This window comes from Oncorhynchus mykiss, chromosome 25 (genome assembly GCF_013265735.2).
Source record: "Oncorhynchus mykiss isolate Arlee chromosome 25, USDA_OmykA_1.1, whole genome shotgun sequence".
Taxonomy (NCBI): Eukaryota; Metazoa; Chordata; class Actinopteri; order Salmoniformes; family Salmonidae; genus Oncorhynchus; species Oncorhynchus mykiss.
In genome coordinates, this window is record NC_048589.1 from 23,333,848 (window position 1) to 23,476,951 (window position 143,104).

The 143,104-nt window shown below is 43.1% G+C and overlaps 6 protein-coding genes across 39 annotated transcripts in view; 2 read left to right on the forward strand and 4 right to left on the reverse strand.

The window, feature by feature from the left end:
* Positions 1-10,555: 10,555 nt before the first annotated feature.
* LOC110505641 (zinc finger FYVE domain-containing protein 21) lies at positions 10,556-20,163 on the reverse strand. 4 transcript variants are annotated; one of them, XM_036962695.1, is made up of 8 exons: positions 19,912-20,145; positions 16,500-16,550; positions 15,062-15,230; positions 14,351-14,426; positions 14,067-14,158; positions 13,652-13,705; positions 12,384-12,514; positions 10,556-12,228 (listed from the first exon to the last, which is right to left on the reverse strand). In XM_036962695.1, exons 1-8 carry the CDS (start codon positions 20,035-20,037, stop codon positions 12,193-12,195), a joined length of 735 nt encoding a protein of 244 aa, XP_036818590.1. In that variant the 5' UTR covers positions 20,038-20,145; the 3' UTR covers positions 10,556-12,192. The 4 variants fall into 4 exon arrangements, with proteins under 4 accessions (XP_036818590.1, XP_036818591.1, XP_036818592.1 ...); XM_036962696.1 differs by lacking the exon at positions 16,500-16,550 and having other exon boundaries at positions 19,912-20,163; XM_036962697.1 differs by lacking the exon at positions 13,652-13,705 and having other exon boundaries at positions 19,912-20,132.
* Positions 20,164-23,807: 3,644 nt separating this feature from the next.
* On the reverse strand, positions 23,808-59,232 carry LOC110505642 (kinesin light chain 1). Of its 9 annotated transcripts, none has more exons than XM_021584997.2 (16): positions 58,790-59,232; positions 49,302-49,569; positions 48,811-49,041; positions 48,590-48,668; positions 46,847-47,075; positions 46,602-46,689; positions 46,005-46,106; positions 39,579-39,752; positions 39,349-39,448; positions 37,229-37,281; positions 35,275-35,342; positions 35,080-35,188; positions 34,622-34,759; positions 30,743-30,873; positions 29,185-29,251; positions 23,808-26,701 (listed from the first exon to the last, which is right to left on the reverse strand). In XM_021584997.2, the coding sequence occupies exons 2-16, from the start codon at positions 49,566-49,568 to the stop codon at positions 26,636-26,638; spliced, it is 1,902 nt and encodes a 633-aa protein (XP_021440672.1). In that variant the 5' UTR covers position 49,569; positions 58,790-59,232; the 3' UTR covers positions 23,808-26,635. The 9 variants fall into 9 exon arrangements, 8 of the variants coding, with proteins under 8 accessions (XP_021440672.1, XP_021440671.1, XP_021440673.1 ...); XM_021584996.2 differs by having other exon boundaries at positions 34,595-34,759; XM_021584998.2 differs by lacking the exon at positions 29,185-29,251 and having other exon boundaries at positions 34,595-34,759.
* Positions 59,233-75,511: 16,279 nt separating this feature from the next.
* LOC110505643 (BAG family molecular chaperone regulator 5-like) lies at positions 75,512-87,461 on the forward strand. 2 transcript variants are annotated; one of them, XM_021585003.2, is made up of 3 exons: positions 75,512-75,822; positions 85,113-85,955; positions 86,090-87,461. In XM_021585003.2, exons 1-3 carry the CDS (start codon positions 75,800-75,802, stop codon positions 86,625-86,627), a joined length of 1,404 nt encoding a protein of 467 aa, XP_021440678.1. In that variant the 5' UTR covers positions 75,512-75,799; the 3' UTR covers positions 86,628-87,461. The 2 variants fall into 2 exon arrangements, with proteins under 2 accessions (XP_021440678.1, XP_021440677.1); XM_021585002.2 differs by lacking the exon at positions 75,512-75,822 and adding an exon at positions 78,033-78,332.
* Positions 87,462-109,074: 21,613 nt separating this feature from the next.
* Positions 109,075-122,437, reverse strand: trmt61a (tRNA methyltransferase 61A). The gene is made up of 4 exons (XM_021585004.2): positions 122,161-122,437; positions 120,839-121,201; positions 114,635-114,901; positions 109,075-110,000 (listed from the first exon to the last, which is right to left on the reverse strand). Exons 2-4 carry the CDS (start codon positions 121,167-121,169, stop codon positions 109,708-109,710), a joined length of 891 nt encoding a protein of 296 aa, XP_021440679.1. The 5' UTR covers positions 121,170-121,201; positions 122,161-122,437; the 3' UTR covers positions 109,075-109,707.
* A 1,373-nt stretch (positions 122,438-123,810) lies between these two features.
* Positions 123,811-128,320, forward strand: LOC110505646 (creatine kinase, brain a). Of its 3 annotated transcripts, none has more exons than XM_021585006.2 (8): positions 123,811-123,963; positions 124,674-124,875; positions 125,706-125,860; positions 125,996-126,128; positions 126,701-126,872; positions 127,163-127,286; positions 127,442-127,631; positions 128,011-128,320. In XM_021585006.2, the coding sequence occupies exons 2-8, from the start codon at positions 124,683-124,685 to the stop codon at positions 128,187-128,189; spliced, it is 1,146 nt and encodes a 381-aa protein (XP_021440681.1). In that variant the 5' UTR covers positions 123,811-123,963; positions 124,674-124,682; the 3' UTR covers positions 128,190-128,320. The 3 variants fall into 3 exon arrangements, with proteins under 3 accessions (XP_021440681.1, XP_036818563.1, XP_036818564.1); XM_036962668.1 differs by having other exon boundaries at positions 123,869-123,963; positions 124,622-124,875; XM_036962669.1 differs by lacking the exon at positions 124,674-124,875 and having other exon boundaries at positions 123,878-123,963.
* A 67-nt stretch (positions 128,321-128,387) lies between these two features.
* LOC110505645 (MAP/microtubule affinity-regulating kinase 3) overlaps positions 128,388-143,104 on the reverse strand; it is a 39,700-nt gene continuing 24,983 nt past the window's right edge. For 3 of the 20 annotated variants that reach the window (XM_036962651.1, XM_036962648.1, XM_036962658.1), the window contains 13 exons: positions 142,456-142,526; positions 140,918-140,974; positions 140,070-140,306; positions 139,311-139,931; positions 138,606-138,705; positions 137,370-137,482; positions 137,121-137,268; positions 136,803-137,005; positions 136,576-136,700; positions 133,085-133,351; positions 132,519-132,545; positions 129,490-129,534; positions 128,388-129,102 (listed from right to left, as the gene is read on the reverse strand). In XM_036962651.1, coding sequence (XP_036818546.1) covers positions 128,763-129,102; positions 129,490-129,534; positions 132,519-132,545; positions 133,085-133,351; positions 136,576-136,700; positions 136,803-137,005; positions 137,121-137,268; positions 137,370-137,482; positions 138,606-138,705; positions 139,311-139,931; positions 140,070-140,306; positions 140,918-140,974; positions 142,456-142,526 — 2,354 coding nt within the window. In that variant the 3' untranslated portion in view covers positions 128,388-128,762. Of the gene's footprint in view, positions 129,103-129,489; positions 129,535-131,078; positions 131,133-131,300; positions 131,381-132,518; positions 132,546-133,084; positions 133,352-136,575; positions 136,701-136,802; positions 137,006-137,120; positions 137,269-137,369; positions 137,483-138,605; positions 138,706-139,310; positions 139,932-140,069; positions 140,307-140,360; positions 140,729-140,917; positions 140,975-142,455; positions 142,527-143,104 lie in introns of those variants that run through there. The other 17 variants (XM_036962663.1, XM_036962660.1, XM_036962656.1 and 14 more) reach the window with 16 other exon arrangements.

Here is a 143,104-nt window from a genome sequence, read left to right on the forward strand (position 1 = left end):
GTGGCCCTCTTGAAGCATGTGGGAACAGCAGACTGGTATAGGGATTGATTGAATATGTCCGTAAACACACCGGCCAGCTGGTCTGCGCATGCTCTGAGGGCGCGGCTGGGGATGCCATCTGGGCCTGCAGCCTTGCGAGGGTTAACACGTTTAAATGTCTTACTCACCTCGGCTGCAGTGAAGGAGAGACCGCATGTTTTCGTTGCAGGCCGTGTCAGTGGCACTGTATTGTCCTCAAAGCGGGCAAAAAAGTTATTTAGTCTGCCTGGGAGCAAGACATCCTGGTCCGTGACTGGGCTGGATTTCTTCCTGTAGTCTGTGATTGACTGTAGACCCTGCCACATGCCTCTTGTGTCTGAGCCGTTGAATTGAGATTCTACTTTGTCTCTGTACTGGCGCTTAGCTTGTTTGATAGCCTTGCGGAGGGAATAGCTGCACTGTTTGTATTCGGTCATGTTACCAGACACCTTGCCCTGATTAAAAGCAGTGGTTCGCGCTTTCAGTTTCACACGAATGCTGCCATCAATCCACGGTTTCTGGTTAGGGAATGTTTTAATCGTTGCTATGGGAACGACATCTTCAACGCACGTTCTAATGAACTCGCACACCGAATCAGCGTATTCGTCAATGTTGTTATCTGACGCAATACGAAACATCTCCCAGTCCACGTGATGGAAGCAGTCTTGGAGTGTGGAGTCAGCTTGGTCGGACCAGCGTTGGACAGACCTCAGCGTGGGAGCCTCTTGTTTTAGTTTCTGTCTGTAGGCAGGGATCAACAAAATGGAGTCGTGGTCAGCTTTTCCGAAAGGGGGGCGGGGCAGGGCCTTATATGCGTTGCGGAAGTTAGAGTAACAATGGTCCAAGGTCTTTCCTCCCCTGGTTGCGCAATCGATATGCTGATAAAATTTGGGGAGTCTTGTTTTCAGATTAGCCTTGTTAAAATCCCCAGCTACAATGAATGCAGCCTCCGGATAAATTGTTTCCAGTTTGCAGAGAGTTAAATAAAGTTCGTTCAGAGCCATCGATGTGTCTGCTTGGGGGGGGATATATACGGCTGTGATTATAATCGAAGAGAATTCTCTTGGTAGATAATGCGGTCTACATTTGATTGTGAGGAATTCTAAATCAGGTGAACAGAAGGATTTGAGTTCCTGTATGTTTCTTTCATCACACCATGTCACGTTGGCCATGAGGCATACGCCCCCTCCCCTCTTCTTACCAGAAAGATGTTTGTTTCTGTCTGCGCGATGTGTGAGTCATAGGGACAAGTGCTGAAAAGAATGATCTAGTATTTACATTTATTTAAAAAATTAACCTTTCTTTAATTAGGCAAGTCAGTAAAGAACAAATTCTTATTTAGAATTCCGCCCACCCTGGTCAAACCCGGACGATGCTTGGCCAATTGTGCGCCGCCCTATGGAACTCCCAATAACAGCCGGGTGTGATACAGCCTGGATTCGAAACAGGTTGTCTGTAGTGATGCCTCTAGCACTGAAATGCAGTGCCTTAGACCGCTGCGCCACTCGGGAGCTCAGAACTGCAGCTGGCCCATAACAGAGCCACAAGTCTATGTATTTATTTGTTCAAAGTGTGGTTTACATTTCTGTATTGATCTGACTTCATTGTAATCAGAGGGATAATTTTAATACTATGCATGCGAGTCTCTCTTTGCTAAGAGCTGAGGAAAGACTGACTGCGTCACTTCTTGTTTTAATGAGAAACATTGTGTTGGAAATTCCAAAATGTTTGCATAGTCAACTTGCACACAACACTGACACACACACTTACCCCACCAAACATGCCACCTGGGGTCTTTTCACAGTCCCCAGGATAAGAACAAATTCACTACATGTTCATATTTTAAAATGTATGTCAATTGTAGTCTTTTGTCTGTAGTCTTTTCATTATGCGTCGACCCCAGTACAACTTGCTGTCGGCATTGGCTAACGGGATCCCCAAAAAATCCAATAGGTATTTATTTGTTCAAAGTGTGGTTTACATTTCTGTATTGCTCTGACCTTTAAAACTGTAGTCCAAATTACCTGTGGGCTGTTTAAATTGGTGTTTTAACCCTAGGATGCATATGCTGTATTGGTTTCCCCCCCAAAAACCATATCAGCATCTAATATTCCAGGAATTCCTTAAATAACGTGTCTTTAAAGTTAACATCCTAGTTTTTTTTTTACTTAAAAAATAATTAATTAAAAAACGAGTTTTTGCATCATTACCCCAAGTTTTCATATGTGGGCCAAATATGACCCGTATGTATTTCCTATGGAATTCACTGCATTGCAATCGTCAAACTGACCTTTCTAATTTGCAAGTAGTCTGGGTAGCCATTTGATTAGATGTTCAGTAGTCTTATGGCTTGGGGGTAGAAGCTGTTTAGAAGCCTCTTGGACCTAGACTTGGCGCTCTGGTACCGCTTGCCGTGCAGTAGCAGAGAGAACAATCTATGACTAGGGTGACTGGAGCCTTTGACAATTTTTAGGGCCTTCCTCTGACACCACCTGGTATAGAGGTCCTGGATGGCAGGAAGTTTGGCCCCAGTGATATACTAGGCCGTACGCACTACCCTCTGTAGTGCCTTGCGTTCAGAAGCCAAGCAGTTGCCATACCAGGCAACCATGCTCTCGATGGTGCAGCTGTAAAACCTTTTGAGGATCTGAAGACCCATGTCAAATTTTTCAGTCTCCTGAGGGGGAATAGGCTTTGTTGTGCCCTCTTCACGACTGTCTTGGTGTGCTTGGACCATGTTAGTTTGTTGGTGATGTGGACACCAAGAAACTTGAAGCTCTCAATCTGCTCCACTACAGCCCCGTCGAAGAGAATGGGGGTGTGCTCAGTCCTCCTTTTCCTGTAGTCCACAATCATCTCCTTTGTCTTGATCATGTTGAGGGAGAGGTTGTTGTCCTAACATCACACGGCCAAGGTGTCTGACCTCCTCCCTATATGCGGTCTCATCGTTGTTGGTGATCAGGCCTACCACTGTTGTGTCATCAGCAAACTTAGTGATGGTGTTGGAGTCGTGCCTTGCCGTGCAGTCATGAGTGAACAGGGAGTACAGGATGGGACTGAGCACGCATCCCTGAGGGGCCCCCGTGTTGAGGATCAGAGTGGCAGATGTGTTGTTACCTACCCTTACCACCTGGGGGCGGCCCGTCAGGAAGTCCAGGATCCAGTTGCAGAGGGAGGTGTTTAGTCCCAGGGTACATAGCTTAGTGATGAACTTTCAGGGCACTATGTTGTTGAATGCTGAGCTGTAGTCAATGAATAGCATTCTCACATATGTGTTCCTTTTGTTCTGGTGGGAAAGGGCAGTGTGTAGAGATTGCATAATCTGTGTATCTGTTGGGGCAGTATGCAAATTGAAGTGGGTCTAGGGTTTCTGTGGTGTTGATGTGAGCCATGACCAGCCTTTCAAAGCACTTCATTTTTTATATTTTTATTTTTTATTTTATTTAACCAGTTCTCATTTACAACTGCGACCTGGCCAAGTGTTATGAATAAACAATATCCCCATTTTAAATAGAACTGTAACTAAGTAAACTTATACTCTGTTTTATTATATCTGATTAACAATATGAGTTCATAAAGTGGGATTGTGAGACACGGACAAGGAGTAATTAAAGTTAATGAACACCATTCCAACTAGGAAGAAACGAATGGGTTGTGGACTGTGTAAACACATAAGGTCGTTAACCTATGGTCTAACCTACAGAAACTTAGCCCTGGGGTTTTTAGATAAGACAGTGAGTGCATTCCTAGGTTTTCTGTTAATTAGAACTGTCAGCTCAGTGGTGATCGATAATATTGAGGGGTCAAAAGTTACCTGGGAGTGTGTTATTAAGTTAGAATGAACTTTTCACCTCACTTTGTCCCGGTCGAGAGGAGGGGATTCTGTTAAAACAATGAAATAACGTCATGATTTGTATATAAACTGTTGCTCGTGGTAAAGTGGCAGCGCGCTCCGAGAATAAATTCTGTTACCTATTATTAAAAAGACTGGTCTCCGTCTATTTTATAAAAACAAGAATCCTACAAATTCTCATAAAATAGATTAAGGGTTTTCAATTAATGAAAGCACATTGGCATAATTAAATTACAGTAACACCAAGATAAAGCATAGCAGTGTGAACAGACAACAACACAGAGTTACACATGGAGTAAACAGTAAACAAGTCAATAACAAAGTAGAAAAAAGAAAAAAAGAGTCTATATACATTGTGTGCAAAAGGCATGAGGTAGGCGAATAATTACAATTTAGCAGATTAACACTGGAGTGATAAATGATCAGATGGTCATGTGCAGGTAGAGATACTGGTGTGCAAAAGAGCAGAAAAATAAATAAATAAAAACAGTATGGGTATGAGGTAGGTAAAATGGGTGGGCTATTTACCGATGGACTATGTACAGCTGCAGCGATCAGTTAGCTGCTTAGATAGATGTTTAAAGTTGGTGAGGGAGATAAAAGACTCCAACTTCAGCGATTTTTGCAATTCGTTCCAGTCACAGGCACCAGAGAACTGGAAGGAAAGGCGGCCAAATTAGGTGTTGGCTTTAGGGATGATCAGTGAGATACACCTGCTGGAGCGCGTGCTACGGGTGGGTGTTGCCATCGTGACCAGTGAACTGAGATAAGGCGGAGCTTTACCTAGCATGGACTTGTAGATGACCTGGAGCCAGTGGGTCTGGCGACGAATATGTAGCGAGGACCAGCCGACTAGAGCATACAGGTCGCAGTGGTGGGTGGTATAAGGTGCTTTAGTAACAAAACGGATGGCACTGTGATAAACTGCATCCAGTTTGCTGAGTAGAGTATTGGAAGCTATTTTGTAGATGACACCGCCGAAGTCGAGGATCGGTAGGATAGTCAGTTTTACTAGGGTAAGTTTGGCGGTGTGAGTGAAGGAGGCTTTGTTGCGGAATAGAAAGCCGACTCTAGATTTGATTTTAGATTGGAGATGTTTGATATGAGTCTGGAAGGACAATTTTACTAGCGTTTAAGAGCAGTTGGAGGCCACGGAAGGAGTGTTGTATGGCATTGAAGCTCGTTTGGAGGTTAGATAGCACAGTGTCCAAGGAAGGGCCAGAAGTATACAGAATGGTGTCGTCTGCGTAGAAGTGGATCAGGGAATCGCCCACAGCAAGAGCAACATCATTGATATATACAGAGAAAAGAGTCGGCCCGAGAATTGAACCCTGTGGCACCCCCATAGAGACTGCCAGAGGACCGGACAACATGCCCTCCGATTTGACACACTGAACTCTGTCTGCAAAGTAGTTGGTGAACCAGGCAAGGCAGTCATTAGAAAAACAGAGGCTACTGAGTCTGCCGATAAGAATATGGTGATTGACAGAGTCGAAAGCCTTGGCCAGGTCGATGAAGACGGCTGCACAGTACTGTCTTTTATCGATGGAGGTTATGATATCGTTTAGTACCTTGAGCGTGGCTGAGGTGCACCCGTGACCGGCTCGGAAACCAGATTGCACAGCGGAGAAGGTACGGTGGGATTCGAGATGGTCAGTGATCCGTTTGTTGACTAGGCTTTCGAAGACCTTAGATAGGCAGGGCAGGATGGATATAGGTCTGTAACAGTTTGGATCCAGGGTGTCTCCCCCTTTGAAGAGAGGGGTGACCGTGGCAGCTTTCCAATCCTTGGGGATCTCAGACGATATGAAAGAGAGGTTGAACAGGCTGGTAATAGGGGTTGCGACAATGGCGGCGGATAGTTTCAGAAATTGAGTGTCCAGGTTGTCAAGACCAGCTGATTTGTACGGCTCCAGGTTTTGCAGCTCTTTCAGAACATCTGCTATCTGGATTTGGGAAAAGGAGAAGCTGGGGAGGCTTGGGCGAGTAGCTGCGGGGGAGAGCGGAGCTGTTGGCCGAGGTTGGAGTAGCCAGGAGGAAGGCATGGCCAGCCGTTGAGAAATGCTTGTTGAAGTTTTCGATTATCATGGATTTATCAGTGGTGACCGTGTTACCTAGCCTCAGTGCAGTGGGCAGCTGCGAGGAGGTGCTCTTGTTCTCCATGGACTTTACAGTGTCCCAGAACTTTTGGGAGTTAGAGCTACAGGATGCAAATTTCTGCTTGAAAAAGCTGGCCTTTGCTTTCCTGACTGACTGCGTGTATTGGTTCCTGACTTCCCTGAACAGTTGCATATCGCGGGGACTATTCGATGCTATTGCAGTCCGCCACAGGATGTTTTTGTGCTGGTCGAGGGCAGTCAGGTCTGGAGTGAACCAAGGTCTATATCTGTTCTTAGTTCTGCATTTCTTTGAACGGAGCATGCTTATCTAAGATGGTGAGGAAGTTACTTTTAAAGAATGACCAGGCATCCTCAACTGACGGGATGAGGTCAATATCCTTCCAGGATACCCGGGCCAGGTCGATTAGAAAGGCCTGCTCGCAGAAGTGTTTTAGGGAGCATTTGACAGTGATGAGGGGTGGTTGTTTGACTGCGGGCCCGTAGCAGATACAGGCAATGAGGCAGTGATCGCTGAGATCCTGATTGAAGACAGCGGAGGTGTATTTGGAGGGGCAGTTGGTCAGGATAACGTCTATGAGGGTGCCCTTGTTTACAGATTTAGGGTTGTACCTGGTGGGTTCCTTGATGATTTGGGTGAGATTGAGGGTATCTAGCTTAGATTGTAGGACTGCCGGGGTGTTAAGCATATCCCAGTTTAGGTCACCTAACAGAACAAACTCTGAAGCTAGATGGGGGGCGATCAATTCGCAAATGGTGTCCAGGGCACAGCTGGGCGCTGAGGGGGGTCGGTAGCAGGCGGCAACAGTGAGAGACTTATTTCTGGAGAGAGTAATTTTTTAAAATAGTAGTTCGAACTGTTTGGGTATGGACCTGGAAAGTATGACATTACTTTGCAAGCTCTCTGCAGTAGACTGCAACTCCGCCCCCTTTGACGGAAAATGTTATAGTTGGGTATGGAAATCTCTGAATTTTTGGTGGCCTTCCCAAGCCAGGATTCAGACACGGCAAGGACATCAGGGTTGTCATGGCTACAGACGTGAGTGCTACGGGTTGGTAGTCATTTAGGCAGGTTACCTTAGTGTTCTTGATCACAGGGACAATGGTGGTCTGCTTGAAACATGATGGTATTACAGACTCGGACACGGAGAGTTTGAAAATGTCAGTGAAGACACTTGCCAGTTGGTCAGCACAAGCTCAGAGAGTACACTTCCTGGTTATCCGTCTGGCCCTGCGGCCTTGTGAATGTTGGCCTGTTTAAAAGGTCTTACTCGCATCAGCTGTGGAGAGCGTGAATACGCAGTCACCCAGAACAGCTGGTGCTCTCATGCATGTTTCAGTGTTACTTGCCTCGAAGCGAGCATAGAAGTAATTTAGCTCGTCTGGTAGGCTCATGTCAGTGGGCAGCTCTCGGCTGTGCTTCCCTTTGCAGTCTATAATAGTTTGCAAGGCCTGCCACATCCGACGAGCGTCGGCGCCGGTGTTGTACGATTTGATCTCAGTTCTATATTGACGCTTTGCCTGTTTGATGGTTCGTTGGAGGGCATAGTGGGATTTCTTATAAGCTTCCGGGTTAGAGTCCCACTCCTTGAAAGCGGCAGCTCTACCCTTTAGCTCAGTGCGGATGTTCAAAGAAAATCAAAGCACTTATTGATGAAGCCAGTGACTGATGTGGTGTACTCCTCAATGCCATCGGAAGAATCGCGGAACATATTTCAGTCTGTGCTAGCAAAACAGTCCTGTAGCTTAGCATCTGCTTCATCTTACCACTTTTTTATTGACCGAGTCACTGGTGCTTCCTGCTTTAATTTTTGCTTGTAAGCAGGAATCAGAAGGATAAAATGAGGGTCAGATTTGCCAAATGAGGGGGAAGGGAGAGCTTTGTATGCATATGTGTGTGGAGTAAAGGTGGTCCCGAGTTTTTTATCCCTCTGGTTGCACATTTAACATACTAATAGAAATTCGGTAAAACAGATAAGTTTCCCTGCATTAAATTCTCGGCCACTAGGAGAGCCATCTCTGAATTAGCGTTTTCCCATTTGCTTATGGTGGTATACAGCTCATTGAATGCAGTCGTAGTGCCAGCATCAGTCTGTGGTGATATGTAGACAGCTATGAAAAATACAGATGAAAACTCTCTAGATAAGAGTATCTCATGATAAGCTGTAGACCACACTCTGACGAGCAAAACCTTGAGACTTCCTAAGATATCGTTCATTAGCTGTTGTTTACAAATATACATAGACTGCCACGCCTTCCTTGTCTTACCAAAGGCTGCTGTTCCATCCTGGTGATACAGTGTATAACCCGCCAGCTGTGTTATTTATGCCGTTGTTCAGCCACGACTCGGTGCAACATAAGATATTACAATTTTTTATGTCCCGTTGGTAGGATATACGTGCTTTTAGTTCGTCCAATTTATTATCCAGCGATTGTACATTGGCCAGTAGTATGGATGGCAAGGGCAGATTAGCCACTCATCGGCGGATCCTCACAAAGGCACCCCGATCTCTTTCCGCAATACCCCTTGCGTCTTTTTCTCCTGCAAATGACAGGGATGAGGGCCTGTTCAGGTGTCTGGAGTAAATCCCCCTCTTTCGACTCATTAAAGAGAAATTCTTCATCCAGTTCAAGGTGAGTAATCGCTGTTATGATTTCCAGAAGCTCTTTTCGGTGATAAGAGACGGTAGCAGCAACATTATGTACAAAATACGTTTTTTTTTTAAACAACTAAATAGCATGGTTGGTTAAGAGCCCATGAAATGGCAGCCATTCTCGCCGGCGCCATATTACAGTCCATCCAATATATAAGGACACCATGTCGGTCGGAAGATATCCATCGCTACCTGAGGCTTGATGACAAGAGGACCAGTGTTCAGAAAGGCAACAGACCACCTGGCAGCCTTCTGGTATGTGTGGGACCTTTTCCTAGCAAACTGTAGTGAAAGGTTCATCCCCAGCGACTGTGTCACAGTGGATGAGCAGCTTTCCTACGGACCTGACACTTGGCATTCAGACCAAGTTCAATCTTGGTTTCATCAGACCAGAGAATCTTGTTTCTCATGGTCGTGAGAGTCCTTTAGGTGCGTTTTGGCAAACTCAATTGTTAGCGTTGTCATTTATATTGATGATGAACTTTGGATTTTCAAAAATGTTTTTAAATATTATAAAACATGCTTAAGGTGGATTTATTTTGTTGTTCACACAAAGGTTTAATGTGAAACTCTGTAATATTGATTGTAAGAAAAATGCTATTATTTTTAATAGCCGTTATGAATTTATGTTATCATTCGTGTGAGTGTAGTATTTCACTACTCTCGCATTAACATCTGCTAACCATGTATGTGACCAATAAATTTGATTGAAATGTGTATCAAACCGTTGAGACTAAAAACATTTCAAACAAAATATTGAAAAAGGTCAAAAACACTCAAAATAATGTCTCACAAAATGTATAATATTTCAGAGCCATATAAATAATACAGATATTACAGTAGGGGGTCATTTTGACCCAGCCTATGCATTCTTGGGCCGCCATGTTTACTATGCATCCTAGGGTTAAAATTATTATTGACCTTTCATTTAATAATGCAACAATCATTGTCATGATTTGTAAATACAATTGATGAGAAAAGAGTTACAATTTAATGAGTTAAAATTTAAAATAATGGACATTTCTTGACACATATTATTAGATATTGTAATAGGATTACTATTAAGACAGTGGCGGTAGAAAGGGAGACCATAAAGAGCAGTGGTACTTACCAGAACTGCTAAAACATGTCATTTTGACAATGCCATCTAGTGCAAAAATACCAATTTCAACTTGAGTGAGTACTGAATGTAGATAACATAAATAATTGAATCTGGCCATCACAAATACTGATGCATCATGCAGAAACAGTTTATATGTCCAGCATTGGGGCATTAAAATAAGCCTGAACCGTAGGGCAAGGATATATACAAAATTTAGTGAATTCAGATAGTGGACATGAGGCATAAGATGCATTACTGAGTTCCGGCAGAAGTGATTCATTGTCAACGGAGCAGTCCCCAATACTACGTTGGGGGGTACCACACTAGGCTGCGGTGAGTTCTGTGTACCGCATGCGTTTAATATTTTCAACTCGTTCGTGGCTTTACAGTGCGGTTGTACAAACGGAAGTACAACTAGATAAAAGCTAGCTAGTTGGAGTCTGTGAAAAGCAAAGTACATGTGTGTTAAGTACGGTAAATGCGGGCAAGACTTCCGGAAAAAACAAAACGCATATGCATTTGGTGGACATCGGGCATTAGACAACATTCTTGTGAACTAAGCAAGGACTATCAAAGGTCCTCTAAGTGAATAGCCATAGTATGCATTTTTCTTGACACAATGCATCGTACAAACACATTCAGCAAACACCATGTCAACAGGCCTGTTACCATATTAATACAATTGATTAGAGTGCAGCCTACTTGGGAGCAGTCCTGATAAAAAAAATATATATAAAACCTTCTAGATTCCGGCTAAATGTCCACAATTCTCTGGTTTGATAATACAAATAATATTTTGTCAAAAATGAAAACCTGTCTTAAGTATTTTATTTGGTATGTGAAGCATAATACGTTGGATATAAGCCAAATAAAACAGAAGAGTAAAAGTGTTACATTAAACAGCATATTGTACCCTTAGATTAAGGGTTAGATTGTTGGTGTTGTGGCTGTGCAATTCATTTATAAAAAGTAAAGCAATCAAACATGAAAACAAAATGTTTAAGTCATCTTGTAGTGTAGGAATAAACATTTTGTTATACAAGTGCTACAAAAACTATACTAAATATTTTAGCTGTAAAAAGTACATACACCGCATTGTGTTAAAATAGGAATATTTAACAAAATAGTTTATACAAAAATTCTATGTATGGGACTACATTTAAAGAATTGAATAAACTGTGTACACACACACACACACACACTTATGTGGAAACCTGCTCGTCGAACATCTCATTCCAAAATCAGGCATTAATATGGAGTTGGTCCCCCCTTTGCTTCTATAACAGCCTCTACTCTTCTGGGAAGGCTTTCAACTAGATGTTGGAACATTGCTGGGGAGCGAGTTCCGCTTCCATTTAGCCATTTCCCTTCACTGGAACTAAGGGGCCTAGCCAGAACCATGAAAAACAGCCCCAGACCATTATTCCTCCTCAACCAAACTTCACAGTTGGCACTATGCATTGGGGAAGGTAGAGTTCTCCTGGCATTTGCCAAACCCAGATTCGTCCAACGGACTGCCAGATGGTGAAGCGTGATTCATCATTCCAGACAACGCTTTCCACTGCTTCAGAGTTCAATGGTAGCAAGCTTTACACCACTCCAGCCAACACTTGGCATTGCGCATGGTGATCTGTCCGGACACCCATTTCATGAAGCTTCCGACAAACAGTTGTTGTGCTGACGTTGCTTCCAGAGGCAGTTTGGAACTCGATAGTGAATGTTGCAACAGAGGACAGATGATTTTTATGCGCTTCAGCACTCATCGGTCCAGTTCTGTGAGCTTGTGTGGCCTACCACTGTGACTGAGCCGCTGTTGCTCCTAGACGTTTCACAACAGCACTTACAGTTGACTGGGGCCGCTCTAGCAGGGCAGAAATTTGACGAACTGACTTGTTGGAAAGGTGGCAATCCTATGACAGTTCCACGTTGAAAGTCACTGGGCTTTAGTAAGGCCATTCTACTGCCAATGTTTGTCTATGGCGATTGTATGGCTGTGCGCTCGATTTTATACACCGGTCAGCAATGGGTGTGGATGTAATAGCCGAATCCACTTATTTGAAGGGGTGTCCACATACGTGTGTGTATATATACCACTAGAATCAGTGACTAATCTGTGGATCCCTAAGGAAGGGGTAAGGATCCAAATCTGCCAGCACTGAAAGTAGAGTATAGACAGCATGAACAAAGAAACTTAACTTGAACTATGTCACAGATCACATTAAAAAAATGACCTTAAAAGCGTTACGTGAAGGGAAATGGTTATGTCAAATGGCTTATGTCTATGATAACATTAAGAATAGCAGCATTAGATGGGTGGTTGGCCAAATAGTTCAATGAATTGTTACTGAAATGCACTCTCAGCATTTAGAGAATGTGAGACGGAAGGGTAGGAAAGAAAACACTTGGTCTGTGCCATCACTCTCAGGCTCTGGGCATCTTAGCAATGAGTCACCGGTCCCGAGCTTCATACAGCAGTTTGGCAGCCTGTCAGAGAATAGACATAGTACAGGCAGAACTATTCAACCACATGCACAGTACGTAATGGCAGGTCTGAAGCTTGGATATCACAACATAAATTCCAGTAGTATCAAATATAATCTTCCTTTTAAAACACAAGCCAGCCTGTTAATGTGGTGTACCTTGTGCATGGCAGCCAGCCATGAGGAGGCAGTCTTCTTGTCATCTGCTGCCTCCATGCGTAACTGCTGAGGGTCCTGAGAGCCAGTGGGTTTGTAGTGGAGCAACATGCCACTGGCCCTGGAGTTTCCCCCTGGACACAACACACAGTTAAGCACAGCCTGGTCTCAGACCAGACGTAACATAGTAAATATGTTATGTATGGTTACATAAGACAGATGGTTACTTAGGGTGGTTGGTCAGGGTGGGTGAGCATATAACAAACATCTACCAACCCAAATCTCATCACGTACAACTTTAGCAACTACTGACTACTTTTTAGCATGTTGGCTAACCCTTTAACCTATCTCCTGAACTTAACCCCAACCCCTAGCTAACATTCGCCACCTAGCTAGAATTCGTAACATATTCCACATTTTGCAAAATATAATACAAATTATAATTCGTAACATATCATATGAAATGGGTGATGGACATCCACAAATATTTACCATACGAAACACAACATATAAATGGAGCGTCTCGGATTTTTGTACAGAATAATAGAAAATGCTATAAGACCAGGTTGTTAAGTAAGGTACAGTAACAACACTCACTATCTTGGGATGTACTCTAAAAGCTTCAGCTCAGACTTTGTAAACCAAAACTGCTACCTGGCTGGTGTTCAAACTAATGACCTTGGTGAGAAGGAAAAAAAAGTAACCTTACAACATATCTCAAAAGGACACAATAACAAACACTGATTAAAGAAAACGTGCAAGTGCTTCTTTGTTAACGACTGGCATGTACCATAAATCACTAAGAAATCTATAGACTTGAAAAAATAAACAACATATCAGACGTTCACAGAAGAAGTTGATAGGAATGAGGGAATATGTTTGGATGTCTTGAGCTGTGAACTGGGTTGTGTTCAGTAGGCACAAAGTGGAAGAAAACAGCCCAAACAGAGAGAAACAGGAAGGTGCCACATGGCAACTGTCAAATCAAGTGTTTTGATATGGTGTTGCCTAATGGATACCAGCCTGGTCACAGTTAGAGGGGCAATGAGACTCACTCTGGGTGTTTAGTTACACACAATCCCCCCCATGGATGCATGCATGGGACACGGATTTGAAGGACGTTGCCTTTGTTCTACCACTGATATAAAATGCATGTACAATGATAACAAAGGCATCCTTATCAAAAGCAGGGCAACAAACTCTGGAGGCAGGTGAATTTAAGATGGAGAGGAATAAGGGAGAGAGGGACGAGGGAGTATAACAGTGCTAACCTTCAGAGATATACTGACTGTCCAGCAGACTTGTGTAAGTGTGAATGTCATTCTCTAAAGTCATAAGGAGAAAGGCCAGGCCGCCCAGGGAGAGAGGGAGAGAGTGTTTTAATATTAAAGCAGAGAGGAAACAGTCAGGCACAACCACCACCTCAGTATACTTACCATGCTGTTAGATCAGTTAAGGGTTTTCAAATCAATACAATGAAAAGACAGTCAACAGAAGTTTACTGTGGATTTGTGATTATACTTCCGGTCATAAAGAGGAGATGGAGCTAGTTCCTCCACCCACAGGAATCCATGTCTCTTAAATCAATAAGTGTTCAAGGAGCTGCACAGTATCGCTGCTGTACGGTCATACTGCCCTCTGTACTGAGAGCAATCCAGCCAGAGAACATCTGATCCAGAGCTTTACCTTCAGGAGTGGACTCCTCCGTCAACACCTGCATACTGGAGATCCGAGACAGTTCCACCTCAAAATGGCTCTCCCCATCAAAGAAAAGATACCTGAGTGGAGAGGGAGATAAGAGACCAAGAGAGGTGAGAGTGATGTACTGAAAGTCGTTCAACTGGAAAATGTACATATTCTAAAGTGGTTCTATCAAAGCACAGATACAGTATATGTACTTCCAGCATTAACCTAAATAACTCCATTCTAGACACTTTCCCTTTGTGTAAAATGTAAAACACTCACGATACCTGTGGTTGTTGGAGAGACGACACATCATGGTCTCAGACGTCTTTGAGGTGCCCAAAGTGACAATAAAAGAACCACCTGAGTATGACAGAGAAGTCATTACCAGTGAGTCAAATTAAAAAAGTATACCAATCAAAAATCCCTCTATAAATTCATCCAACTGTAGATACCTCCCAGTCCACTGGTGTTGTACTAAAGGATAATCTTGGTTAACCCAGAACTAAAATCTATCTTAATTTGGTTGTTTACATAGTATAATCTCTAGTGGACAGACATGATACAGCATTGTTTGACCATGCTATCTGGCTAACATGACCCCATTAGTCCAAAATGCTACAAGGCTTTCTCTCCAGGTCCCTGCCACTGCAGCAGACCCTTGCCCTGGAGCTCACCATGCTGCAAATGGATTTTTAATTACGGGCCTGGATGAGTGGAAGGGGCCTATTTATAACCACACTGGTCTGCACCAACACTCTTCACTAGCCAGGAGGGGGTAGAGCGGGGCAGGACAGCATCACCTCAGACCTAGCCCTGCTCACTAACCGCCCTAATATATATATATATATATATATATATATATATATATATATATATATATATATATATATATATATATATATATATATATATATATATATATATATATATATATATATATATATATATATATATATATATATATATATATATATATTTCATTCCTTTGAACTCACCTCCCATAAGCACTTTGAGCTGTTTGTCGTAGAACTCCATTTCCTTCTGGGAGACCAGGCTGCACTCACCACACTGCCGGACTGGGTCGACGAAGCACATCCTGGGCAGAGCCACCTTCTTACTGCAGCACTTATCACAGAAACACCGGCCACACCGCCGACAGTGGTGCTAAACATCAACAGAACAAGAGGAAGGGAAGCAAAGGTCATAATAGGCAAAACTATGTATCCTATTGGCAAAAGTAAAATTTTGGCTCAAAGTCAGGTAAAAAAAAAAAAAAGAAAAAAAAAAAAATACAGTTATCTGATACAATACATGACCAAAAGTATGTGGACACCAGCTTGTCGAACATCTCATTCCAAAATTATGAGCATTAATATGGAATTGGTCCCCCCTTTGCTTCTATAACAGCCTCCATTCTGCACTGATGTTGGGCGATTAGGCCTGGCTCGCAGTCAGTGTTCAACTTAATCCCAAAGGTGTTCGATGGAGTTGAGGTCAGGGCTCTGTGCAGGCCAGTCAAGTTCTTCCACACCGATCTTAGAAAACAATTTCTGTATGGACCTCACTTTGTGCACAAGGGAATTGTCATGCTGGAACAGGAAAGGGCCTTTCCCAAACTGTTGCCACAATTGGAAGCACAGAATTGTCTAGAATGCCACTGTATGCTGTGCGTTAAGATTTCCCTTCAATGTAACTAAGGGGCCTAGACCGAACTACGAAAAACTGCCCTAGAGCACTATTCCTCCTCCACCAAACTTTAGTTGGCACTATGCAGTCGGGCAGGTAGCGTTCTCCTGGCATCCACCAAACCCATATTTGTTCTTTGGACTTCATCACTCCATAGAACGCTTTCCACTGCTCCAGACTCCAGTGGCGGCGAGCTTTACACCATTCCAGCCGACGCTTGGCATTGTGACCTTAGGCTTGTGTACGGCTGCTTGGCAAACACATTTCATGAAGCTCCCGATGAACAGTTATTGTGCTAACGTTGCTTCAAGAGGCAGTTTGGAACTCCGTAGCGAGTGTTGCAACCTAGGACAAACTATTTGTATGCGCTAAGCGCTTCAGCTCTCGATGGTCCCGTTCTGTGAGCTTATGTGGCCTACCAGTTCACGGCTGAGCAGTTGTTGCTCCTAGATGTTCCACTTCACAATAACAGCACTTACAGTTGAACGGGGCAGCTCTAGCAGGCCAGAAATTTTACAAACTGACTTGTTGGAAAGGTGGCAATTCTATGAACCATGCCACTTTGAAAAGTCACTGAGCTCTTCAGTAAGGCCCTTCTACTGCCAATGTTTGTCTATGGAGATTGCATGGCTGTGTGCTCGATTTTATACACCTGCCAGCAACAGGTGTGCCTGAACTAGCCAAATACACTAATTTGAAGGCGTGTCCACATACTTATGTATATTATGGGATCATAGTAAATCAAACCTTTCTTGTAAGGAAGTCATATTTTTTGTCACACTGCATACAGCTTGGGCACTGAAAGAGGAAAAGGACATACTTTTGGTTCACTCAATTTCAAACATGGACACAACAATTTGATTCACAGTTTAAATGGATTACCAAAATACCTCTCCTTTACACTAAGATGACCACAAACCTAAGGCTTACAGTAACATACCCACAGACTTTATTTATTTAACTAGGCAAGTTCTTATTTACAATGACGGCCTACCAGAAGGCAAAAGACCACTTGCGGGGACAGGGGCTGGGATTAAATATAAAATAAAAAATATAGGACAACACATAGCACAACAAGAGAGATGCTACATAAAGAGAGACCCAAGTAAAAGTTAGCCTAACACTGACTGTTTTAATGCCACCACATGTCACAGCATCTTAAAGATCAGTGTACCATTCAAATACATGGGTGAAGAGGCAGTGGTGTGACAAGCTGCTGGACAGGTTTACTGTAAGGTTCACACACAGCTATGACTCATGGCCATCCCCCACTCAAGTGTTTTCCAAAGTGGACCCATGTCATAATCATGATTAGCCTGGGTAGCCGCTCGTGGTCTTTATGGATCTCGACTATCGTCTGGGCTTGATGTGCACAGCCTGTCCCCCAGCGACTGGTTTGTACAAAAAACATTCTCCATTAAGGCAGCAAAGGCTTCGATTACCTCAATTTGATTTTTTTTTTTTTATTAAAAAAAAAAAAAAAAAGTGTACTTTCTTTATGAAACACATTTTCCACCACCATACCAGAGTGGCTAATTAATAACTAGAATTATAGGAATGATACTTTCTGATGTTGTATGAACTAGGCAAGTCAGGTTGCATCAGACCAGTGGAGGCTGCTTGGGGGAGGACAGCTCATAATAAATGGCTGGAGTGGAGCATTTCATTAAATCCACTCCAGCCCTTACCATGAGCCATTCCTCCCCAATTAAGGTGCCATCAGTCTGTTGTTTACCCCTGGCTGAATGCAGGGCGCAACATCAAGAAGTAGCATTCGTACGCATTAGACACTAGCATGGTGGTGGATAATCAAATCCCCCCCAAAAAATGTATTGGTCACGCACACATATTTCGCAAGTGTTACGAAATGCTTATGCTCCTAGATCCAAAAGTGCAGTGATCCCTAACAATACATGCAAATCCCAAATATTAAAAAGGAAATATGTATACTGAACAAAAATATAAAATGCAACAATTTTAAAGATTTTACTGAATTAAACACAGTTCATATAAGGAAAATCTATGGATTTCATGACTCAGAATATAGATATGCATCTGTTGGTCACAGATACCTTAAAAAAGAAGGGTAGAAGTGTGGATCAGAAAACCAGTCAGTATCTAGTGTGACTACTATTTGCCTAATGCAGCACATCTCCTTCACATAGAGTTGATCAGGCTGTTGATTGTGGCCTGTGGAGGTCCTGGGCTGGCATGGTTACACATAGTCTGTGGTGGTGAGGCCAGTTGGAAGTACTGACAAATTCTCTAAAGTTACATTGGAGGCAGCTTATGGTAGAGAAATGAACATTTAATGATCTGAAACAGCGATGTTGGACATTCCAGCATGCCAATTGCATACTCTTCCAAAACTTGAGACATCTGTGGTATTGTGTTGTGTGAAAAAACTGCACATTTCAGTGGCCTTTTATTGTCCCCAGCACAAGCTGCACCTGTGTAATATCCGCTTCATGATATGCCACACGTCAGGTGGATGGATTATCTTGGAAATGCTCACTAACAGAGTGGTAAACAAATTTGTGCACAACATTTCAGAGAAATAAGCTTTTTGTGCATTTGGAACATTTCTGGGATCTTTTATTTCAGCTCATGAAACCCACACTTCACATATTGCGTTTACATTTTTTGTTCAGAGTATATCACGTGTATAAACATTATTGATATTATATGAATAGAAACATTTGTATACTATATAGAAAAGCAGTAGTTATATAGGATGAAAACAGTATGGCTCAGGTGGGGGAGGTCCTTGATGATATTCTTGGCCTTCCTGTGACACCGGGTGCTGTAGATGTCCTGAAGGACAGGCAGTCAGTCCCCGGTGATGTGATGGGCTGACTGCACCACCCCTGTGGTTGCGGATGGTGCAGTTGCCGTACCAGGCGGTGATACAGCCCGACAGAATGCTCTTAATGGTGCATCCGTAGAGGGTCTTAGGGGCCAAGCCAAATTTCTTCAGCCTCCTGAAGTTGAAGACGTGCTGTTGGCGGTGTGGATAGACCATTTCACGTTGTCAGTGATGTGCGCGCCAAGGAACTTTTCCCCTACAGCCCCCATCGATGTGGATGGGGGGTGCTCCCTCTGCTGTCTCCTGAAGTCCACGATCAGCTCCTTCGTTTTGTTTACGTTGAGGGAGAGGTTATTTTCCTGACACCACTCCGCCAGGGCCCTCACCTCCTCCCTGTTGGCAGTCTCATCAGTAATCAGGCCTACCACTGTTGTGTCATCTGCAAACTTGATGATTGAGTAGGAGATGTGCATAGCCACACAGTCATGGGTGAACGTCAATAAAGTGTGCATATTTTCCAAGCTTTTTTTTGCCTTCTCTTCATTAAATCTAGTTAAGGAGGAAATTGAAGCCTTTGGAGCCTGAATGAAAAATGTTTTACGTATGAACCGGATGCCGGTGGGCACAAGTGTTTCATCCGGTTGTGCACATCGAGCCCAATGGTGGCTGCCCAGGCTAGATCATGATGCATGTGAACATCTCGAAGAGACGGAGAGAAAAAAACAACTTCTAATTAACAGCAGTGACTTGCTGAGGCAACTTTGGTTCTGTATTTTGGTGGCACCTGATGCAAAGCAGCTAACGTTAGCTACTTGACAACGTAGTTACCTAACTAGTTACTGTATTGACGGCTCCATGTTGTCTAACTAACTTAACGTTACTAGCTAGAACACTACAGGCAGCTTTGGCATTTATAGCTGAACACGCCACTTGGATACAACTACGACCCGAATGTATTTTTTTCGTAACAGATTAGGAGAATTAACCTAGTACTTTAGGAAAAGGGTTAGTGAAAATGCTCTCCTAACCTAGCTAACTTACATAGGAAAAGTCACTTCGCGACGTAGTTGTATCGAAGGAAGAGGCGTGTTTTTAGGGAATCACATTTACAGCTAGCAAACTGCTGAACATTGTTAAAAACAACACATGCCAAATGAAGTAGCTAGGCAGTTATAAAACAATGTTTTTAAAAAAAAAGCACACGTATATTTTTTTATATTTTAATACTAATAATCATACGCCTTTTGGCATTCAATCGTGGGATAAGTAACGTTAGCTGGCTACTGTCCCGTACAGACAGTATCAAGTCCGAGCGGCGTTGCCCTATTGTAATTTCCTCTAATAGTCTCTTACCTCTTTGTCCGGGACCCACTGGGGTTCATCTAACGAAAAAGGGCTGTTAAACGCTCCATTCTCCGGGACCATTCGAAGTCCACTTGGGCTTCGGACCAATTTCTTGCCATCAGGCACTGTAGACATTTTTCCAGAACCTCTTTTTTTAGCTCATACTGAAAAACATTCATATCGTATTTGATGGACAGAGCCGTTGTCCAATATAAATGCGTGGAGTATAATCACCGATGTCATGTGATGAACCGCAGCAAACGAAAGGCAATGTTGTTTTGGTTTTCTGATCCCACCCACATTTTTTCATGATATTTTAGGAAAAACATCTACACAAACTAGAGCTGTGTTCGAATACCCATACTAACATACTGTATAGTATATACTACATACTATTAGTTCAGCCGTGCGAGAGAGGCAAGTTGAGTTTTCCAGGGTTAGAGTAGTGCTGAAGTTGTCATGCTGAGGCAGTGAAGAAGGTAGAGTAAGAAGGGTTAAGGGGTATGAGTGGTGAGAGTAGCAGAGATATACCCGTACAGAAGGATAGGCCAAAAAGTGTTATAAATTTCAGTAAGATTGGATTTTTAGTATTTATAGCAATGGTTATCAGCTGTACTACAGGGATGAAACGGAAGTCGCATAAAATGGAGGTTGCGGTGGCAGCTGCAGAGAGGTATTTGGTTGTGCGAGACTTGAAATCAGAAGAGTTCAAGGGTGTGGTGATGTCCCATCCTTTCAGAATGATGGCATGAGGTAGAAATAAATACATTTAATTAGTGGAGTAGGGTGGTGTTAATTTTTATATAATTTTGAAATGAGTGAATGTAGTGTTAGATGGTAGGGTATTTATTTAGTACATTTTTATGTATCAAGCAAAGTATAAGGGAGTTGTACTCCGGTCTAGTAGGTGGCGGTAATGCAACAAATTGGATGCCAACCGCTGTTAAACCTCATAGAAGAAGACTATTAGTTAATTTTAGTACACTGTAAACAAACGGTATCCTTTCAGTTGAGCGCTTTGCCTGTCTTCTGGAAGTTTATGCAGTCTATATGCAACCTCTTGCTAGATTGTTAGCATAACAAATTACTAGGTAGACATTTCACACGGTTGTGTTCTTATTTTCAATCTGGAGTGCCAGAGCGCACGCTGGACGCTCTAGCCGAGGAGTAGGGTTGATTCCAGCGTTCTGACCTTAAAACCACAGTCACGCACCCAAGCTAACTGGCTAACTTGCTAGCTACTTCCAGAAGACACAAATGAGAACACCTCACTCTGACCATTCTACTCGCCCTGGCAGAGCTGGTTTGGCAGTTTTCATGTTATCCAGAGCGTTGGTGACTGTAACTACTACTGGCAACAACTTAATTACGCATTTTGCCGAGGTTTACTGACACCGGCCATATTCAACGGGTGTTGAACGTTTGTAAATCCATCAGTTGTTCTGCGCTCTGGTACATTGACGTGTGTTCTGAAATCGGAGTAGCTATTAGAGCGAATTTATGAAACCACCCAAATGTCCATTGACAACGCAGAAGGCACTTTACCACTTAGCTAAGAATGACGGGAATAATAAAGTCAATAAACGTTGGATAGTTAGTAAGCATATAGTTAATATACTGGCAATTTTGATGTATTAGTAGCCAGGTAACGTTAGCTAGCTAACATACCGGTACATACTTCTGTAATGATAAGGTATGTGGTTCGTAAGGATAGCGTCGCTAACAAATTGTCAGACAACATAACGTGTAAGGTAACTTATTTGAAAAGTCCTGACTTTATTACATTACTTAACATTTGGCATAAATAGTTCAAGCAATGAATTTGTATCCGCTTTCGTTGGACTTCGGCTGCACATTTTCCGCCTTTTTCTTCAAAGCTGTGAAGCCACGCCCATTTCCCGAAATAATTGCATTATCGGCCCTAAAAGCACGGAAGTCTCCTCTTTTATACTTCGTATTTTGGCTTTTAATCGGCAGGGTTTCTTGTCATGGATCTTCAATTATAAGCATATTTTTTTCTCCACACACATTATATATGGAATAATCTAGACACTTCTTTGTTTTTAGAATATTGGTTCAGCAATAATATCCTATACACCTAAATATTTTGCAATTGTTTTAGATACCATTCCCTCATGTGTTGCTTTATTATTCAGGAACGTGTCAAGACCTGACCCTTAGAACATACCTACAATTAATCCTGTTGACTCATCAGTAGGAAATATTTGTTTATCTTTAGGTCCATTCAACAACAATAGAGCAATTCAAGCCTTGTTTCAGCAGGATGTTGTATCTATCTATACCTTATGTCATGCCTTACTGGAACGGTTTTATTGATATCTGTTGGAAAAAAAGTTGGGATGTTGCCACACACATACCTACTAATTAACGAAATTAAGGAAGTGTCTTTTAAAATTATTCATAAATATTATCCTGCCAACCACTATATGAAGAAGTTTTAAGAAAAACATAAATTCAAATTGTACCTTTTGTAATGACCACCCAGAAATGGTGTTGCATCTTTTTGTCATTGTATTCATGTAAGGAATCTGTGGCGAGACATCAGTAGATTTATAATTGAACACATTTATAAAGATGTTACACTATTATGGAGAGATGTACTGCTTGGATTATTTACCTACGATAGAAATAAATTGAAACGATGTTATGAAAATAATCATAATCATAATCATAATTCATATAAAAAAAATGTACATTTACAAACAAAACACCACATTTCCTTACCTTACAAAAATAAATGTAACTATGTTTTAATACAATTAAATACTCTACCAACAACAAAGATGTTAGAATCTTTGGCATAATAACTATATCTATACTATGACCAATAAGCAAACTATATACTCAATTTACGTAACAAATAGTGTGGTTAGTATGAGTATTGAAACACAGTTTAGGTTTCCATCTAATTAGCAACAGATTTCCATGCGAAATTGCGAATATTAAAAAATCCGAATAAAAACGATATGCGCATTTCCCCACCAGAGATGTTTGCATCAAATTGAATTGTTGCAATTAAAAGGCTGTGAGTGATGACATACTACATAAACATACATTTTGATGTTAAGTTCTCATGTACCGAATAAAAAAACAAGTTAAATGGGTTTCCATCGCATTTTCAACTCAGCTGATGGTTTTCTCACCATATAGCAAGTGTGCCCACTCTGGTATTAGCACGTGCGCTCTAAACAAGAGCGCGATCTCCTGTTAAATTCATTATAATTTATTTAATCTGTAGCCTAATAACTGCATTCTTTCCCGACGTGTCGTAGTGGGAGGACCACACATGTCATCGCGTGACTCCACGTTTACTTCGATATGGTTATTATATCAATATTTACGCATAAAAGCGTTTCCACCAATATTTCCCGCATAATTCAATATACCGACACAAAAAAAGATCCACATTGTCTATCTAGCGAATTTTGTTTTGTCGACATTTTTAAAGTTTATCGAAACATTTGTTTCCATTCGGCCTGTCATTACATGTTTTATCCGACACTTACTCGCATAAAAAGGTTGGATGGAAACCTGCTTACATTTAGGAAAAAGTAGGAATAGTAACATTGATTTGCAATGGATAACACTACAGATTAGTTTGATATGACATAGCAACAAACAACAATTGCTTCACCTATATGATTTCTAATCTTGTATCTTTAAAAAAAAAATTCAAGACTCATTAAAGATTTTAGATTCACTAAACAAGATCAGTTTTTGAAAGTTTATTAATTGATGGATTACAGATACAGTATGTATAGTCTACTTAAAATCCAGTAGGGGGCGCTGAGGGAATGATCATTATCCTGTATGTCTATCTCCCCTGTCATGCTATGATCCAATGCTCCTTTATCAGACCCAAAAATGATAGAGGGACTAAGAAAAACATTTGCATTATTTTATTCATACAATATATTTTTGAAGGGCAAACACTTCACCACTGTTTATGGGCTGATCCAGCCAGCACAGCAGGCAGCCTAAAGGAGAGAGGCTGGGAGTTTGATCCTATCGTCAGTGCATCTCAGGACATCCCCACACATACACACTCCAGGCCAACCCCAAACAAACAAACATTTCACTTTCAAAAACAAAGGAATAGATGGACAGTAGAGAGGCTGGTGCATTGACTGTTAAGACCCACTAACAATATGGTAATGTCATCATGAAGATTTCCCAACAGTGTTTCACTGGTGGAGTTAGTTTTGCTTGGCCTGTTGCACCAGGTGGGTTGAGATTTCCCTTAAGAACCATTGGAATGGTCTAAAAGGATCAAGCGGGGGCACCTGGCCATGCAAAACGAATTCGACCATTAGTTCAGGGCTTGTTGCCCTTCTCCATAGGAATATGTGCATCACCTCAACAGTGACTCAAGAGTACCACTGCTCATAGGATTACTAATTTCAAATAATTAACCACAACGGTCTTTGAGTTTAAGAATAGGATTCATTATCGTTACTGTTTTGCCAGTAAAGCAAAATACGTCAGGATCAATACTTTGAAGAACAAATAATATCTGCCCAGGCATTTGAGGGATTTCATGATTATTTAAGTTTGTAAAAATATGGTCATAAACACAGGGTCAGGGGGTGATTACATTTCAGAAATTAGGGTCCTATTTTCTCTCAACACAGTATACTTGAATTAATGCTTCTGATATAAAGCATACATTTTGTCCTCAATAATTCAATGTCTAGCCCTATGAATTGATGTGCCTTTCTAATCAATTGGACACTGTAGTACCTTACCAGTAATTCTGAGCGAACACATAATGGAGAAAACACAAATAAAGCAGGTTGATGATTGACAGACAAACTGATCAACAGTCAAATGGGAGCATCCAACACATATTTAGCTTACAGGTTTGTGCTTAAATCAACGTTCCTTGCATTTGTATATTCTATTCTGACAAGCACAATGTTACCACAATGTTTTAAGAGTATGATGTTATATATACACATAACAAGGTAAGGCTAAAAGTTTGCACAAGTTAATCACATGCTTCGTTGTGTTACACATGTAAAAGTTTTTCAAATTACCAACTGCATTCTGCATAGAAAAGCCTATGCCCGTTACTGAGCCACCAAATATAGATTTTTTTTTTACAAACTGCAGTATAAAGTTAACTATACCACAGACCTCTGGTTGAAATGCTCAAACAATTTCTGGTATTTACTAAGCAAATTACTCACTACACTGTGGTTCACTCTGTTCATGACAGTTAGCTTGTTCATCATTAAAATAAGTCCTGTTCCTTGGACAGTCTAACCGGTGTTTTCCCTTTATCCCTAACTAGTGCTGTTCCTGGTGAGGGACTGGGGTCGACCCTGGTCCTATGCTTTCTAAAGTCAAATGTTAGTCACCTTCCTTACATAAGAGAACGATATCACACATCCCCATCAACAGCCAACATTAACACAGTCCACCAAACAAGCAGTCCACACCCATGTCAAGGGTCAGTAGGGTGATGTCTGTGAACCAAAATAAAGCATGCTCCAGAAACGAAAAATAACTAATTTTAAAGTTTTGAGAACAAAGTAAAACAATGCAAATGTGGTGGTGACAGACCTGCAATAGATCCATTAAAAATGTTCACTTTTTGGTTGGCTATTCATAAAGTACAAGTCCTTTAAGATTAATTTCACTCTTTATACACAGTCTTACTCTTAATTCATCATTTAACATCCAGAAACAGACTGGTACAAATTGTTAAACAATGTTTCTACTCTAGATTGTAACAATGTTATTCACCTATTACTGGAAATTGCATTTGACCGTAACAGGTTGGTGTTAAATATCTTGTGCAGTCAGTGTATAATATCAAAACTAGCCTGGTTAGTGATCTTCTGTTCTGTGACAATCCTGAGAAATCGACAAGATATACTTCATGTGCCAACACAACGCTCCTGCCTCATAACTTCATATACATTGAGCAGTTTCTTCAATTGCAGTAAGTAATATCACTATAAAAAGAGGCAGAACTATCAGTTTCTAGAACTCTGATGCCAAGAAACAAAATATTCCCCCAGAGCAGCGTAGGAAATACAATAAAACAATTTACACAACCCAAATGTAAACATTAAACTTCATATAAGCACAGCTATCACTTCAATAAAGACACACAGGACATCATTTTGGACGTAAAGGGGAATGAGATACTATATTGCGACCTCCTGAACTGCTCACCTATTCCATTAAAATGATAACCAAATTATTATTCTTTAGATCTGTGGAGGAAAGGTAGAAAAAAGCAACCACACAGAAAATAAAAATGAATGTTCTCTCTCATGAGCACTCAATCACAAAAATATATGTGCACACTTACATCCACTCACACTTGACTTAGCATTATACACTTGTCCTTCATTATAACTAATCTCATGGTGCAAAAATATATTTTGATATTAAGAGAAAACATTTCAATAAAAACACCCTCTAAGAAAACCAGCGACTAGATCAAAGTGCAATGAGATTGTTAAACCTACGTGCTGTAGCCAGCTGTAGTGAGCAGATGGACGGTTGTGTGTGGTTTAGGAAGGGTTTGTTTGGTTTAACCTGGGGGAGGGGGGGGGGGGGGTGTAACAGTTAGTCAGCTATGTACAGGATTATATTGGAGGGGGATAGCTCATAGGGGGAGGCAGGATCTGGAGGTTGGGGGTGGGGGTCAGGAGACTGATCCCACGACCTCTTTCACCTCTCCACTCAGTTCTAATCTTCAATGTGCCAGGTCATTGTGGCTGGCACTCAGGTCACGACTGTTTGTCAGATGATTATTTTGCTCCTAGAGAAGACAACAGAGGGAATAGGATTCAGAATAGGTTGAAGAAATACAACAAAAAAACTATTAATGTAGAGGGTCCAACATCACAGATAAAACATCCTTCACATTTCCATGAAGAAAGTGTTTTTCTTGAACATGGAATATTTACATTTTATTTAACTAGGCAAGTCAGTTAAGAACAAATTCTTATTTTCAATGACGGCCTAGGAACAGATTCAATATATATAGATTCAGTGCCTTGAAAACGTATTTATACCCCTTGACATTGAGGTGTTACAGCCTGATTCAAAACCGATTAATTTAGTTTTTTTCCTCAACCATCTACATACAATACCCCATGATGGCAAAGTAAAAACATGTTTTTAGAATTTAGAATTTATTGAAAATGAAATACAGAAATCTCTCATATACACAATTATTCACACCCCTGAGTCAATACATGTTAGAATCACCTTTGGTAATTACCTTCTGGGTAAGTCTAAGAGCTTTGCACACCTAGATTATACAATATTTGCACATTATTCTTTAAAAAATTATTCAACCTCTGTCAAATTGGTTGTGGATCATTGCTAGACAACCATTTTCAATTCTTGCCATAGATTTAAGCAGATTTAAGTAAAACTCGGCCACTCAGGGACATTTACAGTCTTCTTCGTAAGAAAGTATAGATTTGGCCTTGTGTTTTAGATTACTGTCCTGCTGAAAGGTGAATTCATCTCCCAGTGTCTGGTGGAAAGCAGACTGAACCAGGCTTTCCTCTAGGATTTTGCTTGTGCTTAGCTCCATTCCGTTTATTTTTTATCCTGAAAAACTCCCCAGTCCTTAACGATTACAAGCCTATCCATAACATGATGCAGCCACCAATATGCTTGAAAATATGGTGTGATAACTCAGTAATGTGATGTATTTGATTTGCCCCAAACACACTTTGTATTCAGGACAAAAAGTGAATTGCTTTGCTAAAATCTTTGCAGTATTATTGTAGTGCCTTGTTGCAAACAGGATGCATGTTTTGGAATACTTTGATGTACAGGCTTCCTTTTCACGCTGTCATTTAGGTTAGTATTGAGGAGTAACTACAATGTTGATCCATCTTCAGTTTTTTCCTATTATAGCCATTAAACTCCAACTGTTTTAAAGTCACCATTGGCCTCATGGTGAGATCCCTGAGCGGTTTCCTTCCTATCCGGCAACCGTGTTAGGAAGGACGCCTGTATCTTTGTAGTAACTGGTGTATTGGCACACAAGTGTAATTAATAACTTCACCATGCTCAAAGTGATATTCAGCATCCGTTTTTATTGTATTTTTTACCAATCTACCAATAGGTGGCCTTTGCGAGACATTGGAAAACCTCCCTGGTCTTTGTGGTTGAATCAGTTTTTGAAATTCACTGCTCGACTGAGGGGCCTTACAGATCATTGTATGTGTGGGGTACAGAGATGAGTTAGTCATTTAAAATCATGTTAACACTATTGCACACAGAGTGAGTTCATGCAACTTGTTAAGCTCATTTTTACTCCTGAACATATTTCGGTTTACCGTAACAATGGGGTTGAATACTTGACTCAATACATTTCAGCTTTTCATTTTTAATGAATTAGTACAAATAAAAAATAAACATAATTCCACTTTGACATTTAATCAATGTTAAATTCAGGCTGTAATACATAACATGGAAAAAGTCAAGGGGCGTGAATACTTTCTGAAGGCACTGTTGAGTATCGCTATTGAGTATTTGGGGAATGTGGTACATAATATAAATGAGATGTCAAAATCTGGAGCTTGGTGACAGTGATGAGTGGTGCACAGACCGGCACTGTATTCTGGAGTCACACCCTTATCGTATGGTGGGTTGGCAAAGCCAGTATATCACCATGTAGAAAGGTCCCATTGTCCAGTGATGCATATTCTCAAATCAAACCATTCAGATGAATCTTTCTGAACAATTGATACAAGTCAGTTAATAACAGGAGTAAAACTTTTAAAAAAGGTTGCTGTTGATCATCCGGTTGCACACTATTATCCCTGGTTCATCTTTGATCTCATTTCTTCACTCATCATACAGCCACAGAAATCAACTGTCAAAAGGTGTTATTTCCCACATCTACCTTGCACATCATTCATTATTGCAAGTTGTGACTAAGGGGTTATAAATGAGAGAGAACACCATTAAAAACATGTTAGTCTGTGAACCACTGATGTTACCACACACATGTTCACCATTTCATTAGTGACCAATTTCTGAGATGACTGCCCAGGTGAAGAGGGGCAAGGGCCAGTTTGATCACAGATCACAACCAAGAGGACCATTGGGAATTTGAGTTTCATAAAGCGAGGTCTCAGAGAGTAGTGTAAGAAAATGAGGTAGATAAACAAACAAAGGGGAGGATGAGCGAGGAGAGACCCAGAAACCAATGGGGCAAGATTGGGTGATGTGAAAGATGGAAAGATGGAGAGGGGGAGAGACAGTTGAGCTCCTTACTTGGTAGAGGTCTCCGGCAGCATTGTCCACCACGTTTAGAACACCTAGTGAACTGGCTCGCTTCATGCTGCATCCAGAACAGTGACATGCAAGGAGATGTCGGTGAGGGGTCGAGGGTCAGGGGTGAGGAGAAGGACATGTGGCCAATGGAGATGGTATGTGGGTTAATAACTATAATGAGACCCACTCACATGTTAGTTTCCCCAGACAATGCCCCCACACAAATACATAAAGCATGAGCTAAATCATACTCTTTAACCCTGGTTAAATTGGTGGTACCACACCTGTACATTTGTAAGTAGAATCTTTGAAGCCGAATGCGCTGGAAAGCACAGCAGACTTTTTTTACAAAATATCCAAATCAGTAGTTCAGTCAAATGCCATTTTTTGGCTTTTCTTTACCCTATAACATGTGGGTTGAAGGACATACTTATGACTCATGAGTGTGACAAAGCAATTGATTAAAGGGAGTATTTTGAGTCAAATTAATTTGTGCCTGTTGCAAGGGGAAGAATATTGTTTTGTATTGATCAATACAGAGTTCTCTACTGTCTCCTGGATTAGAGAGAAGTCATCATAATGGGGTTAATTCAACATCGAAGAGTTAGAAGCAAAAAGAGGAAAATGAATCAAAGAATACAGAATTCCAGCAAACAGATGAGGCATGCTGTAGCCATTCGCTTGGAAAAGTTTATTTGTCGATAAAAGCACAACACAGCACAGCATATTAGAATATTAAAATAAAAGATGCCCATGCAGAAAAAAATAAGTTATGACAAAAAATTCTCCAAGAAACTATTGAAAATGAACACTAGGTGCTAATATTTGCACCTTCTTAAAATGTAGTTTAAAAATGGTGAAAAAAACAGAAGACAATATGGCAAGAAAATAAATAAAATACACATTTCATAGGCAGAAATGCAGACATTTCAAAGCAGACAATGAGTAGTGGTAGTGTGGTTCTCTAAAGCGCTCAGCCATTCTCTTTAGTCTCCAGATTGTCCATCACAGCTGATTGAGAGTACTCTGTGTACAACAGAATAAACTAGGCAGAGCAGCAGATGTGACTTTTTATACAAATTACAAGGACATTAAATAGAGAAGCTGCTGACTGAGTCACTTCGTGTCCTAGTACTCTGCCCAACTCTCTCTGCCAGTCAGCTCGAAGCACTTCCTACACTGGACATATCCACACAGGCAACAGTCTGGAATACTACCCTGCTTCTAGAGAGTGATATTGTGCCAGTGAGAGTCAGTACCAGTCACAATATGTGGCATTCATAGTGTATGCCAGTGAAAGTGCATAAGTATCAGCCGCTTGAATGTGTTAGTGCAACCCCCAGTGATTCATGACTTGTGCCAAACAGGACTCAGAGATACACAGAGTTAACCCACAGCAGAGTAGAGATCCCTCCAGCAGAGGGGTGGCTTAGTCTTTTCTAGGCAGATCTAGTGGCAGCACACCAATCCAGTGGAGCGAGGTGGAGAGGAAGGGCCTCACCCATGGGGCCCTCTGTACATTAGGGGTCAAGGGTTCAAAGGTGAGGTGGATAGTTACCCAGGGTTTTTGGGCTCGCTCTCCCGTGAGCCACCGCCCTTCAGCTTGCGGACCAGTTTCTCGCTGCTGCGGCGAATAGAGGCACGGAGTTTACTGAAGGAGCCGCTCCGCTTCAGAGAACCAGAACCGTCCTGATGAGAGAGGCCAGAGGGTTACACTCTCACGCAAACACAGAGATCTGGTTCAGTAAATTATTTTCATAGACATGTGTCTGCATGTGTGATGGACTGTGCATTTGAGAGTGTGCTTGTCATGTGCATCTGATTAGACTCTCTATTCAGACAAAATGTCATCCTAAGTGTGCTATTCAGAAATGATGCTATAAAGAAATCAGAGAAGCCCTCCAAACACCTCTTATGAGGTCATGCTGTCACAATAGTTATCTTGGGTCAACAGAGCACAGCAATTAAATTCCTTCAATAATCTACTTTCATCCGAAGGCAGACATGTTGCTTTGCCTGCCTTATCTTCGAGAGGGAACAAACAAAGAGGCTACAGGCAAAGATCTGGGTGAGCAAAGAGTTAAGTTTTATTAGAAGTTAAGAAAGACAGTGTAAGATCTGATGCACAGACAGACACGACAGAGTAGATTAGTAGAGCAGATTCCGCACTGCAGAGCAAGGCTTGTCCCACTCCTCTGTCCTTTACCCTCCCACCCATTCCCCATTTGTCTATGTATATACAGTAATATACAGGAGCTGCCATGTCTTCTGATGCCCTCTCGTGATCATGACATCACAACACTTAAGTTAGACATCAATAGGAGCATATGGAGCACAGGATCTAACACTAAAGAAATCCGACAGTAGCCTGGTGCCACCATGGTGCACTGAGAGAGCACACAGTATGATTATCATGCCACCAGCTCATAGTATTTACAGTATGTTAGTTAAATCACTACGAGCAAGCGCAGTCCGATATGCATCGGTCAGTACTAGTAAATGCTAAACACTCAACACCACCACACAGAGATAGTTAGAAACTCCTCAAGCGAGAGAGCGAGGAGACAGAGTATTTAAGTACAGTAAAGAGTAAGATAAGGTAATGGCAGGAGAGGCTTGGAATGGTTCTGGGACAGAGCCCAGGACCCCTGTCCCATTGACATTGGATAGAGCTGGGGTCAGCTTGGCCCAATGTGTCCCTGTAGAGTAACCAGACAGACAGCCCAGAGGAGAGCAGGGGACCAGAGTCTGAAGAGAGGACAACTGCAAAGCTGGAGGGGTGGCAGGCGAGCAGGCGTCCATCATGCAGAAGACAATTTTTTAGAACCACAACAAGGCATCTGGAGTTATGCCTGCCAGTCAGACAGGGATGGAGAGAGAGGTAGACAGAATGAAAGAGACAGAGGGTATTGAAAAATAGAGATGAAGAGGGAGGTAGAATAAAGTGAGATGGGGAGAGAAAAATGTGGAGTTGGTAAAAGGAAACGAGAGGAAGTCAGACAGACAGAAGCAGTAAGCCAAAGGGTTTCCTCCTCAGAGACATTATTTCTCCACACAGAGTTGTGGATGTGCTTTACTACTGCAGAAGAAATCAACACTCAACAGTTGCAACAACTAAGGAGCATAACAGGAGAAAGGAATCTTAAAGCAACAAAATAAAAAAATAAAAATTGACCCAGGTAAAAGTAAGAGTGAAAAATCATGAATGAATGAATTAAAGAAGCCTTAATACATCAACTGATCATAAACATCCAACCCCCTCAAATATAGGCTGAGTGCATCCAACTGAAGCAAAGGTAGCATGGATCTGGGGTTTTAACTGCTGTTCCCAGTCTGACCTCAGAGCCTTAATGGCCAGTTAAAGCATCTCTCATAATATATAAAACACGGAGTTAACCAGTATGAGCTGGCCAGTATGAGCTAACCAGTATGAGCTGGCCAGTGTGAGCTGGCCAGTGTGAGCTGGCCAGTATGAGGTGGCCAGTATGAGGTGGCCAGTATGAGGTGGCCAGTATGAGGTGGCCAGTATGAGGTGGCCAGTATGAGGTGGCCAGTATGAGGTGGCCAGTATGAGGTGGCCAAGTATGAGGTGGCCAGTATGAGGTGGCCAGTATGAGGTGGCCAGTATGAGGTGGCCAGTATGAGCTAACCAGTATGAGCTGGCCAGTATGAGCTGGCCAGTATGAGCTAACCAGTATGAGGTGGCCAGTATGAGGTGGCCAGTATGAGGTGGCCAGTATGAGCTGGCCAGTATGAGCTGGCCAGTATGAGCTGGCCAGTATGCTGATCAATTTGGTAGTTATGTCATTTTTAAAGCAAATGAATAGAACTTCACTTAATGACTATAACAGACTTTTACTCAATTCAGTATATTAAAAAAATATATATCCACAAAACAGCCAACATGACTATTTACCCAAAATAAAAACCATTTAGATTCTTCAACTCCAACCAGCTTGTATATTCTAACCCTGTTTGGTTTCTATAAAAAAAATCTAGTCAATTCCCTGTACAAAGCCATCGGCCATTTTCCACAGCCAAGTTCAGAAGGCCTGAGGTTCAACCATAGGCAAATCAAATCACCGGAAAAAATGGAAAAGAGGAGAGATACTGTGTCTGGAGAACAGTCCGTCTTCACACAGTTATATCATAGTTGCACACACAATAGCACAGGTTTTACTCAGACAGGAGACAAGTTAGCCCACCACAGAATGCACAGACAAGGGGATGCAGACAGTAGACAATTAGAATCACTCAGAGTAATGGGACAGGCCCAGGGCGGGATGCTGCCCCACCTCTACCTGGTAACAAGCTGCCACTGGATGCAGAGGAAAATACAGCAGGAGTACTGTATCACAATCAACATGCATGTATAAGTCTGCCAATCCAGTATGTATTATGCCTCTGACAGAGGATACAGCTGTACAGGTCACAAACACATACTGTAGGCGCTTGAGCACACACACACACACCTAAGCAGACACCAATAGGCAGGTAAGTACAGACAGTACAATAATGACATCGCACACCCAAACACACACATGATGAAAGTGTCAGAGGGACTCTGAAGATGTACAGTATAGAGCCCACATGCATCAGTAGTGATGAGAACATGAATAAGTCACCATGGCAACATTAGAGGTGTGGTTTAACACACAGGTTAACATACTAACTGGATAGTGTGAGTGTCTGACAGACCCAGTCCAATAGGTGTGCAGTACAGTAGAGAACACAGTTTAAGAATGTGTCTGAGCCCAGTCACCCCGGAGTCTTGAGGTGCAGACCAGGCAGGCAAGGGACTCCCAGGAGGAGATGCTGATTGGTTATCTTGGACACTACAGTTACTGTTGCTACGGGAGCAGGAAAGTTCTTAATAGCAGACTACAGCAGTGAATGTTGTGTAGTTCGCAAACATGCACTGTGACCAAGTGGACTTTACTGCAGTAATCAGATAAAGACAGAGGGAATAGCTGCTGCATGGAGAGGATGTGTTAGTTGTGAGTAAAATACTGCTGCTGCAAGCATAAAATAAGCATAAAAAACATATTGCTGACACAGAGGTCTGGGAAGAAATACGTTTTCCATAAGCAGCTGGAGTGTTCACTCCGTTAGTTGAGGACTATAAGCATCGGTGTAGACTAGAAGCATTAATGTAGAGCTGAGGTGATTATCACATTCAATCAGCATTACAACTTATAACTAGCTTTCACACCAACAATAGGGAGTCATAGAGAATCTAGGAGAGTTCCCATCAATGATACCACTGGCAACTCAGCCCTCATCAAATAATTTACAATTTGAAGAGGATATGCACTTTAAGAATAGGTAAGAAATAACTTTTTCTCTAAGGGGTGTGTGTCTGTACCCCCTCCCTACACCGTGTGTGGCCTGGGCTGTGTACTGTACTTACCCCGTTCCACTCCACGCTCATACTCACTTCCTCGCCCCTATCCGGGCCACTCTCGTACTTGACCGTGGTGTCGGAGGTCAGACTCTCACGGCTCCGCTGCTTCTCCTGCTCCTCCGGCTCGCTCAGAACATCCGCCACACGCTGCTTGTGCACTGTGTCCAGACCCTGGCCACATTGACAGGAGACACACACATTAACAAACACATACAGACACATTATGAACCAAATAAACACGTACAAAGATGATAAAGACAGCAAAATAAAAAAAATCGAGCATTTTCATGAGCCATCTACAGTGATCAACATCATGTGTTGGATTTTGTTATGGATTTGTTTACAATAGTTGAAAGGCAGGACCTGCTAATTTCAGTTAAGCTGCTGGACCAATGATACTCCAACAGTGCGTTCACCTTGAGTTTCATATGACCCTGGCCTGGCAAATCTTATTCAAGCATGTGAGTGTCAGAAGAGGACAGTGGTCACACCTGTTTTCTGGAGCGCTTGGCTGCCTCCTCCAGTGTCTCTGCCGCCTCAAATTTACCCTGCCGCCTGTAGAGGGCGCCCAGATTCTTCAGGGTGGTGGTTACTGTGGGGCTGGGGGCAGACATTATAAACACATCATGAACTAATGATGTAATCACATACAGAACAGTCCATGAGTTTCCAGACTCAACACAGACCTGTCTACTTTACAGGCCTTGTACCAGCCTCCATACTCTCCGAACAGGGAGCCGTCCTGCTGCTTTCCCTAGAGAAGAGAAGAACCACCACATCCATCAGTTGTCAGGATTTAAGGAATTCAAACGCTAATGACAAACACCCACCCCTATTCATGCGTTGCACGTTTGTGAGCCTTCTCCTCAATGCATCCTCATTGGGCAATAATTATTTGGTCTAAAGAAGATAAATAATTAGTAGGAAAAACCTTTGTCAACATTTTGATGTCGCCAGATTGACTTTAGATGCAGTATAACATTAGCTAACGTAAACTCACCCCATTCCGTACAAATGTGAGCAACCACAACATTCAAACGAGGTTACAAAGAAAACTAATGTGACTGTAACGACTGTGTTGACTTCAAAATCGGGGGTGTGAACTAGATTTCTATTCAAGAGTTGATCCACATGGTAATGGCTCTATAGTATTGGAGAAAAGTTTAAAAGGACTGACCCTCCGTTACATCGTGACGTGTCATGTCGTAACGTAGAGCACGCATAAAGCAACTATTTCTGTCTACAATCTCTCTCCACCAGGTGTAGCACTTCTCTCATCATTTAAAAACAAGAAATGGACAGTGACGGGGGTAAGGGGGAGATACCTAGTCATTTGTTGCGTCATCACTGCATGCGATCATCATTCTCAAAGCCGCTGTTTACTTTTAAGATTACTTTAGCACCGCCCTAAAAACCCGATTCAAATTCGACACAAACCTTCAAATAGGTATGTAATGACACATTATATAAACTATTTATAGTGTTTTATTTACATTTTAGAGGCGATAAGGTGATAAATTGGACAGATTGAAAAAAAGCAATTTTCCCACAAAACATCTCTCCTTCTCACTAACACGCAGTAGTTTTGCTTCCCCACCCGCCATTTTTAAAATGACCCGACGGGGCTCATTGCTGTCTTGAATTGGGGCGGCAGGGTAGCCTAGTGGTTAGAGCGTTGGACTAGTAACCGGAAGGTTGCAAGTTCAAATCCCCGAGCTGACAAGGTACAAATCTGTCGTTCTGTCCCCTGAACAGGCAGTTAACCCACTGTTCCTAGGCCGTCATTGAAAATAAGAATTTGTTCTTAACTGACTTGCCTAGTAAAATAAAATGCAGAAACGGGCAGCGTTTAGGTCATGTTATTGATTCTGTTGGAAAGGGGAGAAATGGTGCTTTACAATGGTATTGACATTACCGTTGATCTGGAAGTATTACGTTTTTGAGGCGCTAAAATAAGGGCAATTGTAACGGAGTTATGTAACAAAAATCTGGAGGTCTCCTCTAATGTTAGCATTGCTAGCTATTTTCTGACAAACTTTGCTAGCTAATGACAACATTGGCATCTGTCTAAAAGTACATTTGCCAACATAATGATAAAGTTGCTTCCTACTAAATATGTGCCTACTTTATCAATGCCATCGTATTCCCAAGCCCCTAGAGTGTAATTTAGACGACAGTCATTCGCCCAGGTTCAAATTCATTAGCCCCCTTTCTACTTTTGAGCATCAATATGGCTGCAGCATCTGTATAACATTGATAACAATGGCAATGACGCGACCGAGGTGCAACACATTAATAGCAAAACTGTTGGTCACAAAGAACTTGCCTAAATATTCCAGCTAATTCTGGACAAATTATACGGAAGCGTAAAATGAGATCTAGAGTAAATTAACCGATCTGAGACATGTTAATGTAACCTAATATACATAAGTGCTTAAAGAGAGAGGTGGAAAATTGAGCGATTACAGTTCATCACAATTTCTTCAGCAGTCTAAATTGATGACCCTTTCATACCGTGACTGAAACACTTTTCCCTGTCAGTTGTGAAAGTTCAGCCACAAGTCAGTAGTGACACATGCCATGCCATGGCCATTAGTGAAAGTGGACCCTCTATCATCCCCCTCACAAACACACTCTCACCTTGCTCTGTTCCTCTCTCTCCTCAGCATGCATCCAAATGGGTTTGTTCTCATCTGCAGAGCCAGAGACCAAAAACAACAATCAGACACATGCAGGTCTAAAAATATATTGACAGACAGTCAGGCAGTCACCCAGGCAGCAGGGTGCTCGACCTGGTCTGTCTCAAAGTATTAGAACATTCAACTGAAAGGTCACTGTTGTTTTCAGAAGCGCATTTCCACTAAAATGATGACAGCAGCCTGAAAACATTAACTTTTACATGTATTTATTATTTAACTTCTTGGTGACAGGGGGGCAGTATTGAGTAGCTTGGATGAATAAGGTGCCCAGAGTAAACTGCCTGCTACTCTGTCCCAGATGGTAATATATGCATATTATTAGTAGTATTGGATAGAAAACACTGAAGTTTCTAAAACTGTTTGAATGATGTCTGTGAGTATAACAGAACTCATATGGCAGGCGAAAACCTGATACAAATCCAACCAGGAAGTGGGAAATCTGAGGTTTGTAGTTTCATTTAAGTGATTGCCTATCCAATATGCTGTGTCTATGGGGTCAGATTGCACTTCCCAAGGCTTCCAGCAGATGTCAATAGTCTTTAGAAAGTTGTTTGAGGCTTCTATTGTGGAAGGGTGTCGAATAAGAGCTGTTTCAACAAGTGAACTAGGCCGAGGCCAATAGGTTGATTACTGCGCGGTAACGCGGGCGCGCCGTTCCTTCTTTTTCCTCTGTAATGAATACGCTATTGTCCGGTTGGAATATTATTGAAGATGTATTATAAAAAGACCCTAACGATTGATTGTAAACATCGTTTGACATGTTTCTACAAACTGTAATGGAACTCTTGACTTTTCGTGTGGATTTTGCGATCGCGCATTGTGCCTTTGGAATAGTGAACTAAACGCGCAAACAAAATGGAGGTATTTGGACATAAATATGGACGTAATCGAACAAAACGAACATTTGTGGAAGTGGGAATCCTGGGAGTGCATTCCGACGAAGATCAGCAAAGGTAAGTGAAGATTTATAATGCTATTTATGACTTTTGTTAACTCCACAATTTGGTGGGTAACTGTATGGATTGCTTTTGTGGCTGAACCTGTTCTCAGATTATTGAATATTGTGCTTTTGCCATAAAGCTTTTTTGAAATCTGACACAGCGGTTGCATTAAGAACAAGTTTATCTTTAATTCTATGTAAAAAATGTATCTTTCATCAAAGTTTATGATGAGTATTTCTGTTATTTGATGTGGCTCTGAAATTTCTCTGGATGTTTGAGGCATTTCTGAACATTGCGCCAATGTAAACTGAGGTTTTTGGATATAAATATGAACTTGATCGAACAAAACATACATGTATTGTGTAACATTGAGTCCTGGGAGTGTCATCTGATGAAGATCGTCAAAGCTTAGTGATTCATTTGATCTATATTTCTGCTTTTTGTGACACCTCTCTTTGGTTGGAAAATGCTTTCTGTGACTAGTTGCTGACCTAACATAATGATATGTTCTGCTTTCACCAAAAAGCCTTTTTGAAATTGGACACTGTGGTTGGACTAACGAGAAGTATATCTTTAAAATGGTGTAAAATACTTGTATAGTTGAGGAATTTTAATTAGGAGATATGTTGTTTTGAATTTGGCGCACTGCAATGAACAATCCCAGAGAGGTTAACTAGGCGAGTCAGTTAAGAACAAATTGTTATTTACAATAACGGCCTATCCTGGCCAAACCGGGACAACTCTGGGCCAATTGTGCACCGCCCTACGGGACTCCCAATCACAGCCAGAAGTGATGCAGCCTGGATTCGTGTTGCCTCTTGCACTGAGATGCAGTGCCTTAGACCACTGAACCACTCGGGCGCCCATCAAACAATAGATTGTGTGTGTGTGTGTGTGTGTGTGTGTGTGTGTGTGTGTGTCCGTGGGTACCAGAAATCACCACAAATATAGTAAAACAAAGAAAATTCTCACTCGTGGGGACATTTCCCAAGTCCCCACAAGGACAAAGGCTATTTTAGGTTTAGGGGTTAGGTTTTAGAGAAATATTATTTTGAATGGAAATCAATTTAATGGCCCCACAAAGATAGCAAAACATATGCTTTGTGAGAGAGTGTCTTACCGTCTACAGAGCCAAACTCCCTCTCATGTGCGCGGGTAAGGATCTCTTTGTACAGAGTTTCAGCCTGCTTGAACTTCCCCTGCTTCAGGTAACAGGACGCCTTGGAGAGGAAGAGAGAGAATGTAAGAATATGATCTTCAAAAAGTAAGAAAATCTTCTCATAACTCATTAGAAAATGTGCAGTCATTTTTCGAAGCCAGTGATCTCTTAACCCTATGTGACCCTCTTACCAGATTGTTTTTGGTCTTGGCCACATTGGGGTCGTCAGGGCCCAGTTTGGTCTGGTAGATCTCCAGGGCCCGCTGGTAGTAGTACTCTACCTCCTCATACTTGCCCTGGTTCTGACACAGCAGGGCAAGGTTGTTCAGCTGCTTGGCAACGTCTGGGTGGTCCTTACCCAGAACCTGGACAGGAGGTGAGATGGGGAGGCCATGTAAATATAACAAAACAGTGGGCAATAAAGCAATAATGGGTCAGCTTCTCAAAGTAAGGGGGCAAGAAAGGAGTTTATCACAACAAAAAGAGACGGCCGGTGTTTTCCACAAGTACATAGAGTAGCCAAATAGAGAAACTAGCCAGCCAGGCAGCCCTGGGCCGTTTTTTTTCTTTCCCCACTGGGTAAATTCCTTTTTTTTGCAGAAGGAGCTCTATTTTGGTGGCCTCTGGTACATTCAAATGCTTTAATTCCATCAAAATATTCTAATACCTTGATTCCATTTTTTTTCCTTCCCCTTTTTTTTTTTTTTTAACCTTTATTTAACTAGGCAAGTCAGTTTAAGAACAAATTCTTATTTTCAATGAACAGTGGGCAGAACAACAGATTTGTACCTTGTCAGCTCGGGGATTTGAACTTGCAACCTTTAAGTTACTAGTCTAACACTCTAACCACTAGGCTACCCTGCCGCCCCATTTTAGTCATTTAGTAGACGCTCTTATCCAGAGCGTCTTAAAGTTAGTGCATTCATCTTAAGATAACTAGATAGGGGACAGCCACATATCACAGACATAGAAATTCTTATAATTTTTTTTTTTTTTTTTTTTTTTGAGGTGGCAGAACGAAGTGCTCGCATTGGGGTGTAGGAAGGTAGGGAGGGGCAGTTCCTCTTGTGTTCCATAGGTAAGCACCATGGTCTTGTAGTGGATGCGAGCTTCAACTGGAAGACAGTGGCGTGTGCGGAGGAGCGGGGTGACAGAACTTGGAAAGGTTGAAAACCAGGCCGGCTGCAGCATTCTGGATAAGTTGCAGGGGTTGGATGGCACAAGCGGGGAGCCCATCCAACAGCGAGTTGCAGTAGTCCAGACGGGAGAGGACAATTGCCTGGAGTAGGGCCTGCGCCACTTCCTGTGTGAGGTAGGGTTGTACTCTGCGGATGTTGTAGAGCATGAACCTGCAGGAGCGAGTCACTGCTAGAACCGAGCCCTGTGGGACACCAGTAGTGAGAGTATGTGGCGCAGACACAGATCCACATCCCCTTGTAGGAGGGCCAGGTAGGATGCAATCCAAGAGTGTGCAGTGCCTGAGACGTCCAGCCCTGAGAGGGTGGAGAGGAGGATCTAATGGTTCAGTGTCGAAGACAGCAGATAGATCTAGGAGGATGAGAACAGAGAGAGTCAGATTTGGCAGTGTGGAGAGCCTGAGACGTCCAGCCCTGAGAGGGTTGAGTGGAGGATCTGATGTTTCACGGTGTCAAAGGCAGGAGATAGATCTAAGAGGATGAGAACAGAGGAGAGTGTGTCAACTTTGGCAGTGCGGAGAGTCTCCGTGACACAGAAGAGAGCAGCCTTGGTTGATTGACCCGTCTTAACACATATGGAATCATGTAATAAGCAAAAACATGTTAAACAAATACAAATAGTCACCCTTTGCATTGATGACAGCACTCTTAGAATTCTCTCAACCAGCCTCATGAGGTGGAATGCATTTCAATTAACCTTTGGGGTGGCAGGTAGCCTAGTGGTTAAAGCGTTGGGCCAGTACCCGAAAGGTTTCTAGATCGAATCACCGAGCTGACAATGTAAAAATCTGTTGTTCTGCCTCTCCCCAGTAGGCCGTCATTGTAATTAAGAATGTGTTCTTAACTGACTTGCCTAGTTGAAGGTTAAATGAACAAAAAACATTTAAGTTAATTTGTAAAATGTATTTCTTGTGTTGTGACAAGGTAGAGGGGTGTTATACAGAAGATGGTATTTTACCAAATAGGGCTAAGTCCATATTATGGCAAGAACAGCTCAAATAAGGAAAGAGAAACAGTCAATTATTTTAAGACATGAAGGTCAGTCAATCTGGAAAATTTCAAGAACTTTGAAAGTTTCTTCAAGTGCAGTTGCAAAAACAATCAGGCGCTATGATGAAACTGGCTCTTAGGAAGACCGCCACAGGAAAGGAAGACCCAGAATTACCTCTGCTGCAGAGGATAAGTTCATTAGTTACCAGCCTCAGAATGCAGCCAAAATAATTGTTCAGACGACATCAACTGTTCAGAGGAGACTGTGAAATCAGGCCTTCATGGTCGAGATGCTACAAAGAAACCACTGCTAAAGGACACCAATGATAAGAGACCTTCTTGGGCCAAGAAACACGAGCAATGGACATTAGAAATCTGTACTTTGGTCTGATGAGTCCAAATTAGATCTTTGTGTCTTTGTGAGACGCAGAGTAGGTGAACGTATGATCTCCGCATGCGTGGTTCCCACAGTGAAGCATGGAGGTGGTGGTGTGATGGTGCTTTGCTGGTGACACTATCAGTGATTTATTTAAAATCAAGAAACACAACCATCATGGCTACCACAGCATTCTGCAGTGATACGCCACCCCATTTGGTTTGCGCTTAGTGGGACATTAATTTGTTTTTCAACAGGACAAAGGACCCAAAACACACCTCCAGGCTGTGTAAGGGCTATTTGACCAAGGAGGAGAGTGATGGAGTGCTGCATCAGATGACCTGGCCTCCACAATCACCCGACCTCAATCCAAATGAGATGGTTTGGGATGAGTTGGACCACAGAGTGAAGGCAAAGCAGCGAACAAGTGCTCAGCATATGTGCAACTCCATCAAGACTGTTGGAAAAGCATTGCTCATGAACCTGGTTGAGAGAGGGCTAAGAGTGTGCAAAGCTACTTTGAAGAATATAAAATCTAAAATGTATTTTGATTTGTTTAACACTTCTTTGGTTACTACATGATTCAATGTGATATTTCATAGTTTGATGTCTTCACTATGATTCTTTAATGTAGACAATAGTAAAAAATAAAAATGATTGAATGAGTAGGAGCCCAAACGTTTGACTGGTACTGTATTTTATTAAAACAGAAAAATTAAGTAAACAATATTTTGAAAACAAATTAAAGGATATAGTTTTCCAGGTTTCCGTTTTTATTACGTTACAGCCTTATTCTAAAATATATTTTTTTGTTTTAATAAAAAAAAAAGCTCCTCAACCTACACACACACAATGCAAAAACAGGTTTAGACATTTTTGCAAATGTATTAAAAATAAAAAACAGAAATGCCTCATTTACATAAGTATTCAGAACCTTGCTATGAAACTCGAAATTAAGCTCAGGTACATCCTGTTTCCATTGATCATCCTTGAGATGTTTCTACAACTTGATTGGAGTCCATCTGTTGTAAATTCAATTGATTGGACATGATTTGGAAAAGCACACACACCTGTCTATATAAGGTCCCACAGTTGACAGTGCATATCAGAGCAAAAACCAAGCCATGAGGTAGAATAATTGTCCGTAGAGCTTCGAGACAGGAATGTGTCGAGGCACAGATATGGGGAAGGGTACCAAAATATTTCGGCAGCATTGAAGGTCCCCAAGAACACAGTGGCCTCCATCATTCTTAAATGGAAGAAGTTTGGAACCACCAAGACTCTTCCTAGAGCGCCAGGGTTCCTCTGAGGAGATGGACAACCATCTCTGCAGCACTCTACCAATCAGGCCTTTACGGTATTGGCCAGACAGAAGCCACTCTTCAGTAAAAGGCAAATGTCAGCCCACTTGGAGTTTGCCAAAAGGAACCTAAAGGACTCTGACCATGAGAAACAAGATGCTCTGGTCTGATTAAACCAAGATTGAACTATTTGGCCTGAATGCCAAGAGTCACGTCTGGCATAAACCTGGCACCCTCCCTTCGGTGAAGCATGGTGGTGGCAAGATCATGCTGTGGGGATGTTTTTCAGCGGCAGGGACTGGGACTGGTCGGGATCGAAGAAAAAAAGGAAAGGCTCAAAGTACAGAGCGTTCCTTGATGAAAACCTGCTCCAGAGCGATCAGTACCTCAGACTGATACGAAGGTTCACCTTCCAACAGGACAACAACCCTAAGTACACAGCCGAGACAACAAAGGGGTGGCTTCGGGACAAGTCTCTGAATGCCCCTGAGTGGCCCAGCCAGAACCCGGACTTGAACCTGATTAAACATCTCTGGAGAGACCTAAAAATAGCTGAGCAGCGACGCTCCCCATTCAACCTGACAGAGCTTGAGGATCTGCAAAGAATGGAAGAAACTCCCCAAATACAGTTGTGCCAAGCTTGTAGCGTCATACCCAAGAAGACTCAAGGCTGTAATAACTGCCAAATGTGCTTCAACAAAGTACTGAACAAAGGGTCTGAATACTTATGTAACTGTGATTGTTTTCAAATGTATTAAAATGTAAAAAACTATTCTAAAAAACAGTTTTTGCTTTGTCATTATGGGGTATTGTGTTTAGATTGATGGGGGGGGGGGGGGGGACTATTTAATCCAATATTTAATCAATTTTAGGCTAACGTAACAAAATGTGAAAAGTCAAGGGGTCTGAATACTTTCCGAATGCACTGTACATTACATGGGACGTGCATATTCACGAGCTTCATGCTTCCTCTCCCTCCTCCATGTAAAGGAATTTGACTGCAACCAGAGATCTGGATATAATGACAAGATACTCATGTCTCCACCCTAACAATGGGAGTCGTTGTCCCAAAGGCGAGAAGGCAGGCGACAAGCTTAGGTCCACCATAAACCCATAGAAACGTACTGGGCTTATTCCGGATATATTTTGGCGCGATTGAAACCTCTCGCTTCGCCTCTTCCTCTCTGCTGCGTTTCCCTGTCATTGCTCGCTTTGTGAACGACAGGCGCCTGTCCCATCAATAGATCGCTAGAAGATGCATATAGTTCATTTTAGCGGGAGAGGGCTCGACGGACTAGTGAATTCAAACTTTTAAATGAGAAGTAGCCTAGTTCAAATGAAGAAGTGGAAAATGTAGCTGGCTGAAAATGGGTCTGTAACCGGCTGATTAGCCGACAGCCGGTGCTTATGGGAAACACTGGACGCCATCCCCATTACTTTGGATTGAAGAACAATCTCACTTCTGTCCTTTGTTTACTGGCTAGGCTAAATATCATAAGAGAATAAGAGGGTGAAGTCAGAGCAGAGCTGGAGGAGTGGCATCACAAATGGGTTGGGTGAGGACAGAGAATGGAGCAGAGGGCTAACGCTGTCTCTCTGTCTGACTCAGAAAGAGAGAGACAGAGAGAGACTGGGAGTTAGGAGTGAGACACACTGCTCATTAGCAGGGAAAGAGTTCCCTCCCTTCTATGCAGTGACCGACAGAGGCTTACTGATGAGGTAGACTTGAGTCTCTGATTGATGGTTTCTGTCTGAATGATCAATAGTAAGAGGTTTTCAAAGCAACCTGTGCTGCTGGATGTGTACAAATCTCACTCCTCCTCCTCCTCCTCCTCTCTCCTGTGAAGTTTCTAGGTAAATTTGAAGAGTTTACTGTAAACATCATTAAAAGTATAGGATTTCAACAGGGAATACAAGACAGCAAGGTCTGGGTGATATATTGATTGAGTTTTATTGAGGAGAGTGATGCCTTTGAACTCGAGCCAGGGTTAGTGCCTGTTACTGGGGTACTCTGTAGAGAGAGACCCTCCGTCCGCCTCCTCCTTCTAGTCTTCACCCATAGGGATAAACCAAGGACTCAGGCAGCTCATACAGTGGGAAAAGCAAAAGCTATAAAAATAAAGAACTGCCAGGAAAATTCCTCCTACATCAGCAAAGCTGTCTTCCTTCCTCTGTTGCGAAAGCTGGGTGGCAAATCTCTAACCTTGAGAGAGAGCTTTATCAGAGTTGAAGTGGAAATATAAATAAAATGTCTCAGCTGTCTTTAAGCTCTGTGCTCTCCAACACAGGAGTCGACATGTCAATCTTAGCATGAGGGAGCATGAGGGGAAAAGGCACAGGGCGAGAAAGAGAGAGAACGCGAAACAGAAAGGGAGATGGATAAATAGAGAGACAGCACTTTGTATCTCTAGGACTGCTGAGCTTCTCCTTTATAAACATCCAATTCTGCAGTCAAATATCATGAACCCCTTCCAGGACTCAACTCACTCCAAAGTCACAGTTCCTCTGAACAACACAAAACTATAGGGAGGCTTGGGAGAGGAGGGGGTGATTACAGGCGGGAACATACACAGAAGATAAGTAATTTTTTTTTTTTTTTAATGTTTGACAAAGAAGAAAACTTTCCAAAGAAATGAAAAGTCCTTTGAAACTTGAGCAAGATTTACTTGGAGAGGAGCAGGAATCCAGATCATTCTGCAGTATTAGCACTCCATACCCACAATGCCTTGTGGTGACATATGCCCTCTGACCCACCTTCTCCCGGATCTCCAGAGCCCGCTTGCAAAGGGGCTCCGCTTCCTTGTACTTCCCCCGTTTCCCGTAGAGCACAGCCAGGTTGTTGAGTGTAGCAGCCACCTGAGACAGACACACACACACACAGTAATATACAAAGATCATGCTTGAGACAGCCTCAATCATTAGTGCCCGTGTGTAGTAGTGAGTGACCGCAAGACTCAACCATGGCAGCAGAGTGCAATTGATTTGGTGAATTAGAGGTGTGACCGACCGACGAGAGGAAGACAAACAGGGGAAACAGGAAGTGATTACTGCTCTGTAATTATATCCCAAATCAGCAGGATGAATCTCCACAACGTGCACATCACTCAGCCCACCAGACCACAGAGGTACACACAGTGACCTTTAACTGGAGTGGTCTGGTGCCCACATGGAGGCTGAAAGGGGATAGAGAGCCTAACCTCTGCTGCTCTGAGTCTGCACTGAGGGAACTGGATATCCAGGGAGAGTCAGAGACACAAGCCTGTTGGGGTCGACACAGTTAGTGGACCTGCCTGCCTGGCTGGTTACAGACATACTGCTGAGACACAGAGATTGATGAGAAACATCACTCACCGCTGGATGGTCCCTGCCCAGAGTCTTCTCCCTGATGGCCAGGGCGTCGTTCAGAAGGTTGGCTGCCTCTTTGTATTTATTCTGGTCCCTGAAAGAGGAGAACGAGAAAGAGAGAGAGAAGCCATAAAGCATGTTAACGTTGTTTCTCTGACAATGAGGTCAATTACCAGTGTATTATAATGACTACAATTGATTCACACCGAATACCAACCATCCCCACCCCAGAGCCCCTCCTCCAAGCTGACCTGTAGACCAGGGCCAGGATGTTGAGCATGGTGGCCACGTCTGGGTGGTTGTGTCCGGAGGTCTTCTCCAGGTCCTCCAGGGCCTGTTTGCAGAGGGGCACGGCCACCTCGTAGCGGCCCTGGGAGGCGTACTGGATCACCAGGTTGTGAAGGGTCCTGAGGCGGGCCGGGATCTCATAGCCTCCCTGCTGGGCTGCTGCTGCTGCTGCACTACCGTGGGGCTGCTGGACTGGAGACACAGAGCAGGGGGGTGAGGGGTTAACATATCAATTACTCACATGGACTATTCACTCAAACACACACTATTAATGTTGGACTGGAGAAACCGACACTGGAAGTGTCTCATTAGACGCCCACAGCTCTGTATCACCTCTGAAGGAGGGACAGTGGGCTGAAGAAGGAGTTGTCCTCTGCAGTAAGAACACTCTCCACCACACAGGAAAAGGGCCGGTATGATGCCAGTATGGCGATACTAGTTAGAATCACCACAAAGAAACAAAACGCAGTGGATTTCACTTCTTTAGGAAAACAGCCGTGATGTTGGAAACAAACATGTTGTCATCTAGAGTCACGTTTACTTTCCAAGCTAAAGTACCAAATATTTTACATACAGCAGGTTTTTAAAGGACAAAAAAGTTTGGTCTGCTTCGTGTTTTCATTTTTGCCACAGGAAAAAATATTTAGATACTGATATCATCCTGGCCCTACACAGGAAGTATCAAAAATGTCTCGCCGGAAAAACTGATCCCAGGTGTTCAGTCGACTCGCACTAGAGTGACGAATCCTATCGACATGCATGGTCAAACCAAAGATATCCACTTGAAAAAGCAGTGCACATACAGCAACTATGTAAAAACATACAATCCACCTTTAGCCAGGGCCCATTGTACCAACTCCAGCACTGCACTGATAGGGACCTAAGAGCCTATCAAGGAGGTAGCAGTCTGGACAGTAGAGGAGTCTAACCCACTTCACTATAACAGTACCAGCCCAGGATCATGTCATACAGACACAGAAGGCTATCTCAGTCAGCTCTGCTTCATGTGGCAGCTGGATTAATGTGAGCATACTCAGGATCATTTGATGATGTGTTCCTCCCCCGCTCTCTGGAGAGCTTCCTGGCACTACCCACTCTTCCCTTTGATCCTCTCTCTCCCCCCTCAGAAACACAGATTAAAATAAAGTAATAATATCCCCAATACAAACCCAACAAAGGACTAGAGATCCTGCTCCCATCTCCCTCCCTCCTCCACAGCCCTATCTGCATCTCATTAGTTCTCTATGCGGTGGAGCAATTCCTGGAGATGTATCAAATTGCAAAGATTTAAAGTGCACTAATGTAGATATGTACTGATTCGGCTTACTTCATTTGTTGGATGTGGTACGTAGGATCCCTTTTGTTTAATTTTGTCCATAATGATCTGCTTAAATGGGGAGTGGTTGTCTGTCTCTGTACCTCAGATCCTCTCCTATAAATGCTGGTTGCTAGAGTGAACCCAACCTGATGCCTGTGTGATCTGGCTAACTGGGTCCATTTCCATTTGGCCTGCTTCAACACTCAACCAGCTCAGTCTAATAGCACTGTAAAGCTCAAAGTGATCAGGCCTTTCAGACCAACAGGAGGAGAAAGTAGTTAGAGGGACCAGTCAATGTATTGAGGGAGTGGGGAGGGAAAGTGGGAACGAGGAGAGAGAATGGGAGGGGTGGAACGGAGAGACATGGGGATATGAAGAAGACACTCACTGCCAGGAGGTTGGTCATCCTGGTCGTCTGGGAACAGATCATCCAGATTCTCTTTACTGGAGTCAGAGTCTTTCTCCTCCTAACAGAGGAAAACAGAGAGGGCAGATGATTGTTATTTTCATTTAGAGTAAACCAGGCAGATGAAAAGCAGTGGGGTGTGTGTGTGTTTGCATCAGCCTGCTTGCGCGTGGGCATGTTGTGTATGGTGTGGGTTAACTCACCGATGGCGACAGATCCTCGTCGTACTTCTTGAGCTGGTTCATGAACTCCAGGTGTTTCTTCTCCTCCTCCAGCTGAGCCACGCTCTGCTCACTCTTCTGCAGCTTCTGCTGGGTGCCCGCCAGTTCGTCCCTCAGCCACTGGTTCTCCTGGCACAGCCGACGAACCTGTGCCCGCAGCTTCTGCTTTTCCGACTCCACAGAGCTCAGGTGGCCCGACAGCGCCATCATCACCTGGGACAAACACAACAGGGGAACAGGGGTAGTGGTGAGGCAAGGGGTCGAGGAAGAACACTGAGAACACTGGAGGTAAATTCATGGATAATCCTCTGTTTCAGACTAGTTTACTGACACTCAGACCATTGAAGTAGTAGATGGCTGTGGTTTCTCCATCTAGCTGTCTAATTTGAAGGTTAATTCGATCAGATCCCAGAGGGCTCTATCTCCAGCTCCCCCAGGTCCAGAGGTGTGTAGCAGACAAACAGTGTACTGACCTGTGCCTCGCTCAGGCCCAGCTCCAGCATCTCCAGGGACTTGCGGATCATGAGGGACTTCTCCTCCACCAGGACACCCTGGTTTTCCTGCTTCAGGCAGCGCAGCGTTCCCAGCAAGCCCTCCAAGATAGAGTTGTGCTCCTGCTTCAGAGCCTCCAGGCCCTGGATCACCTGCTTGGTCCTGGAGATGATCTCATCCTGGGACAGCTTCTCCCCAGGGTCTTCCTCCTCCTTCAAGCACACCATGGTGGACATGTTCTCACGCATCCTGTACCAGACACAAAGAAGAGGAATGGATTTAGTTGTCAGAAGTACAGATACCCTGGCCTAAGTACATTATAAATATGCTGTCCCTTTAATTCAGTGTCACTAAATGCATTAGCCCTACACTATATTTGTTTACATTTGACCTGTATCCATTGTGTTAGAGACTCAGACACTTTTGCTTAAAATAACTTCTGTCCAGGGCCTCCCGGGTGGCGCAGTGGTTAAGGGCGCTGTACTGCAGCGCCAGCTGTGCCACCAGAGACTCTGGGTTCGCGCCCAGGCTCTGTCGTGACCGGGAGGTCCGTGGGGCAACGCACAATTGGCCTAGCGTCGTCCGGGTTAGGGAGGGTTTGGCCGGTAGGGAAATCCTTCCTTGTCTCATCGCGCACCAGCGACTCCTGTGGCGGGCCGGGCGCAGTGCGCGCTAACCCAGGTTGCCATGGTTTCCTCCGACACATTGGGTTGGCTGGCTTCCGGGTTGGATGGCGCTGTGTTAAGAAGCAGTGGTTGGGTTGTGTATCGGAGGACGCATGACTTTCAACCTCTGTCTCTCCCGAGCCCGTACGGGAGTTGTTGCGATGAGACAAGATAGTAGCTACTACAACAATTGGATACCACAAAATTGGGGAGAAAAAGGGGTAAATTTCATAAATAAATTAACATTTTAAAAATAACTTCTGTCCTCGCGGCTGGGCGGGGTATTACATTTTATCATCAGACAGCCTTTCCAACATCCACTTTAGTCTAGCCCATCTCAATCAATATGCTCCTCCGTGTGTCTGCATCGGGGAAATCACTAGTTGTGTTGAACAAAGCGTGCTTATCAACCAATGACACGCAGGGCTTTTGTGCTGAAGACAGACCTCGAAAAAGAAAGAAGAGTGTGGGCAATGTATTTGAAGACCTTCTGCTCTGACTTCTGCCTGTTCAAACACAGAGCCAAGCTGAGGTATTGATGACGTAAATAACCTTGGACAGAGGGAGCAGTGGAGCATTCTGAACCACAATGTTTGAGAAATACGCTGTCACGGGCAATTCCAGGCCCCTCCCAAATCATTCTCCCACCTGGCGAATAAACTTTTAGAACGCTCAATAAATAGACGTAAAGGTCCAACTCAAAGACTATCACCACATACATTGATTTACATTGTGCATTTTAGTCATTATGCAGACGCGCCAAATGCAATTAGGGTTAAGTACCTTGCTCACGGGCATAGACAGATTTTTTTACCTAGTCGGCTAGGATTCGAACCAGCAACCTTACGCCTGATTCACACATCAGAAACCCGAATGAATAAATCAAAAAATATATAAACACTAGGCCTATAGGCTATGCCTACGCTGTGTTGTATGCCACTGCCTCGTAAATATGAGCTGAAAAAAACATAGGCTTTTCCGTTAAAACAACTACAGCCTATGTGCATGTTGTCATCAAAATTCTAATCTTAAGTCGCGGAATTCAAACTATCCTTTTGTGAGGCGCAGCCAGGAACTATGTAGATGGCGAGTGGTGGGATCGATAAACCAGAATTGGAGGATCCATCATCTTTACATTTTGGGAACATTTAATAGTACGTCAACAGTGAAGAGACAACTCCGGGATGCTGGCCTTCTAGGCAGAGTTGCAACAAAAAAAAGCCATATCTCAGACTGGCCAATAAAAATTAAAAATTAAGATGGGCAAAAGAACAGACACTGGACAGAGGAACTCTGCCTAGAAGGCCAGCATCCCGGAGTGGTCTTTTCACTGTTGACGTTGAGACTGGTGTATTGCAGGTACTATTTAATGAAGCTGCCAGTTGAGGACTTGTGAGGCGTCTGTTTCTCAATCTAGACACTCTAATGTACTTGTCCTCTTGCTCAGTTGTGCACCGGATAGAGACAGTTTGCTCTGTTCTGTGAAGGGAGTAGTACACAGCATTGTACGAGATCTTCAGTTTCTTGGCAATTTCTCACATGGAATAGCCGTCATTACTCAGAACAAGAATAGACTGACGAGTTTCAGAAGAAATGTCTTTGTTTCTGGCCATTTTAAGCCTCTAATCGAACCCACAAATGCTGATGCTCCAGATACACAACTAGTCTAAATAAGGCCAGTTTTATTGCTTCTTTAATAAGCACAACAGTTTTCAGCTGTGCTAACATAATTGCAAAAGGGTTTTCCCACGATCAATTAGCCTTTTAAAATTATAAACTTGGATTAGCTAACACAACTTGCCATTGGAACACAGGAGTGATGGTTGCTGATAATGGGCCTCTGTACTAATCGGCATGGCCGATTAATTAGGGGCGATTTCAAGTTCTCACAACAATTGGTAATCTGCCTTTTTGGATGCCGATTACATAGCAATCCACGAAGAAACTGTGTGGCAGGCTGACCACCTGTTACACGAGTGCAGCGTCAAAAGGACCTTGTGGCTGCAATGAGCCAGGGTAATTTTTATAAGATAAGTTTAATGCTAGATTAAACTTCTTATAAAAATTAAAAAATCTTCACATAATCACTAGTTAACTACACATGGTTGATGATATTACTAGATTAACCAGCTTGTCCTGCGTTGCATATAATCAATGCGGTGCCTGTTAATTTATCATCGAATCACAGCCTAATTCAACTTTGCCAAACGGGTGAAGACTTAACAAAAGCATATTCCCGAAAAAAGCACAATTGTAGCACAAATGTACCTAACCATAAACATCAATGCCTTTCTTAAAATCAATACAAATAAGTATTTTTTTTTAACCTGCATATTAAGTTAAAATAAATGCACGTTAGCAGGCAATATTAACTAGGGAAATTGTTTCGCTTCTCTTGTGCTCAGTGCAAGCAGAGTCAGGGTATATGCAGCAGTTTGGGTCGCCTGGCTCGTTGCGAACTGTGTTTCTTCCTAACAAAGACCGTAATTAATTTGCCAGAATTTTACATAATTATGACATAACATTGAAGTTTGTGCAATGTAACAGCAATATTTAGACTTAGGGTTGCCACCCATTCGACAAAATACGAAATGGTTCCGAATTTCACTGAAAGAATAACTGTTTTGTTTTCGAAATGACAGTTTCCAGATATAACCATATTAAATGATCAAAGGCTCGTATTTGTGTGTGTTTATTATAATTAAGTCCATGGTTTGATATTTGATAGAGCAATCTTACAGCGGCGGTAGGCAGCAGCAGGCGCGTAAGCATTCATTCAAACAACACTTTACTGCGTTTGCGAGCAGCTCTTAGCAATGCTTGAAGCACAGAGTCAGAGTACGCTGTTCGTAAATTCAGAGAGTTCAGAGCACACACTGCACTATTGACACTGGATGCTCTCGACGAGAGGTAGGGTTGATACGAACGTTCCTTACAATGGCAGTCATGCACCCAAGCTAACGAGCTAAAGTTGGCTAGCTTGCTAGCTACTTTCAGACACAAATGAGAGAACACCTCACTCTGACCCTTTTAAGCTAGGTGGACACCACATGACTTACAAAACTCAACGACGTTAGGATTTTGAGTGTGTTGCCAACGTAGTGTTGCGTACACTAAACGATGTGGCACAACCTGTTATGGTTTGTTTGTAAGTTGTACGTTTCGGTGTTCCTCAAGGTTCCGTTTTAGGACCACTGTTTTCACAATATATTCTACCTCTTGGTGATGTCATTTGGAAACACAATGTCAACTTTCACTGCTATGAGGGATGCTAGTTATAGGTCCCAAGAAACAAAGAGATCTGATGTTGGATCTAACAATTAATCGTGATGGTTGTACAGTCATCACAAATAAAACTGAAGGACCTAGGCATTATTCTGGACCATGATCTCTCTTTGGACGAACATATCAAGAATATTTCAAGGACAGCTTTTTTCCATCTTGGTAACATTGCAAAAATAATTAACTTTGTCCAAAAATGATGCAGAAAAGCTCATCCATGCTTTTGTCACTTCTAGATTAGACTACTACAATGCTCTACTCTCCGGCTACCCAGATCAGGCACTAAAAAACTTCAGTTAGTGCTAAACACGGCTGCTAGAATCTTGACTAGAACCCCAAAACTTGATCATATTACTCCAGTGCTAGCCTCTCTACACTGGCGTCCTGTTAAGGCTAGTGATGATTAAGGTTTTATTGCTAACCTACAAAGCATTACATGGGCTTGCTCCTACCCATCTCTCCGATTTGGTCCTGCAGTACATACCTACAAGTACGGTACGGTCAAAAGACGGAGGCCTCATTGTCCCTAGCATTTCTAAGCAAACAGCTAAAGGAAGGGCTTTCTCCTACAGAGCTCCATTTCTATGGAATGGTCTGCCTATCCATGTGAGAGATGCAGACTCTGTCTTGACCTTTAAGTCTATTGAAGACTCATCTCTTCAGTAGGTCCTATGATTGAGTGTGATCTGGCCCAGGGGTGAGAAGGTAAACGGAAAGGCTCTGAGCGACAAACCGCCATTGCTGTCTCTCCACTGGGATTCACTGCCTGTGACCCCATTACGGGGGCTGAGTCACTGACTTACTGGTGCTCTTCCATCCCATCCATAGGAGGGGTGCGTCACTTGAGTGGGTTGAGTCACTGACATGATCATCCTGTACGGGTTTGGCGCCCCCATGGATCGTGCGGTGGAGGAACTCTTCATCTCAGGGTAGCAAGTTGGTGGTCTGTTGAGATCACTCTAGTGGTATGGTGGCTGTGCTTTGGCAAAGTGGGTATGGTTATATCCTGCCTGGTTGGCCTTGTCAGAGGGTATCATCCACAGTGTCTCCCGGCCCCCCCAGTATCTATGCTGCAATAGTATATGTGCCGGGGGGCTAGGGCCAGTCTTCTTTCTCTCTCTCTCATAACCCGTGGTTGTCCCCAGTCCACTTGGTCATGCTGCTGTTTGGGGTAGACTGGGTTTCTATATACAGTGGGGCAAAAAAGTATTTAGTCAGCCACTAATTGTGCAAGTTCTCCCACTGAAAATTATGAGAGAGGCCTGTAATTTTCATCATAGGTACACTTCAACTATGACAGACAAAATGAGAATGAAAAAAATCCAGAAAAATCACACTGTAGGATTTTTAATGAATTTATTTGCAAATGATGGTGGAAAATAAGTATTTGGTCAATAACAAAAGTTTATCTCAATACTTTGTTATATACCCTATGTTGGCAATGACAGAGGTCAAACGTTTTCTGTAAGTCTTCACAAGGTTTTCACACACTGTTGCTGGTATTTTGGCCCATTCCTCCATGCAGATCTCCTCTAGAGCAGTGATGTTTTGGGGCTGTTGCTGGGCAACACAGACTTTCAACTCCCTCCAAAGATTTTCTATGGGGTTGAGATCTCGAGACTGGCTAGGCCACTCCAGGACTTGAAATGCTTCTTACGAAGCCACTCCTTCGTTGCCCGGGCGGTGTGTTTGGGATCATTGTCATGCTGAAAGACCCAGCCACGTTTCATCTTCAATGCCCTTGCTGATGGAAGGAGGTTTTCACTCAAATCTCACGATACATGGCCCCATTCATTCTTTCCTTTACACGGATCAGTCGTCCTGGTCCCTTTGCAGAAAAACAGCCCCAAAGCATGATGTTTCCACCCCCATGCTTCACAGTAGGTATGGTGTTCTTTGGATGCAACTCAGCATTCTTTGTCCTCCAAACACAACAAGTTGAGTTTTTACCAAAAAGTTATATTTTGGTTTCATCTGACCATATGACATTCTCCCAATCTTCTTCTGGATCATCCAAATGCTCTCTAGCAAACTTCAGACGGGCCTGGACATGTACTGGCTTTAAGCAGGGGGACACGTCTGGCACTGCAGGATTTGAGTCCCTGGCGGCGTAGTGTGTTACTGATGGTAGGCTTTGTTACTTTGGTCCCAGCTCTTTGCAGGTCATTCACTAGGTCCCCCCGTGTGGTTCTGGGATTTTTGCTCACCGTTCTTGTGATCATTTTGACCCCACAGAGTGAGATCTTGCGTGGAGCCCCAGATCGAGGGAGATTATCAGTGGTCTTGTATGTCTTCCATTTCCTAATAATTGCTCCCACAGTTGATTTCTTCAAACCAAGCTGCTTACCTATTGCAGATTCAGTCTTCCCAACCTGGTGCAGGTCCACAATTTTGTTTCTGGTGTCCTTTGACAGCTTTTTGGTCTTGGCCATAGTGGAGTTTGGAGTGTGACTGTTTGAGGTTGTGGACAGGTGTCTTTTATACTGATAAGTTCAAACAGGTGCCATTAATACAAGTAACGAGTGGAGGACAGAAGAGCCTCTTAAAGAAGAAGTTACAGGTCTGTGAGAGCCAGAAATCTTGCTTGTTTGTAGGTGACCAAATACTTATTTTCCACCCTAATTTGCAAATAAATTCATAAATTCTACAATGTGATTTTCTGGAGAGAAAAAAAATCAATTTTGTCTGTCATAGTTGAAGTGTACCTATGATGAAAATTTTGGCCTCTCATCTTAAGTGGGAGAACTTGCACAATTGGTGGCTGACTAAATACTTTTTTGCCCCACTGTAGATGCTTTTGTACCTGTTTACTCCAGCATCTTCAAAAGGTCCTTTGCTGTTGTTCTGGGATTGATTTGCACTTTTTGCACCAAAGTACGTTCATCTCTAGGACACAGAACGAGTCTCCTTCCTGAGCGGTATGACGGATGCATGATCCAATGGTGTTTATACTTGCATACTATTGTTTGTACAGATGAACGTGGTACCTTCAGGCGTTTGGGAATTGCTCCCAAGGATGAACCAGACTTGTGGAGGTCTACAATTTTTTCTGAGGTCTTGGCTGATTTCTTTTAATTTTCCCATGATGTCAAGCAAAGAGGCAGAGTTTGAAGGTAGGCCTTGAAATACATCCACAGGTACACCTTCAAATGACGTCAATTAGCCTCTCAGAAGCTTCTAAAGCAATTACATATTTTTCTGGAATTTTCCAAGCTGTTTAAAGGCACAGTCAACTTAGTGTATGTTAACTTCTGACCCACTGGAATTGTGATGCAGTGAATTATAAGTGAAATAATCTGTCTGTAAACAATTGTTGGAAAAATGACTTGTGTCATGCACAAAGTAGATGTCCTAACCGACTTGGCAAACTGTAGTTTGTCAACAAGAAATGTGGTGTGGTTGAAAAACAAGTTTTAATGACTCCAACGTATGTAAACTTCCGACTTCAACTGTTACTGTCAACAACTTAATAATAAAACATCTGATTGGCTCCGTATATGTTTAAGCAAAAATAACACCGCATGAGGCGTAGAAAAATGCATAGAACTGCAGGAAATTAGCTTTAAAACTGCAACAAAAAAAATCAACTCCATTGAAAAATGTATAGAATGGCAGAAAATATGCTTAAAATGCAAAAATGTCTCAATATCGCCAAGATGGGGGCCTCTAAAATTCTCTACAATTAGCCGCGTTGATGGGCCGGTGACATTTATTCAATATATTTGCATGTATTTACACCCCAAAAATTAAATGCTAATTAGCTTCTAATGTGGCTATCATAAAGAACTACAAATGCCATGACCTGGACAAGACTGCCAAATCTCTGGATTAAACTAATGTTAGCTAAATGTAGTAATGAATAAATTGGCTACATTTCTTTAAAATTACAATTATGTGAACTATCTTGTGCAAGTTTAAATTGACACAATACCTGTTAGCAATGGTGTGAAGATGTGCAGGAGCTTGCTGGGATTTTTAGTTTTGCATGATACCTACTTTGATGCTAATTAATATTTTCAAATCTGTGAGTAAATAGATCTGGATATATTGATAAAAGTCCCCTTGTCCAAGAGAGTTTTACATGGTTATCAAAACATCACGCCAGGGTAAGCCTACACGAAAAACAGTCCTTATTTTAAGTGATTCTAAAATCCACTATGGGAAATATTAATGATGGAAAAACAATTGGAACTTTTTCCCTGCTTGATGGCTAGGTTTTATAACAAACACCTCCACTATAGCAGAGAAAGCAAAAACCAATCAGTGAAAAAGAGGAACATACACAGTGCTTGTACTGGCGAACATTCTTGCATTAAAATGAAGAGATTATGTAAGATTACTCATAGGGAGCAAGGATATTGAGAGAAACGTTCCCACCCAACACTGACCACAACAGTGTCTAAAACAACAGGCAGGGCCTTCAGTGTGTGTGTGTGTGTGTCATTGTTCTATGCAGCATCCACAATTTATAGATGGCAGCTTCCCTTGGGCTCCAGTCTAAGGGATTTGCATGGTTACTTTGCCCTGGGGCATCTTCACACTGAGGACAGAATCTAACAAGGCCATTTGACTGCACTGGCCCTGTCCTCCTCACACTGACACCCAGGCCAGGACATAATCAGCTTCAAAATCCAATGCTGCTTGAGAAGCAAGAAATGAAGGGTGGGTACTGATGGGGTGGGGTAGGTACAGTGAATGTGTGTGTGTGTGTGTATAGTATTACTTCAGCTGTGCTATTCATCCAAAAATGATGAAAAAAAAATACACAAAACATCTGCCAGCTCTGAGACTCCATGATAGTGGCAAGTTCCTCAGTTCCACGCAGCCTAGTAGAATTCACATTCACAGCCACCTGACTTTCAAACCCCCAGCTGCCAACCCAAATACACTGGGTTCAGTATCCCTAGTCACCACAACGTCTACATACTCCTGATCAACACAGACACACTTTCAGAGGGCACAAGAGTCCTCCTACAGAACAGCCCTCCTGAATTTCAATGACAACCATCAACGCTTGGCAAGCAGTCACAGAAAAAAACAGTAGCTCAGAGGTTGAGGAGAACATATCTAGCTACTGTAGACACAGATACTTGGCCAACTGAACTGTTGTTTTCATTAAGGTCCCCTTCTCGGTTATCTAATGAACTATTCGTATTCTATAAATGGAGTAATCGGTAGTACCTGTTAAGTGTGCTCAAACCTAGCTAGCTGCAGTTTTAGTGCGTGGTTTCTGTTTATAACAGATAAATTACTGTAGTTAGCTAGCATAAACTTCCTGAATACTCCTAACAACCTAATATTAGGATAAATCCATAACAAGTGTACTGTAGCTAGCTAGCCACATGCTGTGCGCAACATGTTGTAATTTCTCAGATTAATTTACTTCTGTTAATTGAAAGAAAGATTGCTTTAACTAGATGCAATGATATCGGTAACAGCCTGTTCGGCATCTAACTAGCTAACGTTAGCTGCTTGTCAACATTAGCTGCCACTGACAGACAATCCCAGCCAGTCAATCTTACCGTTCTATTGAACATCCGTTGCCCCAAAGTAAAGTGTTAGTCCGACTTCAATCTGATTCAAAACTGAAATGTTGTATACCTCAAAGACCAAATTATTAACTGTTTATAAACTTAGCTCAGCTAACCTAGCGAACTATTTAATATCTTGCCCTTGTCTTCCTTACTGACCGGAGATACCTAAACCAATGCAGTTTAGCTAGCTAACCTTTACATAGCTGTCACGCCGCGAATTTGATTGCTTATCGCTGCATCATCGGTGACTACATACCAAAGTAAATCAAGAGATTGCGAAACAAAAAGGACATATTCGCCTGTGTTACATGCTCTTTCAAGTTAGCTAAATACACGAGCTACTTTTAATTTAACTACCCAGCTAGGTCTAACATCACTAGGGACTAACGCTGTGCGAAAATGGCGTTGCCTTCCTCGCCACCCAGCTCCCTTCCTTGATCATGATGTCATCATATTTAGATTAAAGCGGCAATCAGGAGTAGAAACAATTACAAAACGTATCAAACGCCACTGTTCTTGTAAAAAAGATGAGTGATGGGGCTGGAGAAATGTACCACTCTCAAATTCATAAACAAAGCTATGGATGCAAGGACCGAACAGCCATGATTTCAAAATTACAGTTTTAATCATGTTTTGAGGTTTTATAGTGTTCGTTTACTTTGTTTATAAAACTTGTAGTAAACAAAACTTATATTTTGAGTTCTGATTTGGTAGGACAGTTGAAATAAGCTCATGAGTCAGTCAAGACTCAATGGGTACATATCATACATTTTTAAGTCCAAAAACAGATGTATAAACTGCTGATTGCTCCTTTAAAGGGGAAGCGACAATAACATTGCGACAATGCCATCGATTGTTTACTGTAGCACATATATATATATATTGATTAATAAAGTGTCGTCATCAACATGTTGAATTAATAAAATGTATATGCAAAAAAAGCTCTATCATACAATCAATCAACTCCATAATTTTGATTCGATTCAGTACCAGTCAAAAGTTTGGACACACCTACTCATTCAAGGGTTTTTCTTTATTTTTTCCAATTTTCTACATTGTAGAATAATAGTGAAGACATCAAAACTATGAAATAGCATATATTGAATCATGTAGTAACCAAAAATGTAAAAGACATATTTTATATTTGAGATTCTTCAAAGCAGCCACCCTTTGCCTTGATGACAGCTTTGCACACTCTTGGCATTCTCTCAACCAGCTTCATGAATTAGTCACCTTGTTAAAAGTTCATTTGTGGAATTTCTTTCCTTCTTAATGCATTTGAGCCAATCAGTTGTGTTGTGACAAGGTAAGTGTGGTACACAAAAATAGCCCTATTTGGTAAAAGGCCAGGTCCATTATAAGGCAAGAACAGCAACAAATAAACAAGGAGAAACGATAGTCCATCATTACTTTAAGACATGAAGGTCAGTCAATACAGAAAACTTCAGGAACTTTGAAAGTTTCTTCAAGTGCACTTTGAGTGTTTGTTGCAGCTCGTTCCAGTCACTAGCTGCAGCGAACTGAAAAGACGAGTGACCCAGGGACGTGTGTGCTTTGGGGACCTTTAACAGAATGTGACTAGCAGAACAGGTGTTGTATGTGGAGGATGAGGGCTGTAGTCGATATCTCAGATAGGGGAGAGTGAGGCCTAAGAGGGTTTTATAAATAAGCATGAACCAGTGGGTCTTGCGACGGGTATACAGAGATGACCAGTTTACAGAGGAGTATAAAGTGCAGTGATGTGTCCAATAAGGAGCATTGGTGGCAAATCTGATGGCCGAATGGTGACAAACTAAAAAACATGGTTGAATTTCTGCAAAGAAACCACTACTAAAGGACACAAATAAGAAGAGACTAGCTTGGGCTAGTTTTTTTAGACCGGTGGAAATCTGTCGTTTGTCTGACGAGTCCAATTCTGAGATTTTTGGTTCCATCCGCTGTGTCTTTGTGAGACGCAGAGTAGATGAACGGATGATCTCTGCATGTGTGGTTCTCATCATGAAGTATGGAGGATGAGGTGTTATGGTGTGAGGGTGCTTTGCTGGTGACACTGTCAGTGATTTATTTAGAATTCAAGGCACACTAAACCAGCATGGCTACCACAGCATTCTGCAGCAATACGCCATTCCATCTGGTTTGCGCTTAGTGGGACTATCATTTGTTTTTCAACAGGACAATGACCAAACACACCTCCAGGCTGTGTAAGGGCTATTTGACCAAGAAGGAGAGTGATGGAGTGCTGCATCAGATGACCTGGCCTCCACAATCACCCGACCTAACCTAATTGAGATGGCTTGGGATGAGTTGGCCCGCAGAGTGAAGGAGAAGCAGCCAACAAGTGCTCAGCATATATGGGAACTCCTTCAAGACTGTTGGAAAAGCATTCCTCATAAAGCCAGTTGAGAGAATGCCAAGAGTGTGCAAAGTTGTCATCAAGGTAAAGAGGGTGGCTACTTTGAAGAATCTAAAATATATTTTGATTTGTTTAACACTTTTTTGGTTATGACATGATTCCATATTTGTTATTTCATGTTTCATTCTACAATGTAGAAAATAGTAAAAATAAAGAAAATCCCTTTTGACTTTTGACTGGTACTGTATGTCTAATACTACTCTGATCTTTTATAAGCCCAGATCATAAGAACTAGTGACTCAATATATCACTGTTGGTAAAAGGATTATCATGACGGGTGCTGGGAGTGCTGTGTTCCTAACTATGGTTTCTACGCTCACTCAACTGTTACACCAAATAAAGACTGAACACTAAGGTGATCATGGAACAGAATAGACCATATTTATTGAGTATTTTGTATTTATATTTATTATGGATCCCCATTAGCTGCTGCCAAAGCAGCAGCTACTCTTCCTTGGGTCCAGCAAAATTAAGGCAGGTTATACAATTTTAAAAACATTACAATACATTCACAGATTTCACAACACACTGTGTGCCCTCAGGGCCCTACTGCACCACTACCACATATCTACAGTACTAAATCCATGTGTTTGTAGAGTACGTATGTTATCGTGTGTGTGAGTGTGTGTGTCTTTGCCAATGTTTGTGTTGCTTCACAGTCCCTGCTGTTCCATATTGTGTTTTTTATCTGTTTTTTAAATCTAATTTTACTGCTTGTGTCAGTTACTTTATGTGGAATAGAGTTCCATGTAGTACTGTGTGCCTCCCATAGTCTGTTCCGGACTTGGGGACTGTGAAGAGACCTCTTGTGGCATGTCTTGTGGAGTACGCGTGGGTGTCCGAGCTGTGTGCCAGTAGTTTAGACAGACAGCTCGGTGCACTCAACATGTCAATACCTCTCATGTTTTTATTTTTATTTTTTATTTCACCTTTATTTAACCAGGTAGGCCCGTTGAGAACAAGTTCTCATTTACAAATGCGACTTGGCCAAGATAAAGCAAAGCATTGCGACAAAAACAACAACACAGAGTTACACATGGGATAAACATATGTACAGTCAATAACACAATAGAAAAAGTCTATGTACAGTGTGTTCAACTGGAGTAAGATTAGGGAGGTAAGGCAATAAATAGGCCATAGAGGCAAAATAATGACAATTTAGCATTAACACTGGAGTGATAGATGTGCAGATGATGATGTGCAAGTAGAGATACTGGGGTGCAAAATAGCAAAAAAATCATTTATAATATGGGGATGCGGTCGTTGGGTGTGCTATTTACAGATGGGCTGTGTACAGGTACAGTGATCGATAAGCTGTTCTGACAGATGATGCTTAAAGTTTGAGAGGGAGATTTAACTCTCCAGCTTCAGTGACTTTTGCAATTCATTGCAGTCAATGGCAGCAAAAAACTGGAAGGAAAGAGGTGTTAGCTTTGGGGATCACCAGTGAAATATACCTGCTGAGGCCTCCCGGGTGGCGCAGTGGTTAAGGGCGCTGTACTGCAGCGCCAGCTGTGCCATCAGAGTCCCTGGGTTCGTGCCCAGGCTCTGTCGTAACCGACCGGGAGGTCCGTGGGGCGACGCACAATTGGCCTAGCGTCGTCCAGGTTAGGGAGGGATTGGTCGGTAGGGATCTCCTTGTCTCATCGTGCACCAGTGACTCCTGTGGCGGGCCGGGCGCAGTGCGTGCTAGCCAAGGTTGCCAGGTGCACGGTGTAGCCTCGGACACATTGGTACGGCTGGCTTCCGGGTTGGATGCGCGCTGTGTTAAGAAGCAGTACGGCTGGTTGGGTTGTGTATCGGAGGACGCATGACATTCAACCTTCGTACGGGAGTTGTAGCAATGAGACAAGATAGTAGCTACTACAACAATTGGATACCACGAAATTGGGGAGAAAAAGGGGTAAAATTCAACAACAACAAAAAATAAAAAAATAAAATAAAACATATACCTGCGCGTGCTACGAGTGGGTGGTGACTGCTGAGATAAGGCGAGTCAAATACAATGCTTTTAGTTTTATAAATATTTAGGGCTAACTTATTCCTTGCCACTAGCAAAGACTTATAGATGACCTGGAGCCAGTGGGTTTGGCGACGAATATGTAGCGAGGGTCAGCCAACAAGAGCATACAGGTCGCAGTAGTGATGAAGTCAATCTCTCCTACCAGGAGAGATTGACATGCATATTATTAATATTAGTTCTCTGTGTACATCCAAGGGCCAGCCGTGCTGTCCTTTTTTGGGGTACCTAACCACACAACTGAACAGTAGTCAAGGTGCGACAAAACTAGGGCCTGTAGAACCTGCCTTGTTGAAAGTGTTGTTAAGAAGACAGAGCATCGCTTTATTATAGACAGACTTCTCCCCATCTTAGCTACTGCTGCATCAATATGTTTTGACCATGACAGATTACAATCTAGGGTTACTCCAAGCAGTAGCTAAGATTGCTCAATTACCACATTATTTATTACAATATCTAGTTCAGGTTTAGGGTTTAGTGAGTGTTTTGCTCCAAATACAATGCTTTTAGTTTTATAAATATTTAGGGCTAACTTATTCCTTGCCACCCACTCTGAAACTAACTTCAGCTCTTTGTTTATTGTTGCAGTCATTTCAGTCGCTATATTATCTGACATGTATAGTGTTGAGTCATCCGCATACATAGACACTCTGGCTTTACTCAAAGTCAGTGACATGTCGTTGGTAGGAATTGAAAAAAAGCAAGGGGCCTAAACAGTTATCCTGGGGAATTCCTGATTCTAACTGGATTATATTTGAGAGGCTTCCATTCTGTGTTCTGTTAGACAAGTAACTCTTTATCCACATTATAGCAGGGTGTGTAAAGCCATAACACATGTTTTTCCAACAGCAGACTATTATCAATAATGTCGAAAGTTGCACTGAAGTCTAACAAGACAGCCCCCACAATTTCTCTCAGCCAATCATCAGTCATTTGTGTAAGTGCTGTGCTTGTTGAGTGTCCTTCCCTATAAGCATGCTGAAATTCTGTTGTCAATTTGTTTACTGTAAAATAGCATTGTATCTGGTCAAACACATTTTTTTCCAGAAGTTTACTGAGGGTTGGTAACAGGCTGATTGATCAGCTATTTGAGCCAGTAAAGGGGGCTTTACTATTCTTGGGTAGCAGAATGACTTTAGCTTCCCTCCAGGCCTGAGGGAACATGCTCTCTAGTAGGCTTAAATTGAAGATGTGGCAAATAGGAGTATCATATGGTAGGGCTTCCTTTCTTCCAGCCTCTTCTCTCTGTAAGCGTGATCCAGATGTCGTGGAAAGCCACTCTGCCCGTAAGCTAGGTGATTTTGAAGTTACGTCTGTACCAGTCCCTGTCAATGAGGGGAGGGATGAGAAAGACAACAATAAAGCAATAAATAGGAGAGAACTCATTATCATATTCACATATTCCTTTTGCACCCGTTTGATCATTTCTAAGTCATAGTTCCTAACGTACTTATTGCAACTAAATAAAGGTTTTAGTAAGACGGCCTCTAAACAGTGAAAAAAAACAACAACATCAAGACACATTTCACCCATCCCCTGTCATCAATCAGTTTGATATCCTTTATACTTTCAGAGCACAATATCAGCTTAACTTTCTCATCTCTCTCAATCAAGACTTTCTGTGTTGTGAGAGGATGAAGGTATCCTTTTCCTAAATGGAGAAACAGAAAAAGCCTTAGAACACATCACACAGTTTTTAAAAAAAAGAATACACTACTACAGTACTGTATTACATATTCACTTGAATATTTGAGAAACAGTGCAGTGCTGCCATCTGGTGGGTAAAATGTGTTGTCTATATTTATTATAGCTCACTCAAAACACACATTTTCTAATAGGTTCCTGCTTAGCTTGTCTGTTGCTACATAGGATATTTCATTTAATGGCCAAGGAGGCTTATGCTAGCCAGATGCTGTGGAAATTAAGTAAAATAACCAGGAAACACAGTAAAAGTGTATCACAACACGATTGTTCCCTCCAAGCTCGACACCAAGCTCAGAGCCCTACGTCTGGACACCACCCTCTGCAACTGGATCCTGGACTTCCTGACAGACAGACCACAGGTTGTGAGGTTTGACAACAACACCTTCTCCACACTGACTCTTAATACAGGTGCCCCCCAGGGGTGTGTCCTCAGCCCTCTTCATTACTTCCTGTTCACCCACGATTGCGTGGCCACAGATAGATGAGACAGATATTTCACTGGATGTATAAATGTGAGACATCCGGTTGGCGTTTCCTCTCACTCCCATATGGACGGCAGTGGGAGAAAATTGAGCTAGATGGATTTTGGCCGACATTCTGCTAATTTTCTCATAAAGGAAACATTTGATCTCCATACAGTTTACTGTTTCCAAAACTAGACTCAACAACAAACAGAGTACACTAAGTTTGGTAGACTTGACTTACCTAATTGTTTATAGAGATTATTTTGTTTACGACGAGTGCACTAGATAGTGGCCGTTTTCCTAATGAACGTTATGCATATTCAGTAAGGCACAAATGGTCTTAATCCTCTTCTTGGCGGTAGCTACCTTGTCCCAAGTAGATATCTAGCTGGCTAGCTAATTCACACACAAAAAAAAGTACTTGGCTTAAATAGCTAGAAATCTATTTCTTTGCAAGTTTTCCCACTACTAGTACTCCTTCTGTGAATCAACTTGTTTACTGTAAAATTGAAGTGAGGAAAATCCTTGTTCTAGTTTCCAACAGACGTTAAAAGGTATGTAATAAATAATGAGAAGATGCATTTGGAGTAATTATTGCAGGGTGAGGCACGTCTTTGGCTGTGTAATCAGTAGTGTGCTGTATCCATGACTACCCATCGAATCAATCACCAAAGCAATGATCACTGATAGATAAAACATGCTAGCTACCAGTAATGAAACAAATATATAGCTTGGTTTAACACAACTAGCATGAGGCAGCATGTCTAGCTAGTTAGTTTACTAATGTGCCCAGCCATATTACATCCAAGGCCATCCCAGGGTATGCTGCATAATCAATAGAAGCCATCATTTATGACACTGGGTCATTGCAAAGTAATTTATCGAGTTGTAGAACACCATTAAATACCTCTTAAATTATGGTAGATGTCTGTAAAACATTGTATAGGCAACTACTTATGTTCTGTAAGAATACCACAAAATATAGTCTACTATAATTATATGCATCAAACTCAAAAGGCTGTACATTTATTAAATGCCTGTTAACATGGTGAAACATATAGAACATATCGAACCCATGAAAGTAGAGCATTTGATCACAACCTGGAAGAGCACATTGTGCATGCATCCCCTCAATAGGAAAATGGTCTAAAAAAGAAAGACATACACCATGTGCAGCATTAGAGCAGAGCTTCAAAAGATCAATCAGGTTTAAGAGGGAAGCAACTGAAAATGTTTCATAGGACAAAGTGTGGGTCATCATCCTTTTGTTTCATAGGACAGGATAAAGTCTGGGTCTTTATTCTATGTTTCATAGGACAGGATAAAGTCTGGGTCTTTATTTTATAATATGTTCTCCGTTATTGGGGGATGTTGCTAATCATGTTGCTAAGAATGCTGTTCATCGACTGCATGAAAGGGATAACGAATCCTGTTGTTTGTGTCATCCATTTCGGGAAAATACCTGCGTAATTGCGCACCCAACTACACGAGGGTTCAGGGGCCTTGCTTTAACAAAGTTAACCATTTTCTCTGTTGTGTCCAAAACATCTTTCAAGCTGTCAGGCATTCCCTTGGCAGCAAGAGCCTCTCGGTGGATGCTGCAGTGTACCCAAGTGGCTTCGGGAGCAACTGCATGCGCGAGCGTTACCACTCCACTATGTCTCCCTGTCATGGCTTTTGCGCCATCAGTACAGATACCAACATGAGCAGCAGCAATGTTTGGCGACATAAGGACCGTTAGTGGAATTGCTGCGAGAGAGTAACGGTTAATGTGATTGGATGTTAATTATTTGACTAGGCTACCTGTATTTGACATTGTGTCATTATTTTGCTGAACACTAGATGGTTGGAAAATATAAATGGATTGTTTGAAAATGTGAAGAAAAAATATATATATATATATTTCTATTTAAAAAAAATAGAAATATATATATTTTTTTCTTCACATTTTCAAACAGTCAATTTCTATTTTCCAACCATCTAGTGTCCAGCAAAATAACAACACAATGTCAAATACAGTTTGGGAACCACTTTTCTAAACAACCTGAAAAGTTGATGAAGCGCTCTCCCCCTCTCTCTCCCAATGTGATAATGTTTTTCTTTCATAAAATGAATTTGCTATCAGCGTTGCTAGCTTCATTAAAAACTATTAATCTGATGGATTTTGGATATCCTTGGTCTTATTTGTTTGTCCGTGGCCTATACATGAGGTCAACTGTACCATATTATCCTGGAGGCACACTCCCTATACAGTCCCTTACTTTGCATGAATGATATCTCTCAACTTTAAACAATGTGAAATTCTAATGGAAAATCATGTTTATTTTTTTTCCTATTCTGTGGCTGCATGAAATAGCAAACAACGTGAATTTAGCGATTATATTTGTTTACTTCATCTTTGTGGCTCCCTGATGAAACAGTAACATCCATTACAAAACCAATAAACTACAGGAAATATGGTTGTTTAATGTGAGAGGCTCAGCGATTTTAAGATTTTGGAAGTGGACTACCACAGTATGAGTCATAATACCCATAAAAACGTTTTTTATTTCACCTTTATTTAACCAGGTAGGCTAGTTGAGAACAAGTTCTCATTTACAACTGCGACCTGGCCAAGATAAAGCACAGCAGTGTGAACAGACAACAACACAGAGTTACACATGGAGTAAACAATAAACAAGTCAATAACACAGTAGAAAAAAAAGAAAGAGTCTATATACATTGTGTGCAAAAGGCATGAGGAGGTAGGCGAAAAATGACAATTTAGCGATTAACACTGGAGTGATAAATGATCAGATGGTCTTGTGCAGGTAGAGATACTGGTGTGCAAAAGAGCAGAAAAGTAAATAAATAAAAACAGTATGGGGATGAGGTAGGTAAAGTGGGTGGGCTATTTACTGATGGACTATGTACAGCTGCAGCGATCGGTTAGCTGCTCAGATAGCAGATGTTTAAAGTTGGTGAGGGAGATAAAAGTCTCCAACTTCAGCGATTTTTGCAATTCGTTCCAGTCACATTTGGGTCCAGTGTTTTCCTGGGACCCAAATTAACTTTCTTCTGTCGATTCTTGTTTTTTTTTATGTTACAATTCCAACCCTCCTCGTTTATCCGGGCTTGGGACAAGCAAAAGTGACTCAAAACTAGCGGTCAAACAGAGAAATGGTTCCAATCGTTTTTCCACCATCCCTCTTGGGCAGGGGTTCTTAAACTTTTTCAGCCTAGGACCCAAATTAGAAATTCTGTGTTTTCCTGGGACCCAAGTTTAGGAACATATGCAACTATACGTAAATATTGATACATTTCATTGCCCTTATGCCTAAAACAAACGCAATATAGACAAAAACAAATAACAATGAAATGTAATGTAATAGCTAGTCATCTGTCTAGGTTGGAACTGTTGCTGTTAAAATTCAATTAATACTTTTAATTCTGACCTGGAACAAACTGATTGATCACATCACACAGATGCATAACAAAACAGACAGGCTTTTTGATAGTGCAACCCTAAGTAACAGTACAGATGAAGATGAAAAATTATCAGACCTACTGTACATCTTACTGTAGAATTTATTGTCGAGAGAAAGTATAGGTTGGAGCTGTTGCTGTTAAAATAGAAGTCATCATTTTTTTCTGAACTGGAATAAACGGATCGATCCAGGCTGTATCACATCTGGCCGTGATTGGGAGTCCCATGGGGCGGCGCACAATTATCCCAGCGTCGTCCAGGTTTGGCCAGGGTAGGCCGTCATTGTAAATAATGATTTGTTCTTAACTGACTTGTCTTGTTAAAAAAAGGTTCAATTTGAATAAAAAATGTTTTTAAAAAATCACACGGATGGATGTAGACCAGAAAACACACACACAGTCCTTATGAGAGGTGTGCGGCTGGTTGAAGTTTTCAACAAGCATGTCTATTCTGGGCTCAGTTTTTGACAGTGCAACATTGAGGTCATGCTCAGCATTGAGACTGTTTCTGTACTTGTTTTTTAAGAATTCCAGAGTTGAGAACCCTGACTGACATAGGTACGTGGTGCCAAACAGGACCAGAACATCTACTGCTTTCTCAGTCAGGCAGGATACCGCTTCCTGCTGTAGTTGAGCAACCCAGAACTGTGTGGGTTTGCCTCAAAAAGTATCTTGCTTCAATCAGTTTATTCCAGTTCAGAATAAAAATTACTTGTATTTTAACAGCAACGGTTCCAACCTAGACTTGTTTTCAACAAGAACTTCTACAGTAAGATGTACAGTATGCCTGGTCATTTGTCATCTTCATCTGTACTGTTACTTAGGGTTGCATCAGTAGCTAGCTAACTTGCTTTGGCTAACGTTAGCTATTAGCTGTGTACAAGGCCAGGGAATTGTTTGAAAGAGAAACTCACTTATACTACTATGAGATAGTACTCCCTTATTTCTGCGTATCATTGCCTTTTATAAAACGACAACAATGCCTTGCTAGCTGGCTTACTTTTCCAGTGTCGAAGCACTGTTTCCTGAAGCATTCCCTGTGTATATGTCATGCTGTGGGTGTTTGGTCAGGACGTGTCGTTATATGAATTTGTTCATTTTGATTGGCTCATTGCTAAGCACTTCCCCACACAAAACACATTGAGGGAGCTCCTCGTTAATTCTCAAAGTTTGTATGAAAGAGAGAAACTCATTGGTGTATTGGCTTTCTATGACGATTGAGCTCAGTCAGAACTTGTTGCGAGCATGGGTCCATTTGGCGAGTGGGAATGACAAGTCAGTGGCTTACAGAGACTGTTTCCAACTCCTCAGTAAGGAAAGTAGCTATTGGTTGTCCTAAAAGTCGCTAAATGACGCCATAACCTAATTTGCATAATAGGATGTTCATGTAATTGTGATGGACGCTGTATAACGTCGTGGGAGAGTCAAAAAGTGAGTAAAAAACACCCTAAATATGTTTAGAACTACAAATTAACTTTCTTCTGTCGATTCTTGTTTTTGTTTATGTCACAATTCCAACCCTCTTCCTTTATCCGGGCTTGGGACCAGCAAAAGTGGCCCAAAAGAGACACTCTGGCAGAGTTACTTAGTTTTTTTTTTTTTTACATTTACATCCCGCCCTGAATGTAAGCCAGGGTGGGATCAGCCAGCAGCGGCATCCTCGATTAATTTGCAGTCTGGACGAGGAGGGATGAACATCTCCTGCTCTGACTGCAGCTGGTAGGGACTGCGGAGGAATGGGCCACCTGTGAGTGCTTTGGGACGGGGGTGGGGCCCAGCCCATGGCAGCACCCGCTGCTCGTTGAAAAGAGTAAGAACGATACGTGCTTTCACGTCAGTCTCCAAAAGTCTCCAAGAACACCAGAAAAAGTCGCTAGATTTGTCGCTAGTCGCTTTTAAAAAATTGTGCCTCTAGAGGGGTCTGAATAGTCGCTAAATATAGCGACAAAGTCGCTTTGTTGGCAACATTGCACAGCGCATCATCTGCTGTTGAACGACAGCACTGCAGCGTGTGTAGCGGAATGATCTTCAAGAAAACTCCAGAGAAAAAGATCTGGTAAACCGCGAAGCAAACAGGCATCTCCCTCTCACGCAGCTGCCAAACTGAGCAGAGAGCGAACTGAACAGATACCGCAGTTGCACTTGGCCAAATCAATTAATTAATTAATTATACATTTACTCTGACACGTCGCGACCCACCATTAACAGGTTCGCGACCCAAACCCATACTTTAAGAAAGGCTGCTCTAGGACAAGGTGTCTTTATGATGCAAGATGATTTGTACAATCATAGAGTTTCTAAACCCAGAGGTGCAACATCGGAAGACTTCCCGGAACGCTTGCGAAACAGACCAAACAGATCAGCCTGGGGTTAAGGGTTTGAAAAGTCAATGAGAGAAGTGAACAATTCTTCCATAATTGTTAATTTTATCAATCTAATCGCACAACCTAGATTCGAGCCTTAAGTCGTTGAAATTGTTATCACTCCAAATTTATGAGAGTGACAAATTGACACGTTTTCATTTTCGTCAAAAACAACTTCATATGAGGACATGCACAGTTCGGCGCGAGTCGACCGTTAGACCTGATGACATGTTATCTAACCAACATTGCCATGACATTGCCTACAAGTTTGATCGGGGATGTCTATAGGAGAAGCCGTTTGGACTGCCAGATGGTGAAGCGTGATTCATCACTCCAGAGAACGCGTTTCCACCTCTCCAGTGTCCAATGGTGGCAAGAAATTTAAGGAACTGACTTGTTGGAAAGGTCGCATCCTATGATGGCGCCACTGAGCTCTTCAGTATGGGCCATTCAACTACCAATGTTTGTCTATGGAGATTGCATGGCAGTCTGCTCGATTTTATACACCTGACAGCAACAGTTGTGGCTGAAATAGCCACTAATTTGAAGGGGTGTCCCCTTGACTTATTCCCCATTTTGTTGTGTTACAGCCTGAATTCAAAATATATTAAATAAATACAAATCTCACCCATCTACAAACAATACCCCATTATGGCAAAGTGAAAACACGTTTTTAGACATTTTTGGAAACTTATTGAAAATTAAATACAGAAATATCTAATTTACATACAGTACCAAGGGTTTTTATTTTGCTAATACTCTTGGCTTTCTCTTGGAGGAATATGCTGAGCACTTGTTGGCTGCTTTTCCTTCACTCTGCGGTCTCATCCCAAACCGTCTCAATTGGGTTGAGGTCAGGTGATTGTGGAGGCCAGGTCTTCTGAGAAAGCACTCCATCACTCTCTTTCTTGGTCAAATAGCCCTTACACAGCCTGGAGGTGTGTTTTGGGTCATTGTCCTGTTGAAAAACAAATGATAGTCCCATTAAGCGCAAACCAGATGGGATGGTGTATTGCTGTCGCCATGCTGGTTAAGTGTGCCTTGAATTCTAAATACATCACTGACAGTGTCACCAGCACACCTCTTACCATCACACCTCTTACTCCATGTTTCATGGTGGGAACCACACATGCGGAGATCATCCGTTCACCAATTCCACGTCTTACAAAGACACGGCGGTTGGAACCAAACATCTCAAGTTTGGACTCATCAGATCAAAGGACAGATTTCCACTGGTCTAATGTCCATTGCTCGTGTTTCTTGACCCAAGCAAGACTCTTCTTATTATTGGTGTCCTTTAGTAGTGATTTCTTTGCAGCAATTCGACCACGAAGGCCTGATTCACACAGTCTCCTCTGCACAGTTGATGTTGAGATGTGTATGTTACTTGAACACTGTGAAGCATTTATTTTTTGGCTGCAATTTCTGAGGCTGGTACCTCTAATGAACTCTGAGTCGTCCTTTCCTGTGGCGGTCCTCATGAGAGCCAGTTTCATCATAGCTCTTGATGGTTTCATCATTGTGCTTGATGGTTTTTGCGAGTGCACTTGAAGAAACTTTAAAAGTTCTTGAAATTTTCCAGATTGACTGACCTTCATGACTTAACGTAATGATGGAATGTCGTTTCTCTTTGCTTTATTTGAGCTGTTCTTGCCATAATATGGACTTGGTCTTTCACCAAATAGGGCTACCTTGTCACAACACAGCTAATTGGCTCAAACGCATTAAGAAGGAAATAATTTCCACAATTTAACTGTAAACAAGGCACACCTGTTAATTGAAAGGCATTCCAGGTGACTACCTCATAAAGCAGGTTGAGAGAATGCCAAGAGTGTGCAAAGTTGTTATATGGAATGATGTAGTAACCAAAAAAGTGTTAAACAAATCAAAATATAATCTATATTTGAGCTTCTTCAAAGTAGCCACCACTTTATTTGCCTTTGTGTTTTTTCATAGTTTTGATGTCTTCACTATTATTCTGCAATGTAGAAAATAGTAAAAAATAAAGAAAAACCCTTGGATTAGTAGGTGTGTCCAAACTTTTGACTGGTACTGTAAGTATTCACACCCTTGAGTCAATACTTTGTAGAAGCCCCTTTGGCAGAGATTACAGCTGTGAGTCTTTCTGGGTTAGTCTAAGAGCTTTCACACCTGGATTGTGCAACATTTACCCATTATTATTTTTCAAATTCTTCAAGCTCTGTCAAACTGTTTGTTGATCATTGCTGGACAATAATTTTCAGGTCTTGCCATAGAGTTTCAATCAGATTTAAGTCAAAACTGTAGCTTGGCCACTCAGGAACATTCACTGTCTTCTTGGTAAGCAACTCCAGTATAGATTTGGCCTTTTGTTTTAGGTTATTGTCCTGCTGAAAGGTGAATTAATTTCCCAGTGTCTGGTGGAAAGCAGACTGAACCAGGTTTTCCTCTAGGATTTTGCCTGTGCTTAGCTCTATTCCGTTTATTTTTTATCCTTAAAAATGTGCCAGTCCTTAATGATTACAGGCATACCCATGAACATGATTCACCACTATGCTCGAAAATATGGAGAATGGTACTATGTCATGTGTTGTATTTGCCATAAAACATAACATTTTGTATTCAGGACTAAAAGTTAATTGCTTTGCCAAAAAGTTAATTGCTCACTATTACTTTAGTGCCTTATTGCAGGAAGCATGTTTTGGAATATTTTTATTCTGTACAGGCTTATTTATTTTCACTCTGTCTATTAGGTTAGTATTGTGGAGTAACTACAATGTTGTCAGTTTTCTTCTATCACAGCCATTAAGCTATGTAACTGTTTTAAAGTCACCTTTGGCTTCATGGGGAAATCCCTAAGCGGTTTCCTTCCTTTCCGGCAACGGAGTTAGGAAGGACACCAGTATATTTGTAGTGATTTGTATTGATACATCATACAAAATGTTATTGTTTGTGGAATTGCTTTAACCACTGTAGTATATTGTCTATTGGTGAAAACAAGATCACATTTTTTTAAATAAAATTGTTAAACAATAAAATATTTCCATTATCATCTATTAAATGTTGAATAGGCCAGATACCTTTCTCCATCCACTCATTGTAAAATAATAATTTTCTCTTAATTAGGATCCATCTATTGTTCCAAGTTGGAGTAGTATGCTGAGTAAAGTTATGTTTATATATTAGTTTCGGACGGAGGACTCACATCTTATTAAAAAATCTATACCATCAAAACTCTTAAAGATTTTGGAAGGAAAATCAAACCAAAAACTTTCACATTTTTGAATAAAATATTGTAACCATTTTAACTTGATGGTACCATTCATTGGATCAAAGTCAATTGCATTCCTCAATAGACTTTACAATATCCCCTTTTCTTAAATAATTATGTTTATTGTTCCATATTTTTCTTGATTAACTTGTCAGGGATAGCTAAGAAATAGGATAAATATGTTTGTCTTGATAGAGTATAGTAAGTAAAATATGTCAAAAAATGTATAAATCCCTTTGTAGCCAACTATTGAGAATAGTAATAAATGATTCTGTATATTAGGTTTTCCCGTGAACTTTAAATACTTTCCCATAAACTTAATATTGTTATTACAATACATAAATACGTTACTTAACTGGTACGTTATGAACAGTAATCAGAGGGTGATCATGAATAGCCATTCATTGAAACGTGTCATATTTAAATGTAAACCAGAAGCTTTTTTACAATTTTATAATAATAATGTTTAATACTGCTGGAATCTTTGCTGTGTTCTTGAGGAATAGACATTTAAAGGTTGGATGTTCGGACTAGCCTTTATAAGGAATTCATGAACATTAATAGTGAGCTGCGACACAAATGCCTCTCTTCACTTTAAATCTATTTATACCATCATGTAACATTGCAATCACCTTTACACATTTTTCACCAAAACCCCAAAAAACATCATCATCCCTTGTTTCATAGGTGGCGTTAGACCGCGTTCAAAATAACTGGGAACTCGGAAATCTCTGACTTCAGTGCATTCAATACAACTGAGAAAAAGAGGGAAAAAACGAGCTCCGACTGGGAAAACTCGTTTTGAATGGTCATCCAAGTCAAAATTCAAAGCGGAAACTCGGGGATCTGTCTGGAGCTCCGACTGTCCGACTCGAAGTTAGTGTTAGTTCGTGTGCGTGACTACTGAGCTATAGGTGTGGCCAACTTGCAAAGATACCACGTGACTGAGGACGGTCCATGTACTTCCTGCATTGAAATTAGGTTGGACGAACAACGTATAACACCGATTAAACACTGCTCTCTGATTACTTTGTCAAATTCTGTAACAGAACCCTTTGTCTGCGGCAGCACTAGTGTAATATTAGCTGTTTGCATTGTCCGCATGTGTATCGAATTAAACGAATTAAACGCCTAACAAGCCTGTTCATATTCAAAAATGTGGTCATTACGATCCCGCCTGGCCAGCCTGTCACGCCCGGGACGTTCTTCCCATTCCAACCCCCTGTGAAAATGTCTTGCTAGCCAGCTAGTAGCTATCTACACCTCAGTTTGTGGTTGTGCGTTGTAATGTTTAGTATTGTATCCATCTCTTCATTACTATGGCTGTACGTTGGTTATGCAGGTAAGAATACGGGCATGTAAGCTTATCACATTCCGTACAGTTTATTATGTGTATTTATTATCAAATGTATTTATTTACCTAGCACCGTTTGGATTTCTACGACGTTAGCTAGCTAGCCTACATTTAGCTTGTACATAAAATACAAAAACATGTTGACGCCACATTGATGATTTCATTAATATATGTGGATTTATTGCACTTCGGCTGACATTATGGTGTCAGTCATGGGACCAGTGACTGGGAGTCCCTTGTTAACCAGCAGTGTCCCTGGCCCAAAGAGGCTTCATTGTCCTCCAACAACTGGGGCCCCGTTGGAACTCTACAAAAAGTAGTATTTCCTTTCCTCTTCATTTACTGATTCGAATTTCGAAATGACTGGGCAAGTGAAAGCCATCTGGTGGAGCCCTTGCGTTTACCAGTGTCCAATCTTGGCATCAGTGATTACTGAGGAAGGAAAGTGCACTTTTTTAAAGGAATTCGAATGGGGCCCTGTGACTTTTAAATGTAGACTCGGCAATATGAAAGCGCTGCGACTTCTTGCTCACAACTACATGAACTTGTCCAATAAGAAAATATAGTTGGCTGTGTTGTACTACTGAACACGACCCATGATTATGAACTGTTCTAAGGGGGGGAAAGATCCTCCCCCCAGGTTCCTCAGATTGAGGTCTAATAGGCCTGTAGATGATCCTTTGAGATAGGGGCTAGCTATAAGGTCACAGTTAGTGACGTAGTTACAGAAAAATAGGTGGCTTAAGCTGACCGTGGTGCATTTACCCTCCACTGTACCACCGGTCATAGTGTTTACAAATATGACCATTGGCCAGGGTCACACCATCTCACATTCAGTAGGCAGCCAATGAAGAAGACACCCGGGGCCTATTCAGGCTCAACATGTTACAAATATTGGCTAAATATGAAATTACCTTTATTTTTTTTAAAGCCATACAATTAGCATTATCTTACTTCCACTTGCGCTACAACCCGCACTGCAGCTATAATGAATGAGTAGGAAAGTGTATCTAAAGGCTTGCACTGTTATTATTAGCGGCTTGAGTCTTATTTTTTATTTATTTAATATATATCTAGGAATATTTCACTTTCTCTGTTCACACTTGTGAGAACATGAATTTCTGCACGAGGCGAGGAGGGACATTTAGTGGAGGGACATTTAGAGGCGAACCCTGAGTCTGCTGCCCTCCGCTGAGACTGACCATCAGATGCAAGCACCATCAGCCCAGTAAAATAAAAAGCAAATTACTTAAATGTACTCACAAGTAATACAACAACTGATCTATTACCGGTGAAATCATAGAGCCAATCTCAAATTTCGAAATTGAATATAAAAAATGGCAGGGCAATTCATGCAAAGCCAATAGGTGTCAATAATGTATTGGGCCTATAGTCTACTGCATGGACCACATTGGTACAGTACTGTTTTTAATAGGTTAATGTTGCATAGGCTTACGTTTTTTTTTGTCATGTTAAAAAAAATCTTAGCAGTAGATATCGGCTTGCATTTTGACTCAGTGAGCTTGACTTAGTGCAGTAGTCACCAACCTTTTCTAATGTATTTTCTGTGAAGGAATACTATAGTTGCATGCGCCTGATTACTCTGGAAGCAAAACAGCGGACTTTCAATATGAAACGCAAGTGAAAGTGTTTAAAATGCTAATATTTTGATGGTTTGCATTTTGAAAATGCCAATTTCTAAACTCTAAAGCGACCCCTGCATAAGTAGGGGACCCAGGTTATCGGTTTATTCAGTGGCCAACCATCCTCCACAGTCCCCATGAACACCGTTGCCAGTTGTTGGTTATGAATCATGGCCAAATTTCCAGATTGTACATGTCATGGCTGACCATCACTAAATACTTTTTGTCTGTTCTAGGGCTATACACTTCTGTCTGAATATAATGTAATGTTATATTCTCATGAGTTTAAGCCCCTGAACTAATCAATTTTGTGTATAGGCAGGCTTATCTCCCAAATACTCTTCATGGATATGGAAGTTGGCAATGCATGATACAGTTGTGAAAATTGAATCTTTGTCATAGTGGTATAGCAGCACCAGTTGGTCTCAACTTGCTGCCAGGTGCCAATTAGAGATCTTCTTTTGTAGTTCAATGTAAATAGAATGTATTTTTAATTGGGTTTAATAGTGATTACAAGTTACAACGTATCATGTTGACAATAGCAGACTATCAAACTGCTAAAATATGGCCACGATCCCGTTTTATAGTTCACTGAAGCCTAGTTTATGACGCGCGTGAACAAATGCTCTGAATTGGTGCTTGGGAGGGGCGACAAAGCACGCAGTGCTTAATGCTGTACGACAGTACTGTACCGAGGTGAATCAGCCATTGAAAACGAAATAGCCGGCATAGCTACATAAAGACAAACAATATTAATTTGGATTACACACTACAGCGCGTACGATCATAGTTGGTTAGCTGATGGAAACGGACATCTTTAGAAATGTGCGCAAAAGTCTTTGGCGCTTTGAAAAGGTGAGACATTTCATGCGCAGCTGGGAAGGTAGTGAGACATTGCTGGCGTTTGTTACATTGAAACAGGAACCTAGCAACTGGCAGATCGAAAATGCGTTTTGTTTGAGAGATAGTGGCAGCACTGCAAGCCTAAATGATTAGAGTATCTGTTTACAATGACAATGCTTAATAAAGCCCTTTTGTAGGTATGTAGAACTATTATGTATGAACAGTATTTATTTGCTCAGTGGGTTGCTACGCGTTTGAAGAGGGACTGTTCTAGAACGTTTTTTGGAGAATGGGGTCTCTCAGACAAGGAGCATCACCATACACTATGTTAATCAATTCTAGACTACAGGTATCAATAGATAAATACACTACGTAAACATATAAGTCAAGTTGGTGGCCCTAAGGAGACATCCATTTTGATGTGTTCTTTCGGATCGCGTTCTCTGTCAGGCAATTTTTTATTTGTAAGCTATTGGCCTCACAGGTAGCCTTGCCCCATTGTGTCCAGAAAAGGGGCATTCGCTGGTAGCATCCTGGATTGGAGCCCTTTCTAAAACCAGGATGCCATATCTGTCTACTCCCTACACATCTGGGAGGCTTGACCCTCCATTTTAGTTTTATTTAGGCTCCTTTGCTCATCTTAAACTGACAACAAAATTAAATGTAGGCAGTTTTATTCAACGTTCCAAGCATAAACAATGTTTTTGGTGGTTGTGTAAACATGCACTCCTGTCAATAGGATTTTGTTATGAAAGTCTACTTGTCAATTGAGTGGATTCAGCCCATGGTCGTCACCATTCTTTTAGAAGTACAATAGCAACACAGTATTGTCTAAGATGGTCTTTCTAACTATTGTGTCTCATATTAAAGGCCCAATGCAGCTATTTCTGGGTAACAATTAAGTTCCTCATTATAATGGATGTCCATTATAATGAGCTTTTGAGCAAAACTGTTTCTCAATCAAGAATTTTATCTTGGACTGACTTGGAGTGGTCTGAGTGGGGATGGGGAAAAATAAAAACTAGCGGTTATGGCAGAGAGGTTTGGAAACCTCTTTGTTATTGCCCAATGCAACTGTTTTTATATCAATGTCATATCACAATGTCACATCTCCCTTTCTGGTTAACAATTAAGTATCTTACTGTTATATTTTTCAATTTTTAAAATGTACAAAAATTGCCTGTCGCCAGAAAAGCCGAGATTCCCATCCATGCAAACAGGCTGATTCGAAGGTCCTGTGTAGATAGTTGCTGGTTGAAAAACAATCAGGAAATAACACTGATCAAATAGTTTCACACTTTTACAGTGTTAGTTTCATTACCTGTTGTACAATATGACATAAAACACATCAGGAAATAACACTGATCAAATAGTTTCACACTTTTACAGTGTTAGTTTCATTACCTGTTGTACAATATGACATAAAACACATGAAAAACTGAATTTTGACTGCAATTGGCCTTTAATTCAAAAGACAAGTAACCTAGTGGCTAAGTGTCTGATTCTCCCATGAGGCCTGTTGTCTTTAATTTTTCTGTTAACCCTCAGTTATAGGCTGCTTGTTGTCCTTTCTGACAAATGTGTGTGAATAGGGTAATACTATAGACCCTAGGCCTAAATTGTCTCAACCTTTTCCAATGGCTCCCCTGAGGCAACACTAAAGACCAAGGGGGGTGCAAAGTATGGCCCGCCAGGCACTTCAAATGCTTTTACACACCTTTTTTCTCCTCAATTTTGTAGTATCCAATTGGTAGTTACAGTCTTGTCCCATCGCTGCAACTCCAGTATGGACTCGGGAGAGGCGGAGTTCGAGAGCCTTGCGTCACCCGAAACACGACCCAGCCAAGCTGCACTGCTTCTTGACACAATGCCCACTTAACCCGGAAGCCAGCCACACCAATGTGTCGGAGGAAACACCGTACACCTGACCACTGTGTCAGCATATATTGTGCCCGGCCCACCACAGGAGTCGCTAGAGCGCGATGGGACAAGGAAATCTCTGCCTGCCAAACCCTCTCCTAACCCGGATGATGCTGGGCCAATTGTGCGCCGCCTCATGGGTCTCCCAGTCACGGCCAGCTGTGACACAGCCTGGGATCGAACCCGGGTCTGTAGTGACGCAGGAGGCCCCTGCAAATTGATTTAAAAAAATGTTTAAAACATTTGCCCACACCTGCTATAAACTGTCACACCGACAGTATTTTAGGCTTCTAATTTGGGTTTATTTTCTGAATGGTATTGCAATGTTACCAATAGTCTGAATTAAAACATTTCTGTCTGAATATGGTTTAAATGGACCCTAGTAACCCCATAATGACTACTCAATCCAGACTCTTTCTCACCATAATCCCCTTTGGAAAATCCCCAACATACAGTTATGCACTGGGTGCATTCATATATTCACTGGAGTGCCAGAGTTCAGATTGTCCATTTGTAAATTCTGAGTGTTTTGTTCTCGGACCGTTCAGAGCACACATTGGACTCTGGCTGGAGAGTAGGGTTGATCCGAGCGTTCTGACCTCACAACTGCAGTCAAGCACCCAAGCTAACTGGCTAGCTACTTTCAGACACAAATGAGAACGCCTCACTCTGACCATGTTACTCGCCCCAGCAGGGCTGGTTAGGCGGTTTTTATGTCTAGAGCGTTGGTGACTGTAACTGTGCTACTGGCAACCATTAAATAAAAAATAATTGCTGACGTTTACTGACCCCGGTCATATTCAACGGATGTTGCTCGTTCGTAAATTTAATCAGTTATTCTGAAATCGGAGTAGATAGACCGAGTGAGTTTACAAACTTCATCTTTAAGAATGAGAAGAATGCCCTGTATATTGTGACATCACAGACACATCACTGTGGAACAGCAGCAGTAAATATTTTGAGAGCCTCCCAATCTGCTATGTCTGGAGCCTGGATGCCGATGGCACAGAATTTAGGCTACTGGTGTGTTCTCTTACCGGAGCCAGCTTGATATTATTCATTCCCTCTGAAGTTTTTGTAAGTAGTGATGTTGACTATTTGATACAATTATGCCAACAGTCATCTTTGAGTGAGGGAATTAATTCTGTGTGGTGCCTTTTTTTTGTCAGGTCAGACTTTCTCTGAAGAATTTAACTCGATTAGGGTTATTTCTAACCTGGGGTGTTAAGACAGCTTTGTTGTCGTTGCAGTAATTAGACTTAGTTCAGTGGTGTTCATTAGACAGTCTTGGACAACTGAAATAGTAGCCGGCACTGAGCCTAGATCTATAGCCTATGTTCAGTAATGAGTTGAATGATTGTCATGCTCGTGTTATCATTGAAAGTTGAATTAATTTATTGCCTGTTTTTAGGACATGCCTGCATGGTTCTTGTTGGTTAAGCGGTCACTAACAAATTAGGATTGTACACTTCCAGTAGCTCATTGGAGGAAATAAGTGGACAAAGGCTGCTTGTTCAAGTTTGTTTTTATTTTGTAAAATATAATAAATAGTTTTACAAAATAGTGAAATATTAAAGTTATCCTTTTATAGATAAAACTATAATACAATATTCAAATGTTGTCCACCTAATCAAATGACCTGAGAATGAATCTGCTACTGAAAGCATAAACTATTGCTAGCTAGCACTGCAGTGGATAGTTGAACAGTTTTGAACAAGTTAATTTCTTTAAAAAATGAAGGAGAAGCAAGAGAGATATTTAGTTGTATTTTTTTCACCTAGCTAGCGAATGCAGCTTGCTAGTTTAGCCTACTCAACCAGAGAGGGATGCTATGTTAGCTAGCTAGTTATGGCTATCCAACACTGGTACTCTTCCAAGTCAAGGTAAGCTTTTGGTTTTATTGATAAAAGATGATGCCGAAAAGGATGGCTGACGTTTTACATGCGCCATGCTAACCAACTGTGCTCTTTTGTTAGTTTTTTTTGTGTTGTTTAACTTATTTTGTACATAATGTTGCTGCTACCGTCTCTTATGACCGAAAATCACTTCAGGACATCAGAACAGTGATTACTCACCATGAACTGGAAGAAGCTTTTTCCTTTAACGAGATGGATATACTGCTTTCCCGGGAACAGGACCAAATCCCTGTCATTTGCGTGAAGAAAAGACTGAGAAAAAGGGGGTGCAGGTCAGGCTGCCTTCTGAGACTCTGTAGGCGAGCGAGAACTCCCACTGCCATCCGTTCTACTGGCTAACATGCAATTATTGGAAAATAAAATTGGTGACTTACAATTATCCTACCAACGGGACATTAAGAAATGTAATATCATATGTTCACCGAGTCGTGGCTGAACGACGACACGGATAATATAGAGCTGCCGGGATTTTCCATGCACCGGCAGAACAGAGAAGAAGCTACGTCTGGTAAGACGAGGGGTGGGGGTGTGTGTCTATTTGTCAATAACAGCTGGTGTGCAATGTCTAATATTAAAGAAGTCTCAAGGTATTGCTCGCCTGAGGTAGAGTACCTTATCATAAGCTGTAGACCACACCATCTACCAAGAGAGTTCTCATCCTTATTATTCGTAGCCGTCTATTTACCACCCCAAACCGATGCAGGCACTAAGACCGCACTCAAAAAGTTGTTTAAGGCCATAAGCAAACAAGAAAATGTTCATCCAGAAGCGACGCTCCTAGTGGTTGGGGACTTTAATGCAGGCAAACATAAATCAGTTTTACAAAAATTTTACCAGCATGTCACGTGCAACCAGAGGGGGGGGGGGGGGGGGGGACTCCAGACCACCTTTACTCCACACACAGAGATGCATACAAAGCTCTCCCCCACCCTCCATTTGGCAAATCTGGCCATAATTCTAAACTCCTGATTCCTGCTTACCTACAAAAACTAAAGCAGGAAGTACCAGTGACATCAACATCTCCCTCAATGTGAGCAAGACAAAGGAGCTGATCGTGGACTACAGGAAAAGGCGGGCCGAACAGGCCCCCATTAACATTTGATGGGGCTGTAGAGGAGTGGGTCGAGAGTTTTTCAAGTTCCTTGGTGTCCACATCACCAACGAATTATCATGGTCCAAACACACCAAGACAGTTTTGAAGAGGGCACGACAAAACCTTTTCCCCCTCAGGAGATATGGCATGGGTCCCCAGATCCTCAAAATGTTCTACAGCTGCACCGTCGAGAGCATCCTGACCGGTTGGCCTGGTATGGCAACTGCTCGGAATCTGACTGTAAGGCGCTACAGAGGGTAGTGCGTACCACCCAGTACATCACTGGGGCCAATCTTCCTGCCATCCAGGACCTATATAATAGGCGGTGTCAGAGGAAAGCCCATAAAATTGTCAGAGACTCCAGTCACCCAAGTCATGCTGTTTTCTCTGCTACCGCACGACAAGCTCCTTAACAGCTTCTACCCCCAAGCCATAAGACTGCTGAACAATTAATCAAATGGCCACCGGACTATTTTAAATTGACATTTACATTTGTTACTTTTTATAATTATTTTATTTTTTACTTTTAGTTTATTTGGTAAATGTTTTCTTAACCAACAGTGCAGTTCAAGAGTTAAGGGCTTGTATGTAAGCATTTCACGGTAAGGTCAACACTTGTTGTATTCGGTTTGATTTGAAACTGCTTGCTGACTGTACACTACTACATGATTGTAGTGGGTTTACTAACACGTTAGTTCTGGTAGTTGTGTTGACGTTAGCTAATATGGTGACAACGGTGTAGCAGTTATGATATGAAGGTTTGGCCTGGTCACAGACAGCTGATGTGTTGTGCACTGAACTCCACAAGTGAAGGAAAAAGGTGAGAGGAGGCTAGCATGTAGATGCGTGAAGGAATTATACAACGATCAAAGGGATCATGCTGTTTGTATGTGGCTGCTATGAAAGTGAACTGTGTTTGTGTGTGATCAGGGGTGTCTTCGTTCCGCTGATTCTGTTAAAACGTTTCTTAAATGGAAACAAACAAAACGAGGATAAACATACCAGAATTTGTCCAATAGAAACTCTCGTTTGCAACTGTTGGACTAATGATTACACCCTAGATCAGCTAGATGCAGGCAAGAGTGTGCAAAGCGGTATTGAATGTGTCAATGTCTGTCACATTTCTCTCAACATATGTACCCATGTTGTAAACTTTCAATCATAGGCTAGGTTGTAGCAACCTCATGATGGGTGTAGGGACAATTCGAGTATCATGTAGTAGCCTAAACCTAGCCGTGTTACATTGCGCTGGGTGAATGCAATATGAATGACAGTCATGCTCATAAAAAATATATTGTCCTCATCTTAAAATGCACCGACCGCCACTGCCTTAGGTCAACATTTACATAATGGAAATAAGGACACCTGGCCTAACATATGGAATTGACAAGCCTCCATACTGGAGCTTTGTTTTTCTTCTTAATATTTTCCTATTTTAAGGATGAACAATTTAAATATATATATATATATATATATATATATTATACACACACAGTACCAGTCAAGTTTGGACACCTACTCATTCAAGGGTTTTTCTTTATTTTTGCTATTTTCCACCTTGCAGAATAATAGTGAAGACATCAAAACCTATGAAGTAACACATATGGAATCATGTAGTAACCAAAAAAGTAAAAATATATTTGAGATTCTTCAAAGCAGCCACCCTTTGCCTTGATGACAGCTTTGTACACTCTTGGCATTCTCTCAACCAGTTTCATGAGGTGGTCACCTGGAATGCATTTCAATTAACAGTTCATTTGTGTAATTTATTTCCTTAATGTGTTTGAACCAATCAGACTGTAGATCAATGTGTTTTTAGCTTTGAACTTTTGTTAATGTATTAGTGCTGTGCCTTATTTACAGCTTGTTTGGGAAGCCCTTTGATGGTGGGAAGAGGATGGACAATGGCAGCCAGCAGCAGCACCCAGCCATGAATAGGCTCTATGAGGTCCAGGGGGAGGTTCAGTCTCTGGGCCCTCAAGTGTGCACCTTCAGCGGGCTAAAGAACGAGCGGGAGTACCGGCGGCTGGAGCGCGAGCTGACCCAGCTGCTCCTGGAAGTGGACCAGGTGGACACGGAGGGCAGGGCAGACCTACAGGGGGCACGCAAGAGAGCAGCCCAAGAAGTAGAGGGGCTGTTGCGCTACCTGGAGGAGAACGCCACCCACCCGTCCCGCCTGGCCATCGAGGAGCTGAGCAGGGAGGCCCAGAGGCTGGTGGAGCAGGGTGTGGTGGAGCCTCAGCAGGCTGGGGGCACAGCAGAGATCAGTGATGAGCTGGTGGATGCCGTGCAGGAGCTGATACTGAGGCTCACCCAGGTGAAGACAGGAGGGCGGGTGCCCCTCCGCAAGGCTCGCTACCGGGCCCTGACACGACTGTGTGCCGTGCAGGACGTGATCGAGGGTCGCACGCGCCAGCAGACCCTTCCCCTTTCGGAAGACACACATGTGGCCGTGCAGAGGATCAACCAGGTGATGGTGCAGGTGAGTGGGGCACGCAGCCAGCTGGTGGCACTGCTGATGGGGCTGAGTGGTAGGGATAGCTGTGCCCACCTCTCCCGCGTGCTCACTGAGCTCCTAGTGGAGCTGGATGCCCTGGACGTGTCGGGGAACGCAGCGGTCAGAAACTACCGGAAACAGGTGGTGGAGGAGATCAACAGCCTGCTCAAACACCTGGACCTGGAGGGAGAGGGAGACGATACGCGCAGGTACTCAGCTTTACTAGAATTACAAATGCTCTGGAGTAATAATACAGAAGGGAAATACAGTATGCGTGTGTTTACATGCTTTCAGATACAACTTGGCTCAAAAATGTGATTGTGTTGTATATATCTTTCCTCAGGTATGACTTGGGGCAAAATGACTCTATCCGTCAGATTGAGGCGGTGCGTGGTCGGGTGGGCCAGCTGCAGGGGGAGGTCCTTCGACACTGTGGGGTGGGTGACCTCTTCAGGCCCAAGCCTGAGCTCCAGAGTCTCCTCACACATCTGGACCAGGTAGACACAGCCCGTAACCCCTGTATCCGTGAAGCCCGGCGGCGTGCCGTGCTGGAGGTCCAGGCTGTCATCACCTTCCTGGACCTACGTGAGGCCCTGATCTGCCGCCAGCCCAGCCCCAACGAGCCCTCACAACACCGGGCTGTGTGGATAGTCCTGGGCAGCCTGTCAGACCTCCAGGCCCAGGTACTCTGCTTCAATGGCAAGCAGGCCGACAAGAGCTACAGGCTGCTGGAGGAGCTTCTGACCAAACAGCTGCTGGCTCTGGACGCAGTTGACCCACAGGGCGATGAGATGACCAAGGTGGCCCGCAAGCAAGCAGTCAAGTTTGCCCAGAACATCCTCAGCTTTCTGGACATGAAGACAGATGAGTGGGAATACTGATCCACTGGAAAAGACTGGACATAGCTGTAGGATGCCCTATGGAATTGTATATAAACTGGTGCATCATCACTCTAAGAGAGTTGGGGTGTGTAAATATTGTCTAAATCCCAGAATGCACGGCAGCAGCGCTTTTCTCTTTGTCATTGTTGCTGGCCTGTGGGGGGTGGGGGGAACAACCCAAGAACATTTTTGTGAAATAGAATTTGGAGAATAGTGTCCTGACATACAATGTGCTTTTTAAAGTTTACAGAGCATCTTTTTGAAATCTACTGTATGTGTGTGCGTTTTGATCAGTGTTGTTGGGTTGTGGTTGCAAAGCCTGCGGCCAAAAGCACTGAAGCCTGTTATAGTGGTGGTCAGAGTAGTTAAGATAGTCACTTCGTCTGTTTTTCAAAAGCAGGAGTGGGACTAGAGTAATTAGATCTCGATGGTATCCATGTTTAGCTTGATTACTTTGGAGGTCAGTTGTAAATTTACTCAGCCAAATGATGTACATGATGTCTCAAAATACTTCTTTACTGAGATGAACCGAGTTTACATCAGTACTGTGAGACAAGATCTTCCTCTGTTCATGTTGCTTCTCCACTTCCATTTGCTCTGTGTCTCTTCCTGGTAATGCTTTAATCAACACTTCTGGGGCAAACTACCCTAACCCTGGACGTACACAGCTGTTTCTGGCAACCATCCAGATGACAAATGAAAAGGAGAGCTTCTTTACGGCTTTAACCACTGTCCTACAATAATGAGGAGAAGGAGGATGTAGAGTTAAAGGGCCTGTGAGAACATTTGTCAATAGCAGGGTATGTTATTAAAGGCCTCCTTGTATAGAATGAATATTTGTGGACACGATAATTGCCCTGTTTATAATTTGTAGCTAAATGTTGATTGTGTGTTTGCGAGGCTAGTGAAGGGGAAAAACAGTGTGAAGGTGGTTTAGGTTTCATTTTTGTCTGTGGCTTTCTATTGTCAGAGGAATGTGTCTGAGAGCCCCGTAGAGGGTCACTGATTTGGTGTTGCGTGTATTATTATAGCTGGTGACAGTGTTCTCAGTGGACAGAGCAGTCTAAAACCTCTGCAGAGTTAGGAAGCTATTAGTTAAAAAGCCCAAATCTGTGCCTTTCTTTTCATCATATTTTTCACCATCCCGAGCACTTACACTCTGAGATGTGCATGTGCACTTTTTACTGATTCTCAGCGCTGCAACTGACAGCTCTTTGTAAACTGACCATGGCATGTCTGGCAGATAGTGCATAGGGCTAACAAAGCTTGAACAGTCCTCGGATAGCTCCCACAGAACTCGCACACTCTCAAAATGACAGGGGTTATTCAAACCTTCTCTGCTGCTATAGAAAAACATATGGCATACAAACAGGGAAATCCAGCATCACAATCATGGGTCATCTGAAGTGAGATGATTCGATTACACTGTGTTCAGTGCGGCCCTCATGGAATGGAGCGGTGTTCACACAGCAAGCTTAATGCTCTCTCAAACTAACCAATACAAAATAAGGTACCATTCTGTCAATTTTTGTTGATTTGAAGTAATGTTCTTTGCCAATAACCATACAATCTCATTCCTTCCTAGGCATTATACAGTGCATTCGGAAAGTATTCAGACCCCTTGACTTTTTCAGCCTTATTCTAAAAAGGATTACATTGTTTTTTTTCATTGTCAATTTACACACAATACCCCATAATGACAAAGCAAAAACAGGTTTTTAGACGTTTTTGCAAATGTATATAAAAGTATTCAGACCCTTTACTCAGTACTTTGTTGAAGTACTTTTGGCAGCCATTACAGCCTTGATTCTTCTTCGGTATGATGCTACAAGCTTGGCACACCTGTATTTGGGGAGTTTCTCCCATTCGTCTCTGCAGATCCTCTCAAGCTCTGTCAGTTTGGATGGAGAGCGTCGCTGCACATCTCTTTTCAGGTCTCCAGAGATGTTCGATTGGGTTCAAATCCGGGCTCCGGCTAGGCCACTCAAGGACATTGAGGCGTGTCCTTAAGCCACTCCTGCATTGTCTTGGCTGTGTGCTTAGGGTCATTGTTCTGTTGGAAGGTGAACCTTTGTCCCAGTCGAAAGTCCTGAGGAGGTTTTCATCAAGGGTCTCTCTCTACTTTGCTCCGTTCATCTTTCCCTCGATCCTGACTAGTCCCAGTCCCTGAAAAACATCCCCACAGCATGATGCTGCCACCACCACGCTTCACTGTAGGGATGGTGCCAGGTTTCCTCCAGACGTGACACTTGGCTTTCAGGCCAAAGAGTTCAATCTTGGTTTCATCAGACCAGAGATTCTTGTTTCTCATGGTCTGAGTCTTTTTGGTGCCTTTTGGCAAACTCCCAAGTGGGCTGTCCTGTGCCTTTTACTGAGTGGCTTCCGTCTGGCCACTCTACCATAAAGGCCTAATTATTTCTGGATTGTTGCAGAGATGGTTGTCCTTCTGGAGGGTTCTCCCATTTCCACAGAAGAACTATGGAGCTCTGTCAGAGTGACCATCGGGTTCTTGGTCACCTCCCTGACCAAGGTCCTTCTTCCACGATTGCTCAGTTTGGCCGGGCGGCCAGCTCTAGGAAGAGTCTTGGTGGTTCCAAATGTCTTCCATTTAAGAATTATGGAATTATTTTTTTTGGTAGACCTTACCAGATCTGTGCCTCAACACAATCATGTCTCGGAACTCTACGGACAATTCCTTTCACCTCATGGCTTGGTTTTTGCTCTGACTTGCACTGTCAACTGTGGGACCTTTTATATAGACAGGTGTGTGTGTGTGTGTGTGTGCCTTTCCAAATAATGCCCAATCAATTTATTTTAACACAGGTGGTCTCCAAGTTGTAGAAACATCTCAAGGATGATCAATGGGAACAGGATGCACCTGAGCTCAATTTCAAGTCTCATAGCAAAGGGTCTAAATACTTATGTAAATAAGGTATTTCTGTTTTTTATTTTTTATATATTTGAAAAAATGTCTAAACCTATTCACTTTTTCATTATGGTGTGTTGTGTGTAGATTGAGGAAAAAATATAATTAATCCATTTTAGAATAAGGCTAACAACAAAATGTGGAAAAGGGTAAGGGGTCTGAATACTTTCCGAATGCACTGTACATCGTGGTGAATTTACTAAGATATCTATAGCATCTTCAGTATATTATTGTTTGTTGCTCTATCAATGCGGTCTGTTGTGTTGGATGGGAACCCCTGTATGAAGGGGTCATTTGTCAGCCAAACCCCTTTTTAAGAGTACAAGGCCAGATCATAGGCTAACACTATCTGTTCTAATTCTAGTCCTCTTTCTCTGTGTAGCGGACATGAGTCAGTCATGGTTACTCATGGTAACGTGATGAGGTAGCCTTGCCTGCAACTTCATTATCAGTGTCAGCTGTCGGCCCAACTTTGCAAAAATAGAACAGCGCTCTTATCGGAAAGTAGTGCGAGGTGTTCTATCTGAACTATATATGCATCAGTTACATCCATGTGAACATGACTTCGGTGTTGGTTGAGCAAACTTAAAATTACATACAATTTTAGGGGTAGAATGTACAATTTTGTCAAAAAACTATGTTTTATTTATTACTTACCAAAATGTATTTTTAAATCTATATTTTGTTATATATAGCACATATTTTATCTTAGCTTTATCTTGGCCAGGTCGCAATTGTAAATGAGAACTTGTTCTCAACTTGTCTACCTGGTTAAATAAAGGTGAAATAAAATAAATACATTTTGGGTTTCTCACTGTGTGGAACATTTTTGTTTGCCTACTTTGCATATGGCAGGAATGTGTCTAAGGTACAGTATTAAATGTTTTAATTTGACTATGTTTCTCCAGTCTCCTTTGACTAAGTTGATTGTGGCAGACTTTGCTGTGTTCTTCATACAAGATGCACATGTACAAAAGCACACTGAGGTTGAAATGATGTGTGAGTGCTTCAATAATAGGTTTGTTAGACCTTTTATTACACTCTTTATTTTGGAGGGGGATGTCCTGAGTCTATTTGTGTAAAGACCTTTTTTCCCCTTAATTTTATTTCTGGATCGTGCTGTCATATGCACGTCACAGCACTATCATATGAGTAGACAGGTAAAAAAAAACAACTCCATGTATGAACACAACTGGAATCTGTTAACCTTCAAGAAGAAATATAATAATCAATAACTATTAATAAATAACTTAATTATTTATTAATCTAACTAAATCAAATGTTATTTGTCACGTGCCAAATACAACGGGTGAAATGCTTACAAGCCCTTTAACCAACAATTCAGTTTTAAGAAAATACCTAAAACAATTAAGAGATAAGAATAATTAAAGGGCAGCAGTAAATAACAATAGCGGGGTTATATACAGGGGGTACCGGTACAGAGTCAATGTTTGGGGGCACCGGTATTGATGTAATATATACATGTAGGTAAAGTGACCATGCATAGATAATAAGAGAGTAGCAGCAGTGTAGGGGGGGGTGGTCAATGCATTTCATTAGCTGTTCAGGAGTCTTATGGCTTGGAGGTAGAAGCTGTTTAGGAGCCTCTTGGACCTAGGCTTGGTGCTCCAGTACCGCTTCCCGTGCGGTAGCAGAGAGAACAGTCTGACTAAGGTGGTTGGAGTCTTTGACAATTTTTAGGGCCTTCCTCTGACACCGCCTGGAATAGAGGTCCTGGATGTCAGGAAGCTTGGCCCCGGTGATGTACTGGGCCGTACACGCTACCCTCTGTAGTGCCTTGTGGTCAGAGGCCAAGCAACTGCCATACCAGGCAGTGATGCTACCTGTCAGGATGCTCTCGATGGTGCAGCTGTAAAACCTTTTGAGGATCTGAGGACCCTTTTCAAATATTTTCAGTCTCCTGAGGGGGAATAGGTTTCGTCGTGCCCTCCTTTTATTTTTTATTTTTTTTCACCTTTATTTAACCAGGTAGGCTAGTTGAGAACAAGTTCTCATTTGCAACTGTGACCTGGCCAAGATAAAGCATAGCAGTGTGAACAGACAACACAGAGTTACACATGGAGTAAACAATTAACAAGTCAATAATACAGTAGAAAAAAGGAGAGTCTATATACATTGTGTGCAAAAGGCATGAGGAGGTAGGCGAATAATTACAATTTTGCAGATTAACACTGGAGTGATAAATGATCACCATGGTGTCATGGTGTGCTTGGACCATGTTCGTTTGTTGGTGATGTGGACACCAAGGAACTTGAAGCTCTCAACCTGCTCCACTACAGCCCCGTCGATGAGAATGGGGGTGTGCTAGGTCCTCCTTTTCCTGTAGTCCACAATCATCTCCTTTGTCTTAATCACATTGAGAGAGAGGTTTTTGTCCTTGCACCACACAGGATCTCGACCTCCCTATAGGCTGTTTCATTGTTGACGGTGATCAGGCCTACTACTTGTGTCATCGGCAAACTTAATGATGGTTTTGGAGTTGTGCATGGCCGTGCGGTCATGAGTGAACAGGGAATACAGGACGGGACTGAGTACGCACCCCTGAAGGGCCCCCGTGTTGAGGATCAGTTTGGCGGATGTGTTGTCACCTACCTTTACCACCTGGGGACTGCCCGTCAAGAATTCCAGGATCCAGTTGCAGAGGGAGGTGTTTAGTCCCAGGGTCCATAGCCTTAGTGATGAGCTCTAAGGGCACTATGGTGTTGAATGCTGAGCTGTAGTCAATGAATAGCATTCTCACATAGGTGTTCCTTTTGTCCAGGTATGAAAGGGCAGTGTGGAGTGCAATAGAGACTGCATCATCTGTGGATCTGTTGGGGCGTTATGCAAATTGGAGTGGGTCTAGGGTTTCTGGGATAATGGTGTTGATGTCATGACCAGCCTTTGAGTCATGAGTCATGACCAGCCTTTCAAAGCATTTCATGGCTACAGATGTGAGTGCTATGGGTCGGTAGTCATTTAGGCAGGTTACCTTAGTGTTCATGGGCACAGGGACTATGGTGGTCTGCTTGAAACATGTTGGTATTACAGACTCTGTCAGAGAGAAGTTGAAAATGTCAGTGAAGACACTTGCCAGTTGGTCAGCGCATGCTCGGAGTACACGTCCTGGTCTTACATTGGCTGTGAAGAGCGTGATCACACAGTCGTCCAGAACAGCTGATGTTCTCATGCATGTTTCAGTGTTACTTGCCTCGACGCGAGCATAGAAGCTATTTAGCTCATATGGTAGGCTCGTGTCTCTGGGCAGCTCTCAGCTGTGCTTCCCTTTGTAGTAGTTTGCAAACCCTGCCACATCCACTAGCGTCAGATCCGGTGTAGTATGATTCGATCTTACTCCTGTATTGACCCTTTGCCTTTTTGATGGTTTGTCGGAGAGCATGGCGGGATATCTTATAAGCTTCCGGGTTAGAGTGCCGTTCCTTGAAAGCGGCAGCTCTACCCTTCAGCTCAGTGCGAATGTTGCCTGTAATCCATTGCTTCTGGTAGGGGTATGTACGTACAGTCACTGTGGGGACGACGTCATCGATGCGCTTATTGATGAAGCCAGTGACTGATGTGGTGTACTCCTCAATGCCATCGGAAGAATCCCGGAACATGTTTCAGTCTGTGATAGCAAAACAGTCCTGTAGTTTAGCATCTGCTTCATCTGACCACTTCTTCATAGACCGAGTCACTGGTGCTTCCTGCTTTAATTTTTGCTTGTAAGCAGGAATCGGGAGGCTAGAATTATGGTCAGATTTGCCAAATGGAGGGAGAGCTTTGTACGCGTCTCTGTTTGTGGAAGAAAGGTGCTCTACAATTTTTTTCCCCCTCTGATTGCACATTTAACATGATTTCAGTTTCCCTGCATTAAAGTCCTCGGCCACTGGAAGCGCCGCATCTGGATGAGCGTTTTTCTGTTTGGTTTTGGAGGTATACATCTCATTTGAGTGCGGTTTTAGTGTCAGCATCAGTCTGTGGTGGTATATAGACGGCTACGAAAAATACAGATGAAAACTAGGTAGGTAGTGTGGTCTACAGCTTATCATGAGATACTCTACTTCAGGCGAGCTAAACCTCAATATTTCCTTAGATATTGTGCACCAGCTGTTGTTTACAAATATACACTACCGTTCAAAAGTTTGGGGTCACTTAGAAATGTCCTTGTTTTTGAAAGAAAAGCTTTTTTTTTGTCCATTTAAAATAACATCAAATTGATCAGAAATACATTGTTAATGTTATAAATGACTATTGTAGCTGGACAAGGCAGAGTTTTTATGGAATATCTACATAGGCTTACAGAGGCCCATTATCAGCAACCATCTCTCCTGTGTTCCAATGGCATGTCGTGTTAGCTAATCCGAGTTTATAATTTTAAAAGGCTAATTGATCATTAGAAAACCCTTTTGCAGTTATGTTAGCACAGCTGAAAACTGTTGTTCTGATTTAAAGAAGCAATAAAACCGGCCTTCCTTAGACTAGTTGAGTATCTGGAGCATCAGCGTTTGTGGGTTCGATTACAGGCTCAAAATGGCCAGAAACAAAGACCTTTTTTCTGAAACTCGTCAGTGTATTCTTGTTCTGAGAAATTAAGGCTATTCCATGTGAGAAATTGCCAAGAAACTGAAGATCTCGTACAACGCTGTGTACGTCTCCCTTCACAGAACAGTGCAAACTGGCTCTAATGAGAATAGAAAGAGTGGGAAGTCCCGGTGCACAACTGAGCAAGAGGACAAGTGCATTAGAGTGTTTAGTTTGAGAAACAGATGTCTCACAAGTCCTCAACTGGCAGCTTCATTAAATAGTACCTTCAAAACACCCGTCTCAACCTAAACAGTGAAGAGATGACTCCGGGATGCCTTCTAGGCAGAGTTGCAAAGAAAAAGCCATATCTTAGACTGGCCAATAAAATATTAAGATGGGCAAAAGAACACAGACACTGGACAGAGGAGATTGGAAAAAAGTGTTATGGACAGACAAATCTAAGTTTGACGTCTTCGGATCACAAAGAGGAACATTCGTGAGATGCAGAAAAAAATGAAAATATGTTGGAGGAGTGCTTGATGCCATCTCTCAAGCATGGTGGAGACGATGTGATAGTCTTGGGGTGCTTTGGTGGCAGTAAAGTGGGAGATTTGTACAGGGTAAAAGAGCCTTTCTTCTTCAAGATCCATCACTCCATTTTGCAATGCCATGCCATACCCTGTGGACAGCGCTTAATTGGAGCCAATTTCATCCTACAGCAGGACAATGATCCAAAGCACAGCTCCAAACTATGCTAGAACAATTAAAACCTGTTGGTGCTAGGGGGCAGTATTTTCATTAAAAAAAAAAAAAAATCCCGGGGGGTGGGGGGGGGGGGGCTGAATAATTTTGCACGCCCAATTTTTCAGTTTTTGATTTGTTAAAAAAGTTTGAAATATCCAATAAATGTCGTTCCACTTCATGATTGTGTCCCACTTGTTGTTGATTCTTCACAAAAAAAGACAGTTTTATATCTTTATGTTTGAAGCCTGAAATGTGGCAAAAGGTCGCAAAGTTCAAGGGGGCCGAATACTTTCGCAAGGCACTGTATGTATGTATGTATGTATGTATGTTAGTACGAACTAACTAACTAGCATAGTCACATTCCATCAGCATATAGCATAGCTTTCCATAAAGACTGAGATAGGAGCTAAGGGTAGAGAAGCTAAGAGTTGAAGTGTAGACAGTTGAGTGGTATGAGCTCTGGAGCTCTAAAGTGCCTGTTGCCTCAGCTAGCAATGACCTCTACATAAACCCAGAGTATCCAAGCAACCCCAGTACGAAATTCCTCCCAGCCCAACACTTCATCAAGACGTCAGGGTCTTTGACCCCAACACACACACACAGAGGCTGGTTGTTGGATTTCAGAAAAGTCCCCAGAGGTCAATATTAAAAGTCCATAAAATAGAGGCTTTTCAGAGCATTGACTCAGAAAGCAGAACTCTGAGAGGAACAGAGAGACTGGCCACGGAACACTTCAAAACGTAAACCCCTGGACCCTGTCCATCTGTCCCAGAGCACTGACTGCCAGAACAGCTGATCAAAGTCATGACCCTTCACATGACAGGGTCTCTCTCAGCATGAGCTCACGCTCTATCACCTGCAGTACAGTATCAGTACAGTGTTTACTATTTGTTCTGCAAGGCAAGCATGTTGAGAGTTCCTGCCAGCTTCAACACTGGGTTATTTCATAGGTAGTGTGCCAAGTGTTTTATATCTTTCCACTGTAATTACAGTGAGCTGTGGCCATAAGGCACAACTGTTCCTACGTATGACCACTAGAGAGCGCTAGATAACAGGCCCCACAGACACTGACCCTGTCAACGTCCAGAGAGAGAGAGCGTGTGTGTGCTGTTAATCAGGGCGAGGCCCTCTCACACATATCGATTGCACCCTGCGGTGCCTCACAACATGGATCACTGCTGCTACAGGTGAACACTGTGTAACCTATTAATGACAACGTTTATATAAGATGTTTACATGCACCTTTGTTATCTGCTCATGAGTATCCCTGTGCCCAATGGTTGTGGAGGGTATATGCAGGTAGACGCCGTATATCCACACATTTGTCAGTGGACATTGCATATACTCACTTCCTAATCCCCACTGATACGTATCAAAGTAGTGTAGTGGAGGTATACGCCGTATCAATTAATATGACTGATGAAATAGATCGGAATGTTTAGCTTAAAATGTAAATAATCTTACATTTTTTCACAATTTAGCTACAGCAATATACACATGGCAGTAAGCCTACGCGTAAATGTTCCAAAATGCAATTTGCGGGAAAACAGCATTCTAAAATGTGGAAACATCCGTAAGAAAGAGGGGGATTAAAAATGCAATAACTATCATGGGTTGCTAATATGATTAGGATAATGCCTTTACTGCTAGACAATGAAAGAATACCAATAGAAGAGAGAGGAAAACATAATGAGTCTTTATATAGCAAAAACTTGCCCCCACGTTTCTATGGTGGGATTTTGGCTATAGGCTACTTTGAAGCAAGGTAAAATATGCCTCATAATATGAAGTAAAACATCTAGGTTTCAAACATTTAAGGACCAGGAAAAATCTAGTGATGCTAATGTTAGGCCTAACCATCTTTTGGTAGAATGGAAGGCTTTCCAAAAAAAACTCAATTTAATGCCTGAGATGCCAGTGTTTGGAGGATATATTGGCATGGTGGTGTTAGGCCCGAGAGGAAGTCTAATTTGAATTTTGAAACAATGTTGCAAATGTCGGAGAGATGGACAGTAAGGTTTTATACAAATCTCCGCTGTTGAAAAATACATTTTAGTCTAAAAGAAATGTGAGTTAATGTCTAGATGCTTTTTTATAGTGGAGATTAAGTTTATAACTTCCCTGCCTGGGCTGATGAGGCAGTGGATTGCGCAGTCACATAGAAAAAAGTAAATAGGCATTTTAAGGTCATAGCCCGTGTTAACTTGTGGAATAGACACAGGCTGGAATGCAAATTTAACCAATCAACATTCAGGATTAGACCCACCCATTGTATAATAAATGTTAACTAGCTATCATGAATGCTATCATGATTATTTGCATCAATCCAGTGGCCATTTATTTTGCAAACAACTTCCCATGTGCTACAGAAACACTGCTAATCAAACAATAGTGCTAGGTGCCTATAAACCTGCATTAAAGGGTCAGTACTTTAAAAAATCTGAAAATATCTTAAAAGTTGTCTCCTGATGTGGTTTAAGCATTGCTAGCTGTTTAGTCTAATCAATCCCCGTCTCCCTCTCCGCTCCTCCCTCCAACCCCTCCCCAGGGTCAGTGCTCTCCTAGTGGTGGGCTCTTTGTAGGAAGGCCAGGTTACATAACATTCTTCCCTTCTGCACCATTACTCATGCTTACATAGAGACCCTGCTGGATGACATAACCATCCACACATAAACACATTGTCCTTCCCCCTTCATCACTGTTTGTCTCAGCTCTTCTTCTCTCCATCCTTTTGTATTCAACTTGGATGGGTAGTGTGTGGGTGCTCTATGTTGGTTTGCTCTCTGTGTTTATAAACAAATTGAGAAAGGCGCTTGGCTAGCTATATAGATACAATGTATTATGATTCTGTATAGGCAGACAGCCAGGGAGGTCCCTGGGTAACGAGGTTCCATGATCATCCAGTGAATTCTCTTCATTGGCCCGGGTCCGCGCCGCATCTGTCTGTAAGTAGGTAATGGTGAGTTGAGTTTGCTTCGAACCTCGCCAAATAAACACGTAACTCAAGGACGACAGCTGTGAAATTCATTCACCCCCCACATGGTCACTGTGAGAAATTCTGTGGGTTTACAGAGATGATTACACCACCCACGGTGAGGTCACAACGAACAGACTGGAGGAGCGTGGGGGAGCTGGAGGGAGACAGTCAGAGGAAAGAGATTCTGCTCTGATTTAAAATGAAATGTACATAACCCACCCAGCAGCAGGGCAGCCAGACACTATCTAGAACCACTGGGACTGCTGATGTCTGTTGGATCCCGGTTCAATTCACTGATCGGAGTAATCTCCGGACAGAACTGCTAGTCCCTGAAATGATGGGAGTGCAGCAGTTGGCTGCTTGCCACAGCAATGAGAATGACTCACTCCTCCATGGAAGCTGGCCTTGTTTGCACTGTGGATGTGGTTCTGTTCTTCCACTCCCACAAATGTACTTCTGCCCATCCCTCGATCACCCCCACTTCAAGGAATCAAACTAAACACATCATTACACACATCATTAAATCCCCCTTCAAAACAGAGCAAGCATGAACTATGCATTATTCCATTTGGCATTATCTACCACAGCATAACTGTCCTGTGAGGTAATAGGGTAGAGAGTGGACTAAACACTTAGGTTCAGTGGCTCTTCACAGCCTGTCTTGCTTCTGCTGCATGTTTTGCTGTGTTTACACTCTGGTGAGCATCAATCTATGTTTGAAACATTTGTAAATAGAACTTCCCCTGGTTTTAGCAGCAAGACTTAAACCAAGCCCTACACTCTCAGTTCCCTTAAAACACATGCTCAAGGTTGAGAGCACATACAAGACATGCCACACCTATTTACACTAACTGGCATTTGAGCAGTGTCTTATCTTCATTCATGCTCTAGGTGGCAGTCGATCATCGTGGCATCCCTATGACTGTCAGGCCAGGGCAACCCTTTCACCTTGGACAGAGAGTGCTTTGGAATGGAGAAGGCAACAGTGTCTTGATGTGTTAGCTACTGTATGTCATGGGCCATTGTTCCCCGAACCTGAAATGTTCTCAATTGTCTCAAAAGATATGGAAAGGTTTCCCTCTACTGTGTTCGCCTGCCCTCCAGCACATTCTGCTGGACACGGTCATAGCCTGCTATCTGCCTAGGAATACATAAAGGAATGTGACACACCTTGCTTTCTGTTCAAATGGAGAAATAAAATAAAATCCTTCAGCCCAACCCTCATGCTAGACAAATGGTGGTTCTGTTCTTAGCAGGGGGTTAGCTGTCTCAGTATGGAATCTGTCAGAGTTTGTCTCTGTGTCTCTTTTCTGAGAACAGAGAAGTGGCTGGTGCTCTAAGTTCCCATGACTCAGTGACTTACACATTCATGTTTACATAGCTGTCTCAGATGAGATGTGTAAGGCTGGGTGGACCCCACTGGTTACCTGACTTATTGTATGAAGCAGTATTTAAAACAGTTACGTGCAGTTTGTGGATACCCTTCAGCCTTCACCTGTGGTAGACTTTCTCATAAATGCAGTAGCAAGGGAGAGAGCTGCCTGGAGCGAATGCTATATTAAAACAGCAGGCTAAAGTCCACCAACCACTGTCTTATCATATCAACAGATCTTGTGACAGCCGGGAGTTGTAGGTAGGTGGGGACAAGGGTCACTGTATGGAGGACGACCAGGGCCGGCTTCAGGCATAAGCGACATAAGTAGTTGCTTTGGACCCCTACCGTTCCAAAGTTTGGGGTCACTTAGAAATGTCCTTGTTTTTTTTTAAAGAAAAACACATTTTTTTTGTCCATTAAATAACATCAAATTGATCAGAAAGACAGTGTAGACATTGTTAATGTTGTAAATGACTATTGTAGCTTGAAACAGTTGATTTTTAATGGAATATCTACATAGGTGTACAGAGCCTCAGTATCAGCAACCTTCACTCCTGTGTTCCAATGGCACATTGTGTTAGCTAATCCAAGTTTATCATTTTAAAAGGCTAATTGATCATTAGAAAACGTTTTGCAATTATGTTAGCGCAGCTGAAAACTGTAGTTCTGATTAAAGAAGCCATAAAACTGTCCTTCTTCAGACTAGTCTGGAGCATCAGCATTTGGGTGTTCGATTACAGGTTCAAAATGGCCAGAAAAAAATGACTTTCTTCTGAAACTCGTCAGTCTATTCTTGTTCTGTGAAATGAAGGCTATTCCATGCGAGAAACTGCCAAGAAACTGAAGATCTCGTACAACGCTGTGTACTACTCCCTTCACAGAACAGGGCAAACTGTCTCTAACCAGAATAGAAAGAGTGGGAGGACCCGGTGCACAACTGAGCAAGAGGACAAGTACATTAGAGTGTCTTGTTTGAGAAACAGACGCCTCACAAGTCCTCAACTGGCAGCTTCATTAAATAGTACCCGCAAAACACCAGTCTCAACGTCAACAGTGCAGAGGTGATGCTGGTGTTTTCCGGGTAACATTTAATGAAGGTGCCAGTTGAAGACTTGTGAGGTGTCTTATTCCCCAATGTAAGTATTTGTATTTTCCTCAGGGGTTGGACACAGATGTTTGAGAGAGTATGAGACTCTGTCCAGCTCTGAAACAGGCACACAGTAAACCGAGTGCACAACATCCATCAGCGAGGAATGGGCTGCCACAGCCACAGGCTAGCTATATGGATGCCAGGGGGTATAGAACAATACCAATGTCCTTGCATACAAATAATCATAGACCTTACCAGTCAGAAGTTAGGAGGGCAAACGCAAATGCCCTTTTATAAAGACCAGTGGCGACCACAGTAGTGGTCTGAAGGTTGGTCACATTCAAACAAAGCTTTTAAAACCTGGTGATTAAGCTGATAGTGAGTGGGTGTGTGTGACATAGGGCTCATGTTTGATATGAGCTTTATGACTTTTCCTCCTGAAGAGTACAACGTCCAACCATAATTCCTATGACATCATTGGCAAACTATTTGCCTGGCATGAAGCCTTTATAATAACATGTTTCCTGTTTATGTGTGATAGTCAAATATGTCATGTAAAACACTGACCTAGGAACCAAAGGAAAAATACACTGGTAATATACACTGCTCAAAAAAATAAAGGGAACACTTAAACAACACAATGTAACTCCATGTTGCACCACAGACTGTCCAGGAGTTGGCAGATGCTTTAGTCCAGGTCTGGGCGGAGATCCCTCAGGAGACCATCCGTCACCTCATCAGGAGCATGCCCAGGCGTTGTAGGGAGGTCATACAGGCACGTGGAGGCCACACACACTACTGAGCCTAATTTTGACTTGTTTTAAGGACATTACATTAAAGTTGGATCAGCCTGTAGTGTGGTTTTCCACTTTAATTTTGAGTGTGACTCCAAATCCAGACCTCCATGGGTTGATACATTTGATTTCCATTGATAATTTTTGTGTGATTTTGTTGTCAGCACATTCAACTATGTAAAGAAAAAAGTATTTAATAAGAATATTTCATTCATTCAGATCTAGCATGTGTTATTTTAGTGTTCCCTTTATTTTCTGGAGCAAACTGTATGACTGTATGACTGGGTAGCCTGTACGCCCAGGCAGCCAGAGTACATATAATAACAGATATGTTTGTCCAAAACAGGGCACCATAATCTTTTATAGCCCTACTCAATGAAATGTCTTGTTATTTTCATTAGGACTCATTGAGATTATGACTGCCAAGTAGTCCTCCATAGAAGAGCTCCTCTGTGTGACCTGTTTATACTTCAAATCTGTCACATTATTTCCAAAGTTGTTGCAGACAAATGTTCCATACAACCCATGGCTAATAAGTCATATGGCTTTCTATTCTTGTGGTGAGGAACAGGCAGCGTGTGGAAGTTTTGTGGTGTGCTCCTGGAAACAAAAGTAAAATGGTGGACCATGATGGTCAGTTTCATTGTTTTCAGTTGTTACAGTAATATAGATCATTTTAATAATCATTTTAATAAAAAGTAAAAGTTTGTCACTAGATCACAGGGATCAACCAGGCCAGGAGTCACAGATCACACCACCACCATGTCCCTCCTGCTGCAGACCCATGATCTTATCACATTTCCACCAAGCCGGTGCCCCTCCCTGATCACTGAGCTAATATAATGCAGCCCTGCGTATTAACCCAGTGTATTATCCCTGCCCTGCTTGGATGTGTCCTGGAGGCCTCAGAGCCCTCAGCTGGAAGAGGGTCCATAAGATCTGAGAGTACTATCAGCGTTCAGCTGCATGAGATCATACCATAGCGTCTCTCTCGCATTCTTTATATCTGCAGGTCACCAGCAGCACCCGACCCCGATGCCCTGCTGTGTGTGCAGCAGTGTGTGAAGTGGAGGAGCTGAGTTGTTTTATAATGGCTGTGTAATGATGTTAGTGAACTGATAATGTGTTTGGGAATCGGTGCGGGACACTCGTAGTAGCTGCAAAAATCTATTTTCTATTACAGCTCTTATATAGGCAGCCATAACTCATCATGGATGGGATTTAAATCTGGGAAAGAGTTAGGAGTACACTTAGTGGACACTAACTGGTAAGAGAAAAACAAAGATAATGGGGATTGAAAGAGAAATGGCAACGAGGTTGGCTGACGGGATGTTTTTACAACAGAGATATAGGAATAGTTTCTACTGTACCTGTTTGGCTATCATCCTTGGTGAATGGCCTTTGGGCAGGGGCAAACAGTTATTGGCTTTTCATCACAAAACCAATCAATTATAATTTACAGAGGGCTTGAAAATCAATCTCTTTCCGAACTAAAATTCCTATCACCTCGCATACAAAATATGGATGTACGGAGGCCACGTGTTTGCCTGTTGGGAGAGCTAATCAGCAGGAAGAACACTGCAGCACTGTTGGAGTCAGGCGTATCTAATCAAGTGACCAGGAGTGTTTGACACCCTCAAACTGAGAGACCACTCACAAATCACCTCTGATTCCGTTTAAAATATGCAATTGAGTGAGAAATGTAAGAATTCATAAATCAATCATACATCACATTTAGAAATAATGTGGCTTATGATCTGTGGATTTGACAGGCATTCACTGTAAGTAAATAGTAGTAGTAAGATGGTCGTATGACACTTACTAATTGTCTTATGAGATGAGTGACCAAGCAGTTCCCTATTTTATATTTTGTTTGGATTGTTCCTATGACCAATGATCCGATGTCTGTATCTGCTATTTGGACCGTATTTATATCATTATCTATGGGAAAAAGCTGCTCTACAACCATGGTCCAGTTCCCCTCTGGCATTACCCACAAAAATAGACCCTGAAGCAGTGCTTTCCAACCCTGTTCCTGGAGAGCTACCGTCCTGTAGGTTTTCGCTCCAACCCAAATCTAACGCACCTGATTCTTATAATTAGCTGGTTGTTAAGCTGAATCTGGTTAGTTACAACTGGGGTTGGAGCGAAAACCTACAGGACGAAAGCTCACTTGTTTCTCATGGTCTGAGAGTCTTTCAGTGCCTTTTGGCAAACTCCAAGTGGGCTGTCATGTGCCTTTTAGTGAAGAGTGGCTTCCGTCTGGTCACTCTACCATAAAGGCCTGATTGGTGGAGTGCTGCAGAGATGGTTGTCCTTCTGGAAGTTTCTCCTATCTCCACAGAGGAACTCTAGAGCTCTGTCAGAGTGACCATCGGGAGTGACCATCGGGTTCTTGGTCACCTCCATGACCAAGACCCTTGTTCTGACCCTTGGTCAGGCGGCCAGCTCTAGGAAGAGTCTGTGGTTCCAAACTTCTTCCATTTAAGAATGATGAGGACCACTGTGTTCTTCGGGACAATTAATTCTGCAGACATTTTTGGATACCCTTCCCCAGATCTGTGCCTCGACACAATCCTGTCTTGGAGCTCTACGGACAATTCCTTCAACCTCATGGCTTGTTTTTTTGCTCTGACATGCACTGTCAAATGTGGGACCTTAAAAGACAGTTGTGGGCCTTTCCAAATCATGTCCAATGAATTGAATTTACCACCGGTGGACTCCAATCAAGTTGCAGAAACATCTCAAGGATGATCAATGGAAACAGGATGCACCTGAGCTCAGTGTTGAGTTTCATAGCAAAAATAATTATGTAGAGAAGGTATTTCTGTTTTTTATTTTTAAAACATTTGCAAAAATGTACAAAAAAAAACCTGTTTGCTTTGTCATTATGGGGTATGGTGTGTAGATTCCTAAGGATTGTTATTTATTTAATCCATTTTAAAGTAAGGCTGTAACGTAACAAAATGTGGAAAAGGTCAAGGGGTCTGAATATTTTCCGAAGGCACTGCAATCGATCCACCTGAAAGGTGTGGCATATCAAGAAACTGAATAAAGGTGTGGCATATCAAGAAACTGAATAAAGGTGTGGCATATCAAGAAACTGAATAAAGGTGTGGCATATCAAGAAACTGAATAAAGGTGTGGCATATCAAGAAGCTGATCACTTCAGTCATCATAAAGTGCTTTGAGAGGCTAGTTAAGGATCATATCACCTCCACCTTACCTGGCACCTTAGACGCACTTCAATTTGCACACCGCTCCAATAGATAAACAGACGATTCAACCCCCATCGCACTGCACACTGCCCTATCCAATCTGGACAAGAGCAATACCTATGTAAGAATGCTGTTCATTGACTACAGCTCAGCCTACAACACCATAGTAACTTCCAAACTCATCATTAAGCTCGGGGCTCCGAGTCTGAGCCCCGCCATGTGCAAATGGGTCCTGGACTTCCTGACGGGCCGCCCCCAGGTGGTGAAGGTAAGAAACAACACTTCCACTACACTGATCCTCAACACAGGGGCCCAACAAGCGTGCGTGCTCCCAGTACTCCCGGTTCACCAATGACTGCGTGACCACGCATGCCTCCAACTTTTTCATAAAGTTTTCAAATGACAGTTGTAGGCCTGATTACCAACAATGACGAGACAGCCTACAGAGATTTTTGGTTCCAACCGCTGTGTCTTTGTGAGATGCAGAGTAGGTGAACGGATGATCTCCGCATGTGTGGTTCCCACCGTGAAGCATGGAGGAGGTGTGATGGTGCTTTGCTGGTGACACTGTCTGTGATATATTTTGAATTCAAGACACACTTAACCAGCATGACTACCACAGCATTCTGCAGGGATACGCCATCCCATCTGGTTGCACTTAGTAGGACTATCATTTGTTTCTCAACAGGACAATGACCCCAAACACACCTCCAGGCTGTGTATTTGACCAAGAAGGAGAGTGATGTCAATGAACTATAGTCAATTAACTAACCACTGATCATAATCTTGATGTGATTGGCCTGACTTTTGAGCTTCTTGTCATGAAATCTATGCAGCCTACTCAATCACTTTTCATAGCTACTGTTTTACAGGCCTCCTGGGCCATTTATAGCGTTCCTCATTGAGTTCCCTGAATTCCTATCGGACCTTGTAGTCATAGCAGATAATATTCTCATTTTTGGTGACTTTAATATTCACATGGAAAAGTCCACAGACCCACTCCAAAAGGCTTTTGGAGCCATCATCGACTCAGTGGGTTTTGTCCAACATGTCTCTGGACCTACTCACTGTCACAGTCATACTCTGGACCTAGTTTTGTCCCATGGAATAAATGTTGTGGATCTTAATGTTTTTCCTCATAATCCTGGACTATCGGACCACCATTTTATTACGTTTGCAAATGCAACAAATAATCTGCTCAGACCCCAACCAAGGAGCATCAAAAGTCGTGCTATAAATTCACAGACAACACAAAGACTCCTTGATGCCTTTCCAGACTCCCTCTGTCTACCCAAGGATGTCAGAGGACAAAAATCAGTTAACCACCTAACTGAGGAACTCAATTTAACCTTGCGCAATACCCTAGATGCAGTTGCGCCCCTAAAAACTAAAAACATTTCTCATAAGAAACTAGCTTATGAGAAATGTCCGTGGGGCGACGCACAATTGGCATAGCGTCGTCCGGGTTAGGGAGGGTTTGGCCGGTAGGGATATCCTTGTCTCATCGCGCACCAGCGACTCCTGTGGCGGGCCTGGCGCATTGCGCGCTAACCAAGGTTGCCTTCCGGGTTGGATGCGCGCTGTGTTAAGAAGCAGTGCGGCTTGGTTGGGTTGTGTATCGGAGGACGCATGACTTTCAACCTTCGTCTCTCCCGAGCCCGTACGGGAGTTGTAGCGATGAGACAAGATAGTGGCTACTAACAATTGGGGAGAAAAAGAGGGTAAAATTCACAAAAAAAAATGTTTTATATCAGCTGATGTACGAAGGGCTATATAAATACATTTGATTTGATGGAGTGCTGGCCTCCACAATCACCCGACCTCAACCCAATTGAGATGGTGTGGGATGAGTTGGACTGCAGTGTGAAGGTAAAGCAGCCAACTAGTGCTCACTATATGTGGGAACAAGACTGTTGGAAAAGCATTCTTCCTGAAGCTGGTTGAGAGAATGCCAAGAGTGTGCAAAGTTGTCAAGGCAAAGGGTGGCTACTAAAATATATTTTGATTTGTTTAAACATTTTTGGGTTCTAAATGTAATCCGTTATTTCATAGTTTTGATGTAGTCTATTATTCTACAATGTAGAAAATAAAGAAAAACCCTTGAATGAGTAGATGTTCTAAAGCTTTTGACCGGTATATATGTGTTTGTGTGTGTGTGTTCTTCTGCATAAATTGGTCATAAAATGTTATCTGATCTTCATCTAAGTCACAACAATAGACAAACACAGTCTGCTTAAAACGAATAACAAACAATTATAATGTTTTCATGTCTTTATTGAACACACAGTGTAAACATTCACAGTGCAGGGTGGAAAAGGTATGTGAACCCTTGGATTTAATAACTGGTTGAATCTCCTTTGGCAGCAATAACCTCAACCAAACATTTTCTGTAGTTGCAGATCATCCTGCACAATGGTCAGGAGGAATTTTGGACAGTGCCTCTATACAAAACTGTTTCAGTTCAGCAATATTCTTGGGATGTCTGGTGTGAACCGCTCTCTTGAGGTCATGCCACAGCATCTCAAATCGGGTTGAGAACAGGACTCCAGAAGACATATATTCTTCTGTTGAATCCATTCTAATGTTGTTGATTTACTTCTGTGCTTTGGGTTTTTGTCCTGTTGCATCACCCAACTTCTGTTGAGCTTCAATTGGTGGACAGATAGCCTTACATTTTCCTGCAAAATGTCTTGATAAACTTGGGAATTCATTTTTCCGTCGATGATAGCAAGCTGTCCAGGCCCTGAGGCAGCACCAAACCATGATGCTCCCTTCACCATACTTTACAGTTGGGATGAGGTTTTGATGTTGGTGCGCTGTGCCTTTTTTTCTCTTTACATAGTGTTGTGTGTTCCTTCCAAACAACTCAACTTTAGTTTAATTTGTCCACATAATATTTTGCCAGTAGCGCTGTGGAACATCCAGGTACTCTTTTGCGAACTTCAGATTTGCAGCAATATTTTTTGGATAGCAGTGGCTTCTTCCGTGGTGTCCTCCCATGAGCAATGGGACTTGTTTAGTGTTTTAGGTATCGTAGACTCGTCAACAGAGATGTTAGCATGTTCCAGAGATTTGCTGACACTCTTGGATTCTTCTTAACCTCATTGAGTATTCTGCTCTGTGCTCTTGCAGTCATCTTTGCAGGACGACCAGTCCCAGGGAGAGTAGCAACAGTGCTGAACTTTCTCAATTTCTAGACAATTTGTCTTACCGTGGACTAATGAACATGAAGGATTTTAGAGATACTTTTGTAACCCTTTCCAGCTTTAATCAAGTCAACAATTCTTAATCTTGGGTCTTCTGAGATCTCTTTTGTTCGAGGCATGGTTCACATCAGGCAATGCTTCTTGTGAATAGCAAACTTAAATAGCAAACTTAAAGGGCAGGGCAGCTCTAATCAACATCTCTAATCTTGTCTCATTGATTGGACTCCACGTTAGCTGACTCCTATTAGCTTTTGGAAAAGTCATTAGCCTAGAGGTTCACATACTTTTTCCAACCTGCACTGTGAATGTTTAAATTATGTATTCAATATAGACGAGAAACATACAATAGTTTGTATGTTATGTTATGCAGACTGCGTTTGTCTGTTTTTGTAACTCATCAAACAGGGATTCATCAAACACATTTGGTGTCATCATAGTGGTCTCTGACTTGTGGACAGACTCGCTCAGAAGGAAAAAACTTAATCTGCACCTTTTTTCAATGCTGAGTTGAATGTCATTCAGAAATGTCAAAGTAATCCCAGAAGTAAACTCGTTTTTCAAAAGTATCTGTAATCCGAATACAATATTTTAGCTGGTAATGTAACCGATTAGTTAGTACCACAACTCAGCTCAGCAGGGCAAATGACAAGCTGATTAAGGGCAGGATTTCCAGGGGCTCAGAGCTGCTATTCCCAGTTTCTGTCCTCCAGATTAGACCTTCTTTAGCTGGGGACAGGCGGATGACACCAGACTGCAGGTGAGACAATGCTCTCATTTGGATTGACAATGATTTATTGTTTAAAATACATATGACTGAGCTTAATAAGAAATTAAGATTTACATAAACAGATTGTCTCTCTCTAGTTAGCAGATTGTGCAGCCAACCTTTCTATAAATTCTTGATTATGCTTAAACAGTTGGCAGCCGTATTTCATAGCACCCTTCATTTTATCACAGGAGTTTTATTACTCATCACTGTATTCTTTACATAAAGGTTGGGTGGACCTCTTTGAAGTCATGTAGATCACAACACTCTCTTTTTGTTTCAAAGTCCTGCTCCACAAACTTCCGATTGACCTAACATCACTGTTAAGATTTAAAATATCAAGTTACCAAACCCGTTCAAAGGGCTGGTTAACTCTAGAGACACCTTCGGTGTCTAGATGAGTTAGGCAAATCAGACTTCAATTTCCTGGAATGATCTACAATACAAATATTGCCTCTAGGCCATTTCAGGTTGTTAGGGGACCTTTTTACAGAAGAATGTATTTTTTATGATTGTGTTTAGCTTTTCGTGTATAATAACATGTATTTTGTATATATGAATGTGTAGTTTAATGTTTGTGTATTGTGGTGCTATACTGGGCTAATATGGAAAAGAGACCTTGTTCAATAAAAAAATATCCCACCAATCAAAGAGTGAGGTTCACAGTCTCTCACAAAGAGAAAGAGAGCAGTGGAGAACATCTCCTCCTCCCAGCCTAGAACGGCTGCCATTTCTCTGCCTTTTTTGGTCTGGAGCCACCGGCCATCCAGCAATGACGATAATAGCAGACCATAGTTAAAGAAAACGTCACAAGCAGAGGGCAGTAGGAAGAATGGTAAGGTGTTTATTTAGCCTTGTTACAGCATCCCCCTCAGCTGAGACAAAACACAATTTCTCCCACCATTCTACAAATGTAAAAATTGCAACAAAAAAACGAGAAACTGGGTAACAATGGGGGATAAGATACTATTATTTCAATCCTGAATGATGCAAGAACATATCAGTAGCGTGATTAGAGCGACCGTACATGACAGACTAAGAGCGAAACTCTCAGACAGCTCTTCACAGCCCTGTGTAGAGACCCTCAGCAATCAGCAGCCTATTTATAGAATCCCACTTAGCCCGCTCTTCCTCCCTCTGTTAAAGTGTGTTAGGGATGTGTGGGTTTGTGTGTATACATTCATCAAAGTCTACGAAAGACACTGGAAATAGCCTAAAACAGCAGCAATTTCTCAATCATGTCTCTCTCCAAAAGGATGTCAGCTGTCGACTGAAATGTAGAGTTTTAGCTGAGCAGTGGAGAGGAAGGTAAAGTACAGGAAATCAGTCTGAGCAGGTTTTCCACCCGAGTCAGGTTAGGTCTCAAGTCATCAGCACTGCATTTAGACCTTGTGTAGTTCCCCAGCCATAGTCTCCTAGACAACAGTCTCTGCCCACTCCAACCTCCAGCAGTCAGTCCTCTACACAGAGGGTTTGGTGGCGAAGGTAAGGTAGCCAGTGTGCCCTGCCATGTCCCTGGGCGGCGTGGTTGTCTTACAGAGAACAGAAGCATTGCTAGGGACTGGGGTGTCAGTCGGGGTCTCCAAGGGCTGGTCGGACCCAAAGTCCGGCAAGGGGAGTGTGATTGAGCGCACGTCATGCACCCTCAGCAGAACCTCTAGAGTGCTGATCTCCTGGAAACCCTCATCAGCCAGCGCCTCAACAGTCTTCTGCACCTGCTCAATACACGGGGAGAAGGAGCACACACGACCCCCTGCAGAGAGAGAGAGGTGGGGACAGAAGGAGATGACAGGATAAAGGGGTGGGGACATAGAGAGGACAAATAAGCAGAGAAAAGAAGAGACAGTTATTGAGTCAGTTATTCTGTTTCAATCTCACACGCTTTACTTTTGGCAGTATCTATGTAAACTTCCAGAGTTTGGTTTATTCATCCCTAATGGAGATTTTGGACACTCCTCTAGCCACCTTTAAGAGGCATATTGTGATTCAGAAGACAGACTCGGCTGGTGAATTGGATTCCAATGCTGACATCAAACACGTCAAGAGATTTACAAAGCCAAAGATTTTTTAGATATCCACAACAATGAGATATTGGCCTAATCATAAACATCTTATTGTTCTTGTGTGTTATGTTGAACACCGAAGAAGCAAGTCAACCATTTTAAAAGCAAGGAATAAAATGCTATACACATGACCCGTGTTGAGTTTAAAGAAGAACACATTGAAATGTTCCACTGGTTGCTCAAGTCATTGTAGTTGCTATGGTGATGACCCTTGTTGACCATTGGTTGATTGAGAGAAGCAGAAGAGGTGGAGCTAGTGGTGACCAGGTTGTCGACAACCCAAATCCAGAAAGTGTGTGAGAGCTATTGTTCAAGGCATTCGACAACTAGCTAGTCAAAATATCTGAGATAGCCTTGCATTCTGACCAAGGCTGCCTAGCCTCAGATGTTTTGACTAGCTAGTTGTCGAATGCCTTGAACAATAGCTCTCACACACTTTCTGGATTTGTGTTGTCGACAACCTGGTCACCACTAGCTCCACCTCTTCTGCTTCTCTCAATCAACCAATGGTCAACAAGGGTCATCACCATAGCAACACAAAAATTATTTCAAAGTGCATTTAAATAAGAGAAAATAAATATCTATATCTATTTTTTTACATTATATTTGATCTCATAAAAGTCTTCAAGGAAGGGTAGGCCAGCCAATAAAGATGAGTCAATGGTGCAATATGCAGAAATTGCTCCACCAATTCCTGGTTGCTAAGATTCTAAAACAGTTCACCTAATTTCAGTTTATGTGACAAAACAAGCATGTAGAGTGTAGAGAATCATTGTACCATCTAATCCGCGGTGAAATATATTTCCATAACAAACATTTTATTTTCAGCTGGTGTACAAAACCGAAAGTAAAAGAAGTAAAAACTAAAGTTAGGAATGGGAAACATAGAAATGGCGCACAAAAAACAAATGTACTGCTTAGACTTTTCAGCTTTAAGGCCTGCTTTAAAAGCCCCAACAGTCTGAGCAGTCCTGAGACTGTCAGGAATTGTCAAGTGCCCTCATCATTAAACAGGAACGTTGTGTGCGTTCTGTGTGGCCAGGCCTAATAAGGATAACAGAGGGTTGTGTAAGGACAGATAGAGTAAAGCAGTTGGACTAGGACAGGTGGAGTGGGAGAGAGGGACAGCCCTGCCACTCATTAGTGTAGTTTAACAGGATCACAGCAGATCCACTTAACCCAGGATCACTAGAATCGTCTCATCCTCCTGCTCTCTAGTCTACCTCCACCACCTCCTCCTCTCTGGCCAAAACCTGGACGTGCAACACTCAGGCTCCAGGGAGGAGATTGTGTTTGTGCGCATGTTTTGCTTCTATGGTGACAAGAAATCAGTCACAGGACCAGTGTTGTAATACACAGATCTGAAAGATGAAGCAGAATGCAATACGAGTGGGTAGAATCACAAACACAGAAGACTATGCATGCGTTTCCACTGGGCTAAAGTATCCAGAGAAACAGCCTACACACATCATTAAATATCTTCAAGAACCTTGACAGACTTGAGGAAAGAATGTTGTCTAATTCACACGTCTATTACACAAGCCAAAATCTAAGAATTTATCATTAAATCTACAAAGTGAGGTGGCTTTTTAGCCTAATGAGTCCAGCAAGCAACACATGCAGACATTTACTAGTATGTGCCAAGCACACACACACACACACACACACACACATACACACCAAAGTCGAAGTAAAGTAAGATATGCCTTACTAGACAAGCCCTTACAAAAACTAGTGGCCGCGTCTGAATACCTGTACTATTTGCATTACAAATAGCAGGCATTTTGGATATGCGAAAAAATAAATGTTTATGGTATGTGGAATTCTGAAACTGTAGTATGCTTTAAATGCCAGGATGTCATACTGCACACTATTGAGAATTTGCTGCACACTATTGAGAATTTGCTGCACACTATTGAGAATTTGCTGCACACTATTGAGAATTTGCTGCACACTATTGAGAATTTGCTGCACACTATTGAGAATTTGCTGCACACTATTGAGAATTTGCTGCACACTATTGAGAATTTGCTGCACACTATTGAGAATTTGCTGCACACTATTGAGAATTTGCTGCACACTATTGAGAATTTGCTGCACACTATTGAGGAAGAGAACAGTCTTTCGAGACCCATGTTTGTCTGACACCAGCCGAGGGGTTACACTGTACTAAAAATCGACGAATGGCGGGAATCAACGCAATTGTGCATTAAAACCCAAACCGGCTGTGCGCGTGCGCCATCGTGCATACATTTATTTTGTCCCCCTACACCAAACGCGATCACGACGCGCAGGTTAAAATATCAAAACAAACTCTGAACCATTTATATTAATTTGGGGACAGGTCGAAAAGCATGAAACATTTATGGCAATTTAGCTAGTTAGCTTGCACTTGCTAGCTAATTTGTCCTATTTAGTTAGCTTTCTGGTGCTAGTTAATTTTTCCTGCGCTATCAACATTAGGTTGTTTAGGTCTTCTACTCCGACAATTAATCCACACATAAAGCGGTCAACCAAATCGTTTCTAGTCATCTCTCCTTCCAGGCTTTTTCGATCTTTGACCTTATATTGTGATTGGCATCTAAACTTTCATAGTATTACCACGACACCGGCAACACAGTTTGTCTTTCAATCACCCACGTGGGTATAACCAATGAGGAGATGCCACGTGGGTACCTGCTTCTATAAACCAATGAGGAGATGGGAGAGGCAGGACTTGCAGAGCGATCTGCGTCAGGAATAGAAAGGACTTCTATTTTAGCCCTTGGCATCGCAGATGCTCGTTGACGCGCGCGAGCAGTGTGGGTGCAATAATTGAGTAACAGATTTCTAAATGTGTTTTGCGTCGCTCGCGTCGTGTAGTCAGGGTATAAGATGACGTACTCTCAGAAGGATGAGCCTAGTATGCTGATATTCCTTGCTTACTGCATTCGATTTCACTAAACAGTACGTTCTAAATGGTATGTAGTACGATTAGTACAGTACGCAGTTTAAGTAAGTAATAGACAAGCCAGATTTCGGACACGGCCAATGTCTAGTGTTGGAAACTTGGGATCTCTCAGATAAGACGTTCCATTGACAAATAGGAGTAGCACTTCTCTCTGGAAAGCTCAAAACACAGCCACAATCGGCCCCATGTCTTTGGCAAACAGAGGGGGTGTGTGGGGGGCAGGAGGGTTTGTGCCAGGATCTAGGGTCCTCTGAGCACAGCTTCTCTAAATAAAAGGTGCAGGCCACTGGCCAAATAATGAAAAGAATTAGAGAAAAAAAGGCAGCCATTTCCTCTGCTCCACATTCTTCCCCTTACCCTGGTTCCCAGATACTACAGACCAAATATAAAGCAGGGAAAGGAAAATGCACGGAAATCTCCTTTATTAGTGGTTACACAAGACTGTACAGGAGCATGTGAAGCTCACAAGGGCAGTATAATTGACAGGTCAAATGCTAGATGCCCTTGGCTGAAGCATGGAGAGAGACGGCTCCATAGTGTCCAGTCCTCTAGAGGAGTGTGAGATAGAGACTGGGACTCCAGTGTCTCAGCCCTGAAGAGAGGGAACAAAAATTGTGCCTTGCCTAAAGGAGACTCACACTACCTCCCTGCAGCACATAACCCTGTATGGTCATGAGACTGATTCTACATCCAGATATCTGTCTGTTTGCTTGTGGCTCTGTGTGTAAGGGGGAGTCAGATCGCTAGAGAGGAAAACGCAGACGTGAAAACCATAGAAGGGAGGACTGAACAGTCTACCACAGGAGAGAAGGTAGGAAAGGGTGCTGGAGTCTCTCTGCACCGTTACTAGTCCATGTCCCACATTCCATCTGTTTATGCACCTTGGGATTATACAAATATTTTATAAAGCTGTTTATAAATCAGTGATCCTAAGTAAGTAACTGTACTAGCCTAGGGCACTATGTGAATACTTCATAACCTTGTGATGTATTCTACCCATGTCCCACCTTTAGCCTATACAGTCACGCACACACACATACTGACCACCCCACAAAGCTGCCAACTTGCCCAGGCTTGTCCCCACTGTACATGGGTCCTGATCTCTATGGAGACCACTGCATGCTCTTTAGTCAGGTCACGTTATTCTGCATCCATGTGACAAGGAAGTAACAGAGAGGAACAAGCATGAGCTGAGCCAAGGGCACATTTAATGAGAGCTCTGCTGACCCGGATCAATATCCAATATGGCACTGACTGTACTACATTGCACAGCCAGAGAACAAAGGCTGGCTGGGATTCATGAGTGGACAAGCCAAAGTCATGTTCTCTGGAATAAGTTCCTTGCTGCTTCTCCACATGCACACCCCTTCTTACCCTGCCTCTTCATGGCATTCTTGGCATGTTTGACGGCCTCCCAGGGGGAGGGGATGTCCAGGAAGACAGCGTCTGCAACCCCCGTCACTCCAAAGCCCTCCTTGCAGACGTCCTGGTTGCGGACGGTGACCAGGTGGCCTACGCGGTGCTCCCTGAACTCCTCAGCCGCCTTCTCAGCACGCTGCTGGTGGAACTCCACAGTGTGTAGATGACCAGTAGGAGCGATGGTGCGCAGGATGGCGTGGGACAGAGAGCCGCTGCCCGTGCCTACAAACAAAACATACAGGGAATGGGTTATGAGACTAGTAGCAGTGGTGGTGTCATGAATCAGGGTTTCCCAAACTCAGTCCTGCCCCTCCCCGGGTGCACGTTTTGGTTTTTGCCCTAGCACACAGCTGATTCAAATTACCAACTCATCATCAAGCTTTGATTATTTGAATCTGCTATGTAGTGCTAGGGCAAAAGGTCAGGACTGAGTTTGGGAAATCCTGTTATAGATGACTGGGGCGTTCACAACAACTGAGAAAAATGTAGAAAACAGATCCATACAGAAGTGCTTCCATTTTCATGTCATTATACTCAAATCAACGTGTTTGATGTACAGTAGTACAGTTGTGCAAGCATCAAAAGTGTAATCAAACCTTGGTGTCATATAACCACAACAACTGCAGTTGTGTCTGATCGCATCTGAAGTGATCATGTGACAAGGCAGGGGAACATGGTGATGGGCTACAGTGCTGCTGAAATTGCGTCACTGCTGCTTTTGTTCTCATGGCAACAATGGGGGCAATGTTTACCCCACAGCGGTACATTGACTCGCTAACGCCACAGCAGTCGACTAACCGGATGACTGACAGAGCCAGGGGCACAGCAGAGGGGCTGAGAGCTGTACTACTGAGTCTCTCCTGGACCTTCAACTGGATCACAAGTGTCTGGTCTAAACAACAACTGTTTATGAAGGGTCGGAAGGAAAGGATACTACTCATTTTAGTATGATGCTGTGTGTGGGTAGTGCTGCATGGTAAACCATTTCCAAGGCTTTGTATATTGAACAAAAATATAGAACACGCAACAATTTCAAAAGATTATACTGAGTTACAGTTCATATAAGGAAATCAGTCAATTGAAATAAATGCATGAGTCTATGGATTTCACATGACTGGGAATAAAGATATGCATCTGTTGGTCAGAAACACTATAAAAAAAATGTTTTTTTTTTTTTTTAAGTTGGGGTGTGGATCGACCACCATTTTCCTCATGCAGCCCAACATCTCCTTTGCATAGAGTTGATCAGGCTGTTGATTGTGGCCAGTGGAATGTTGACCCACTCCTCTTCAATGTCTAGGGAAGTTGCTGGATATTGGCGGAAACTGGAACACGCTGTCATACACGATAATCAGAGCGTTCCAAACTTGCTCAATTGGTGACATGCCTGGTGAGCATGTAGGCCATGGAAGAACTGGGATATTTTCAGCTTCCAGGAATTGTGTACATGGATGGAGGATGGAGGTGGATGAATGACACAACAATGAGCCTCAGGATCTTGTCACATATCTATGTGCATTCAAATTGCCATCGATAAAATGTCTTTGATGTCCGTAGTTTACAGTGCATTCAGAAAGTATTCAGACCCATTGAATTTTTCCACATTTTGTTAAGTTACAGCTTTATTCTAAAATGTATTCCCTCATTAATGTACACACAATACCCCATAATGACAAAGTGAAAACAGGTTTAGGCATTTTTGCCAATTTATAAAAAATATATTTACATAAGTATTCAGACTCTTTGCTATGAGACGCGAAATTGAGCTCAGGTGCATCCTGTTTCCATTGATCATCCTTGAGATGTTTCTACAACTTGATTGAAGTCCACCTGTGGTAAATTCAATTGATTGGACATGACTTGGAAAGGCACACACCTGTCTATATAAGGTCCCACAGTTGACAGTGCATATCAGAGCAAAAACCAAGCCATGAGGTCGAAGGAATTGTCCATAGAGCTTCGAGACAGGATTGTGTCGAGGCACAGATCTGGGGAAGGGTACCAAATACTGTCTACAGAATTGAAGGTCCCCAAGAAAACAGTGGCCTCCATCATTCTTAAATGGAGGAAATTTGGAACCACCAAGACTCTTGAGCTGGCCACCCGACCAAACTGAGCATTCTGGGGAGAACGGCCTTGGTCAGGGAGGTGACCAAGAACCCAATGGTCACTGACAGTGCTTCAGAGTTCCTCTGTGGAAATGGGAGAACCTTCCAGAAGGACAACCATCTCCGCAGTACTCCACCAATTAGGCCTTTATGGTAGAGTGGCCAGACGGAAGCCACGGAAGCCAAAAAAAGAGCAAAGTACAGAGAGATCCTTGTGAAAACCTGCTCCAGAGCACTCAGGACCTCAGACAGGGGCGAATGTTCCCCTTCCAACAGGACAACGACCCTAAGCACACAGCCAAGACAACGCAGGAGTGGCTTCGGGCCAAGCCTCTGAATGTCCTTGGAGTGGCCCAGCCAGAGCCCAGACTTGAACCTGATCAAACATCTCTGGAGAGACCTGAAAATAGCTGTGCAGCAACACTCCCCATACAACCTAACAGAGCTTGAGAGGATCTGCAGAGAAGAATGGAAGAAACTCCCCAAATACTGATGTGCCAAGCTTGTACCGTCATACCCAAGAAGACGAGGCTGTAATCGCTGCCAAAGGTGCTTTAACAAAGTAATGCAACAACAAAAAAACCTACAAAAACTATTTTTGCTTTGTCATTATGGGGTATTGTGTGTAGATTGATAAGGGGAAAAAAAATTGCATACATTTTAGAATAAGGCTGCAACATAAAATGTGTCAAGGGGTCTGAATACTTTCCAAAGGCACTGTATGCCTGCCCATACCATAAACCATGGGGCACTCGGTTCAAAATGTAAAAAGACATTGGTGGCAGCTCATGGTAGAGAAATGAACATTCAATTATGTGGCAACTGCTCCGGTGGACATTCCTTCAATCAGCATGCTAATTGCACACTCTCTCAAAACATGAGACATCTGTGTGGCTTGTGTTGTGTGACAAAACTGCACATTTTAGTGGCCTTTTATTGTCCCGAGCACAAGGTTCACCTGTGTAATGATCATGCTGTTTAATCAGCTTCTTGATATGCCACACCTGTCAGGTGGATGGATTATCTTGGCAAAGGAGAAATGCTCACTAACAGGGATGTAAACAAATTTGTGCACAATACTTGAGAGAAATAAGCTTTTCTTCCATATGGAACATTTTTGGGATCTTTTATTTCAGCTCGTGAAACCAACGCTTTATGTGTTGTGTTTATATTTTTGTTCAGTGTAGTTTACTGCCTAATTTCATTCACAACTCTGCTCAAATCCTATTCAAGTGTGTGTGTGATGTTGTACTATGACAATTCTTACGCACTAAGGTGCTTCAAATCGCAAATATCTAAAACATCTAGTCACCTTCCATGGTACTACCAAGCAGGAACATTCCTCACAAAGTACATGTGAAGGCCTATTTGTTCTGCAAATTGTAGCATGGCATGCACCGAGGACATGCCATTTCTATCTTCCACTGGTTACAAGAGCTTATTCAGAATCTGAGAGTGGCCTTGTTAATGTAATAAGCCTGCCATGTGAAAGCCAGAGACAAAGACTGAATGAGAGCGAAAGAGGTCAAGACCGAGGGATAGAGCACCATCTGTGAGTATGGTTTGCTGATGTGTGAAATTGACTGTCCAGGCACTTGTCATCTCCCGTCTTGACTACTGCAACTCGCTGTTGACTGGGCTCCCTGCTTGTGCCATCAACCCCCTGCAACTTATCCAGAACGCAGAACCCATGTCACCCCGCTCCTCCGCACACTCCACTGGCTTCCAGTCAAAGCTTGCATCCACTACAAGACCATGGTGCTTGCCTGCGGAGCAGCAAGAGGAACTGCCCCTCCTTACCTTCAGGCTATGCTCAAACCCTACACCCCAACCCGAGCACTCCGTTCTGCCACCGCTGGTCTCTTGGCCCTCATACCCCTATGGGAGGGCAGCTCCTACTCAGCTCAGTCCAAGCTTTTCTCTGTCCTGGCACCACAATGGTGGAACCAGCTTCCCCCTGAAGCTAGGACAGCAGAGTCCCTGCCTATCTTCCGAAAGCACCTGAAACCCTACCTCTTCACAGAGTATCTTAAATAATCACCACACCCTTCTAGCTCTGACTTTGCTGATAGCTACTTTATTGAGAAAACATGTACTTACTATGCCTGTGATGTGGGTGTCCCACCTAGATATCTTAAGATGAATGCACAAAGTCACTCTGAATAAGAGCGTCTGCTAAATAACTAAAATGTAAATGGAGACATTGCACATTTCTGCTGCCTGAGGAGGATGAGCGGCAGGACAAGAGCCCAAAGTCTCTCCCCATCTCACAAAACGGCCATTAGCACTGGCACTCAGCCCATCACGAGGGTGCCACCTGATTGGATAACAAGGCAGCCGCATTTGGCATGTTCTTCATAGGCTCTGAGCAGTGAGAACCCATTAGCTCTCCCATAAAGCCAGCGTTGATGAAAACAGCCCTGACCTGGGACTCCTTTCAAAAGTTCTAATCTATTCCTGGCAGCAGGATGGAGCCTGGTCAGCGAAGAAATTAAACAATGACATGTGAAGGAGCAGAACATGAGACCTTCTGCTAGGGCTGGGGCTAGAGTGGCGACCTTCAGCACAATCTAGATGATTCCTCTATGTGACTGTGCATTTCCCCTACAACACATGCTGTGCTCAGAACAGCCAACTGATAAATCACTGCCTGTTTACATAGCTCATTCAAAGTCACTCAGGACACAAAATATAAGTCACCCCTGAGATTGGACAAGTAATCGCTTAGATAGGCTTATTGTCGTCATCCAGTGTTCATGTATTAGCAGGTAATAAAGTAGATTTTTACATTTAATCAGTTGATAAGCTTCCAGTCTTGTCAGCCATTATAATCAACATTTAGGAATAACATCTGACCAGACATCCAATAAATATTTATTTTCTACAGAGTGAAACATGGTTTCAATGTCAGAAAAATTATGAAAATCTAATGAGAGGGCAGGTGATACTCAGGTTGGTACATTAGGGGTTTTTCATCACTCAATTAGGCTACATTATATTACACAAGTTCAAAACCAACCAACAAAAATGACTCGGCATGCAATGGTGCATTGTAGTAATGCCTTAGCTTTTTGCTCCCTGTGTATGTGTTTGGGAACCAGACCTTTTTCAAAGCAAAGTAAACACCCACATGAAGAGGCTAATAAATGTGACAACACTGCAGACATGTTGCAGCTCCCCATTATGTCAGGGGCTGACCAAGCAGTTTTGTTCATCGATACGCCATCTGGGAATTCGCACAAGTTTACTGGTGTTCCATCTATAACCCGTGAATCGGGAAGGAAGGAACAGCACAGCAGTTAAACATGATGAAGCACTGCAGCAAAAGCAGCCTTCTGCCCCCAGACCCTCCAAGCCAGACACGTACACAGCCCAGGCTGCGTCAACATCCATTAACCACCCACCCACACACAATCACTTTACCTCTGCATTGAATTCAACCAGTTCACCCTCCTTACTTGGGGAATATTTCTAGATGGTACTACTGTGGTGTAACATCTCAAGTCTAGTTCAGATCAGGTTATTGTCATAAATTACTGACCGCTTAACTGAATAGGTTAATAATGGGATGTAAAACCACAATAGTAATTTCTCTCTGCTTTAAAAGAGCATAACTTCAACAGGCCTCAATGTAAATGTGATGCTGTGACCCAATGAAAACAGAAGTATTTTTTACACTCTTGATAATCATGACAACTTGGCATGCATCACCAAAAGCCAAGTGTGATGTTGTCCCAACCACTTCCCTCGGCTCTTGAGCGGGAGCTTTTGCTTACCGACCTCTGTTCAAAGAATAATTGGCGTCACATTTATCCTTTTGTTTTTGAGTGGCTTACCACTAGTCTATGACAAATACTTCCTCCAGATGTTTTCTCATTATCTGTGTCCCTCTCTTACAGGGAACATGAAACATGTAATATTTATACTTTATGAGTATGCTAAGCAATTATTCAGTGCAATGGGTGAAGTTTTGGAAAGATTAAAATGACTCATGTCCTCAGATAAAGTAGCTTACATAAAGTTGTAAAACAGCTGGTTTTGTCCCTCTCACCTGATTCACAGACAACAGAGCCAGGCTTGAGCTCCAGCATCATGGTGATGTTGGCAATGTCTGTTGTGTAGAGGATCTGGGTGCGGTGGGGCAGGTTGAGGGTCCACAATTCAGGAGTGGGGTGCAGCACATAGACCCAGCCACCTTTGCTGCAAGTGACCTTGGTGCCAAAGCGCTGGCCTATCAGGTCTTTGGAGTGGCGGATGACTCCGTAGCGTGTTTGTGTTTGGGCACCCTGCTGCACCTTGACCGGCATCATTGAGTCATGACCCAGGAAGATAATTGCAACGTCGCCCTCCTGGATGAACTCTGAATACTCTACAAAACTCATGGCCGGCCTTGTTTGACTCCTATCACGGGGGTCTACAAGAGGGAACCAAAGTGAAAAGTTTCAGGTGTTTTCACTGCAAAGAAATTAAGTCAAAAGGAGTGGAAACTAGTGAAGATTTCCCATATGACAACCAGAACATCCTTTTCACAAATTAGTACAAATACAATGTATGGTGCTACATTAGCTTATAGTTTAGGTGAAATCAGACCTGCCTCTTCTATGCGAGTTGAACATTTACTTTTAAATGGACAATTGTGGTCTGTCAAATATGATCCAAACCAACCTCCAAATGGGTTTGTTTACTTTCATACTCACTCAAATGCTCATTTGTACTTTTAGATGTGTGTGTATTGTTAGACACTACTGCACTGTTGGAGCTAGGAACACAAGCATTTCGCTACAACAGCAATAACATCTGCTAAATATTTTTGTTATGTGACCACTGCGATTTGATGTGCGTGCACTATATCAGCGTTTGTTATTTGTTGTGAAAACAAGTATGATTTAATAATTCTAAACTGTTTGTTTATTGTCGAATAAGAACAGTGGAGAGACACTTCAGTGTGACTGGCGGACAATAATATGGAGAAACTAAGTGGAAAGTCGTTTGTGTATTTTTAAATATATAACAACGTTAGTTATGATACTTTGTTAGCTCGCTAGTAAGTTAATATATCAATCTAGGTAGCTACTGTAGCTAGCTAACGTTAGATAAATTACATTTTAAACCGTTAACTAGCAAACTAAGGTTAGTCAATGTGGCTAACGTTAACCAACTAAGTTAACGATAGTTTAACTTAACAACAACAAATATACCTAGCTAATCTTGATTTTGCAAGTCCGCTATTCGGCAACTTCACTGTGGAAAAAGTATCTCAATGGTTAACTAGCTCGCTACGTTAGCTAGCTACCTATGGAAACACGGTTGGGCGCTAAATCTGACCCCATTCGTTAGTCAATGAACAGTCACCGCGAGCAAACGCTGACCTACCTTATCAAATGTAGCTAGGTACTTGAAACTATAAAAGCAAAATTGAATTAGATGTGAGAAGTGACTTCTATCTATGTTGAAAGGTTGATGATCAGTTAAGACTTGTTACTTGCTGTTCAAATGCTGCAGAGCTCACGTGTGGATTTGTCATCAGACTGACCAGACGAGGCTCCTGTTCACAAATATTTAAACTATTCACTTTCACAGTAATCATGAATCCTGCAATGAATGAGGCAGTTTAGATGATATATAAATCTGTCGAAATGCGCAAATGCGGCGCTTTAAATTATTCTCAAACTGAGATGCGCAGGCTCCAGTTGATGACGTATGGCATTTCTTAAAAAGACAGAACATAAACTGCATTATTGCTTAATTATCTGTGACTGCATATTATACTTTTTATGTATTTTTATTATTTGATTTTTTTTCTGTGTATGTTTGGTTGTTATTTTTGTTGTCTCTTTGGGTTTGGGTGGGGGCTCCAGCCGGTATATCTCATATATCCCAAAGCCAATTCCTACTTTGGTCGCCTTTCCTTCCAGTTCTCTGCTGCCAATGACACGAACGATCTGCAAAAATCACTGAAGCTGGAGACTCATATCTCCCTCACTAGCTTTAAGCACCAGCTGTCAGAGAAGCTCACAGATCACTGCACATGTACATAGCCCATCTGTAAACAGCCCATCTATCTACCTCATCCCCATACTGTATTTATTGATTTATCTTGCTTCTTTGCACCCCAGTATCTCTACTTGCACATTCGTCTTCTGCACATTTACCATTCCAGTGTTTAATTGCTATATTGTAATTACTTCGCCACCATGGCCAATTTATTGCCTGTATATTGACTGTATGTTTTTTTTATTCCATGTGTGTTGTTGTATGTGTCAAATTGCTATGCTTTATCTTGGCCAGGTCGCAGTTGTAAATGAGAACTTGTTCTCAACTAGCCTACCTGGTTAAATAAAGGTTAAATAAAATGTTAAAAATGTAAAAATATATATGGCTCTAGTTAGGCCAAAGAAGTTCATATAATTTAACATTGTGGAAAAAATCCCACATTTAAATTCAACTGTTGTTATATGATATCCGTAGCCAGGCTATACAATAAGAGAAAATGTGTAATTACCAATGATTTATATACACACTAGATTACTTATAAGGGGCGCTATGTTGAATGCCACCGCACCACCATCTCCGCACTCCTCCTCTACACCGTTGTAAAACATATTTGTTTTTGCCACATGTAATATATTACAGACACCTTAATGCATACTTAAAAATTATATTATGTGAGCTAAACTTAAAAATAACAAATACAAATATTTTCCTTAAAGTATTTCGTTTTTAGATTACTAATGTTACTGTCCCCACTATAACAATAATAAATACTTAAATACGTGTAATTTTGTCCATTTAATTGAAATACTGTAGAATTCCATTCATTCCTATGGAGGCCATTCTGACCATTCTGAAGTGCCAATATGGCCAACCGCTGGCTTCAAAACCTCTCAATGGCCAATACATAGCACCAGCAGCAATCCAGGGTAGATTTAGGCTACATCATTAGTAAAGAAAGACCAAAGGAACATATGAAAACTGCAATCTCGTATAGCCTAATAATCGACAAATAGATGGACTACAAATACTGACCAATGGGAGCAGAGTTCGCCTACTATAAAGAACCATCTCCAAGCACATTTTCCACGGGAGAGCCAAATAACGTCAGTGATTGCTCGCCACGGTCGGAAAAATAGGTCTCGTTGTGTCTTGCCCCCTAGTAGTGACCAGCCTCGGCAGCAGGTAGGACCACTATTTCTACTCGTTCAGGATGACATTCATTGATCAGAATGGCATAAGTCGTTTTAACCCCAAATCAGCTCATTGTGACTAAGCAAGTACTTGGTTTTTAACAGAGGCGAAATTGTATTGGCTATTTGTGGCCATCCATATATATTTGTCATATTCCGTGAACATTTCGATAACAATAGACAATGAAAACAATTGTATAACGCCTGTAGCCGTGTTCGAGCGCGAGACCCCGTTATTTTGAATATCTTGCTTTGGTCTGTTACAATCTCGCATAGCCTACCCTACATTTTCTTCTTTCAGGGGCTGAGTGATTTGGTTATGATTTCCAACATGATCACACGCATTTACCACTCCAGTCTAGAGCTCTATAAAATAGTTATTCGGATTAGAATGACGATACTGCGCAATCTTTGGCATTTGACTGGAGTTCCATCACTCCACCTCTCCAGAGGACAAAGCATAATTTTTCCTTTATCAACTGCCTGTCGACATCTGCCTATACTCGTCTGATTGTCGTTCAGTGCGGTGACTGCGGTCGGACATCATTGGTGCGGTCGCTACTTTGCATTGCGCATATTCAGCCTTGCACTCGCACGCACCTGATAAAAACCAAGTATTTGACTGAGTTATGTCGTATGCCTATTTGTAGTATTTTCAAGATCACATTCACCAGTTTTTACGCCACTCCGTGTTGCGTCCAGGGATCAGCCATGCCGTTCGGAAACACCCACAACGCGCTAAAGATGAAGTACGCTTCTAGTGAGGAGTACCCAGATCTCAGCCAGCACAATAATCATATGGCCAAGATCTTGACTCCTGCCATCTACGAGCGTCTGAGGAGCAAACAAACGCCCAGTGGTTTTACATTGGATGATGTCATTCAAACCGGGATTGATAACCCAGGTAAAGACCCAAGCAGCTTTCAACCATTAAGCCATCTGTTCTGCCTCTTAAATGTGTGTTTAGTGAGGGCATGCCATTTTGTTCTGCACGGTAACCTTGCCGATGGGTAATATAAGCCTATGAAAGTATGTCTTCAAGTGGAATGTTGCAGGTATTCCATTGGCCTGCATCAGTACCAAACTCTCAAAGCACAATGTGACATTGATTTGTTTCAGATAACCTTTTCATTTCTGCTGTTATCCAGCAGGGGTCAAGCATCACTTAGGAATAATGCTTATTGGTCAAGCATACCATACTAATAACTTAGCAATATGGAAATCATCATAGGTTGTCACTGCAATTAGTGATGATCTGGTGACTCCATATGAACTGAAATAGTATAGCCTAACCATTTTTGAGGGGAAATGAGTAGTGTCCATATGCATTTTTAAGCATAGCAGGTGGCTTCCCCTTACCCTGTAGAATGTGTTTTGTTATTGTTCAGCAATGATAAAATGGTCAAACAGACCATCAAGAGGCTGTCTGTCGCCTGAGGAGTTCCCTGACCTAGGCCAGCACAACAACCATATGGCCAAGGTCTTAACCCAGAACATGTTCACCAAACTCAGAGCCCGTGCCACCGCCAACGGCTTCACCATAGATGGTGTCATTCAGACGGGGGTTGATATTCCTGGTAAAACTAACCCATCCGGAGTCTGTCGACTCCGCCTGTATAGAGCTTGATGAAATGCTAACTATTGAGTGAGGTTGTCACTGTTTAATCTGTCATGCTCTACAATTTGTTTCCTAATTGAATCCATCCCGGATGAATTTTTCTCCCCCCATTCCAGGCCATCCCTTCATCATGACTGTGGGATGTGTGGCTGGAGATGAGGAGACATATGAGGTCTTCAAGGAGCTGCTGGATCCCATCATTGAGGACAGACATGGAGGATACAAGCCTACAGACAAGCACAAGACCGACCTCAACCCAAACAACCTGAAGGTACTGCCCTTTAAATGGGTCCCTGGTTGACAGTGGTTTGAGACTCATGTTTAACAGTGTACACTGCAGGGAAGTTGACCAGTATTGGTAAGTCACAGAGAATTCAGAACTCAACTTTGGTGTCTGTTTTCACAGGGTGGAGATGACCTGGACCCCAACTACGTCCTTAGCTCCCGTGTCCGAACAGGAAGGAGCATCCGGGGGTTCTGTCTGCCCCCACACTGCAGCCGTGGAGAGCGAAGGGGCGTTGAGAAAATGTCTGTTGAAGGTACTCACCTAAACCCACCCAAAGGGGGCTGGGGCTCTGAGTGGATGCCATTCTAGAACGATGCCTGGTCCCTGATGCAACATTACTGCGTTAAGAGTCCCCTCTAGTGGTGAACTATGTGAATGTATTTCTACATCTGCCACTGACCGGAAAGGATTGCTTTAGACCAGGGGTGTCCGTCATTTTGCCCGGGAGCTGCATTTGGTTATATTTCCCAGCCGTCAACATTTGGAAAAGTTGGTCCTCTATCGTTTTTGGAATTTGATGCTCTCTGAATGAATGTTTAGCTTCAATTTTGGTGAATATTAGCGAGCTGGATACAGTCTCAGACCACTGTCATTTCTATTTGGTTAGTTTTCTCCACCCGCAGGTGGTTTTATTCAAACCACCCGTGGTCCGGATTGGGCCCCATCGCTAGTTGTATGGTTGTAACGTGGTTGTAACGTGGTTGTAACGTGGTTGTAACGTGGTTGTAACGTGGTTGTAACGTGATCACCAGATTCGTGAAAGCCATGTAATGGAGTCTCATCCAGTAACCTCAGACAATGTATCTGACATCTGTTCCTCTGCAGCTCTGGACTCCCTGTCCGGTGACCTGAAGGGGAAGTACTACGCCCTGAAAAACATGACAGATGCCGAGCAGCAGCAGCTGATTGATGACCACTTCCTGTTTGATAAGCCAGTGTCTCCTCTGCTGCTGGCCTCTGGCATGGCCCGGGACTGGCCCGATGGCAGGGGGATCTGGTAAGACAGTGATTTCCCATTCCCAAACTTGATGTCCTCAAAGGCATTACAATTTGGTTTTGTTCTTACTCACTGGTCATTCTTACTTTCTACCCTCTCCAACCTATTCAAGTAAATGACTGCCAAAAGGGATAGGAAATGTAGTTGCCCTCAAACTAGGTGTTCCTAAATCTTTGCTAAGTCGAAGGGAAAAAGTTCATAATAGTTTATTTGCTGGCGGTGGCTTCATAAGCCACTGTCCATGACCTTGTCAGAGGACCATAGAACATTTATTTATTCTAATCTTCAAGGCACAATGATACCAAGACCTTCCTGGTTTGGGTCAACGAGGAGGACCACCTGCGTGTCATCTCCATGCAGAAGGGTGGCAACATGAAGGAGGTGTTCAACCGTTTCTGTACTGGCCTCACAAAGGTGAGAGGGAATATCTGAGGAATACATTCATAAGGCTTTGATAATGAAATATGAATCCTAATTTGCCATATTCATGTGTGAAAACATGCTGGCAATGATCAATCAATGTTTGTCTTCTTTTTCTTCTTAATTTGACCCCCAAATCTCTTCCTCAGATTGAAACCCTGTTCAAAGATAAGGGCACTTCATTCATGTGGAACGAGCACTTAGGCTACGTGCTCACCTGCCCATCCAACCTGGGAACAGGGCTGCGTGCTGGAGTCCACGTCAAGATCCCCAACATGAGCAAGCACGCTAAATTCGAGGAGGTACTCAAGAGGCTAAGGCTTCAGAAACGTGGAACAGGTACAGAAAATGTTTCATTACTGAACCAGATACCTAATTGTGTTTGTTTGCTGTTCTGTTGCTCAGGGTAACTTACAAGCACATTAAGACTGTAAAATGATCAACACTAGCAATAGTTCTAGCATTCCTCTAAAATGACTATTGTAGCTATGTTAAAGGAGGAAATATTCACCCATTTGGAATTGTATGTCCTCATATGATGCAAAACTCATCATACCGGCTGTATTTCTGCCTGCTTGCACAGTGATGGCTCCGATACACATGGAAACATGAAATGACCCCAGGAATCGATAGAGCATTGCTCAGATGCACCAAAACAATACAATGTTCAAAATGGGTGAATCTTTCTTCAGTCCCTCTTCTGATGTCTCTATTTCAGGTGGAGTGGACACCGCAGCCGTGGGTGGCACCTTCGACATCTCCAATGCTGATCGCCTGGGCTTCTCCGAGGTGGAGCTGGTGCAGATGGTTGTGGATGGAGTCAAGCTGCTGGTTGAGATGGAGAAGAAGCTGGAGAAAGGCCAGTCTATCGACAACATCATGCCCGCCCAGAAGTGAAAACTCTTGTGATTGCTTCCCTTTGCCATCTGAATGAATGTGTGACACTATCCCGGAATGCACTTACTCTCTCACAAGGTCCTCTATTATTGTGATAGTGGATCTGAAAATAAAAAAACTGTTTCAATCCATGTTTCTTTCTTTCCCATCTTTGATGAAGTTGCACATCCTCAGATTAGAATTTAAATATGCCACGAGTCAAGTTTACAGAATTTTATTGAGACACTGGTGATCCTACCATGTGAGCATTTACATGAACTCCATCTCTTATATATTCTTTGAAGTTAAAGAAATTGTGTATAACAATGTGTGGCTGTCTTGAAAGTCAGATTCATGACTTACTCTGAAAAGGTTAACTTTCATGAGATGACAAATAATATCAAAGACAAATGCTATTTTGGTCAATTTTCTCAGTATGACAAACCATATACAACTCCTGATGACCAGATTATATACCGTAGTTATTAGTAATTCAGTGATTATTGCCACACTCATTCAATACATACTCAGTATTTTGTAAAAAAAAAAGATTGTACAGCTTATACTTTCTAGATATAGTTTTACCCTTTTTGTTCATAGCTTTAACTCATTGGCGACTTTGGAAGCAATGTTTTTAAAAGCGATTGATGAGCCTGATATCCTCTTGAATCTCACGCCATTGAGGGAGAGGCGGGGCAGCTTGCACACCTCCATCACCCATTGGACCAGGTTCTCAGCATCGCCATGGACACAGAGCAGCAGGAAACACTCTTGCTGTTCGTAGTCACAATTGTTGGCCTCGAGCACCTTGCGTATCTCCCGCATGATGTCACAAGGCTCCATGGAGCTGGTGGTCCTCATACTCCAAGTGAATCTGAGGGAGCGGGGTTCACTGTCTTTACTTTCCCCTTTCTGATCCCCAGGTACATGGCGACTGGTAGGAAGGAGATAGGAAAAAGTTGAATTCACTAAAGCTGTGCAGTTTCCTATCTGTATAACAGAGTATTTACTTCAATCTGCTTTAAAGGGTCTTCCATGAATATGCAAGGTGTTGATCAAAGGGTCAATTAGCAGAGCATGCAATAAACAGATGGTCATGAAGCACCATGCACATTAGGAGTAGCACAACCACAGCAGGGCACAACACTCTGAGGAAACCATCATGATCTGAAATAACCACACCCAGAGACCACAGAAAAGGTGAGGCATGGGTAAACCCTATGAATTGACAGAGTGAACAGAGCTGGGCCTGGGAGTGAAGTGATATCAAGCCTAAAGTCACAGGAATATCAGGCTGAGAAAGCAACAACCTAAACCTCACCTTGAGCTCTCAAATCTCCCGTTTCTTTCAAACTCGGTTGAGACTCTGACAGTTGAGGGAGCAGAGCAAGATTAGAAGAAAAGTTAAAAAACACTAAATGTGAACTTCCAAAGAGAGTATTTGTCATTTCAAGAACAACAGATAACACTGATATATACTGTGAATATATATTGAAAGATATAACATGTATATTATACGGAGTTATAAAAACAAGAAAGCCACCAAGGTTACTATAACCTCCTTATGGAAGTATTGACATGAAACCTGTGCAACTGATCAGTCTCGTTGGTGTTCAAACTTTCCTGCTTCTTTAACACAAAATAAAAACGAGAGCAAAGGAACAAAAAAAGTGCTTAAACAGATGACAGAGCAAGGGTATACAGGAATGGAAATGTGTTGAATGATGGTATGACAGCTTGGTGACGAAGAGATTCACCCCAACATGACAAAAACAAAATCATACAGTGGAACTACATTCCACACACCCACACGTTTGCACACACAATTATGCTGTGTTTGTAGCCAAGTGGGAAGTGGGAATTTACCACATACGACTGGAAAAAATCCACTTCAACAGACCTCAAACTGGAAATTACTAGTGGGAAACTCGTTTATCATCCTGAGGTCACTTCTCTCATTCTGACATCACCTTCTACATAAATGACCTCAATAACAGCAGTTAAATGCAACAAAACATTATTTATAAAAAGCTGTTTTTTTAACACTATAATTTGTTTATGATTTACACAGCTTGTTGGCCATTAGCCAATCAGTGTTTCTCAATTAGTTAAAATCATGTGAATGATCCAACTGTTTACGACTTCACAACTGGTAAATTCCACTTTGTTACAAACGCAGCATTTGGGTCAGTGCATGCAGACTGGGGCTATTGTGGGAGGACTCATGCGGTCTACTCTAGAGGTTGACAGACAACAGAACAGTCCTATGTTTCTTCTCTCGGCGTGACACTGGATATGTTTAAAGAATTCATATTTGTATTTTTTTTTTTATTTAATCTTTGTTTAACTAGTCAGTTAAGAATACATTCTTATGTACAATGATGGCCTAGGAACAGTGGGTTAACTGCCTTGTTCAGGGGCAGAACGACAGATTTTTACCTTGTCAGCTCGGGGATTCGATCTAGCAACCTTTCGGTTACTGGCCCAATTAGGCTACCTGCCGCCCCAAAGAAGAGGGGGGTTGGTTAAAAAGACAACCAGGCAACCAGTCATAGGGCCATTGTAGACAGGGACTGCATACCAGGTCCACAGACCCTAATGAGTTTTGGGCTCCACACATGCAGACTAGCCTTGAAATGATTCTACAGGAGGGTAGAGGAAGTTAGATTCCTGGAGGGGTATTAGTTAGTGGGCAAGATAGCAGCCTCAAGCCAGGGGGATGAGGGACACAAAAAGGTCTGAGACTTTATCTGGGACAGGGAGAGGGGGGTTGGGAGTGTCTGTCACATACACATACTGGAGAGAAGGGAATGTGACTATGTCGGGGTGTGTATACAAATTCCTTCTTTCCACACAGAACTCTGACACACTAACTCTTGTTGGGACATAAGGGTTGAAATGATCCCTTACTCTAGGTCTCCATCTGCGACTTCCTACAATTCTCTATATCTTCCGCTGCTGAATCTGGAAGAAAAAATGGATTCTGAAAAAAGCTTGTATTTTTTTACGGATACATGAAAAGAGAAAGAAACTTGATGTACGACATGATCACAGGCCGATGATGCCAGGATGACAAGGAAGAAGAAAAAGGGTGAGAAAAGAGGGGGAGAGGTGGGTGAACAGAAGACTTACTAAGAGTCTTTGCTCCCTGGGCAGAAGGGACGGCAGGCCCTGATTTGGCCGTCTGCCGTTTGGTCGGGTCAATACTGACCCTGAAGGGAGGAAGAGCAGTGAAAAGGTCCAAGGTTAAAGGGCACAGAAAGGTCAGGGAAACATTGGCACACAGCAGTACAATAGTGAGGAGAAGAGTGAAGGGAGGGAACAGAGACCAAAGCGCATTGCCTACTACTGAGACAAGAGACTTCCTTCCCTATACTTAAACCAATCGTTTCCAAGATGTTACTCTGTGCAGAAATAAGAATCAACAGAGAAATGAAATGAGTGACAAGGACCTGGCGAATGAAGAAATATGGAAGGGTTGCAAAAGGTGACAACTTCCCGAGATGTAGAACTCCTGGTAGCCACTAGATGTCAGTGTGTCACTTAATCAGACTGAAGAACAGAAGGTTATGTCTGAAGAGGTAGTATGGTGGGAGAGCTTTGCCTTTTGTCCTAGCTTTGTAAACAACATATCCTGAACTGCCAGAACATCTGCTTGTAAATGTTTACAAATTGATGTTTCAAGACATAAATCCCTCTGATCTTGCTCATCAGAACGCCTGGTTCACAAAAAGTATTTCACAACCCTCTCGGTTCCCAACAAAAGAACACGACTCCACAAACCAATATTACAAATTGAAGTTCCCAAAGCCTTATAAACAATCATTCTTATCTTTACACTCTATATCCTGCATCGCCACATCACAAAGTCGATCACATTCCTACCAGCCAGCAAAGTTATTAATCGGGAGCATTGGTCACAACTAATAAGATACAGCAAAATCCAATTATGGACATGGATAAAGACAAGTTAGAATAGACAAATAGAATCTGTCTACCTTTCAAGCACAGATCTGTCTACATAAAAAACACAAACTTACCTGGAACAACAGTTCAATACAGAACAATCATTACTTTGTGAAAATCAAATCCGAATCAACAGGACCGTCCCCACCACATGCATTGGAAATTGATTAGTGTCAAGCTTTCTGTTGGCTGTTGATGGATTTTTTAACTGACCGATCGAGAGGGCAACACTGCCCTTACAATCTAACCCATCGTTAACTCCAGAAGCCTAAGGCCAATCACTGTCACAAAACAGAGGTTCTAAGCAGTATGTCAGCTCCAGCTTGTCCTAGTACTGGTTTTAGTTGATTAATTGCACACACTGAAGGTAATAGGGGGTCCTACCTTTTCGTAAACCCAAATGAAATGTTTCTACAACAGAATCAGCAAACACACAGAAACAGTGAAATGAGGCAAGAAACTGAAAGAAGATGATTGGTTGAAACTTGAAATGAGTGAACAGAAACAGGGTGGTTGGAATCAATGGCGAGGAGGAGAAGGTTCAACTAACAGATGTTGATTTCTATTCCTCATGTCAGGTTAGTCTCGGGACAACCCCGAATTGTTGACAGTAGCCTGGCTGCCTGTCTGAGATGTGTTCAATCTACTCAGTCTGGACAAAAATTCAAGTGGGTTTTCCCTGCTGGTTTACACTTGAGGTATGTTTAATTTGATGTCTTTCTCAGACTGGCACTCAGGCTACGTTATCAGTGCTTCTGGAACAATCTATTGTTAGTAGGACTGTGGATGTTCCACTCAATGTGACTCATGATACTAAAAAGCACACCTTTCAAAGACCACTCAGAAGGATTAAAAACAAACCATATAACTAGATATAGTCATAGTATATTTTAGGGGCTTGGACTCATAGTTGAATTGAGTGGCATGGAGCTGTAGTCCCTGACACCTACCTGCGTGTGAGTTTGGAGGTGAGTTTGGAGAAGAGGTTACTGGAGCCGCGGCTGCGGGTCTGGGAAAGGGGCGCTGTGTCTTGGGACAGGGTGGGTGAGGCTGGGGGCCCGTTGTAGGTGGCCGTGCGGCGCTCCTTCAGCTGACCACTGTGGAAGGTGCTGCGGCTCGCCGTGCCTCGTGGGAAACGTAGTCTGTCTGGCGTGGTGGCGTTGGTGATGCTGTGGGTGGATGCCACGGGGTTCCGCTGGCCAGGAGACACAGCCACACTGCAGGGAGGACGGAGGGAAGAGATCAGACAGAGAAGAAAGACAAACACCTGGCTGTACATACCAGTTCTATACATAGAATCACCAGCTGGGCCATTAGCATATCAACAGAACCTTACCTTCAAGTACTAAATTCTAAAATGACATCTGATCTGTGTCAATAATGTTAATTTAGAGTTATTCTAGTAGTTCACTATAGTGTGATATTGTTGAAGTGAGTTGGAGTCCTAATATCCAGATAGAATATTGTTTGGTGAAACATGGAGTGACTAATACAGGTTTGGATAGTCAAGCCAGAGGTAGGTAGTAGAGCTGCCAGTGCTAGACCAGGACCAGGGCCAGACCAGGGCCAGACCAGGGATCACAGGTCCAAGCAGATGATGAAGGAAAAATTGGGGAACAGAGGAGTGTGTATAATAAAGGGTGGGGCTGTCTCCTACAAGAGGTTAGAGAAAGGGAGAGATGACATCACAACGGTTAGAGATGGAGTCCATGAAAGGGATGCATGTGGGAGCCTTGTCGTGGGTTAGAGAGGGCCTGAGACAGTGAGACAGGTCTACACATAGGAGGTGAGAGGTCAGACAGACAGTTGGAGGCCCTGCCTGCCATCTTACAGAAGTCCAGAGTGCAGTGGGAGTGGGGCAGTGTGGCCCAGTCTGAGTCTGAGGGGAAGGCAGACAGGGGTCAGAGCCCTGGTACATCAGCTGGACCGAGGTGGACGAGCCAGCCAACACGGGGGCAAAGCCAGAGGACGAGCCAGTCAACACGGGGGCAAAGCCAGAGGGCGGGCTAATCATCACACAGGCATACGTCTCAATCATACTGGGACACGACCAGACCACGAAGAAACCAGAAAGATAGGAGATAGGAAAAAGGGGCCAAAAAAGAGAAGCGATGGGGAGGAAGTAGAGAAGCGATGGGGGGGAAGTAGAGAAGCGTTGGTGAGGAATTAGAGGAGCGACGGTGAGGAAGTAGAGAAGCGACGGTGATGAAGTAGAGAAGCGACTGTGAGGAAGTAGAGAAGCGACGGGGAGGAAGTAGAGAAGCGACGGGGAGGAAGTAGAGATGCGACGGGGGGGAAGTAGAGAAGCGACGGGGAGGAAGTAGAGAAGCGACGGGGGGGGAAGTAGAGAAGCGACGGGGAGGAAGTAGAGAAGCGACGGGGGGGAAGTAGAGAAGCGACGGGGGGGAAGTAGAGAAGCGACGGGGGGGAAGTAGAGAAGCGACGGGGGGGAAGTAGAGAAGCGACGGGGGGGAAGTAGAGAAGCGACGGGGGGGAAGTAGAGAAGCGACGGGGGGGAAGTAGAGAAGCGACGGTGAGGAAGTAGAGAAGCGACGGGGGGGAAGTAGAGAAGCGACGGGGGGGAAGTAGAGAAGCGACGGTGAGGAAGTAGAGAAGCAACGGTGAGGAAGTAGAGAAGCGACGGGGGGAAGTAGAGAAGCGACGGGGGGGAAGTAGAGAAGCGACGGGGGGAAGTAGAGAAGCGGTGGTGAGGAAGTAGAGAAGCGACGGGGGGGAAGTAGAGAAGCGACGGGGGGAAGTAGAGAAGCGACGGGGGGAAGTAGAGAAGCGACGGGGGGGAAGTAGAGAAGCGACGGTGAGGAAGTAGAGAAGCGACGGTGAGGAAGTAGAGAAGCGACGGGGGGAAGTAGAGAAGCGACGGGGGGAAGTAGAGAAGCGACGGGGGGAAGTAGAGAAGCGATGGGGGGAAGTAGAGAAGTGACGGGGGGGAAGTAGAGAAGCGACGGGGGGGAAGTAGAGAAGCGGTGGTGAGGAAGTAGAGAAGCGGTGGTGAGGAAGTAGAGAAGCGGTGGTGAGGAAGTAGAGAAGCGGTGGTGAGGAAGTAGAGAAGCGGTGGTGAGGAAGTAGAGAAGCGGTGGTGAGGAAGTAGAGAAGCGGTGGTGAGGAAGTAGAGAATCGGTGGTGAGGAAGTAGAGAAGCGATGGGGGGGAAGTAGAGAAGCGGCGGGGTGAAGTAGAGAAGCGATGGTGAGGAAGTAGAGAAGCGACGGTGAGGAAGTAGAGAAGCGACGGGGGGGAAGTAGAGAAGCGACGGGGGGAAGTAGAGAAGCGATGGGGGGAAGTAGAGAAGCGACGGGGGGAAGTAGAGAAGCGATGGGGGGAAGTAGAGAAGCGACGGGGGGAAGTAGAGAAGCGACGGGGGGGAAGTAGAGAAGCGGTGGTGAGGAAGTAGAGAAGCGGTGGTGAGGAAGTAGAGAAGCGGTGGTGAGGAAGTAGAGAAGCGGTGGGGGGGAAGTAGAGAAGCGACGGGGGGAAGTAGAGAAGCGGTGGTGAGGAAGTAGAGAAGCGGTGGTGAGGAAGTAGAGAAGCGGTGGTGAGGAAGTAGAGAAGCGGTGGTGGGGAAGTAGAGAAGCGGTGGGGGGAAGTAGAGAAGTGGCGGGGTGAAGTAAAGAAGCGATGGTGAGGAAGTAGAGAAGCGACGGTGAGGAAGTAGAGAAGCGACGGGGGGGAAGTAGAGAAGCGACGGGGGGAAGTAGAGAAGCGATGGGGGGAAGTAGAGAAGCGACGGGGGGAAGTAGAGAAGCGATGGGGGGGAAGTAGAGAAGCGACGGGGGGGAAGTAGAGAAGCGACGGGGAGGAAGTAGAGAAGCGGTGGTGAGGAAGTAGAGAAGCGGTGGTGAGGAAGTAGAGAAGCGGTGGTGAGGAAGTAGAGAAGTGGTGGTGAGGAAGTAGAGAAGCGGTGGTGAGGAAGTAGAGAAGCGGTGGTGGGGAAGTAGAGAAGCGGTGGGGGGAAGTAGAGAAGCGGTGGGGGGAAGTAGAGAAGCGGTGGTGAGGAAGTAGAGAAGCGACGGGGGGAAGTAGAGAAGCGACGGGGGGGAAGTAGAGAAGCGGTGGTGAGGAAGTAGAGAAGCGGTGGTGAGGAAGTAGAGAAGCGGTGGTGAGGAAGTAGAGAAGCGGTGGTGGGGAAGTAGAGAAGCGGTGGGGGGAAGTAGAGAAGCGGTGGTGAGGAAGTAGAGAAGCGATGGGGGGATGTAGAGAAGCGATGGGGGTGAAGTAGAAGAAGAGCACAACATTGAGGATATTTCTCCCCTGGAGGCCTGGTCTTGTTTTTCTTCAATAAATTCTCTCAATATTAACAGTATTGATACACATCGTTCCCTCCTCTGTGCCCCTGGGGGGAGGAACAGTGAAGGTGCTGTGTTGAATGCTGATTCCATGTGGAAAACACAGGGAACACAGTCAAATTGTAGCCTGTTCCTTACCTGTTCTCTTTCCCATTGGGAATGACAGAGAGACAGTCCATAGCGTTCCTGTCGCTGCACACATACGTGTTTCTCCTCGTCATCCCGTCAGAGCCAGTGTTATTCTGCAGGGTGGAACAGAAACTCTGAAATCACAAATCATCAAATCGGAATGGAGGATTCATCCCCACTCCAAGTGTAAGAATATGTTATACAATTGATAATGGGATGGAATAGCAGACACTCACGTTGGGAACAGTGGGAACCCCCTTCCTGCCATTGGGAATATCAGCCTTGTTGGGGTTGTTGGCGTTCCCCAGCAAGGGGCTGGGTGGGGGGACACAGCGCCCCCCGGGGACACTGCGCCCTCCCTCCTCTTTGATGTTGTTTTCGGCCGTGCTGGTCTGACTCCTCTTAGGGTGTCCTGAACCTGGGGGAACATTCTGACCCACTGGAGAAGAGAGAGAAAACGAGGAAGAGAGGAAATGGTAGAGCTGAAACACATTTGTCAAAGATGAGAATTCCCTCTAAATGGTTGTTAATGACTGACTGATAGAGTGTCTCACCCTGATCACTGTAGCGTCTCTGTTTCTGGTTGGAGGAGACGCTCCGCTGGACTTTGAGGTGTGAGGGGGACTGGCCATTGAGCTCGCTGGTGGGCCGGGGTTTAGCCAGGGACAGGTTGCTGCTGGAGGTTGAAACACTGGGCTCCAGCTAGGTCAAAGGTTACACACACACACACACACATTAAAAAGATTGGACACTAATGGATATACTAAGCACTAGACCACAACTATCCATAGTGTTGCTCTGACCTCAGAAGACTTCCTCCCCAGCAGTAGGTAGGTGGCAGTGATCTCGTCATACTTCATCTTGGCCAGAGACTCCTGGATCTCCTCTGGAGAGAAGCCCATCCCCACCATTACATCTGGAACAGTACAGAGACATGAGTTCACATATACAGCCCTGGCCTCCACAAGCATTGTCAACAACTGTCTTATTTTAAGGGACCTTTCATTTAAATGAATTGACCCCAATCCTGCAGCCCAAAATGGCTGCCATAATACCAGAAAGGTCTTTATTCGCCAGTATCAGCAACCCACATCCTTAGTGTGTTCTACATAGATATAAACAATTCATAAGCAATTATGCACACTTGCTCCTCTGACTCATTTAAAGCAAACATATTAGATCTTCCTTTTTCACCATAACGACAAGAGATCTTTCACCACTTAATAAATGTAGCAGCAACCTCATCATGCGAGTGAGTCATTGCTTTCTAGCTCAGGTGTCATCACCCGGCCCCCCTCCTCCCTCTCGCCCCATCCGTCAGCAGGAGGACAGGTGATGCAAGCAGCACAGCGGGAGTGGAAGTGATTGGTTGGGAGGCAGAGGAAGATGGGGAGTGATTACACCCCCACTGCGCTACTTGCATCACATTGAGAGGAGCATGCCAGGTGGGGAAGCTCCCGGAGCGGCAGTTCCACCAGACATCAGCTCCCTCTATCCATCTGTGCTCCACAATCAATGTGTTCAGGCAGATCAGGCTTCACCAAACCCAGAGGAGTCAGTGCTTCTCCACTGGGTGAATGAGATGGGGAACGCCCTGAAACGTGATCTCTCTCCACTAGACTACAGAGCCCTCAGTGAAACATGTGCTCCATTTCATCTCTCCCTCCCGCCCGCTCTCTTTCTCTCTGTGCTAGGTGACTGGCAGCTCCCTCTAACCAACGTGCTCTGACAGAGATCCCAGCTGCTGTTATGCAATACCCCCACACTCCAGAGGACATCTTTCAGCATGTACACCCTCTCTCCCCCTCCCTCTACCCCTTAGTGCTTTTATCCAGGCCAAGATGTGGAGGTTCTCTCTGTCTCGTGTCTCTCCCTCTCGGAGGCTCCTGCAGAAGTAGTTTTTATGCTGCGTTTTATCTTTTCCTTTTGAAAACTGTAAAGTGCTTAAATACTGAGAGCGATTATGTTGCAGTGCTGCTGCCTACACACGTTAGAGTTCGTGAAGCTCAAAAACAAGAGTCGTTTTCTCCTCTTAGTACCTATTCTCTTCTGATCTGCGATGTCCTGTTCTGGTTCTACGAAAGGCTTGAGCTCGTCGTCCTCCGATCCCGCATTGATCCAGCGGTCTTTCATGATTTGCTGAAATAAAATGTTAAAAAAAAGAGTCCTCATAGAACAGGGTCCTTTTACTACAGGGTCCTATCCTCATGATCACAGGGTGGGTGGGGGGTGGGGGGGGTTATTTTCTTAAATCCACTTAAAGGTTCACTTATTTCACCTCATTGCACTCAAAAAACAAATTGAATTGTGATTTCCCCTAAAAATAAGAATTGGAAAATAGATTTTGATTTGAATCAATGCTACACTGTTTGAAAGCTGAATCGTCATTTAAAGTCAGTCTAATCTAATTCTCAAACAAACTCACCAATCAATTGGGCGGTCGTGTACGATGGGTTTACAAGATAATGATAATAGGAAATGTTCAACCACGAGGCCGATATCTGTTCTAAATTACATCTTTAGATGCAGGACTGTATGTAATCTGAACTTCTAGTGAGAAGAGGGATGAGGATGGATATGAGCACACAATGTGAACATACAGAAACCAAGACAACTATGTGCTGTGCCTGCATTTCGCTCTGCCTAAAACTCAGAAAACAAGAAAGATAAAAACAAGAGGGATCATGAATTATGTATTGTGCCAACAGAGGAGAGAAAGAGAATGGAGAATATATAATCAGCACAAAAAGAGAGCAGTGTGTTGAGCAGATGCCGGCCCAAGGAATGGAGAGGTGGATGGATGGACAGATGGCAGGCAGGCGGATGGACAGATGGCAGGCAGACGGATGGACAGATGGCAGGCAGGCGGATGGACAGATGGCAGGCAGGCGGATGGGCAGATGGCAGGCAGGCGGATGGACAGATGGCAGGCAGGCAGGCGGATGGACAGATGGCAGGCAGGCAGGCGGATGGACAGATGGCAGGCAGACGGATGGGCAGATGGCAGGCAGGCCGATGGACAGATGGCAGGCAGGCCGATGGACAGATGGCAGGCAGGCCGATGGAGAGATGGCAGGCAGGCCGATGGAGAGATGGCAGGCAGGCCGATGGAGAGATGGCAGGCAGGCCGATGGAGAGATGGCAGGCAGGCGGAGGGACAGATGGCAGGCAGGCGAATCGACAGATGGCAGATGGATGGAGAGAATAAAGTGTTGAATATTTACATTTTCGCTGTCCTCCCTCACCTCGAGAGTCCCCCGCTTGGCCGGGTTGAGCACCAGGAAGCGCTTGAGGAGGTTCTCGCAGTCTGTGGACATGTAGAAGGGGATACGATATTTCCCCCTCAGAACCCTCTCCCTAAGCTCCTACAGAGAGACGGACAGGGAGAAAGAGTGAGTGAGGACATCTTATCTCAAGTTTTACCCCTATGTTTCACTGACTATGAATCTCCCACAGACAAAGGAACTGAGTATGGAAGTATTTCTATGAGTCTTACTACATACCTTAAGGTTCTGCCCATCGAAGGGCAGAGAGCCGCTGACCAGTGTGTAGAGGATGACCCCCAGGCTCCAGACGTCCACCTCGGGCCCATCGTACTTCTTCCCCTGAAACAGCTCCGGGGCGGCGTAGGGTGGGGAGCCACAGAACGTGTCCAGCTTGTTCCCCATGGTGAACTCATTACTAAAGCCAAAGTCCGCTATCTTAATGTTCATGTCTGCATCCAGCAGCAGGTTCTCTGCCTAGAGACACAGGAGGGGAATTGGAGAAGAATGGGGTGATGAGGTGAGAGATGGCTGGGACGTCAGATTGAAAGACAGAGGTAACAGACTACCTAGGCCACAGGTAAAAGCATAACACATTTGAATAACCCACAAAGATCCATGCTGACAGTAGAGTTCCAATCAGAGGTAGAGATGTCAAAAGGCACAACAAATATCTACTGATCCCTCCACAGAAAACCCCCTCACAAAACAAAGTGCTCTACAAGTCAAAGTAAGTGTCAAACACACAGGGGGAGACAGCTGCTCTCTGCTCTTACATCTCAGTCCTCATGGATCATTCATGAAGCTCTACAGCGTAAACACTGTATGGACACGCTGCTGATGGAAAGGAGATGGGAGCTCTGAACAGAGTAACTCCCACTGAGGTCGACCCCCTCACGCTAACCAAGATAAAAATACAGGAGCATCAATATTTATTCTACATGTGGCAGCATAAATGGAATGGAATTTTAAGTGAGTATGTGGTGCAATGGCGAACATGTGAGCATGGAAAAGCACCGCCTTTGGCCACTTTAGTTCACCCCCCCCCCCCCCACACACACATACACCCACCCTCACTGGGTCCTTACCTTCAGGTCTCTATGAACAATGTGCTTCTGGTGGCAGTACTGCACAGCAGAAACGATCTACAGAGAAACACACATACAGAGTGATACAGTTAGTCTTCCACCTGGCACAGTTTTCACACCTCCCGTAGGTGAAGGAAATGGAGAGGAGATGTGGAGTACAACCACCCTGGGTGAAGGATATGGAGAGGAGATGTGGTGTACAACCACCCTGGGTGAAGGATATGGAGAGGAGATGTGGTGTACAACCCCCCTGGGTGAAGGATATGGAGAGGAGATGTGGTGTACAACCACCCTGGGTGAAGGATGTGGAGAGGAGATGTGGTGTACAACCCCCCTGGGTGAAGGATATGGAGAGGAGATGTGGTGTACAACCACCCTGGGTGAAGGATGTGGAGAGGAGATGTGGTGTACAACCACCCTGGGTGAAGGATATGGAGAGATGTGGTGTACAACCACCCTGGGTGAAGGATATGGAGAGGAGATGTGGTGTACAACCACCCTGGGTGAAGGATGTGGAGAGGAGATGTGGTGTACAACCCCCCTGGGTGAAGGATATGGAGAGGAGATGTGGTGTACAACCACCCTGGGTGAAGGATGTGGAGAGGAGATGTGGTGTACAACCCCCCTGGGTGAAGGATGTGGTGAGGAGATGTGGTGTACAACCCCCCTGGGTGAAGGATGTGGAGAGGAGATGTGGTGTACAACCACCCTGGGTGAAGGATATGGAGAGGAGATGTGGTGTACAACCCCCCTGGGTGAAGGATGTGGTGAGGAGATGTGGTGTACAACCCCCCTAGGTGAAGGATGTGGTGTACAACCCCCCCAGGTGAAGGATGTGGTGTACAACCCCCCTAGGTGAAGGATGTGGTGAGGAGATGTGGTGTACAACCCCCCTGGGTGAAGGATGTGGTGAGGAGATGTGGTGTACAACCCCCCCTAGGTGAAGGATGTGGTGAGGAGATGTGGTGTACAACCCCCCTGGGTGAAGGATGTGGTGAGGAGATGTGGTGTACAACCCCCCCTAGGTGAAGGATGTGGTGAGGAGATGTGGTGTACAACCCCCCTGGGTGAAGGTTGTGGTGAGGAGATGTGGTGTCGAGTGAGAAGACAGATACAACTAAAAAGAGACCATGTCTAAGAAACAGAGTGTAGACATGAAGCTTGGAGAAAACTGAGTCTCCTCTTCCTGTGTGAGCATCTGCTCGAGGTTTATCAGAGCTCCCAATGAAACTCTGCAGTGAGATGAACCTGCGGTCAGACCAGGGAAGTAGTTAGCTATAGCCTCGACATTGCTGAGTGTGCCTGCCTATCCTCCCACTGCAGAGCGCTGTGTGGAGGCAGCACATCCCCAGTGTATCACTGTCAGTGGGAGAGAGATAAGCGATGAGGGCAGCTCTGTGTTTTGCCATTTCTCATAACTTTACAGTAACAGCAGACTATCCTGGGTGGTTTAGGACACTGACCAATGAGGAATCGGCAGGCAGACAGGCAAGGCAGGGTGAGAATCCAGTACACTGCGGGTAAAGTCCTGTACCTACCTGTCTAAATTTAGCCCTGGCCTCTTTTTCCTTCATCCTTCCGTGTGCAACAAGGTAGTCGAAGACCTCTCCTGCATGAGAAAGAAGACAACAGTAAGGATATTAAATTGAAGGCTGTGTATTTCAAAGGGAAAACGGTACGAAAACACTTTGTACATCAAATAAGGTCAAGGTTTAGAGCAGGGCTGTTCAATTCCGGTTCTGGAGGGCCAAAATACTTCCATGTCTTGTTTCTACCTGGTAGTTAATGGCACACACCTGGTGTCCCAAGTCTGAATTAAACCCTTATTAGGAGAGGATGAAAATCAGAAGTGTTTCGGCCCTCCAGGACTGACATTGAACAGCCCTAGTTTAGAGAATAATCCAAATCAAATAAAGAACTACTTTAAAACACAGCATGAGGAGGATGTGAACCTAACTGTTCCTCACGCCTACAGAGAGACACAGAACTCTAATTCCTTTACTGTAGTACTGTCCTGAAGGCACAAGCTTCTGAGTATGGCAACAACATCAGATGCTTTCTTCAGCCCACGCAGCTATGTTGTGTTCTCTCAAACCCGTCCATGCTAAAACGTGACACAGCTCTCTCGTGTGCTAACAGCAGCTGAGAGGTTAGTGGGTGAGAAGGGGGGGTCCAGCATTAACAACT

Excerpts from the sequence above, each read along its gene's own strand:
- LOC110505646 (XM_021585006.2), top strand. The coding sequence starts at position 124,683 with ATGCCGTTCGGAAACACCCACAACGCGCTAAAGATGAAGTACGCTTCT. Across the intron at positions 124,876-125,705 it reads AACCGGGATTGATAACCCAG|GCCATCCCTTCATCATGACT; the intron begins GTAAAGACCCAA and ends CCCCCATTCCAG. Across the intron at positions 126,129-126,700 it reads TGAGAAAATGTCTGTTGAAG|CTCTGGACTCCCTGTCCGGT; the intron begins GTACTCACCTAA and ends GTTCCTCTGCAG.
- LOC110505642 (XM_021584994.2), bottom strand. The coding sequence starts at position 49,568 with ATGCGTGAGAACATGTCCACCATGGTGTGCTTGAAGGAGGAGGAAGAC. Across the intron at positions 47,076-48,589 it reads GGATGACCAACCTCCTGGCA|TCCAGCAGCCCCACGGTAGT; the intron begins GTGAGTGTCTTC and ends CTGTGTCTCCAG. Across the intron at positions 30,874-34,594 it reads TGAGCGTGGAGTGGAACGGG|GACGGTTCTGGTTCTCTGAA; the intron begins GTAAGTACAGTA and ends CTCTCTCATCAG.
- trmt61a (XM_021585004.2), bottom strand. The coding sequence starts at position 121,169 with ATGAGTTTTGTAGAGTATTCAGAGTTCATCCAGGAGGGCGACGTTGCA. Across the intron at positions 114,902-120,838 it reads CTCTGTTGTCTGTGAATCAG|GCACGGGCAGCGGCTCTCTG; the intron begins GTGAGAGGGACA and ends TTTTGTTTGTAG. Across the intron at positions 110,001-114,634 it reads GAATGCCATGAAGAGGCAGG|GGGGTCGTGTGTGCTCCTTC; the intron begins GTAAGAAGGGGT and ends CTCTCTCTGCAG.
- LOC110505641 (XM_036962695.1), bottom strand. The coding sequence starts at position 20,037 with ATGTCTACAGTGCCTGATGGCAAGAAATTGGTCCGAAGCCCAAGTGGA. Across the intron at positions 14,159-14,350 it reads CGTCTCTCCAACAACCACAG|GTATCTTTTCTTTGATGGGG; the intron begins GTATCGTGAGTG and ends CTCTCCACTCAG. Across the intron at positions 13,706-14,066 it reads GGAGGAGTCCACTCCTGAAG|AGAATGACATTCACACTTAC; the intron begins GTAAAGCTCTGG and ends TTATGACTTTAG.
- LOC110505643 (XM_021585002.2), top strand. The coding sequence starts at position 78,301 with ATGTGCGCAAAAGTCTTTGGCGCTTTGAAAAG. Across the intron at positions 78,333-85,112 it reads GTCTTTGGCGCTTTGAAAAG|CTTGTTTGGGAAGCCCTTTG; the intron begins GTGAGACATTTC and ends CCTTATTTACAG. Across the intron at positions 85,956-86,089 it reads GAGGGAGACGATACGCGCAG|GTATGACTTGGGGCAAAATG; the intron begins GTACTCAGCTTT and ends ATCTTTCCTCAG.